The sequence below is a fragment of the Argopecten irradians genome, chromosome 16 (genome assembly GCF_041381155.1).
Source record: "Argopecten irradians isolate NY chromosome 16, Ai_NY, whole genome shotgun sequence".
Classification (NCBI taxonomy): domain Eukaryota; kingdom Metazoa; phylum Mollusca; class Bivalvia; order Pectinida; family Pectinidae; genus Argopecten; species Argopecten irradians.
Genome location: NC_091149.1, coordinates 16,806,455 through 16,947,723, shown reverse-complemented (window position 1 = coordinate 16,947,723; position 141,269 = coordinate 16,806,455). Strand labels below are relative to the sequence as shown.

At 34.8% G+C, this 141,269-nt stretch overlaps 2 protein-coding genes, 1 long non-coding RNA gene and 2 pseudogenes across 6 annotated transcripts; 3 read left to right on the top strand and 2 right to left on the bottom strand.

Annotated features, from left to right (window-relative positions):
• The window catches only part of LOC138310043 (sulfotransferase 1B1-like), a 12,905-nt pseudogene extending 285 nt beyond the window's left edge, over positions 1 to 12,620 (top strand).
• A 46,280-nt stretch (positions 12,621 to 58,900) lies between these two features.
• Positions 58,901 to 60,104, top strand: LOC138311064 (uncharacterized protein MCAP_0864-like; annotated as a pseudogene).
• Positions 60,105 to 75,565: 15,461 nt separating this feature from the next.
• LOC138310431 (uncharacterized protein CXorf38-like) lies at positions 75,566 to 105,292 on the bottom strand. 3 transcript variants are annotated; one of them, XM_069251649.1, is made up of 3 exons: positions 105,137 to 105,292; positions 90,189 to 91,093; positions 75,566 to 80,160 (listed from the first exon to the last, which is right to left on the bottom strand). In XM_069251649.1, the coding sequence occupies exons 2-3, from the start codon at positions 91,081 to 91,083 to the stop codon at positions 75,695 to 75,697; spliced, it is 5,361 nt and encodes a 1,786-aa protein (XP_069107750.1). In that variant the 5' UTR covers positions 91,084 to 91,093; positions 105,137 to 105,292; the 3' UTR covers positions 75,566 to 75,694. The 3 variants fall into 3 exon arrangements, with proteins under 3 accessions (XP_069107750.1, XP_069107751.1, XP_069107752.1); XM_069251650.1 differs by lacking the exons at positions 90,189 to 91,093; positions 105,137 to 105,292 and adding an exon at positions 80,973 to 81,873; XM_069251651.1 differs by lacking the exons at positions 90,189 to 91,093; positions 105,137 to 105,292 and adding an exon at positions 81,193 to 81,873 and having other exon boundaries at positions 79,999 to 80,160.
• LOC138310582 (uncharacterized) lies at positions 98,614 to 100,860 on the top strand. The gene is made up of 2 exons (XR_011206456.1): positions 98,614 to 98,720; positions 99,743 to 100,860. It is a non-coding gene; the product is annotated as an uncharacterized lncRNA (long non-coding RNA).
• A 1,008-nt stretch (positions 105,293 to 106,300) lies between the features above and the next one.
• Positions 106,301 to 139,077, bottom strand: LOC138311113 (cilia- and flagella-associated protein 65-like). Of its 2 annotated transcripts, XM_069252556.1 has the most exons (44): positions 138,948 to 139,077; positions 137,800 to 138,042; positions 137,361 to 137,499; positions 136,569 to 136,699; positions 136,099 to 136,213; positions 135,823 to 135,907; positions 135,416 to 135,561; positions 134,595 to 134,705; positions 133,934 to 134,042; positions 133,339 to 133,454; positions 132,791 to 132,940; positions 131,830 to 131,958; positions 130,634 to 130,702; positions 129,997 to 130,029; positions 128,777 to 128,866; positions 128,305 to 128,385; positions 127,793 to 127,847; positions 127,332 to 127,417; positions 126,687 to 126,813; positions 125,883 to 126,051; positions 125,173 to 125,311; positions 124,612 to 124,751; positions 123,624 to 123,708; positions 123,142 to 123,300; positions 119,986 to 120,151; positions 119,186 to 119,314; positions 118,613 to 118,769; positions 118,132 to 118,200; positions 117,424 to 117,552; positions 116,996 to 117,080; positions 116,390 to 116,548; positions 115,772 to 115,882; positions 115,280 to 115,357; positions 114,841 to 114,954; positions 114,344 to 114,502; positions 113,598 to 113,741; positions 112,930 to 113,046; positions 112,498 to 112,641; positions 112,028 to 112,105; positions 111,560 to 111,762; positions 111,126 to 111,260; positions 110,136 to 110,397; positions 109,192 to 109,313; positions 106,301 to 108,717 (listed from the first exon to the last, which is right to left on the bottom strand). In XM_069252556.1, exons 2-44 carry the CDS (start codon positions 138,024 to 138,026, stop codon positions 108,558 to 108,560), a joined length of 5,412 nt encoding a protein of 1,803 aa, XP_069108657.1. In that variant the 5' UTR covers positions 138,027 to 138,042; positions 138,948 to 139,077; the 3' UTR covers positions 106,301 to 108,557. The 2 variants fall into 2 exon arrangements, with proteins under 2 accessions (XP_069108657.1, XP_069108658.1); XM_069252557.1 differs by lacking the exon at positions 129,997 to 130,029.
• Positions 139,078 to 141,269: the final 2,192 nt, after the last annotated feature.

Below are 141,269 nucleotides of genomic sequence, written 5' to 3'. Positions count from 1 at the left end.
TATTTGTAAATGTATTTGTTAACCGCCATTGTTTGTTTTCGCTCAAATAGTGACTTTTATAACCAAATATTACTTGTATAGTTCAGGTTTATTTTCCTCGGAAGGATAAACTATGTTATCGCTTTTTGGCGGGACATTATTGCGAAAAGTGATGTGAAAAATATTTAGAACTTTTTGAATTATTTTAATAGCCATATCGGGAACGTGTTGGAGCCGTGGAATGTATTTATCTTTGTTTTAGTCAAAGATATTTGCAAATAGGTTCATTTGTCTTTGTTTTAGTCAAAGATATTTGCAAATAGGTTCATTTACGACGCTCATTTATCTTCTATAATAAAGCAATGTTAAGTTTTAACAGAGAGTGGTGGGACGACTGGTTTGGAAATAGTCAGTATAATGTGACCATTATATTTGAGGTGTGCTGATTGCTATCCGTGTTAGTTAATATAGATTTCGCAAGGAATCTTGCGATTTGTTTGATGTTGTAACCACATCGTAGGCCATCGAAATAATTTTTTATGAAACTTTTAATTTTGGTTTTGGAAAGGAAGTGGGCTTTAAAAGTACCATGTTAATAAAAAATAACTATACCGCATTTCAGAAAGGTATCGAAAAAATATATCTCCTTTCCTGTACGGTAGTTCCTTCACTGCCTCCAGATGATCTTTGACGTTTCCGGGTACGTTAGGTGTAAAGTGTATGCCATCATAATATTTACTGACAAGTACTTCCCTTCCTTTATCCTCGATCTTCCTGAGCTCCATAGCAAGTATGATCATACAATCTGAAAATCATTACAGTGAATATTATCATTATTTTGGCAATACTGCAACAGTTTGTTTGTCGTATTGCGTGTTGGCGCACTGTCGCTCTTCACTTAACGCACTGTCGCATGGTGCATTGTCGCACTATCGGTCTTCTCTTGGTGCAATGTCGCACTATCGGTCTTCCCTTGGTGCATTGTCGCACTAGTACTGTCGCATGGCCATTGTTACACTGTCGCTTTTCGCTTGGCGGATTCTCGTACTGTCGCAAGACGCGGTCGTATGGAAAGTCAAAGCTGCCTTATTTTATAAATGTCCATTATATGATACGTTTTCATCATTATATGATACAAAATCATCATTATATGATACGACTTTATCTTTATATGATACGATATTGTCATTATATGATACGATTCATCATTATATGTAACGATATTGTCATTATATGATATGAACTTATCATCATATGATACGAATTTATCATTACATTTTGTACATGGTAGGAGTTCATCATTATATGAAGCGATATTGGCATTATATGGTACACGTTCTAATTATATGATTGGATGTTTACATTATATGATAGGATAATGTCATTATATGATACGATATTGCCATTATATAATACGAATTCACCATTATGTGATACGATATTATCAATATATGATACGAATTCACTATTATATGATACGATATCATCATTATATGACGGGATTTCGTCATTCTGATAAACTGACATTATATGGCGGGATTTCATCATTATATGATACCATTTCACCATTATATGCTAGCAAAATATGCTAATGAGAAGCGTTCACGTGACCAGGGCCGGTATAATTTTTCGGGATAAATTCACCTGTGCACCTTCGTCAGCGTTCGGAGACAGAGGCGGCTCGCTTGACAACTGAAGTTCTCGGTCATTTTTTTTTTGAGTGATCATCATAAATTTGTTAAAGTACTTCAAAAATATTTGACCTATGACCTTGATAATGAATAGATGCCATTAAGGCTATTGCAGAGGATTTTTTCTCAATTAACTTGATAAATTAAATATGTTTATATCATTCAAAATATTCAATCAAATTCCATGTTAATATTAACAACATCAATTTTGAATGGAAATCTTTGGCATAAATTAACGAATTTCTCAAATCAAAAGTCGCATTTTATGGGAAAAGTACAAATTACAAAAAGGAAGAAGGTTGCTAAAGCTGAATTTTTATTGCAATATCACTTATGATACATTATAGTTTTTTTGTGAATTCAATTCGTTAATTTATGCCAAAGATTTCTATTCAAAATTAATGTTGTTGAGTTAAAGATGCTCCACCGCTGACAAATGGTATTTTTTCATTATCAAAAACAAGAGCAGACGATTTAGTATTTTTCTTCGGGTACAAAAGTTACTTACTTTACATCATTACCACCATTAAAAAGTTTGAGCTCCTAATTTTACTTCAAGTTAAAAATATGAAAAATAATTAATTGCATCCCGAAAAAATTCCGTGGCACTATATATGGAATGAAGTAATGATTACCAATGCACCAAGGGCGAAATAAAATTATTTCATGTAATTTTTTTGTGTTAATTAGGCACATATATACACGATTAAACACCAAGTTTTGTTCAAATGATGAATATCATTTATTATTTATTCATTATCAAGGTCATAGGTCAAAGATTGTTTAAGTACTTTAACAAATTTATGATGATCATTTTTAAAAAAAAGTTGAAGGCCGAGAATCACAACTAAACTTACCAACTTCATTTGTCAGGCGAGCCGCCTCTGTCTCCGGACGCTGATGCAGGTGTACAGGTGAATTTATCCCGAAAAATTGTACCGGCCCTGGTCACGTGAACGCTTCTCATTAGCATATTTTGCTAGCATATAATGGTGAAAAGGTATCATATAATGATGAAATCCCGCCATATAATGTCAGTTTATCAGAATGACGAAATCCCGTCATATAATGATGATATCGTATCATATAACGCTAAATTCGTATCATATAATGGTGAATTCGTATCATATAATGGTGAATTCGTATCATATAATGGTGAATTCGTGTCATATAATGGTGAATTCGTATCATATAATGGTGAATTCGTGTCATATAATGGTGAATTCGTATCATATAATGGTGAATTCGTATCATATAATGGTGAATTCGTATCATATAATGGTGAATTCGTATCATATAATGGTGAATTCGTATCATATAATGGTGAATTCGTATCATATAATGGCAATATGGTATCATATAATGATGAACTCGTATCATATAATGATAAATTCGTATCATATAATGATAAGTCATATCATATAATGACAATATCGTAACATATAATGATGATATCGTATCATATAATGATGATTTTGTATCATAAAACGATGAAATCGTATCATATAATGGACAGTTATAATATAAGGTAGCTATGGCTTTCCATAGGGTCGCAGCAGCAATGCAGCAGTGCGACAAATAAAATCGTTCACCCCCTTTTGGGTGAGACAGAAAAATACACCCGTAGGTATAATGTATGAGAGAAAATTAGTGTACGTGCACGGGTCACCGAGTATGGTGGCTGGGAGCGGACATGAAATAAAAAAAATATATTGCGTGTGAACGCAATAGTATTGCGTGCGAACGCAAAAGTATTGCGTGACGCAAAAGTATTGCGTGTGAACGCAATAGTATTGCGTGCGAACGAAATAATTATTGCGTGCGAACGAAATAATTATTGCGTGTGAACGCAATTATATTGCGTGCGAACGCAATAATTATTGCTTATGAACGTAATTGTATTGCGTGCGAATACTATTGCGTTTGTACGCAATAAGTATTGCGTTCACACGCACACGCAATAATTATTGCGTTCGCATGCAATAATTATTTCGTTCGCACGCAATAATTATTTCGTTCGCACGCAATACTATTGCGTTCACACGCAATAATTATTTCGTTCACACGCAATAATTATTTAGTTCGCACGCAATACTATTGCGTTCACACGCAATACTTTTGCGTTCGCACGCAATACTATTGCGTTCACACGCATTAATTTTTTTATTTCATGTCCGCTCCCAGCCACCGTAACCGAGTCAGTGCGTCCTTGGTATTATTTCTATAAACCCGTAAACAACACATACGCCACAAATCTACACAATGTCTAACCTATATTATATAATACGCATGTATATATATGTACACAATTCCCTGCTAATAATACCTATTTACCTCAATACAGGTACACTTATGTCGTCTGAGGCTGAATTATGTGTATATGGCTATACCCATGTAATACAACCCGGTGACTGTACGGCACCTACAAAAAGGCAATTACAAAACTCTCACAAAACACTGACTTAAGTCGGTGAGACAAATCAGTTTCATGAACATTCCTTAAATTTAAAGATGCTCCACCGCTGACAAATGGTATTTTTTCACTATAAAAAACAGGAGCAGACGATTTAGTATTTTTCTTCTGTTACAAAAGTTACTTACTTTACACCATTAACACCATTGAAAAGTTTGAGCTTCTAATTTTACTTCAAGTTAAAAATATGAAAAATAATTAATTGCATCCCGAAAAAATTCCGTGACACTATATCCTATATGGAATTAAGTACTGATTGCGCATGCACTAAAGGCGAAATAAATTATTTTATATTATTTTTTGTGTTAATTAGGCATATATGTACACGATTAAACACCAATTATTGTTCAAATGATTAATATCATTTATGCTCTGTCGGCGGTGGAGCATCTTTAAGGAATCCCTTAACTTAATGTTTATAGTAAATATACCGACTTTTTAAATATTTTTTTTTCAAATCTCATATTTTCTGGGGAAAAAAATCACATGGCTGTCATATATACTCATCAGTCCATCCACCAAATACAAAAAAAAATGTATTACAACATCCATTTTCTTTGGCCCCCTGTGCATGCGAATGCTGAGCCAGTTAACAAATTCAAGTCCCTTATAGTACTAATACACAACTGCGACTTTACAGAATGGACGTTTTACCTTAGCTCTTATAGTATAAGCACAGGTTTACGACGCGCAAAAAAAAATACTAAAAATTTTCTGAAAATGGGATACAGGGCTAAGTAAACAACATTTCGGTATTTTTAGTATTTTTTTTTTTGTTTGTTTCGCGTCGTAAACCTGTAGTATAAGCAATCTTGAAAACAAAGACATACGTACATGTATACTAGTAATGCATCTAGAGTAACGAACTGAATGTGCATGACTGTGTTATTTCAAGCTAATTTTTAATGAGTTTTGCCATGGCTGCGCAATAATGCGTTTCAAGTAGTGGATTTAGGAGTTTAAGAAGTAAGTTTGCTTAATTTATTTAGACCGAAATCGGGTATATATATGTATTCTCCCAAGAATACAGTCTTCATATACAGATAAAGTATGGTCTTACCTGATACTGGCAGGTAGTCTGGGTGTGTTCCCCGAAATAAAACAAGTATACACAACATTGCTGTAACTTACACAAGGCTTGTATATAGTATGTGTGCAGCACTCTTTGTCATAAGTTATCAGGCTTGACGGTCACAATAACCTTGAAATAATTTAGACAAAATAAACGCTCTTACTATCACTCTCAGCAACGTTGTACAAAGAAACTTTATATAATACAGTAGTGAGCAATTTTGATAAAAATATAGGATTTAAAAGTGTCATGACAGATATCTTTTGTAAGTTGATATCTCTTCTGATGGCAAGGAATTTACACATAATTTAATTACACTGTATATGATTGAAATTAATGCTCATCAACAATGCCAGCTCGTGCTAGTGAGGACGTGTAGGTTGTGCCTATACCGTAAATATTCAATCTAATAAACGCCATCATCCCTTATTGAGGCCCCAATTTCACAAACATAAAGTTAAATGCAGACGGATAATATGAATACCTTACGTTTCTTTATTAATTTCATTTTGTAAATTGATTTGTGGCTTACTCTGTGCAATGATTTTATGAAAGGCTAGCCCAAAGCGCCTCCTCATTATTATTTTTGTTCGTTTTTTTAGCGCACACGGCGGTTACATTTTTGGGTTACAAGGAGCACATGCTACATAAAACTTGTCATTTTTCTTTCCCTTTCGTTTGTTTACTAAATATTTACATTGTGTATGTTTGTGTGTGACTGTCATTCTTCATGTAATCTTCAGCTCTGGAGGAAATAAAGAGAATGATAATAACTAAACTGGCGAAATATATAAACATGTAACATGAAGATATCCGGGCCCATTATTAACCGATGTATAATTTTGATTTTCAGGAACGCACTGGGGCTACGATATCTTGTACATGTTGCAAAATGGAAAAACAGATTACAGTACTGGCGATATTGATCTTTTTGAGTTTAAACCACTCGACAAAATCGAAGCCAAAAAGAGCCCAAGAGTTCTGGTATCACATTTGTATCCCAAACACATGCCCAGGGCCATGTTAGACGAGAAATGTAAGATTGTCTACATCTACAGGAACCCAAAGACACCAGCCGTGTCGATGCACTCATTCATGAAACGAGTGAGGATTGAAAATGTCAAACCGTACGCCGGAACTTGGGATAATTATTGTGATCTCCTCGTTACAAGAGATTGTGAGGTTTTTTTTAAATTTCATGTTTTGTTTACAGTGCATTTGTACATATAGACCTATTACCTTTCCGAACGGCTTGTAATTTTTAAAATGGGAATGTAAAACGTTATCGATAATTTTGTATAGTTATTAACTTACCGTTAATAGTAAACGTGTCATCACATTTTGAACAATTTGATTAACATAAACAAAATGTTTATTTTCATAACGCGGGTCTTTTTATGCTTCCCGCCGTCGTCATAAATACTGCGTGGTAGTTGACTAGATCACTGTGCCAGACGGCAAAACAGCGAACTGACTCTCAACTGTTATCATATATAACGCAGGAAATCTTGCATATGGTGTTGTAACCTTATCTTAGGCCATCGGTTTACCTAATAAGACGTTATTAATGGTTTTTTAAAGATGCTCCACCGCTGACAGAGCATAAATGATATTCATCATTTGAACAATAATTGGTGTTTAATCGTGTAAATATATGCCTGATTAACACAAAAATGAATATAAAATAATTTATTTCGCCTTTGATGCGTGCACAATCAGTACTTCATTCGATATAGGATATAGTGCCACGGATTTTTTTCGGGATGCATTTTTTTTTTTTTAATATTTTCAACTTGAAGTAAAATTAGAAGCTCTTACTTTTCAATGGTGGTAATGGTGTAAAGTAAGTATTTTTTTGTAACTGAAGAAAAATACTAAATCGCCTGCTCCTGTTTTTGATAGTGAAAAAAATACCTTTTGTCGGCGGTGTAGCATCTTTAAGATATATTTATGTTTTGTTCAGGAAAGGTAGTGGGCCTTTATAAGAGCCTTTCAAAATGGAATACTAAAATAGTTAGAGTTTAGAAGTATGGTGTTGATGAGCGTCAAATTTTGTTTACACGTTAATTAAAACTATAATAACTTTAACGCAACTTTTTTTTTGGTTTCAAAACGCATGTTAAACCCTCAAATTAACTCTTTCCTAAAAAAACATAACTTAATATTTGTTATAAATATATAGTTAAAAGGTTCATTTTTTGTACTGAAGTTTGTTTTAGTCGTTCGTCTATTTACAGTGCTATATAATTCCTGGTTCGAACACGTAAAGGCATGGTTGGACTTTAAAAAGAAAAATCCGGACATTCCTATGTTATTCTTATCATACGAGGATATAAAACGGGTACATAACTGTTAGTCCATTAGGAGGGGAGGAGAAGAGGTGGACGAGGGAGGAGGGGGAGTGGAAGGAGGGGAGAGGAAGAGGATGAGTGAGAGGTGGAGAGAAGGAGGAGTAGAGAGGAGGAGGGGAAAGGAGATGGAGGAAGGAAAGGCAGGGGAAGAAGGGAAAGAGGAAGCGGATGACTGAGGGGTGGAGAGAAAAGGAGGAGAGCGAAGGGAGGGGAGCATGAGAGAGGATGGAGAATGAGAGAAAGAAGAGAGGGAGTAAGGATGGAGGAAGGGAGGAGGAACGAAAGAGGAAGAGAAGGGCAAGAGGAGTGGGAGGAGTTGGGGAGGGGAGAGGAGGAGAAATGAGGAGAGAGGATGGGAGGAGGAGGAGGAAAGAGATGGGGGAGGTGGAGGAGGAGGAAGAGGAGGAGAGAGAAGGGGAGGAAGAGAGAGAAGGGGAAGAAGGGAGAGAAGGGGAGGAGGAGGAGGAGAGAGAAGGGGGAGGAGGAGAGAGAAGGGGAGGAGGAGAGAGAAGGGGAGGAGGAGAGAGAAGGGGAGGAGGAGAGAGAAGGGGAGGAGGAGGAGAAGGGGAGGAGGAGGAGGAGGAGAGAGAAGGGGAGGAGGAGGAGGAGGAGAGAGAAGGGGAGGAGGAGAGAGAAGAGGAAGGAGGAGGAGAGGGAAGGGAAGGAGGAGGAATGATAATATAATTAAAGATGCATAATAATTGATAATTTAATTGCTGCTAAATTTCTATTTATACTGAAAATGATGAGCTGTTTTTGTCAATACCGTGTGATTGTTATACTGCACAAGAATATGGAAAGACCATGTTTCATATTATTTATTGGTAGTATTGGTCAAATATCTGTGTAGAAATAAGCTTTCAAACTCCGAGAAAAAAACCTTAAAAGTACTAATAATATGAATTTAAGTTTGTTTGTTGAGTTTTACGGCCCATCGACAACTAAGGTCATTTAGGGCCAAACTACAAGTCATGCATTAATATCAGGATAAAAGATCAGGGTAAGAAAAGGCAGGTAAGGACGAAAACACAGATTGTAAACGTTTATTTGATAAAAAAAAGGTTTGCATTGGATAGAATAGTTTTGGCTAAAACACATGAGAAAACTCATGCACAAAGTTGATGAAACGATGAAATGTTCAGTTGAAACGATGATATGATGAGAAAACGTTCATATTTTGTTTAAAATACCTATCTCTTTGAGATAATTGAAAATACGATTATCTCTCACGGCATGAAACAAAGTGTACATGTCGGAGACATCGTAGTACTTATCTCGTATGTGCTTAAAATCAATACAGTGCACTAAAATATGTTCCACTGTGAGAGGAGAATCACATGCATGGCATGTGGGAGGATCCTCCCCTCTCAATAGATAGGAATGTGTAAAATATGTGTGTCCAGTTCGGAGCCGAGCGAGAACAACTCCCTCTCTGCGGTCTCTCCGACTGGACAGTTTAGGATTAAGTGTAGGTTGAATTTTAAACAGTTTATTGTTTGTTTCGGTAGACCACCTTTGTTGCCAATGGTGTTTGATGGCTGACTGAATTGAAGGTTTGATGTCGGTGTATGGTAGTTTCAAATCTGTTTGTGCTAGGCGAAGAGCAGTCTTAGCTGCTTTATCAGCCTGTTCATTCCCCTTTATACCCACATGACTGGGAATCCAGAGATAAGTAATTTGAGTTTTAGAAGATAATCGAAAGGTTCGGATTAAAAGATTTTGGATTAGAGTGTTTCTAGGGTTTCTTGATGTCAAAGCCTGAAGAACCGAAAGAGAGTCTGAACAGATGATTGCCTTTTCAATGCGGTGTTCTTCGATATGTGGTCAAGAATTTAAGACAAAGCCGCGGAAGAGCGCAGCTACATATAATGACAGGATTGTAACTCAGAACTTTATATATGTCTACTTTTTTGACGGTATTAACAATGTGACAATTAATAAACTTAATATAATCCGGTCGTTGAAGTTTTCATAAAAAAATTATTATGAAATTGATCCATTTTCAGGATCTTCGAAGCTGTGTCCGAAAGATGCCAGAATTTCTCTGGGCCAATCAAAACCCCGAATTCCTTGATGACGTTACAGATAAATGTCAGTTCAGTGTCATGTCGAAAGCGAAAAGTATGAATAATGAAGAACCATCGCTAACTAACGATGGTAGTAACCCATTCTACAGGAAAGGTAACCGTGTAATACTGACTTTTCTCTCATACCTTCACGTGTAATACTGACTTTTCTCTCATACCTACTGGCTGGTCTAGGGCAATACACTCATGTCGCCTGAAGCTGTATTGCATGTAATGAAGCCTCGAGACGTCACAACGTTAACAAACTAATTTTTGGGTGCAATTTTAACTTTTTTTTTCTTCAGAAACTAGGCTGCATTTATTTTAAAAGATACAAACAGCGGGAATTGAGTTGAAAATATCACGCAATTTCCATGTATGGAGAATTGACTTGCAGTCCCGTTTTCTTTCTGAATACGGGTATGATATCGGCTTGTCTTATACAACACACTCATGCCGTTTGAGGCTGTATTATATGACTACACATGCAATACAGCCTCCTGACGTCACGGCATCAGCAAAATTACTATTTCCTCGGTAACATTTTTAGGTCACCTGAGCTGAAGTAATTTCAATGAAATTTTGCACAAACCTTCTAAGGTATAAGGCCAATCAAAATTGTGAATTATATGGTCTCTTCACCAGGGGGATGTGGGAGGGGCAGAAAGGGGTAAAAATGACTAAAATTTTCAAAAAATCTTCTCCACTCACAGATGTCCTTAACATAAATTGTGAATTATATGACCCTGGGGTCTCTCGTTTCCCATTGGGGAGGGGGTTACGTTTACTCTAGTTTATATAGGGAAATAACATTTTCGAGTATTATTTGGTCATTTGTAATAGGAAATAAGTAAAATGTTGTCAGAATTATCAGTATGGGATGGCCATTGAATCATATTTACAAATTTTCCATGACTGACCCCCAGAGGCCTTAAGGGCGGGGTCAAAAGGGGTCAAATAGGCTAAAACTTCAAAAATCTTCTGAAATTCAGGAAATGGTAGAATCCTATACTCTTCATAGATGGAAAGGTATTAAGGTCCTTTACAAAAATTGTGAATTATATAACTATGGGGTCTCACGTTTCTCCCTGGGGAGGGGGTTATGTTTACTGTAGTTTATGATAGGGAAAACACATTTATGAGCATTTTTTCGCTCAATTTTCAGAGTAAATGAGTCAAACTTGGTTATAATTATTAGCTTGAGATAGCATTTTAATATCATACCATATTGGTCCTGGCCGACCCCCTGGGGGCAGAGGGGCGGGGCCAAAAGGGGCAAATAGGCTAAAACTTCAAAAATCTTCTGAAATTCTGGAAATAGTAGGCTCATGTACTCTTGATAGATGGAAAGGTATTAAGGTCATTTACAAAAATTAGGAATTATATAACCATGCGTTCTCACGTTTTCCCCCTGAGGAGGGGGTCAAGTATACTATAGTTTATATAGGGAATATCCCTTGGGGACCAGAGTGGTGCGGCCAAAGAGGGTCAAAATAACTTAATTACAAAAAAAATCTTCTGAATTCACAGGTTTGTTGGGAACAAACTCTCTTCATAGATTAAAAAGTCAAATTTATAAAGTCACTGACCGACTTCAATTGCCTGTATATTAGTGTTTATATGTCTTTGCTACATTCTAAACGAAATAAGGTGACTGTTATGGGCCTCTTGTTTTCAGAAACTAGGCTTGGTTTACTATATAAAACATCCAGACAATGGGATTTGCAGTGATGATGGACACGTAATGAATTGACTTGCTGTCGCGATCTTCTTCAAAATAGCGGGATATCATAGTTGTAAAATAGCAATAAAACGTCGAGGTATGAAAGAAACATACATTTTCATATGTGGATATGAAGGATAGGGATATTCTACGATCGGGATCACAAAAAGTAAAAATCCTCGGTTTTACAACATTTACAGCATGGAAAAGAGTCTTTCAATATCTCAAATATACTCGTATCAATATCTCAAATATATGTCAGTACCTGACTTCGTTGTATCGTCATATAGGCGGGTGCTCCGAAAAATATACGGAGGAATTTACGCTGTTACATACATACACATGGCAAAACCAACAGAGTTTATGAATATATATCACCAAGATTAATCGAGAATACAATAATTTTGTTGACGCAGTGACGTCACAAATTGTTTTGCAAAGGAAGACAACCGCAGCCGACATGATTGTACCAGTATCGTATGGGATATAGCAAACTAGAATTACACCCGTAGATATGAGAGAAAAAGGTATGCAACTACTTATATTGTCATAGCCTCCAAAATTTAAAATAAATATAAAAGATTAACGTATGTCTCATGATAGAAGATCATATATGGGAAATAATATGTTTCTGTGGCTCTTATACGTTAGGCGATATCGCCAGGATGTATGAAAGTATGTATTCAGTAAACAAATTGTACATAATTGTGCATTTTACATTGCATGTCTATCGCAAACATATTCATTCATTATTGTAGCATTATAAAATCAATTCCGTTTGTAACAGCATTTTGATTGGCCTGGAAATTTATATCACCTAATAACCTAAAATGACGTCACCATTTTTAACTTCGTCTCAGATTGGCTAATTCGACGGTGTAATGGATTCATGTAAACATAGTCTCTCAGGGCATTTGCAATTTCACAGGATTAGACTGAATGACAAGATTAACTTATTTAGCCCCATTAGTGTTGAAGTCCAATCATAGATCTAGTCGGGTTAATCTAGAAAATAAATGTATCGCTAATATTTTTATTTTTGCATCTGTTATTTCACAGGTTTGTTATATCTAACGTTTTCAGTAGAAGATTTGTTAGTATTATCAATGTTGTAGGTGAAGTTGGCGACTGGAAGAGAAGTTTGATAAGGTGTTCGCGGAAAAGATGGCGGGAATCGATCTGGAAGTCAAATATACTCTGTGATTGGATTTTTTTAAAATCAACTATGCTATGGTATGATGGACAATTACATATTATATAATGTTTGTGACATAACTGCATTACCGACATAGTGTGAAGGACCTTAAATGAATGTTAATTTCTTATAATTAAAACACATGTTTTTATTATTTTCTTTTCTATTTTTGTGAGCCTTTGAGAAAATCTCTTATGGAAGGAACACAGAGATACATTTAGATACATTTTATTACACGTGTAATATTATAAATTATGTCGTTTTACATTCCCATTTTAAGATTAAAAGCCGTTTTGGAAAGGTAGTGGGCGAAACGTCCAGGGTCTAACCGTCTTCGGGACGAAACGTCTAGCATCCAACAAAATGGCTTATAAGCATACATCAACTGTAGCGGCACAAAATAAAAAAAAAACTCGACAAATACGTTGAATGTTTCACGACATTTATTATTTGCAAAGTATGCACAATTCAGTCAGGTATTTAAGATCGGCTGACCAGACACATGTCAACATAGACTGCAGCGCACCTAGCTTGGTGTGTGGCATCATCGATAATCCATGGGTTACTATCACTGATGTTGTATCAACTCATGGACTATTTCATTAAAACTAGAGGCAGATCAGAAGAAAAATCACAGGCCTGCAGAAACTTCTTTGAAGATAACCGAGACAATGACACCCAACTTCAAAGCAACAGAGTCAACCACAGTGTATCAAATTTACTGTGCTTTCAGTTGCCTCTAGTTTTACTATGAAATAGTCCAGGGTGGATATAACGTCAGTGATAGTAGCCCCTGGAGTGTTCAGGATGACTGTATATTGCAACCATGGGTACATTGTACGGGTATAATGTAAATATATACTGTCTATGTTACTATCGAATGTATACGAATAAATATATTAGACAAGAATAAAAATATCAACAAAATATTGAAGTTAATTCCACCAAGAACAATTAAGGACGCCAGGAGGAGCCAACGCCAGAAACTACTACAAACTACAAAAACACCACATCGACAACCAAATACTAACTAAACATTTAAGTTATAAAACCTACCGGTACATTTACAATAATGTACTGTTTAATCCAATGTTTACAATGAGACGCGGTGGCCGAGTGGTTCAGATGTCCCGACATATTATCACAAGCCCCTCACCTCTGATGGTGCGAGTTCGAATTCCATGTGAGACAGTTGCCAGGTACTGACCGCCGGTTGGTGGCTTGACTCCACCAACAAACCAGAGGCGTGTCCAGGAAGGCGAGCACTCGCATAAGAACGGACATGATTATTCTCTCCTATTGTGACAAAGACAACAATAAAAAATGTCATGTTTTTGTTCTGATGACTAACTGGACTAATAGAGTTTTGGAAATAGGAGTTCGATACCGAAGATTAAAATGAAATGAAAATAATATGGTGGTTTGGTTGACTTTGATCTATTTTGAATCAAAGATAGCTATTTGACCCTAATTATGATTTTACTGGAATTTCACTGTTTTAACCCACAACAAATTAAAGTGAACAGTCGGGCAAGGATGGCTAAAGTCGGTAAAAATGGTGTGAATGTATCCAGAATAATTTCTTATGGAATAGAAAAATAAACTTTCTCGTCAAAATCTGTCTGCGCACGTAGAAATTAATTTAAAGTATAGGAATCCTAAAACGTCCTCCCGGCTGACTATGCTCGTGGTTACATTTCCACGCAGCCTCGCTTTCAATGCTTTCACCTTTTCTTTATTTCAATGGTCAGAACTGGGAAACGTAAGCAGACCTTGACCGTCGTATTAATATGTGAGAACTTTTGGAAGGCCAATAAACGCATTTAGACTGGTTTTCTTTGCCCGACTATTCCCTTTAAAGCAATATTTCCAAAATTGATTGTCTGATAAGTATGAATATTTGCAAAATTGATAAACCAATGTTCAACGAGACTGAAACCTCACCAGAGCAGATTTTGTGACAAAATGGTATCCACATATCAGTTAATAGTCATTTATAAGATGTCTACACAGGGAACACTGTACAATATGTTTAAAAGCCCACTACCTTTCCTAAACGACTTTTATTTTTGAATGGCAACGTCAAACGAGATTGATGATTTTGTAGAGTCGCAAACGTTACTAGCCTACCGTTCATACTACACTTATACTTGCCTTCTGAACAATTTAATTAAAATAAATAAAATGTTAATTTTTATAACGCAGGTCGTCTCATGTTTCCCGCCGTCGTCCTAATTACCGCACGTTAGCTGACTATCGCTACACCAGACGGCAAAACAGCGAAATGAATCTTCAGTGTTAAAATAGATTACACAGAGGATAGTGTATCCAATTTGGTGTTGTAACCTCATCTTTAGGGCAATCGATATATGTTTTTTGATGTATATTTTGAAGAAACTTTTCATTTTTGTTTCGGAAAGGTAGTGGGCCTTTAAGGGATCGAAACGAAGGGAGGTAACTTGCACCTAAAGTATCGAAGAATGCCCAAACAAGCTTTTCTGAATTCAGCGCAAAACAGAAAACATGAAATCAATATACCTGTGGCTGAGAACCACGCGATACTTGAAATAATTCTCCCTACCATTTTAGCTTCCTTGTATTGAGATTCTATGTTTTCCGATAATCCATAATCTATTATTACGTAATACAATAAAAATATCGTATGAGGTAATTCTGCTGCTAGAAAGATTGTCACATTCACTATGGACATATATATAATTTGGGTTAAGTTTTCAAATGAAGTAGACCATCGATTCGTTTCCTGTAACTGTCGGCGAGTTTTTATATATCGTGAATATCTAAAAACGCAAATTATTTCAGTTAAAACCAGAAGGAAACATGGCACAACCCGTAGTATAAAAGTCCGGATAAAAAACCCGAAATCATGGAAGAAAACTATCCAAGGGTTAGTTTCTTTTTGTATACTGTTATACATGACTAGGATATCTTTATTGAAAAATTCCTTTGATTGAACTTCAAGTGATTCTCTAGAGCATATTAACACAAGGCCCTGCAGGTAGGGCGTTAGAATTGTACCTGCTGCCCCTATTGCATGATCGTAAAAGGCGACTAAATTTAGGATCTTATCTTTTCTCTTCTTCCTAACTGACTTTATCTTTCCCAATGCCTCCTTTGGCACCGCCTCACTTTTGGCCTTGAGTTGAGCGTTCGCCCCTGTGAGGAAGGCTCTGGGTTCTGTCCCCTGGCCGAGACACACCAAAGTCTATAAAAGTGGTAGTTTCTGCTCCTGCTTAGCGCTCAGCATACAGGGAGTGGGACGACTGGTTCGCCCGTTGTCAGTATAATGTGACCGGGTGGGGTGTGTTGCTTGGTGTCTTCGGCGGCATGCTTCAGTGATATAGCACTATAAAAAGGGCAACAGTTCCACTATACAAGAAGACACAACATGAATATACCGCAGTCTTCCAAAATACGCACCTCGCATAACATACACGCAGCACACCACATACATGGGAGGCCGTCCTTACATGACCATAGCTGTTAATAGGACGTTAATTAATCAAACAAACAAAACAAAATATTAACACAAAACCTGGAGTACATGTTAATAAGACAACACAACTACAAAGTATGGTATATCCACGTGCATATTTGACCTTTAAATATTTGCGCGCCTTCAACGGGAAAGAAATTATGAACAACTTTTGAAATGAAATTCCTAACATTATAAGGATTGAAAGACTCTGAAGAACCGTTGGTAAAATATCTAGCAAAAGAATTATCAATACACTAAGGTTAAACGGTATAAAATCAGTGTAAATCTGAAAAATAATAAAACAAAAAATGACAGGCAGCTGAAGTAATACAGTTAAAGTATCAAAAATGGCTTTCATTTTTAAGAGATAAATATTCAAGTTTATTGACATGTGTACAGCCAACATATAGAAGATAAACATATTTAGTATGATGGTTAGCGTTCCCATCGTTGGTAAAATGTACCGATAATAATATGCACTCCATGTTGAATCCAAGTATTCATTTTCTACGCTGAAAACATATTCTCGCATAATATGATATTCACCACAGAAGTCCCAGAGTCCGCTTCTGTTACACAGCAACTCAAACACTCTCCACTTGGTTAAATCTAAACCTGGATGTTTAGCTTCGAAACCTTTTATCATCTCAAAACAATCTTTAAAGTCAGTGGAATTTGGGCTATGAAACACTTCCTCGCATACCCCATATGCTCGTCCATGTTTTTGTGCGCATTTCGTGTAGTCGGTCGTTGTATTCTGGGCTGATATTTGATCACAAAAAGCGGTTAATTGTGAAATCCAAGTAAACATTTCTTGCAGAACTGCAGGTGTTATTGACATGAATAAAAGAAACAGATCCGTCATGATATTCAGACAAAATTCAAACCGGTCCTGGTCTTTCTCATCGTTATACCACTCTGTACAGACAGAAAGTGCGGTTACGTTTTCCATTCTTATTCCGAGTACGATTTTATCTATCAAAACAGTGATTTCTTCTTTTATCTACTTTAATGTTGTGCAGTCACTTGATTTTAGTGTATCCTGATAATATCCATCAATTCTGGGATTCCATCCTGAACCAATGAAGTTCAGACGTTGTCTTTCCTCCAGCGTAATGGCCTACTATTTTTATTGTGTGCTATTTAACTGCAGGTACAATACGGGCGTATTTCCTTATAACTATAACTATCACTCGAAGTGTGAAAATGTCACAATCAGTAAGGTGTACTTCTGTCGCTCCGTGAATTAACGATAATATTGCGTTTATGAGGTTATATATATATTTGAGGACAGCATCGATTGACGTCACATGGAAACATGTGTTCGCGGCTTCAGAAAGGGGAAAGGGCACTGTGAATATCTCTAAGCGATCAAATGGATTTTTATTGTCCTTCAGTTAAATATTGAACGGACTTTGTAAGCTTTAACCAGAAACTTTTTATGTGCATTTTTCTTCATAAGTAAAATTCGTACTTATTGTGTTCGAGAGGTGATTGAAACTTATACTGATAAAGTATAATATTGTAAGACTCTTCCTTCAATATGTGGATAGGAAAGAATGGGATACATATTCTGCACAAGAACAACAAAATGTAGTAAATTGTTGAGGTTTGTGATCCCGATGGTAGAATATTCGTCTCCGTCTTATTCGGACATAAAAGTGTATTTTCTCGATGTTATTACAGAAATACCACCATTTTGTATTTCTCCGAACACCAAGACTGCAAACCAATTCTTCAAAAATGAAAATTGTGCGATGCGTTACGAGTAAACCCCACTGTTTATGTCTAATGTAACCATACTCTCATGGTTTCTGAAATTGGTGTTCCAATTTTACCGAGAAGACAACCTTGGTATAGGTGCCATGACGTCCAGTGCTGTATTGCATAGGTAGCCACGTAAACATCCACAGATGACATGAGTGTATTGCATTGGATACACACATAAAGATATGAGATATGTTTTTGTTCTCCAGATGACAAATATTGATAAATGAAAGAATGGGTTTTTAGTTTGCTTTTAAAAAATCAAGATTAATAATGCACACCCAACAGATAATATTTTCTCTTATCCCGGACAGGGATATCCGGTGTGAGATTTTTCTATCTAACCCTAATAACATTACGTGCTCACATAGGGAAAAAGAAAAAAAAAGAACCATTCATCCTGTTTAAGTGAGCTGGAGACCTCAATTCTCGAGATAACATTCTTAAGCTTCTTAAGAATAAGAGTGGTGTCCGACAGCTTAACACTATAACTGACAGGTTGAGATTCTCACGTATATTAAACCTTTGCATGACAAGCGCATCTCTTTTATACTTGCTACCTTACTGATGTACATTGTAACACAGTGGTATGACTAACTCAGATTCATCACATTGTACACGTTAATATATAAGCCATAGATATATGTAAAAAAAATCCGAATTCCCTGGCCATTTGTCTTTGTCATCAACAAAATGATTATTTTTGATATTCATATCGTTGCAAGAAAAAAACATGTCACCAAGTTTTCGAGAAAATCCAGTAATATTTGTGAGATTAAGACGAAAATTGCATTTTGCATTATTCAATTAGCCATAACTCCGCCAAATAGGGGAGTTATTGCAGGGAAATGGCAGAAAATGACATTTTTTAAATTTAATCAAAGGGCCATAACTTTGCTATATAAGGTCTGTCGCAAGCGGCGATCGAAGTTGGTTAAGCTCTTAAGGCATTTAACTTTGTTACTTAGTTTTAACAATATTAGTTTTAACATTTGTTAGTTATTATACAGAAACTGCAGAAAAATGGCATTTGTAGTAAGTTAAAGGGCCATAACTCTGATAAATAACATCCACTGAAAGAGTTAGTTGATCGAACCTGGCCAGGCACTTAAGGCATTCAACTTTGTTACCAAGTTTGAAAAAAATCGGTAAATATTTATTACAGTTATTGTACGGAAGTGACAGAAACTGACTTTTTTAAAATTTAAGCAAAGGGCCATAACTCCGCTAAATATGGTCCATGAAAGTTGCGATCGAACTTGGACGAGTACTTAAGGCATTTGATCTTATTACTAAGTTTGAAGAAAATCGGTAAACATTTGTTACAGTTATTGCAAGGAAACGAAGTTAAGTGTTACAGACAAACGGACATACATACAGGCAGACGGACAAACCGATAAAAGTAATACATAAGCTTACATAGGTGTTGGTTTGACGCCATTTGATGATTCAATGACGCCGGTCGGGATTCGCCGTCTTAGGTCATATAGGATTGGTGTGATTTATGTTGTAACATCTAAAAAATGTATCGTTATCTGTTCTACTTCTGATGATCGGTCATTGACATTTCTTCAGTACGTTTTTCAAATTTCAAATTCGAAAGAGAGAGAGACTTTATTTCTATAATCAAAATGCTTATAATGACATTATTAACTATTTAATTACATTTGAAACAAGCCCTTCGTTAAAGGCGACAGACGTTGATGCTAAACAACTTTTCAAATATGTCTACTCCACAAATGTATGTTATGTATGTTCATTTTTTCTTCACGCTTTCTTTAGTTCACTCCTGGCTTCCTGTGAATGTTCGTTACATAAAAAACTTGTAAGGAAGGTTAAGTAACAATCACATTTTTTACATTTACATCTACCTAGTAATTCTATTAACATGTATGCCCTGTAGATTAGGGCACTAGAATTGAACCTGCTGTCCCTATTGCATGATTGTAAAGGGGGACTTAATTAAGGATAATGTCTTTCCTCTTCTTCTTAACTGACTCTATTCTTCCTAACGTCTCACTTGATACCACCTCACATTTGGCCTTCTGTTGAGCGCTGGCCCCTGAGAGGTAGGTTCTGGGTTCTGTTCCCTGGCCGAGACACATAATAGTCGATAAAAGTGGTATTTTCTGCTCTGACGGCTCAGCGCTCAATATACCGGGAGTGGGACGACTGATGCGCCCGTTGTCAGTATAATGTGACCGGGTGAGGTATGTTGCTTGGTGTCTTCGGTGGCATTCTTCAGTGATATAGCACTATAACCAGGACAAAAGTTCAACTATACAATACGACACAACACGAATATACCGCAGTCTCCCAAAACACGCTACACACAACATTCATGGGAGGTCGTCAAACAAGTAATCCTACTTTATTGCATAAAAGATCATATATCGATATATATTGGATAGGTGTGGCTATAAACAGGAAAATGAGGGGAAAATAATGGAGAGATGAGAAGGTATAATTTAAAAGATTTTGATGATGCAAGATCTGGAGAAAACACATTCCAGTCATGGATAGTATGGGGAAAGATTGAGTGTTTGCGAGGGTCTGTTCTGTAGTAAGGGGTTTGGAATTCGAGAGGATGAGAGTGATGAGTGGGAAATAAATCACAATAGATAGCGAATTTTTAAACCTTACATTCATTTTCCAACAAATCCACCATTCATTATTTTGGTATCCATGCCGACTAAAGTTCTTGTTTCAAATGAAATTGTTGTATCATTTTAACACAAAACTCACCCTTTTACCTGGTGAACTTTCCTAATATACTGTCATAAAAGATATATATCCACCCGGTAAGGGGATTTTGTTATCAATATACCGTGATATCGTAGGTGTGAATTGTGCTGTAATAACTTACCGTTCGCTTGTCCTCTCTGTGAACTTTCCTATTCAAACGAACATGATGAGTACTGTAAATAAATTTATTTTAACGTTTACTTTTAATGTTATCGCGAATACATCAATTTATTCATATATATTTTACATTCGCGAAACAGTCGATTTTCGACACATTATTCAATTCACGTTTATTCTCAAATTATTCGATTTTCTATACATAATTTAATTCACTTTTATTCTCAAATAATTCGATATTCGTTACATATTTTAATTCACGTTTGTTCTCAAATCATTCGATTTTCGATAAAGAATTTAATTCGGGATTATTCTCAAAAAATTCGATTTTCGATACATAATTTAATTCACGTTTATTCTCAAACATTCGATTTTCGCGTGTACAATATTTCGCGTCTTCGGTGTTATCAACTTTATCGTCAATGTATAAATATACGTTTTTACGATTGTTACCAGATCCTCTATTGAACGGAGTGGTTATAAGGATCTATATTTTAATCAGATTGAGCAATTTCAATCCACTAGATTTTTTCACTACTGTAAAGTTTACCATGTTTTATGGTGTGAATAATAGTCAGACATGGGCCGTTTGGCTTTAGAGTGAAACTCTAGTTATTTATGACATGTTTATGACACCAAAACATTAGTATATTCTTTTGAGGAATATCTAACGTCAAAATATAAGGTACACCGATATACGTTTTGCTAAATAGAACATCTTTTAAGTAAATAAACCCATAATGACACAAAAAGGAAATACTTCTGACGACTAGTGCAGGGAATTATGCATAAGAAAGTTTTATTTTTGATGTAGGTCAAAATTCAAAATATAGGTTATAATGAACTTATAATGAACATTTTGTTAAAAGTACTATGATAAATGTATAAGCAAAACATTTTTTTTTGTTTAGATGTAGGTCAAAGGTCAATATGTAGATTAGATTGACCAAACTTTGGTACAAAAACCTACATGGAATACGTTTAACTCAAGTATGATGTCGCTAAAGCAGCTTTTGATAAATGGCAGTGACGAGTGTAGGACATTTTTTGTTTAATATTTTGAACTCTCTGTAATCTCAGTACTTCGATATTGGGACAGAAGTAAAGAGTTAGACGTCAAAAAGAGCTAAAAAGTCGGCATATTCAGTGATTCATCGACAAGATATTTTATAATATTAAATGTACTGTGTTATCTGGGATAGAACCTGTATAGGCATAGCCTGTTGTTCGACCGCTTTTCATTTTTATATGAAATACAGATCATTACAATCAAAAGATGATCTGACAACATCCCGTAAGGGGTCACGTTCGGATGACCTTTTTCGGGATGCAATTAATTATGATTTTGATAATTACTGTAACAGGTCTGATATTTTCCAAAATGAGTACTTATGTTGAAATGAAAATCAAGTATATTGCTTCATTATACATATTTGTGAACAATGTTTAACTGTTGAATGTTTTTTTCAATGTAAGCCTAGTATTTTTAAATATTTTTTTCAATAACAGATATATTAAAAAGAATAATAATAATTATATCTTTCCTGGGAATCATGGATCGTCATAATTTAAGACCAGTAAATTGCAATTGGTGAATCAAAGTTTTGACCTAGAGCTAGTCTGGTTTTTTTCCATTTTGAATAAAATTTGATATAAATAGGGGCTCGGTTGAATCATTAAACGTTGTTTTTAATTGCTTTTTAACAATATTGCTTTTTAGTTAATTCGGCGATGAAAGGGTCAATATTTTATAATTAATTCAATGTAAATTTTAAATTAAAATAAAATAGCGCTCGAATGACACTTGGATCCCTCCGCCTCTAAAAATCTGAAAATGGATTTTTTTTTTAAATCGCTAGCTCGCTCCCAATTTTTTTCTCGGTTCCCGAAGAGCAACTTATTTATTTGTTGTGGCCTTACTCATTCAAGAAATAAATGTACGCAGTTCCTTAATCAAAACAGATTCCGTACGTTATCAGAAACATGTGTATATATTATATCTCTAAGGTAATCAAGAAACTTGAAATACACCATATGTTGAAAATATTATCAACTAAACATTACCGAGTAATGAATTATTTTGAACATCTTATGTGCCAACTCTAAAAATGGACAAACAAATTATATTACTAATAATTCTTTTGACAATCATATACACTATATCCGGAGTTTTGGATTTGCAATACTAAAATAAGATTGCGTCGACAAATTTTCTCAACGTGGATACTAACTGAATGTCCTATTTTAAGTCGTGAGTTTGCGGTGTAATATCGTACACGGGTAGATTTTCCATATTGCCAACAACAATGAGTGGTTTCCGATTTTTGTCATACCATTCAGCACATGCGATGCAGCAGCGATACAGTTTTTAGTTTTTATTAGTTTTATTTAAAACGATCAACTTTACCACAACAAAAATACATTTGGCACAACAATGTACAATAAATGTCAACATGGGGGGTTCGTGACAACAATTGTTCCGCTGGCAACAACACGGGAAATTAAATTAGAAATGATCGAATATTCTAAAACAAAAACGCATTTGGAACAACAATGTACAATAAATGGCAACATCAGGCACTTACTACAACATCATTTACAACAAATAAACGCATGCAGAGATCAGGACAACGAACTAGAAATAATATATGCTGTTAGCTAAAGACAATTAAAATTTTAATGAAAACAGCAAAAACGATATAATAAACACAATATAATTAAATAACAACAACATTGATTAAACCAACAGTTTAAGAACGTAAAGCAACGGCTTGAAAATTGGTCGGAAGCTCAGAACCAGTGTAAATAATACAATTCTAGGGTTTGCAGGAGGTAAATATCAAGATATCAGCTTTAATGATAGCTTTGGCACTCTTTGCAAGAAATCGATTGCAAAAACGGATTTGAAAGATATATCAATGAATGAACCATCACATATGATGTCAGGTGTTGACAAAGTCCCGTGACAGTTTAATTTTTGACTATGCGACGTAGCAGAGTCCGAGCTCGATACCACACTTATTCCATTGGTACGGATGTAGGCCCGTGATGATCCTACAGTAAACCCCGTACCGTGCACTGCCGTGTTGTTAATGGTAGGGGGTTCGTCACAGCTGGCTGAAATAATAATATCATAGCATTACTGTATATAATGATAATAATGATAGTAGGGGGACCGTCACAGCTAACTAATAATAATATCATAATATTGTTATATATAATGATAATAATGATAGTAGGGAGATCGTCAAAGCTAACTGATAATTATATCATAACATTGTTATATATAATGATAATAATGATAGTAGGGGGATCGTCACAGCTGACTGTAATATTAATATCATAGCATTACTATATATAATGATAATAATGATAGTAGGCAGATCGTCACAGCTTACTGTAATGATACTATAGAATTACTAATATATACCGATACTTATGATGGTAGGGAGATCGTCATAGCTGACTGTTAAAATAATATCATACATGTATCATTACCATATATAATGAAAATGATAAGTAATGGAAATAATTATTGCAATGTATTATGCTTATAATGTGTATACTGATGATGAATGATTGTAATGATTTTATGCAGATCAAAATATTAATGATGAATAACGATAAGTGATATTGAAAATAGTTATGTTAATATTGATGATGATAACGACGATATCATCGACATGGACCGCGACGACGACGACGACGACGATGATGATGATGATGATGAAAACGACGACGAAAACGACAACGATGATGAGGAGGAGTACATGCCTTAAGGTCAACAATGACATAAGCAAACTTGGTCTCAAGTATTCCAAAATATACTAACTGGCCATAATTATTTCGTTCAAATTAATATTTACATTATTTAGATGATTTGGTGTTGGAACCAGATCGGCTAATTAAAGCGAATTTTCCTAATACCATAAATATACAGAAATAACGTTGGTTAGCAAATTTGGAATAACTCTTCCCATGGATTTGAATTTGAAACGAATTGGCAAGCAGTTTCTAATTAATATGTGTAAGTTTGTTTGAATTTTACGGCCCATCGACAACTAAGGTCATTTAGGGCCATAGATGTGTAAGTATGGAGAATCTAAAAACATTGTTTCCTGAAGGATATGGCAATATTGCATAAGGACCAAATTTAAATTACTGCCTTTAAAATTCTTGACGGTATTTCAGGGGAGGAAATATTTTGTAAAGATGTCAGATGTCAGAATAATTTTCGTGTGTGTAATTAGCTCGACCATAGTTTTACGCACATGCATAATGTGACCAAATGTTGTTTTCAGGTGATGTAGCCAGATAGAGATGAGGGACAAACAGAGAGACGGACGAACATCAATAACTACATTGATATCTAGGTGAATAATTGACAGTATGAAGCCACGCCTCGTGTTCGCACACGCACGTGTTTCCATTCCATGTCGGAGCAGACATCGTAGCTTATACAATACGAAATATTAAGTCACGTGTGGTTTGATAACTGGCAATCCGTCAATAATAATGCATAACACCAATTACCTCACGAAACGCATATCACGCATACAAAACAGTAACGTGTTTATCAAACAACGGTGACTTACCGAAGTGGCCCTGAACGATGAAGTAGTCAGGAACATCATAGGGCAGATCTATTAAAATATAGCATATATTTAATATATAAAAAAGCTTCATTATCCAAGCTGGTGGTTAGGTAAATTAATTAAAATATTGGTAAAAAAAGTTATGACATGTATCGTGATTAAAGAATAAATTCTTCTAAATTGTAATAAACTTCTTTCCTGCAAAAAAAAATCAGCTTCAGGGATTGTCTTACTATCGTTCCGTTTCCTATGGATATTGTTGTGCTCCAACGTTTACTTCACTTAAAAACATTCAATTGCTGAAACTGCAAGGCCTTTCACCGCCTCTGTCTTAAGTTACATTAAATCCTCGTGAAGTAAGTTTATTCTCCACAAAAATTCTAATTTTCCATTTTTATTTAACTTAATTCGCGAATAACATGAATACAATTTTAAAATAATATTATATCAACTGTCTTATTTGTGTTAACAGAATAGGGGTATCAACATAGGTTGATTATTCCTGACTCATTCACACCTAAAATGGCATAATGAACACTCTTTGTCCTTGGTTTAGAAGAGTCTAAATGTGTATTTAGGGGTGAATGAGTCAATATACTAAGCATCATGTATTCACTTCGTGGAATTATTCTAGACACTTGAGTACACTATATGTGTCGATTTCACTTTGCTTGGTTTATTTAGTAAAAGTTGAAAATACTTATCAGAGTTGCTGGGAGTGAAATAATTTGGTTGAAAACATGTCATCCTTTAATTTTGATTTTTTTCCCAGGTCAATTCGGTGAGAAAACTTGAACTGTAGAAATTTGTGAAAATATCAGGAATTGCAATCGCACTGCTGAGGAATGTTTAGTGAATAAAAAATTTGTATAGATATAATAAGGAAACAGATATTGTGTTGAGACAGAATCAGAGTTGAGGAATATTCATCAAAATGTGACCATTGAATTGGTTTTTGTTTTCTTAACATTTTCAACATTACTGAACATTAAGAATGAGTGTGACCACCCAAAAGTAGCAGAGGCGGCTTAACTACTTCTAAACCATGAACTTCGTGGATATAAAAGACCGCATCCAGTTCATAGCAAGGAGCTTATGGCCTTACACATTCCAAATGATCAGATCACGAGGCTACTAGATATCATGAGATATCACAGACATCAAGTTGTTCGTCTGACAAAAGGTCACATATAAACAAGTATTCTTCATCATCAATGTTGTTGAGAATGGAATAATGTCGTGGAACTCGTTCTGTCTGCTTCCCCGGGACACATAAATTTGAAAATAACATGATTTCATGGAACCCATACTCTTGAGCCAGCGTGCATCGCAACAACACAATAAAGATGTTAAGAATGCGCAAATCAGATGGTACGTGAAACTCATTGTACAAGCATTGCCAGGAGAAAAGGAGAGATTGAGAATGAGATAATATGAGATGAGATAAGGGCTCGGTTCGGTTGGCTCGGCTTTGATCGGACTACACCAGTGTTGATTATACACTCGAATAGACACGTACGTGGCTCGGCTCGGTTGAACTTGGCCCACATCGCAAGGAGAAACATAGAGCCTGGGAAGGATATGAGATAGAGGAATGAACTCGTTCATCTCAAGTATCGATAGGAAATACAGACGTTGAGAAGAAGATGACTTCAAAGATTTCGTTAAAACGGAATATCCAGGAGAAATAGAGAGAATGCGAAAGAGAAAAATCAAGGATTTTCCTTTAGCCAATGTTTTCTGGAACTTCATTAAAACCGCATCGCCAACCGAAACAGAATTGGTGAGAGTGAGATATTTCTTGACACTGCATAAGCCGATATTTTATTTACATCCTCAAATCCACGTTGCCAGGTGAAATAGAGATGTTGAAATTAAGGTGATTTCGTTGTCAACAGAAACAAATTTGCCAGGAGTGAGATATTTCTGTAAACTCCATAAGTCAATATTTTCTAAACCTCCTTAAATCCATGTTTCCGGCTAAAACAGAGATGGTGAAAATGAGAGGATTTCGCTGAAACTGTTTGAAGGACATCGAAAGAAAGATTGGCGATGTTGTGAATGATATATTTCCTCAAACTCCTTTAACCAGTATTTTCTGGAACTTCATCAAGGCTTCATCGCCAACAGAAACAGAGTTGTTGGGACTGAGATAATTTGGTTGAAAACATTTCATCCTTTAATTTTGAAGCTGAAATTGAATATTTTTTGTTTCAGGTCAATTTAGTGAGAGAAAAAACCTGATCTGCATTTCAGGTTAGTTTCAGATCAAGTTCAATGTCAAATTAATGTCCTTGTAAATTTTCCACTTGCATTATGGTGTTCTTTGAACAGTAGATATTTGTGAAAATATCAGGAGTTACAATCGCACTGCTGAGGAATGTTTAGTGAACAAAATATTTTGTATAGATATAATAAGGAAACAGATATTGTGTTGAAACAGAATCAGAGTTGAGGAATATTCATCAAAATGTGACCATTGAATTGGTTTTTGTTTTCTTAACATTTTCAACATGACTGACCATTAAGAGTGAGTGTGACCACCCAAAAGTAGCAGAGGCGGCTTAACTACTTCTAAACCATGAACTCCGTGGATATAAAAGACCGCATCCAGTTCATAGCAAGGAGCTTATCGTCTTACACATTCCAAATGATCAGATCACGAGGCTACCAGGTATCATGAGAAATTACAGACAACAAGTTGTTCGTCTGACAAAAGGTCACATTTAAACAAGTATTCATCATAGCATCAAGATACAAAAATGCATCCCCGAGAGAAAAGATGTTGCTGAGAATGGGAAGATGCTTAGTCTGCATCCCCGGTAGTCATACATATATGTCGATAAAGAGACGATTTCCTGAAACTCGTTCAGCATGTATCATCATACGAAATACTGGTATAGATGTTCGGAATGAGATGAATTCGTTAATATCGTTAAACCAAAATATCTAGGACAGATTGAGAAAAAGATTGATTTGTTCATGGAAAGCGTAAAGAGCACATCTCAATGAGTAAAATAGAAAATAAAAAGTAAAGATTTCGTAGTTATTGTTAACACGGAAAATCCAGGAGCTACATAGCTGGAGAAGGAGATAATTTCGTGGAACTCGTTCAGCAGTATGGAATAGGAAAACATCAATGTTGTGTAAGAGACATTTCCTGAAAACCCTTCAGTCAATATCTTCCGGGCTCCTCTAAAACCGCACTTACCAACAGAAACAGAGATATTGAGAGTGAAATGATCTCGTTGAATTCAATGAGCGCACATCGCCTGTTGAAAACGCGCTACCCGAATGAAATAATGTTGTTGAGAATGGAATAATGTCGTGGAACACGTTCTGTCTGCTTCCCCGGGAGACATAAATTTGAAAATAACATGATTTCATGGAACCCATACTCTTGAGCCAGCGTACATCGCAACAACACAATAAAGATGTTAAGAATGAGTAAATGAGATGGTACGTGAAACTTGTTGTGCCAGTATTGCCAGGAGAAAGAGTGAGACTGAGAATGAGATATTATGAGATGAGATGAGGGCTCGGTTCGGTTGGCTCGGCTTTGATCGGGCTACACCAGTGTTGATTATACACTCGACTAGACACGTACGTGGCTCGGCTCGGTTGAACCTGGCCCACATCGCAAGGAGAAACAGAGAGGCTGGGAAGGAGATGATTAAGAGGAATGAACTCGTTCATCTCAAGTATCGATAGGAAATACAGACGTTGAGAAAAAGATGAATTCATAGATTTCGTTAAAACGGAATATCCAGGAGGATAGAGAGAATGCGAAAGAGAAAAATCCGGAATTTCCTTTAGCCAATGTTTTCTGGAACTTCATTAAAACCGCATCGCCAACAGAAATAGTATTGGTAAGAGTGAGATTTTTCTTGACAATGCATAAGCCGATATTTTCTTTACATCCTGAAATCCACGTTGCCAGCTGAAATAGAGATGATGAAATTGAGGTGATTTCGTTTAACCTGCATTTATCTCATCGATAGAAAAAAGGATGGGGTGAAAAATATATTTCCTCAAAGTCCTTAAGCCAATATTATCTAGAACTTCATAAGAACCGCATTGTCAACAGAAACATACTTGCCAGGAGTGTGATATTTCTGTGAATTCTATAAGCCGATATTTTCTAAACCTCCTTAAATCCATGTTTCCGGCTAAAACAGAGATGGTGAAAATGAGAGGATTTCGCTGAAACTGTTTGAAGGACATCAAAAGAAAGATTGGCGATGTTGTGAATGATATATTTCCTCAAACTCCTTTAACCAGTATTTTCTGGAACTTCATCAAGGCTTCATCGCCAACAGAAACAGAGTTGTTGGGACTGAGATAATTTGGTTGAAAACATTTCATCCTTTAATTTTGAAGCTGAAATTGAATATTTTTTGTTTCAGGTCAATTTAGTGAGAGAAAAAACCTGATCTGCATTTCAGGTTAGTTTCAGATCAAGTTCAATGTCAAATTCATTTCCTTGTAAATTTTCCACTTGCATCATGGTGTTCTTTGAACTGTAGAAATTTGTGAAAATATTAGGAGTTGCAATCGCACTGCTGAGGAATGTTTAGTGAACAAAATATTTTGTATAGATATAATAAGGAAAACAGATATTGTGTTGAAACAGAATCAGAGTTGAGGAATATTCATCAAAATGTGACCATTGAATTGGTTTTTGTTTTCTTAAACATTTTCAACATGACTGATCATTAAGAGTGAGTGTGACCACCCAAAAGTAGCAGAGGCGGCTTAACTACTTCTAAACCATGAACTCCGTGGATATAAAAGACCGCATCCAGTTCATAGCAAGGAGCTTATGGTCTTACACATTCCAAATGATCAGATCACGAGGCTACCAGGTATCATGAGAAATCACAGACAACAAGTTGTTCGTCTGACAAAAGGTCGCATTTAAACAAGTATTTATCATAGCATCAAGATACAAAAATGCATCTCCGAGAGAAAAGATGTTGCTGAGAATGGGAAGATGCTTAGTCTGCATCCCCGGTAGTCATACATATTTGTCGATAAAGAGACAATTTCCTGAAACTCGTTCAGCATGTATCACCATACGAAATACTGGTATAGATGTTTGGAATGAGATGAATTCGTAAATATCGTTAAACCAGAATATCTAGGACAGATTGAGAAAAAAATTGATTTGTTCATGGAAAGCGTAAAGAGCACATCTCAATGAGTAAAATAGAAAATAAAAAGTGAAGATTTCGTAGTTATTGTTAACACGGAAAATCCAGGAGCAACATAGCTGGAGAATGAGATAAGTTCGTGGAACTCGTTTAGCAGTATGGAATAGGAAAACATCGATGTTGTGAATCAGACATTTCCTGAAACCCTTCAGTCAATATTTTCCGGGCTCGTCTAAAACCGCACTTACCAACAGAAACAGAGATATTGAGAGTGAAATGATTTCGTTGAATTCAATGAGCCCACATCGCCTGTTGAAAACGCGCTACCGGAGGGAAATTATGTTGTTGAGAATAGATTAATGTCGTGGAACTCGTTCTGTCTGCTTCCCTGGGAGACATAAATTTGAAAATAACATGATTTCATGGAACCCATACTCTTGAGCCAGCGTACATCGCAACAACACAATAAAGATGTTAAGAATGAGCAAATGAGATGGTACGTGAAACTTGTTGTGCCAGTATTGCCAGGAGAAAGAGAGAGACTGAGAATGAGATATTATGAGATGAGATGAGGGCTCGGTTCGGTTGGCTCGGCTTTGATCGGGCTACACCAGTGTTGATTATACACTCGACTAGACACGTACGTGGCTCGGCTCGGTTGAACTTGGCCCACATCGCAAGGAGAAACAGAGAGGCTGGGAAGGAGATGATTAAGAGGAATGAACTCGTTCATCTCACGTATCGATAGGAAATACAGACGTTGAGAAAAAGATGAATTCATAGATTTCGTTAAAACGGAATATCCAGGAGATAGAGAGAATGCGAAAGAGAAAAATCCGGAATTTCCTTTAGCCAATGTTTTCTGGAACTTCATTAAAACCGCATCGCCAACAGAAATAGAATTGGTGAGAGTGAGATTTTTCTTGAACAATGCATAAGCCGATATTTTCTTTACATCCTGAAATCCACGTTGCCAGCTGAAATAGAGATGATGAAATTGAGGTGATTTCGTTTAACCTGCATTTATCTCATCGACAGAAAAAAGGATGTGGTGAAAGATATATTTCCTCAAAGTCCTTAAGCCAATATTATCTAGACCTTCATAAGAACCGCATTGTCAACAGAAACATACTTGCCAGGAGTGTGATATTTCTGTGAACTCCATAAGCCGATATTTTCTAAACCTCCTTAAATCCATGTTTCCGGCTGAAACAGAGATGCTGAAAATGAGAGGATTTCGCTGAAACTGTTTGAAGGACATCGAAAGAAAGATTGGCGATGTTGTGAATGATATATTTCCTCAAACTCCTTTAACCAGTATTTTCTGGAACTTCATCAAGGCTTCATCGCCAACAAAAACAGAGTTGTTGTGACTGAGATAATTTGGTTGAAAACATTTCATCCTTTAATTTTGAAGCTGAAATTGAATATTTTTTGTTTCAGGTCAATTTAGTGAGAGAAAAAACCTGATCTGCATTTCAGGTTAGTTTCAGATCAAGTTCAATGTCAAATTCATTTCCTTGTAAATTTTCCACTTGCATCATGGTGTTCTTTGAACTGTAGATATTTGTGAAAATATCAGGAGTTGCAATCGCACTGCTGAGGAATGTTTAGTGAACAAAATATTTTGTATAGATATAATAAGGAAACAGATATTGTGTTGAAACAGAATCAGAGTTGAGGAATATTCATCAAAATGTGACCATTGAATTGGTTTTTGTTTTCTTAACATTTTCAACATGACTGATCATTAAGAGTGAGTGTGACCACCCAAAAGTAGCAGAGGCGGCTTAACTACTTCTAAACCATGAACTCCGTGGATATAAAAGACCGCATCCAGTTCATAGCAAGGAGCTTATGGTCTTACACATTCCAAATGATCAGATCACGAGGCTACCAGGTATCATGAGAAATCACAGACAACAAGTTGTTCGTCTGACAAAAGGTCACATTTAAACAAGTATTCATCATAGCATCAAGATACAAAAATGCATCCCCGAGAGAAGAGATGTTGCTGAGAATGGGAAGATGTTTAGTCTGCATCCCCGGTAGTCATACATATTTGTCGATAAAGAGACGATTTCCTGAAACTCGTTCAGCATGTATCATCATACGAAATACTGGTATAGATGTTCGGAATGAGATGAATTCGTTAATATCGTTAAACCAAAATATCTAGGACAGATTGAGAAAAAGATTGATTTGTTCATGGAAAGCGTAAAGAGCACATCTCAATGAGTAAAATAGAAAATAAAAAGTAAAGATTTCGTAGTTATTGTTAACACGGAAAATCCAGGAGCAACATAGCTAGAGAAGGAGATAATTTCGTGGAACTCGTTTAGCAGTATGGAATAGGAAAACATCAATGTTGTGTAGGAGACATTTCCTGAAACCCTTCAGTCAGTATCTTCCGGGATCCTCTAAAACCGCACTTACCAACAGAAACAGAGATATTGAGAGTGAAATGATCTCGTTGAATTCAATGAGCGCACATCGCCTGTTGAAAACGCGCTACCCGAATGAAATAATGTTGTTGAGAATGGAATAATGTCGTGAACATCGTTCTGTCTGCTTCCACGGGAGACATAAATTTGAAAATAACATGAATTCATGGAACCCATACTCTTGAGCCAGCGTACATCGCAACAACACAATAAAGATGTTAAGAATGAGCAAATGAGATGGTACGTGAAACTTGTTGTGCCAGTATTGCCAGGAGAAAGAGAGAGACTGAGAATGAGATATTATGAGATGAGATGAGGGCTCGGTTCGGTTGGCTCGGCTTTGATCGGGCTACACCAGTGTTGATTATACACTCGACTAGACACGTACGTGGCTCGGCTCGGTTGAACTTGGCCCACATCGCAAGGAGAAACAGAGAGGCTGGGAAGGAGATGATTAAGAGGAATGAACTCGTTCATCTCAAGTATCGATAGGAAATACAGACGTTGAGAAAAAGATGAATTCATAGATTTCGTTAAAACGGAATATCCAGGAGAAATAGAGAGAATGCGAAAGAGAAAAATCCGGAATTTCCTTTAGCCAATGTTTTCTGGAACTTCATTAAAACCGCATCGCCAACAGAAATAGAATTGGTGAGAGTGAGATTTTTCTTGACAATGCATAAGCCGATATTTTCTTTACATCCTGAAATCCACGTTGCCAGCTGAAATAGAGATGATGAAATTGAGGTGATTTCGTTGAACCTGCTTGGATCTCATCGACAGAAAAAAAAAAGGATGTGGTGAAAGATATATTTCCTCAAAGTCCTTAAGCCAATATTATCTAGAACTTCATAAGAACCGCATTGTCAACAGAAACATACTTGCCAGGAGTGTGATATTTCTGTGAACTCCATAAGCCGATATTTTCTAAACCTCCTTAAATCCATGTTTCCGGCTGAAACAGAGATGCTGAAAATGAGAGGATTTCGCTGAAACTGTTTGAAGGACATCGAAAGAAAGATTGGCGATGTTGTGAATGATATATTTCCTCAAACTCCTTTAACCAGTATTTTCTGGAACTTCATCAAGGCTTCATCGCCAACAAAAACAGAGTTGTTGGGACTGAGATAATTTGGTTGAAAACATTTCATCCTTTAATTTTGAAGCTGAAATTGAATATTTTTTGTTTCAGGTCAATTTAGTGAGAGAAAAAACCTGATCTGCATTTCAGGTTAGTTTCAGATCAAGTTCAATGTCAAATTCATTTCCTTGTAAATTTTCCACTTGCATCATGGTGTTCTTTGAACTGTAGAAATTTGTGAAAATATCAGGAGTTGCAATCGCACTGCTGAGGAATGTTTAGTGAACAAAATATTTTGTATAGATATAATAAGGAAACAGATATTGTGTTGAAACAGAATCAGAGTTGAGGAATATTCATCAAAATGTGACCATTGAATTGGTTTTTGTTTTCTTAACATTTTCAACATGACTGACCATTAAGAGTGAGTGTGACCACCCAAAAGTAGCAGAGGCGGCTTAACTACTTCTAAACCATGAACTCCGTGGATATAAAAGACCGCATCCAGTTCATAGCAAGGAGCTTATGGTCTTACACATTCCAAATGATCAGATCACGAGGCTACCATGTATCATGAGAAATCACAGACAACAAGTTGTTCGTCTGACAAAAGGTCACATTTAAACAAGTATTCATCATAGCATCAAGATACAAAAATGCATCTCCGAGAGAAAAGATGTTGCTGAGAATGGGAAGATGCTTAGTCTGCATCCCCGGTAGTCATACATATTTGTCGATAAAGAGACGATTTCCTGAAACTCGTTCAGCATGTATCACCATACGAAATACTGGTATAGATGTTCGGAATGAGATGAATTCGTTAATATCGTTAAACCAAAATATCTAGGACAGATTGAGAAAAAGATTGATTTGTTCATGGAAAGCGTTAAGAGCACATCTCAATGAGTAAAATAGAAAATAAAAAGTGAAGATTTCGTAGTTATTGTTAACACGGAAAATCCAGGAGCAACATAGCTGGAGAATGGGATAAGTTCGTGGAACTCGTTTAGCAGTATGGAATAGGAAAACATCGATGTTGTGAAAGAGACATTTCCTGAAACCATTCAGTCAATATCTTCCGGGCTCCTCTAAAACCGCACTTACCAACAGAAACAGAGATATTGAGAGTGAAATGATTTCGTTGAATTCAATGAGCCCACATCGCCTGTTGAGAAAGCGCTACCCGAGGGAAATAATGTTGTTGAGAATGGAATAATGTCGTGGAACTCGTTCTGTCTGCTTCCCCGGGAGACATAAATTTGCAAATAACATGATTTCATGGAACCTATACTCTTGAGTCAGCGTACATCGCAAAACACAATAAAGATGTTAAGAATGAGCAAATGAGATGGTACGTGAAACTTATTGTGCCAGTATTGCCAGGAGAAAGAGAGAGACTGAGAATGAGATATTATGAGATGAGATGAGGGCTCTGTTCGGTTGGCTCGGCTTTGATCGGGCTACACCAGTGTTGATTATACACTCGACTAGACACGTACGTGGCTCGGCTCGGTTGAACTTGGCCCACATCGCAAGGAGAAACAGAGAGGCTGGGAAGGAGATGATTAAGAGGAATGAACTCGTTCATCTCAAGTATCGATAGGAAATACAGACGTTGAGAAAAAGATGAATTCATAGATTTCGTTAAAACGGAATATCCAGGAGGATAGAGAGAATGCGAAAGAGAAAAATCCGGAATTTCCTTTAGCCAATGTTTTCTGGAACTTCATTAAAACCGCATCGCCAACAGAAATAGAATTGGTGAGAGTGAGATTTTTCTTGACAATGCATAAGCCGATATTTTCTTTACATCCTGAAATCCACGTTGCCAGCTGAAATAGAGATGATGAAATTGAGTTGATTTCGTTTAACCTGCATTTATCTCATCGACAGAAAAAAAAGATGTGGTGAAAGATATATTTCCTCAAAATCCTTAAGCCAATATTATCTAGACCTTCATAAGAACCGCATTGTCAACAGAAACATACTTGACAGCAGTGTGATATTTCTGTGAACTCCATAAGCCGATATTTTCTAAACCTCCTTAAATCAATGTTTCCGGCTGAAACAGAGATGCTGGAAATGAGAGGATTTCGCTGAAACTATTTGAAGGACATCGAAAGAAAGATTGGCGATGTTGTGAATGATATATTTCCTCAAACTCCTTTAACCAGTATTTTCTGGAACTTCATCAAGGCTTCATCGCCAACAGAAACAGAGTTGTTGGGACTGAGATAATTTGGTTGAAAACATTTCATCCTTTAATTTTGAAGCTGAAATTGAATATTTTTTTGTTTCAGGTCAATTTAGTGAGAGAAAAAAACCTGATCTGCATTTCAGGTTAGTTTCAGATCAAGTTCAATGTCAAATTCATTTCCTGGTAAATTTTCCACTTGCATCATGGTGTTCTTTGAACTGTAGATATTTGTGAAAATATCAGGAGTTGCAATCGCACTGCTGAGGAATGTTTAGTGAACAAAATATTTTGTATAGATATAATAAGGAAACAGATATTGTGTTGAAACAGAATCAGAGTTGAGGAATATTCATCAAAATGTGACCATTGAATTGGTTTTTGTTTTCTTAACATTTTCAACATGACTGACCATTAAGAGTGAGTGTGACCACCCAAAAGTAGCAGAGGCGGCTCAACTACTTCTAAACCATGAACTCCGTGGATATAAAAGACCGCATCCAGTTCATAGCAAGGAGCTTATGGTCTTACACATTCCAAATGATCAGATCACGAGGCTACCATGTATCATGAGAAATCACAGACAACAAGTTGTTCGTCTGACAAAAGGTCACATTTAAACAAGTATTCATCATAGCATCAAGATACAAAAATGCATCTCCGAGAGAAAAAATGTTGCTGAGAATGGGAAGATGCTTAGTCTGCATCCCCAGTAGTCATACATATTTGTCGATAAAGAGACGATTTCCTGAAACTCGTTCAGCATGTATCACCATACGAAATACTGGTATAGATGTTCGGAATGAGATGAATTCGTAAAAAATAGTTAAACCAGAATATCTAGGACAGATTGAGAAAAAGATTGATTTGTTCATGGAAAGCGTTAAGAGCACATCTCAATGAGTAAAATAGAAAATAAAAAGTGAAGATTTCGTAGTTATTGTTAACACGGAAAATCCAGGAGCAACATAGCTGGAGAATGAGATAAGTTCGTGGAACTCGTTTAGCAGTATGGAATAGGAAAACATCGATGTTGTGAATGAGACATTTCCTGAAACCATTCAGTCAATATCTTCCGGGCTCCTCTAAAACCGCACTTACCAACAGAAACAGAGATATTGAGAGTGAAATGATTTCGTTGAATTCAATGAGCCCACATCGCCTGTTGAAAAAGCGTTACCCGAGGGAAATAATGTTGTTGAGAATGGAATAATGTCGTGGAACACGTTCTGTCTGCTTCCCCGGGAGACATAAATTTGAAAATAACATGATTTCATGGAACCCATACTCTTGAGCCAGCGTACATCGCAACAACACAATAAAGATGTTAAGAATGAGCAAATGAGATGGTACGTGAAACTTGTTGTGCCAGTATTGCCAGGAGAAAGAGAGAGACTGAGAATGAGATATTATGAGATGAGATGAGGGCTCGGTTCGGTTGGCTCGGCTTTGATCGGGCTACACCAGTGTTGATTATACACTCGACTAGACACGTACGTGGCTCGGCTCGGTTGAACTTGGCCCACATCGCAAGGAGAAACAGAGAGGCTGGGAAGGAGATGATTAAGAGGAATGAACTCGTTCATCTCAAGTATCGATAGGAAATACAGACGTTGAGAAAAAGATGAATTCATAGATTTCGTTAAAACGGAATATCCAGGAGGATAGAGAGAATACGAAAGAGAAAAATCCGGAATTTCCTTTAGCCAATGTTTTCTGGAACTTCATTAAAACCGCATCGCCAACAGAAATAGAATTGGTGAGAGTGAGATTTTTCTTGACAATGCATAAGCCGATATTTTCTTTACATCCTGAAATCCACGTTGCCAGCTGAAATAGAGATGATGAAATTGAGGTGATTTCGTTTAACCTGCATTTATCTCATCGACAGAAAAAAAAGATGTGGTGAAAGATATATTTCCTCAAAGTCCTTAAGCCAATATTATCTAGAACTTCATAAGAACCGCATTGTCAACAGAAACATACTTGACAGGAGTGTGATATTTCTGTGAACTCCATAAGCCGATATTTTCTAAACCTCCTTAAATCCATGTTTCCGGCTGAAACAGAGATGCTGAAAATGAGAGGATTTCGCTGAAACTGTTTGAAGGACATCGAAAGAAAGATTGGCGATGTTGTGAATGATATATTTCCTCAAGCCAACATTTTCTGGATGTTCATTAAACTGTCACCAACAGAAACAGAATTGGTGATAGTGTATTTTTGAAACTCCATAATGCGATATTTTCTAAACCTCCATTAAGTCATTTTCCGGCTCAGAGATGCTGAAAATGAAGATTCGATAAAGCTATTGGAAAACAGAAAGAAGAATAGCGATGTTGTGACTGATATACTCGATTTCCTCAAACTAACCATTTTTCTGGTTTCATCGCAACAAACAGAGTTTCATCATTTCATTTTAATTTTGAAGCTGAAATTGAATATTTTTTTGTTTCAGGTCAATTTAGTGAGAGAAAAAACCTGATCTGAATTTCAGGTTAGTTTCAGATCAAGTTCAATGTCAAATTCATTTCCTTGTAAATTTTCCACTTGCATCATGGTGTTCTTTGAACTGTAGAAATTGGTGAAAATATCAGGAGTTGCAATCGCACTGCTGAGGAATGTTTAGTGAACAAAATATTTTGTATAGATATAATAAGGAAACAGATATTGTGTTGAGACAGAATCAGAGTTGAGGAATATTCATCAAAATGTGACCATTGAATTGGTTTTTGTTTTCTTAACATTTTCAACATTACTGACCATTAAGAGTGAGTGTGACCACCCAAAAGTAGCAGAGGCGGCTTAACTACTTCTAAACCATGAACTTCGTGGATATAAAAGACCGCATCCAGTTCATAGCAAGGAGCTTATGGCCTTACACATTCCAAATGATCAGATCACGAGGCTACTAGGTATCATGAGAAATCACAGACAACAAGTTGTTCGTCTGACAAAAGGTCACATTTAAACAAGTATTCATCATAACATCAAGATACAAAAGCGCATCTCCCAGAGAAAAGATGTTGATGAGAAGGGGAAGATATTCTGCATCCCCGGCAGTCATACATATTTGTCGATAATGAGACAATTTCCTGAAACTCGTTCAGCATGCATCACCATACGAAATACTGTTATAGATGTTCGGAATGAGATGAATTCGTAAATATCGTTAAAACAGAATCTCTAGGACAGATTGAGAAAAAGATTGATTTGTTCATGGAAAGCATTAAGAGCACATCTCCATGAGTAAAATAGAAATTAAAAAGCGCAGATTTCGTAGTTATTGTTAACACGGAATATACAGGAGCAACATAGCTTGAGAATGAGATAATTTCGTGGAACTCGTTTAGCCGCATGGAACGGGAAAACATCGATGTTGTGAATGAGACATTTCCTGAAACCCCTCTGTCAATATCTTCCGTGCCCTCCTCTAAAACCGCATTTACCAACAGAAACAGAGATATTGAGAGTGAAATGATTTCGTTGAATTCAATGAGCCCACATCGCCTGTTAAAAAAGCGCTACCCGAGGGAAATAATGTTGTTGAGAATAGAATAATGGCGTGGAACTCGTTCTGTCTGCTTCCCCGGGAGACATAAATTTGAAAATAACATGATTTCATGGAACCCATACTCTTGAGCCAGCGTACATCGCAACAACACAATAAAGATGTTAAGAATGAGCAAATGAGATGGTACGTGAAACTTAGTGTGCCAGTATTGCCAGGAGAAAGAGAGAGACTGAGAATGAGATATTATGAGATGAGATGAGGGCTCGGTTCGGTTGGCTCGGCTTTGATCGGGCTACACCAGTGTTGATTATACACTCGACTAGACACGTACGTGGCTCGGCTCGGTTGAACTTGGCCCACATCGCAAGGAGAAACAGAGAGGCTGGGAAGGAGATGATTAAGAGGAATGAACTCGTTCATCTCAAGTATCGATAGGAAATACAGACGTTGAGAAAAAGATGAATTCATAGATTTCGTTAAAACGGAATATCCAGGAGAAATAGAGAGAATGCGAAAGAGAAAAATCCGGAATTTCCTTTAGCCAATGTTTTCTGGAACTTCATTAAAACCGCATCGCCAACAGAAACAGAATTGGTGAGAGTGAGATATTTCTTGACACTGCTAAGCCGATATTTTCTTTACATCTTGAAATCCACGTTGCCAGCGGAAATAGAGATGATGAAATTGAGGTGATTTCGTTGAACCTGCTTGGAGCTCATCGACAGAAAAAGAGATGTTGTGAAAGATATATTTCCTCAAAGTCCTTAAGCCAATATTTTCTAGAACTTCATTAGAACCGCATTGTCAACAGAAACAAAATCGGTGAGAGTGAGATATTTCTTGACACTGCATCAGCCGATATTTTCTTTACATCTTGAAATCAAGTTTGCCATCTGAAATAGAGATGATGAAATTGAGGTGATTTCGTTGAACCTGCTTGGAGCTCATCGACAGAAAAAGGGATGTTGTGAAAGATATATTTCCTCAAAGTCCTTAAGCCAATATTTTCTAGAACTTCATCAGAACCGCATTGTCAACATACTTGCCAGGAGTGAGATATTTCTGTGAACTCCATAAGCCGATATTTTCTAAACTTTCCTAAACCCAGGTTCCGGCTGAAACAGAAATGCTGGAAATGAGAGGATTTCGCTGAAACTGTTTGAAGGACATCGAAAGAAAGATTGGCGATGTTGTGAATGATATATTTCCTAAAACTCCTTAAGCCAACATTTTCTGGATGTTCATTAAAACCGTGTCACCAGCAGAAACAGAATTGGTGATAGTGTGCTATTTCTTGAAACTCCATAATGCGATATTTTCTAAACCTCCTTAAGTCCATGTTTCCGGCTGAAACAGAGATGCTGAAAATGAGATGATTTCGATAAAGCTATTGGAAGAACATCGAAAGAAGAATAGGCGATGTTGTGAATGATATACTCGTATTTCCTCAAACTCATTTAACCAATATTTTCTTGAACTTCATCAAGACTTCATCGCCAACAGAAACAGAGTTGTTGGGAGTGAGATAATTGGGTTGAAAACATTTCATCCTTTAATTTTGAAGCTGAAATTGAATATTTTTTTTGTTTCAGGTCAATTTAGTGAGAGAAAAAAACCTGATATGAATTTCAGGTTAGTTTCAGATCAAGTTCAATGTCAAATTCATTTCCTGGTAAATTTTCCACTTGCATCATGGTATTTTGAACTGTAGAAATTGGTGAAAATATCAGGAGTTGCAATCTCACTGCTGAGGAATGTTTAGTGAATAAAATAATTTGTATAGATATAATAAGGAAACAGATATTGTGTTGAGACAGAATCAGAGTTGAGGAATATTCATCAAAATGTGACCGTTGAATTGGTTTTTGTTTTCTTAACATTTTCAACATTACTGAACATTAAGAATGAGTGTGACCACCCAAAAGTAGCAGAGGCGGCTTAACTACTTCTAAACCATGAACTTCGTGGATATAAAAGACCGCATCCAGTTCATAGCAAGGAGCTTATGGCCTTACACATTCCAAATGATCAGATCACGAGGCTACTAGGTATCATGAGAAATCACAGACAACAAGTTGTTCGTCTGACAAAAGGTCACATTTAAACAAGTATTCATCATAACATCAAGATACAAAAGCGCATCTCCCAGAGAAAAGATGTTGATGAGAAGGGGAAGATATTCTGCATCCCCGGCAGTCATACATATTTGTCGATAATGAGACAATTTCCTGAAACTCGTTCAGCATGCATCACCATACGAAATACTGTTATAGATGTTCGGAATGAGATGAATTCGTAAATATCGTTAAAACAGAATCTCTAGGACAGATTGAGAAAAAGATTGATTTGTTCATGGAAAGCATTAAGAGCACATCTCCATGAGTAAAATAGAAATTAAAAAGCGCAGATTTCGTAGTTATTGTTAACACGGAATATCCAGGAGCAACATAGCTTGAGAATGAGATAATTTCGTGGAACTCGTTTAGCCGCATGGAACGGGAAAACATCGATGTTGTGAATGAGACATTTCCTGAAACCCCTCTGTCAATATCTTCCGTGCTCCTCTAAAACCGTATTTACCAACAGAAACAGAGATATTGAGAGTGAAATGATTTCGTTGAATTCGTTGAGCCCACATCGCCTGTTAAAAAAGCGCTACCCGAGGGAAATAGTGTTGTTGAGAATAGAATAATGGCGTGGAACTCGTTCTGTCGGCTTCCCCGGGAGACATAAATTTGAAAATAAAATGATTTCATGGAACTCATACTCTTGAGCCAGCGTACATCGCAACAACACAATAAAGATGTTAAGAATGAGCAAATGAGATGGTACGTGAAACTTAGTGTGCCAGTATTGCCAGGAGAAAGAGAGAGATTGAGAATGAGATAATATGAGATGAGATGAGGGCTCGGTTCGGTTGGCTCGGCTTTGATCGGGCTACACCAGTGTTGATTATACACTCGACTAGACACGTACGTGGCTCGGCTCGGTTGAACTGTGCCCACATCGCAAGGAGAAACAGAGAGGCTGGGAAGGAGATGATTAAGAGGAATTAACTCGTTCATCTCAAGTATCGATAGGAAATACAGACTTTGAGAAGATGACTTCATAGATTCCGTTAAAACGGAATATCCAGGAGAAATAGAGAGTTTACGAAAGAGAAAAATCCGGAATTTCCTTTAGCCAATGTTTTCTGGAACTTCATTAAAACTGCATCGCCAACAGAAAAAGAATTGGTGAGAGTGAGATATTTCTTGACACTGCTAAGCCGATATTTTCTTTACATCTTGAAATCCACGTTGCCAGCGGAAATAGAGATGATGAAATTGAGGTGATTTCGTTGAACCTGCTTGGAGCTCATCGACAGAAAAAGAGATGTTGTGAAAGATATATTTCCTCAAAGTCCTTAAGCCAATATTTTCTAGAACTTCATTAGAACCGCATTGTCAACAGAAACAAAATCGGTGAGAGTGAGATATTTCTTGACACTGCATCAGCCGATATTTTCTTTACATCTTGAAATCAAGTTTGCCATCTGAAATAGAGATGATGAAATTGAGGTGATTTCGTTGAACCTGCTTGGAGCTCATCGACAGAAAAAGGGATGTTGTGAAAGATATATTTCCTCAAAGTCCTTAAGCCAATATTTTCTAGAACTTCATCAGAACCGCATTGTCAACATACTTGCCAGGAGTGAGATATTTCTGTGAACTCCATAAGCCGATATTTTCTAAACTTTCCTAAACCCAGGTTCCGGCTGAAACAGAAATGCTGGAAATGAGAGGATTTCGCTGAAACTGTTTGAAGGACATCGAAAGAAAGATTGGCGATGTTGTGAATGATATATTTCCATCGACAGAAAAAGGGATGTTGTGAAAGATATATTTCCTCAAAGTCCATAAGCCAATATTTTCTAATACTTCATTAGAATTGCATTGTCAACAGAAACAGAATTGGTGAGAGCGAGATATTTCTTGACACTGCATCAGCCGATATTTTCTTTACATCTTAAAATCCAGTTTGCCATCTGAAATAGAGATGATGAAATTGAGGTGATTTCGTTGAACCTGCTTGGAGCTCATCGACAGAAAAAGGGATGTTGTGGAAGATATATTTCCTAAAACGCCTTAAGCCAACATTTTCTGGATGTTCATTAAAACTGTGTCACCAACAGAAACAGAATTGGTGATAGTGTGCTATTTCTTGAAACTCCATAATGCGATATTTTCTAAACCTCCTTAAGTCCATGTTTCCGGCTGAAACAGAGATGCTGAAAATGAGATGATTTCGATAAAGCTATTGGAAGAACATCGAAAGAAGAATAGGCGATGTTGTGAATGATATACTCGTATTTCCTCAAACTCATTTAACCAGTATTTTCTGGAACTTCATAAAGGCTTCATCGCCAACAGAAACAGAGTTGTTGGGAGTGAGATAATTTTGTTGAAAACATTTCATCCTTTAATTTTGAAGCTGAAATTGAATATTTTTTTTGTTTCAGGTCAATTTAGTGAGAGAAAAAAACCTGATATGAATTTCAGGTTAGTTTCAGATCAAGTTCAATGTCAAATTCATTTCCTGGTAAATTTTCCACTTGCATCATGGTATTTTGAACTGTAGAAATTGGTGAAAATATCAGGAGTTGCAATCTCACTGCTGAGGAATGTTTAGTGAATAAAATAATTTGTATAGATATAATAAGGAAACAGATATTGTGTTGAGACAGAATCAGAGTTGAGGAATATTCATCAAAATGTGACCGTTGAATTGGTTTTTGTTTTCTTAACATTTTCAACATTACTGAACATTAAGAATGAGTGTGACCACCCAAAAGTAGCAGAGGCGGCTTAACTACTTCTAAACCATGAACTTCGTGGATATAAAAGACCGCATCCAGTTCATAGCAAGGAGCTTATGGCCTTACACATTCCAAATGATCAGATCACGAGGCTACTAGGTATCATGAGAAATCACAGACAACAAGTTGTTCGTCTGACAAAAGGTCACATTTAAACAAGTATTCATCATAACATCAAGATACAAAAGAGCATCTCCGGGAGAAAAAAAAGTTGCTGCGAATGGGGGGATGCTTAGTCTGCATCCCCGGCAGTCATACATATTTGTCGATAATGAGACGATTTCCTGAAACTCGTTCAGCATGCATCACCATACGAAATACTGTTATAGATGTTCGGAATGAGATGAATTCGTAAATATCGTTAAAACAGAATCTCTAGGACAGATTGAGAAAAAGATTGATTTGTTCATGGAAAGCATTAAGAGCACATCTCCATGAGTAAAATAGAAATTAAAAAGCGCAGATTTCGTAGTTATTGTTAACACGGAATATCCAGGAGCAACATAGCTTGAGAATGAGATAATTTCGTGGAACTCGTTTAGCCGCATGGAACGGGAAAACATCGATGTTGTGAATGAGACATTTCCTGAAACCCCTCTGTCAATATCTTCCGGGCTCCTCTAAAACCGCATTTACCAACAGAAACAGAGATATTGAGAGTGAAATGATTTCGTTGAATTCGTTGAGCCCACATCGCCTGTTAAAAAAGCGCTACCCGAGGGAAATAATGTTGTTGAGAATAGAATAATGGCGTGGAACTCGTTCTGTCTGCTTCCCCGGGAGACATAAATTTGAAAATAAAATGATTTCATGGAACTCATACTCTTGAGCCAGCGTACATCGCAACAACACAATAAAGATGTTAAGAATGAGCAAATGAGATGGTACGTGAAACTTAGTGTGCCAGTATTGCCAGAGAAAGAGAGAGATTGAGAATGAGATAATATGAGATGAGATGAGGGCTCGGTTCGGTTGGCTCGGCTTTGATCGGGCTACACCAGTGTTGATTCTACACTCGACTAGACACGTACGTGGCTCGGCTCGGTTGAACTGTGCCCACATCGCAAGGAGAAACAGACAGGCTGGGAACGAGATGATTAAGAGGAATGAACTCGTTCATCTCAAGTATCAACAGAAAGTAAAGACGTTGAGAAGAAGAAGATGACTTCATAGATTTCGTTCAAACGGAATATCCAGGAGAAATAGAGAGAATGCGAAAGAGAAAAATCCGGAATTTCCTTTAGCCAATGTTTTCTGGAACTTCATTAAAACTCCATCGCCAACAGAAACAGAATTGGCGAGAGTGAGATATTTCTTGACACTGCATAAGCCGATATTTTCTTTACATCCTGAAATCCACGTTGCCAGCTGAAATAGAGATGATAAAATCGAGGTGATTTCGTTGAACCTGCTTGGAGCTCATCGAAAGAAAAAAGGGATGTTGTGAAAGATATATTTCCTCAAAGTCCTTAAGCCAATATTTCCTAGAACTTCATAAGAACCGCATTGTCAACAGAAACATATTTGCCAGGAGTGAGATATTTTTGTGAAATCCATAAACCAATATTTTCTAAACCTCCTTAAATCCAGGTTTCCGGCTGAAACAGAGATGCTGAAAATGAGAGGATTTCGCTGAAACTGTTTGAAGGACATCGAAAGAAAGATTGGCGATGTTGTGAATGACATATTTCCTCAAACTCCTTAAGCCAACATTTTCTAGATGTTCAATTAAACCGTGTCACCAACAGAAACAGAATTAGTGATTGTGTGCTATTTCTTGAAGCTCCATAATGCGATATTTTCTAAACCTCCTGAAGTCCATGTTACCGGCTGAAACAGAGATGGTGAAAATGAGATGATTTCGTTAAAGCTGTTGGAAGGACATCGAAAGAAGAATAGGCGATGGTGTTAATGATATATTTTCTCAAACTCCTTTAACCAATATTTTCTTGAACTTCATCAAGGCTTCATCGCCAAAAGAAACAGAGTTGTTGCGAGTGAGATAATTGGGTTGAAAACATTTCATCCTTCAATTTTGAAGCTGAAATTGAAATGTTTTGTTTCAGGTCAATTTAGTGAGAGAAAAAACCTGATCTGCATTTCAGGTTAGTTTCAGATCAAGTTCAATGTCAAATTCATTTCCTGGTAAATTTTCCACTTGCATCATGGTGTTCTTTGAACTGTCGAAATTTGTGAAAATATCAGGAGTAGCAATCGCACTGCTGCTGAGGAATGTTTGGTAAATATAATCATTGGTATAGATATAATAAGGAAATAGATATTGTGTTGAAACAGAATCAGGGTTGAGAAATATACATCAAAATGTGACCAATGAATTGGTTTTTGTTTTGTACATTTGCATCTTTACTGACTATAAAGAATGAGTGTGACCAGCAACTGAACTACTTCTAAACCATTAACTCCGTGGATACAAATGACCTTCGACACTTACAGTCGGGGGGATTTCTACTATCAGGATACAACTAGCGAAGTATTATGAGAAATCACAGACATCAAGTTGTTCTTCTGACAAAGGTCACATTTTAACAAGCCAATACTTTCAGGAACTGCATTAAGACCGCATCGCCAACAGAAACACAGCTGTTGATAATAAGACGTGGCTTGGAACTCCTTTGGCCGATATTCTCTAAACATCCTGAAATCTGCATTGTCAGTTATTTTAAAGATGCTGAAAATGATATGATTTTGTTGAAAATTTTTAAAGAGCATCGACAGAAAAAAGAAGATGTTGTGAATGAACTATTGTCCGGACCGTTTTAAGCCAATAATTTAAGGAACTTTATTGAGACCGCATCGTCAACAGAAACAGAGTTGCTGAAAAACATTTCTAAGAACTCCATAAGCCGTCATTTTCTTAATTCCCTTGAACACTGATTGGGGGTATAGACAGAAGAATTAGCGATTTTGTCAATGAGATATTTCCTCAAACTCCATTAGCCAATACGTTATGAAGCTGCTTAAGGACTGCATCGAGAAAGAGAGACATTGGGAGGAAATTGATTCCATTGAACTCACCCGGGCCGAATCGACATAAAAATACAGGAGTTTAAATTTGAGATGATGTCATGAAACGCATTAAGACCGCATCGACAGGAGAAACTCCCATGATGTGAATAAGATATTACTTAGAATTCCTATGCCAATATCTTTTTGGCTCAATTAAGACCGCATTGCCAACAAAAACAGAGATGCTGACAGTAAGATGATTTCGTTGATACAGTATTCCCGCATCGCAGGCAGAAACACATATGAGCTGGGACTTCGTAGACCTCGTTGAGCCCACAACACCAGTTGAAACATAAGCCCATCCATGGGAGAAATATTGTTGTTGAGAGTGATTATATGCCGTGAAAATCGTTCTGTGTGCTTCCCAGTAGACATAAACATGATAACGAGATGGCTTCCTGGAAATCGTTCAGCCAGCATGCATCCCCACACAAAATATTCATAATGAGAAAATGACAAGGTTCGTGGAACTCATTTATCCAGTATCATCAGGAGAAAATCAAAGTACTCAAGGTACTGAAAGGTGGAGACTAGATAAAATGTTTTGATGAAATTAAATAGATGTGGATTGATCTGGTTACAAGCAATATATTCTATGGTATTCCAAAGGCACATGAATAGCATAAATCAGTCTTTTGCAAGCATATATACATTACATCTAGTTGAATTGGATACGATATGTCTTTGGTCAGCATCGTTGTAAGAGGTAAAAAAAGAGTTGGAGGAGAAGTTTTGATTACTCTTATTATATATTCTGCTACCAAATTACCTATGTCTCTTGTTGACTGGTAGCACTTATATATAATCCGATTTCAATCAAAGTTATTCTGTATTAAAACTATCAATGTCAGTTACTTACGCATTTATTATGTTAACGTGATTTTAAACATGTTAACATTTTAATTTAAATGCATGATTTTTTTCGTTAACTTAATAAGGCCACATATTTATTAGCAACATGAGTGGTTGGGTTGCTACAATTTGTATATGGATATTCTACATAAAGGGTAATATATATTTTGTGAGTTTGTATACTTAATCCTGTTATAATTAGGTATTGAATGTTTAGTCTCTGTCATTTATTTCCAATATAAAGCTGACAGCGTTACTCAACCCTAACGGAAAGTTGAACCCCCAATCTTGAAACAGTGGTAACAGAATGCATTCATACCCGCCACACATGTTCCTGACCAATTAATTTCAATATTGTGATAAATATTCTATAACAATTTATGTGTACAAAGGCACGTCATAAACCATTTCATACCTGCTTTGTATTTTGACATATGCCATAATGATCATAATTGGTTTCTTCGGCGACATGATTCAGTGATATAGCACTATAAAAGGGCAACAGTTCCACTATACAAGAAGACACAATACGAACATAAAGCAGTCTCCCAAAACACGCACCTCGCACTTCACGCACGCTACACACTGCTTACATGGGAGGCTGTTCTTGCATTACCATGGCTGTTAATAGGACGTTAAAATAATCAAACAAACATTCCATGCCCAGTAATTGTTTTAGCTTAGAAACACCTAGGACTACATGCTATATTAGTGCACAGGAATTTCGGGACAAAAGTAGATGCGATCCCTATGTCTCCACCAAAAGAAAAGAGGTTGAGAATGAAATAATAGGTTATGAGATTAGGACTCGGTTTAGTTGGTTTAGTTGGCTATGCTCTGCTCGGGCGGAGCAGTTTCAAATTCATTCGGCTCGAAGTAAAATACGATCCTCACCGACAGAGTAATTTTAAATAGAACAATCTAGATCTAATTACATTAGTAATTTATCATTGAACACATACCTTGTCATGACACAGATCACGGAAACTTCATCATTGGTTACAACAACATGTCCTGATCTGGATTCTGTGATTATTAGCTGAAGCCCGACAAACATTTACAACCACAACTGTCTCTGGGAGGCCAACTTCTACATTCATAACAGGAAAGACCAGAGCGCCAAAATGCCTGAAACAAATTCGATACAGCTTTAGTATACAATAATTTAAATTAATACGATATCGGCACTGAGTACTGACACTTATATAATTATATATACTGCAATACAGACTAGGTAAAATTGAATGACATAAAATCATCATACCATCTTACACTTATCTAAATACCGTTTATGCATGTACTTTTACCGGGTCCTCCTGTATGTGGGTTACGCCAAAGGTAAATGACGAGGTGTAACGAAAGGAGCATAACAACTTTCATTTCAGTCAGTCAATGAGATTGCAGCGGAGGTCTCACTCATGCATAATGCATATGAAAGTACCATGACGAATGTCCACAGCACGATCGATTATTTTTTTTTATCTTGGCTGCTATCGTCTTAGTGACGGCACTTCGTATAGTTGTGTAGGATGGTTTTAAAACGAGAATTATCCTCTTTCCAACGGTAGTAATGTTTTTTGTGAAGACTTGCTACATACATTTTTGTATAATAATGTAGAATATTAATTTAAGCCATTAAAGCTAGGTGGGGTAGAAATGTTTGTTTCCACTCTTTACTTGTGTAGAACAATTTAAAGATTTTGATCAAGACCCCTACGTATACAATGTCTAAAAATGGTTTATGGGCACTCCGGTGGGTCAATAATGATATAAACTTTCTACCATAATACCTTGTCATGCACTGGGTGTTGGATAAATACAATTATATTCCACTAGTGGAATAACACCTATCGGTCTTTTGACTGGTTGATATTTTGACCCGAACTACTTTTTTCTCATTGTCACGTAGGAATTTGGTAATGACATCGATCATCGAATGACGTTATGTTACTGTACTCCGATCTCTGCTTGCAGAACAAACCGCTGTTGTAATGGATGTGTGATGACGTCGGAATATTTCATGTTTTCCGTTTCGTAGCGTAAACTATCGACTCAAAATCCACAATTGCCCTTTGTTTAGGCGTATACCTAGCTATACGAGGAACGTATGAGTGATCTCGGAAGTTAACACAACTAGGTAGGACTTTTACTTGGTTACAATTAATGGTTTGATGATTATTTGGCGGGAAGTAGATGTCACTTTGACGTAAACATGTCGGGATGTAGTTCGACAACGATTAGTTGATTGTTCAAATATCTATAGAAATCTAGATTGAAAAAAGACGTTCGGTAAGTAGGGATACGTGGATAAATAAACTCACATTTGTTATTAATACATTCTCTAAGTAATTAAGTTTTTTTAGAATTAATGAGTGCATATTTGCTTATGATAATAGCAATACACCTTATTTGCATATGTCGGCAATGTCTTGTTTTGGCCTTCTTGTAGATGATTCGTTGTACAAATGTAGAAACAGGTCACACCACTCGGGGTTATTGGACACGAAATTTATTTATTTCACATTCTAAAGTTATTTTTTTAAAGTTACTTGTCTTTTGTCACCTTTAAAAAATAACTCGCTCGAGTGAAATAAATTCCACATCCAACAACCACTTGTGTCATGATTATCTTTATAGTCCTTCTTGTTACAGCTCTGTTGAACAAGAACAGTATCTGGTCCCGATTTCTCGAAACAAACTTAAGTCAAAAACTGACTTTAAAAGTCATAAATTTTCATATAAGTTACATGAGAAGAAAACTAAGTTTTGACATTAGTCTGTACTTTTGTTTCGAGAAATCGGGGCCAGATCATCATCTAGAATATCCTATATGCTAATTCAATAACATTCTTTCTAACTCTCTCAACAGCTATGGAACACATAATCATATATAGTAATGCTAATATATGTCTGTCCTGATTGTAATGTAAAAATGTTCATAACTATATATTGGTAAATCGCTTTAATGTATACATGGAATAGTTAGAACCTACATAGTATTAATAAAAGCATGGTGTTACGTTAGCACGATACAAATATAAACATAGCACACTTTACTAAAAGGAAACCTGAGCATGACTTGAGACATCAAGACTTTATACAATGTCATGTACTTAATATAACACTGTCTGTAAATTGAAATATACCTATAGAAAAAGATTTGGTACATATATGTATACTATTTTTGTATACTGCATGTGGACATTTTCGGTCTATTTTACTTATCTTTGTAGATATAATTGTTAAAGTGTGCAAGTGTATAAGAGTTACTTCCCTTTACTTACAAAATAAAACGTTACATGTAAAAGGAAAGTGACGGTAGTAAGGTAATATTTTGATATTTACATTGAATAGCTCGAATATTTTGTACACTGAATTCGAAGGTTTTTGTCATTAAAGTTATATGTGCCGCATTTTTTTTATACTCACGAATCAAGATGACCTTTTATTATGTTATTAATCACCAAAAATTACCAACTTTTTGAAAATTACAGTACTTTCAATGCATAGGTTATAATTTTGATTTTTGGCAATGCATAGGTTATAATTTTGATTTTTGGCAGTACTGCCAAAATTAATTTATTTACATCAATAGTGAAGTGAAATGAGTACATACGGTCAGACCATGAAGCCAACTTGTGGTCTACAATTTCATGTTACATTTTCACAATGTTATTAGTAATTGTAAAGTGATTTTTGCATGGATGTTTCCATGTAAACATATTTAAGGCATAAAAACAACAATTTTACAGAACAAAATTTTTGTGTTATAACTAACGTTTATAAGTCATCTGAAGCCATTTGAATGATTTTTACAGCTTTGTTCATCAAACCATATGGTTTTTAATAGATTAACGATGAAAAAATAGCATGTCAAAATTTTCGCCCAGTTACGGCACATATAACTTTAATACATTTGGATAAGTCGTCTAGCCCTGCAGGTAGGGCGTTAGAATTGTACCTGCTGCCCCTATTGCATGATCGTAAAAGGCGACTAAATTTAGGATCTTATCTTTTCTTTTCTTCCTTACTGACTTTATCTTTCCTAATGCCTTCCTTAGCACCGCCTCACTTTTGGCCTTGCGTTGAGCGTTCGCCCCTGTGAGGAAGGCTCTGGGTTCTGTCCCCTGGCCGAGACACACCAAAGTCTATAAAAGTGGTAGTTTCTGCTCCTGCTTAGCGCTCAGCAAACGGGGAGTGGGACGACTGGTTCGCCCGTTGTCAGTATAATGTGACCGGCTGGGGTGTGTTGCTTGGTGTCTTCGGCGGCATGCTTCAGTGATATAGCACTATAAAAAGGGCAATGGTTCCACTATACAAGAAGACATAACATGAATTTACCGCAGTCTCCCAAAACACGCACCTCGCACAACATACACGCAACACACCGCATACATGGGAGGCCGTCCTTACATGACCATAGCTGTTAATATGACGTTAATTAATCAAACAAACAAACAAACAAACTTATGTTGTCATACATATCATATTACAATACGAAACCGTTACAACGTTACTCATCTTTATACAAAATTCCCTGTTTCGAGCAATGTTTTAAAAAGAATGTGCACACTTGTAAACGTTTGGTAAACAGATCTAGTCTACATATAGTCGAACCTACATGTAAGCGACCCCAGCTCCTTTTCAGACGTTTATAAAGTTGTAGATTATATCTCATGACCTTTGTATATGTTTATGTTTATGCCACATTGTATGTTATCTTTTCTCACTGTTCTCCGATGGATCAATTTACCAAACCAGAAATTCTTATCAACGCGTTCTGAAAATAAACATTTTATTTATTTTAATCAAATTGTTCAGAAAGTGATGATACGTGTAGTATTAACGGTAAGTTAATAACTTTTGCGACTCTACAGAATTATCGATCTCGTTTTATATTCCCATTTTAAGAATTAAAAGCCGTTTCCGAAAGGTACAGTGGCCTTTTAAGAATTTGAATTAAGTGCTCAATCCTGATTTAGATTGTGACAAAAGTTACAAGAATATTTTCATAAAGCTCGTGATAATTAATATTTTTTATTTAATTGATATTTTAAGAACAACAAGGTGATATTTCTAAGGTCAAAACCTATAAATCAAGTTACTGCAGAGTACATTGTATGTGTGATTCAGAAATTGACTCCTTCCTGAAAAATACTTTGAAATTTAGTGAATTAAAAACGGTAACAGGGGGTCGAACGTGTCTTGGTATGCGAAGGTGTAATTTGGTATGCGAAGCAAATATGGCATCGAAAGCTCCGCTTCGGGTTTCAACAGTGGCTGGGAAATCACTGATGTCACTTCTATGCTTCATGCAGCACTCTTTTAGATGTTGCGTTTCGGTGACAAAATGATTGCAGTTTCTGAAAATGCAACATATAATTACTGTCCTTACTTAAATAAAAATCTATTGAAGAAAAACCACGCGATTTTCACGCTAAAAACAGCACCTGGGCATGCTACAGGACTTTGTTTGGCTGAATGCGAAATTGTAGTTCGTTAGAACAGCAGTATGATAGACAGAATCCTGTAAAATAACCTATCAAACAATGATTGTCCTGTTTCCACTGTGAGAAATGACTGAATTCACAGAACCGAGCGCTGAATTCACAGAACCGAGCGTTTTATTTCGGTGTACGCAATCATTGGTATGCGCAGTCGTGGACACCACCGGTTTTGGTATGATGTGGTCTGTTTACATACAAGTGATGCAGATATTTGGAAAGTGGTATAAAACTGCTTAAATATGTGATATAGGTATTTTAGAGTGTGCAACAATGTTTTTGTGTCAAACATTCTATAATGGACTAAACATCAAATTCATTAGTGAGCCCTTTTTGTCAGGCATACTCAAGAAAAATTCATAATAAAAGGTAAAAATAGCTCGAAACGCAAAAAGATACAAATATGTTCTTTGCCAACTGTAACACCATAAATTATGATTTTCCGTTCACATCAAATTGCACCATGATCACCGAAACTGAATAAAATATTTCAATTAAAAAAAAACAACAATATTTTGAAATATGCGATTTTAGACCTGTACATCCGTTCAGTGCCGGTGAAAATAGAAATATCAAAGACACAACGTAAATGAATGAACATACACGTGGAAGGGATCGGCGGGTGTGTGGAGGGGGGGGCGGGGGGGGGGGTTGTACCTGCAATATTGTAGACTAGACAGAAAATTGTGTCGTCTTTAGCCGATATAGTAGGCCGGGTATGTATATTCGTTCTAGAGGTGGGAGGGGGCATAAATTTAACACTCCATTCTGACGACTTTAAACACGCAATTGTTAATAGTAATATTGATTTGTTTTTATTTTATTGGTTTATGTGCCCTTGTGATCAATGCCCCATGAAGAATTCGATGTAACAAACCCCTGTGGTATGGACCCATAACCAAATATTAACTCGCGCACGTGCTCGAAACAGGTTAGTATTCAAATACTTATAATTATTTGTGCTCGTGCATAGCAACGGGCAATACATTCAATAATAACCCCAATCAAACAAAGGAACTACGCGGTAAGTTCAAGTTATCGCCACTCTTGTGTGAATGAAACCAACAAAAAACTATACAATCTCGGTCGAGACACAGGGTCTCATAACATTATATATGTAATATTATGTAAATAGACGCCACCTATCTTATATATATGTCGTCAATTAGGAACGAGGCCCTGTGGTCGGGATATGCCCTCAAGCATGCCACAGGTATAAGTACGCCTTCACGTGCACAGAGACGGCACAGTGCTGTGGCAGACGACTATTTTGAGCTGAGAAACAGGTATATTATATCAAACATGTATAATAAACAAACTTAGTAACTCAAAAATTCAGCGTATGGAAATCTACCTTAATGCGTCACACACACACGTAGTTCATGATTTAATAAAACAGAAATCATCAAAATATATTCAGTAAGGTGAATGATCGAATTACCAGAACATTATACTAACCAATTATGTAAAACGATAAAAACACAACAACGACTTTATGAATGATTACATTTGTTTGTTTGTTTGTTTGTTTGATTAAATTAATGACTTATTAATGTAACAGCCAGGGTCATGTATGGGGTGTGTAGCGTGTAAGAAGTGCGGGGGGGGGGGAGGATTCCAAAAATGAAACATACTAAATTGCTACAGCTAGGTTCATTGTTTGTTGGACCAAAACTAGTTTATCTTACCCATCTGTTATAATAACAGCATTAGTTCTTGGCAAATATATGGGTAAATAACATGTAAGTAAAATAATAGAAAATACGAGTTTAGTAGTCAAACACTAAGATCCATCATATTAAAACCGGTGGTGTCCACGACTACGCATACCAATGATTACGTACACCGAAATAAAATGATCGGTACTGTAAATTTAGCCTTTTTTCAAAGTGGAAAAAGGGTAAACATTGTTTGATAGGTTATTTTACAGGATTCTGTCTATCATACGGCTGTTTTAACGAACTACAATTTCATTTCACATTCAGCCAAACAAAGTCCAGTAGAAAGCCCAGGTGTTGTTTTTAGCGTGAAAATCGCGTTGTTTATCTTCAATATATTTTTTATTTTAGTAAGGACAGTAATTATATGTTGCATTTTTAGAAACTGCAATCATTTTGTCACCGAAACGCAACATCTATAGGAGTGTTGCATGAAGCATAGAAGAGACATGAGTGATTTCCCAGTCACTGTTGACACTCGAAGCGGAGCTTTCGACGCCATATTTGCTTCGCATACCGAATTACACCTTCGCATACCAAGACACGTTCAATTCGACCCCCTGGGTAAGGGGCTACGGAAACTAAATTAGATCATTATTGCACGACCTTGAATATGTGAATGCGATAACTGAGACAATAAAATCAGTAAAATTACAATATTACCTCCCTGTATAGAATTTTCAGCATATTGATGTAATTCCCGATTCTGATTTTCAGATATAATAGAAAGTGTACTTATGGAATTTAGAGGTAAGTCTATCCCATATTCATCTTAAAAAATAAACAGTTTTGTACCAGAGAACGTTCCCTCATGAATACGATAGATCAACTGGAAAATCAAAATAACTTTACTATAGATCTAGATAAGGTATTAGAGAAGAAAGAGTTGCTAGAACAGATTAGAACCCGTATGATAAAAAGGAGATGATACCAACATAAGCGTTATGGATTGATAACGAGAAAAACCCTATAAACTATCTTTTTAAATAGAGAATAGACATTTTACTTCAAGAATCATTCCAAAATTAGGATTAGAAAATGGTTTAACTAAACAAGAGGATATTTTAAGTGAAATAAAAAAAAATCTTAGTATGAACATTTGTATTCTGTTGATGAAAAAGTTAAAGACATAGATTTCGATATTTTCTAAAATATCTTATTAAACTAGTTTATGGACACCCTAGCGAGTTCAAAAATATATCAAATATGACTGATTCTCAGGCCCCTGTGGTATTTACCGTGGTCATTCAATTCCGATGTGTGGATCGCTCGGACTCGGAACTCGTCCGTGCGTAACTTGATCGCCAGTTCATCGCGATCGGACTCGAGTACATACACAATGTATACGTACAATGTATATATATACTAATACAGGTGATTTAAAATCTTAGAAACCTGGATACAAATGTATATAAAATACTCCGAAAGATGTTTCCTGCTATAGTGTCTGAACATTATTAGACTATACAGACTAAACTGTACATATAAGGTATATACATGTATGGTCCATTTTAATGTTATTCAATATAATTTTTAATCTCAATCAACCGTATACAAATAATCACAAATGTACATTCACTGTACAAATCTGAACAAATATAGTTTTAAGATCATCTATAAATGAATAATTAAAGAAGCAGACTTACATGATCTCGAACTCTGTAACGGGTTCGTCCATAGCCCTGCTCGATTAGTTATGAAAAGCGGCTACCGGGGTAAGCCGGTCACGTGACCGGTCGATCTGGCGAAAAAACCCGACCATATTCCATCATAGCGGACTTCTTCAGAGCTTTAGTAACATTTTGATTTTTGCATCAAACACAATCAAAGACTGAATTTAAATTGATCTATTAGATTTCATGATATACTAATTTGGTTATATCATGTTTATCGAACTCGTACCTGTTGAAGTCATATGGTTAACATCAGAGGGATCTGAGAATTAGTTACAGATTATATGATTATGGACCCACCAGAGTGCTTTTTTACAGATCAAAAATCTGTAAAATAAAAACATACCCTACTTAGTACTATATACCTTGTACTCGTATATAGTACTATGTAGAGTATAATTTTTTACCGATTTGTTTTTTCTAGATCCCTAAAACGCCTAAAAATGGTCTTTGGGCAATCATTGGGTCCATAATTATTCAGATCCCTGTGGTAAACATTAATTACGCAAAACCTACTGTAACTACGAGTAAGAAAAATACTTCTACGTATACAAAGTTTATATTGGACAAATTAAAAGTGATTGAATAGTCGAAGTATGTCTGTGGTGTCTATGTTTGGTAATGTAACACACGGAAACTTCCGCACGTTTTGTCAAGTTGTAATGATGATATGATAATGTTGAAGTTTAACTTTGAAATTTAATACTGGCGATAAAGGGATATTCCGGAGAGTCCAGAATATGCCCGATGTGTTCCGTACAAAGGCTGAGATCTAACTGATAGCATGGTTAATTACATGTACAGACAATATATTTATAGAATTTTGAGTGACAGATATCGCTAATTGGGAGATTAATTAGCCATGGTCAGAGTCCTTTAGGAAATTAAAATTGCTGTGACATTAATCTTGTTATATTGTAGAATGGACAACACAATCATTCATAAAAGGTATTGAAAAGTAAATTACCAGAGGATATAGATAATTATCACATATATGGATTTATATGTAGTAGTATATAAATATATGGATTTATATGTAGAGTAAATATAATCAAGAATATATACATATAGTAAACTGAGAGTTGATGTTAAAATTTAGCAACTATTAACACAAGTTCAAAACACTTAAAATTTATCACAAAATTCTTTGTGATAACTTCCTTCCGGTCCGGGAAAGACGCGTCCCCTACTTAATAAAACTGCCCGCTGTTTGGTTGGAATTTATCGGCAAGGTGTTCATGGTTATAATAATATATCTAGTTCTGAGAGAAATCGATCCTGTTGGTGTCGAAACGAGACTCTCTCGCCGTCTAACTCGTTGGGACTATTTTGCAAAGGGGCCTAATTATATTTGGTATATTGATGGCTATGATAAAATCAAACCTGTCGGTATGTTCGAGGTAGATTATCTGGTTGAGCGTGTATCATTCTAACAATGATTCTACTTCCGGTGTCAATGGCGACGGTCGCTATTGTTTATCGCTCCGAGTGAGCGAGGGTATTTTTCACTTCTAAACCATTATAATTGTACAAGTTTTATGATATTTGTTGTTTAATAGGTTACTAGAACCATTTTCTAGTCCCACATAAAACAAAGTAGCTATCTAGAACGTGAATCATCCAAAATTCGCGATCATGCCTACTGGACCAGATGTAAACAAATCGGACGTCGCGGACAACGGCTTGCGGAAGAGTAATCGAACGTCAAATACAAGGGGAGCAAAGGAAAAATCTATATCAACTGGAGGATCTTTCACTGCTCCATGGACAGAAGAGCCATGGACTTGTTCAGTTTGCAACAAACCGTACACAGATAAGGACTCTAAACTATTAGAATGTCAGCGCTGCGAAGGCCATTTTTGCACTAAATGCTTGGACAAGGGAGACAATGAGTACGCTGTACTCTCAAAGTCGAATGCTATGTGGTTCTGTGCTCCATGCAGAGTCCATATAGAAAAGAATATTAACAATGAAAAAATGATTGAGCAGAAATGCAAGGAAATAATGAACGAGTTTGAAACAAGGATCACGCAAATTGAATCTGAACTCAAGAACAAATGTGATGAAAACAAAGTGAGGGACGTTATAAAGGAGGAAATGGCAACTGGAGTAAATAGAGAAACACAGTCTCTATCGACAGAAGCCCCCAAAACCACCACCAACACCCAAGAAGTTCTATCAGAACTAGAAGATAGAAAGAAAAGGGAAAATAAAATCATCTGTTTTGGAATTGAAGAACAAACAAGCAATGAGGGAAGCGAAAGAAAAAGAAAGGATGAGAAAACGATACGGGATATCTTGTCAGCTTGTAAACTTAACAAGGAACTGCTTGACAGTATCACTAAAGTGGTACGTCTAGGGAAAATTAAGAAGCCTGAAAGCAATGCCAAAGAAAATGAAGATGCAAAACCAAGGCCAAAATTGGTTTCATTTGGATCAATAGAGGATAAAAAGCTCTTCTTTAAAAACATAAGGGAGCTGCAAACAACTAAGGAATACAAATCAGTTAGGATCAGCAACGACCTAACGAAAACCGAATGAGAAAATGAAGCAAAACTAAGAGACGATGCAAATCGCATGAACACAGAAAAATCTCAGTCGGGGAAATATGTATTTCGAGTAAGGGGCCCACCTTGGGACAGAAAAATTGTCCGGCAAATAAAGAAAGGAACCTAAAATCAGGCAAAAAATACAACACAAACTCTCAGGACCGATTAAAAGTATTTTATACAAATGCTGATAGTCTACCTAATAAATTTGAGGAATTAAAGCTTAGGCAATTTGGAATCGAAGCCGACATAATAGGAGTTACAGAGATGTATCCAAAAAACTGCAGATATCTACCTAACAGAACAGAATTTCATATCCCAGGGTATGACTTATTTATGAATGAAAATGCATTACATTGTCATAGAGGGGTTGGTATATATACACAAAGGAAACACTGAAAGGAGTAGAAGTAAACATAGGAAATACATTCAAGGAAAGCGTATGGGTGAAAATCAATATTGCTGATAAAAACTGCTTACTGATAGGATGTCTGTATAAAAGTCCGAATTCGAGTCCTGAAAACGTAGAGGAGCTATACAAGCTCATTACATCTGTATCATCTGACCCAGAGTACAGTCATCTGTTATTAGTTGGCGATATCAACATGCCGAAAATTAATTGGAATACCTGGTCGTCAAACCACGACAAGGAAGGAGAGAGCTTTGTCGAATGTTTGAGAGACAACTACCTCTATCAGCATGTCAAAGAATATACAAGAGAAAGGAAGGGAACAGAACCGAGTATCTTAGATCTTGTTATAACTAACGAAGATGAAATGATAAGAGATATTGCTTATGAAAGTCCAATAGGAAGCAGTGATCATTTGGTACTTGTCTTCAACTTTTTCTGTAAATCTCTAAAAACTTTAAATCAAAAGCCACGCCTAAAATATAGTAAAGGCGATTATACCAGTATGCGAGAAGATATGCCAGAGGACTGGTCAGACATACTCCACGGAGATATTTCTGAAGTGTACAAAAATTTACTAAATCTAATTATTGAGAAAGTAAATAAGTTTATTCCAAAACACAAACCTCGCCTCTACCAAGGAGATCAAAAAGATAGGACACCATTAAAAGAGGTAATTTTGAAGAAGATTAGGAAAAAACATAGAGCATGGCAACGGTATATGGAAACCAGAACCGAAGAAAAATTCAAAGAATACACAAGAATCAGAAATCAGCTTAAGTGGGAGATAAACAAATCCAAACGAGAGTTAGAAAGAAAAATAGCAGAAGACATCAAAGAACAACCTAAGAAATTTTGGAAATATGTCAACTCAAAAAGAAAAGTTAAAAAACAGGCATTTCCGACCTCAACGGCCTAGATGGAGATCTCCAGAAAATTGCTGTGAGAGACCAGGACAAAGCAGAAGTACTTGCTAAATTTTTTAGTAGTGTTTTTACCCAAGAACCACCAGGAGGCTTACCAGACTTCCAAGAAAGAGACATTAGTTATCAATTTGAGGAAATTAACTGCACGCCAGAAGCAATTGAAAAATTGCTATATGATTTAAACTGAAAATAAATCCCAAGGACCGGATATGATGCACCCTAAAACCCTCAAGGAACTACGCAAGCAAATAAGTAACCCTCTAGCAGAAAATTTTTAACAGATCACTCCAGGAAGACAAACTACCAGAAGCTTGGAAAGAGGCAAATATAACAGCAATTTTCAAAAAGGGCTCAAAATCTGAGGCAGGAAACTACAGACCAGTCAGTCTTACAAGTATTATTGGGAAAACACTGGAAAAATTAGTAAGAAATAGCATTGTAAATCACATGGACAAAAATAATCTTTTGACTAACAAACAGTTTGATTTTATAAATGGGAGATCTACGCAACTTCAGCTACTAATGGTTTTGGGAAGAATGGACAAAAATAATTGACAACGGTGGTCAACTGGATGTAATTTACATGGACTTCATGAAAGCGTTTGATAAAGTCCCACACCGTCGTCTAATAAAAAAAAACTTAAAGGATATGGAGTGAGTGATAGGGCTACTAACTGGATAACAAATTTTCTTAGCAATAGATGCCAAAAGGTCATTGTAAATGGAGAAACATCAAAGATATATCCTGTATTAAGCGGCATACCCCAGTGAAGCGTCCTTGGACCAATTTTATTGTACTCTACATTAATGATTTACCAGAAAATACATAATCCCAGTCGCCACTTTTTGCAGACGATACAAAATTATACAGAGAAATCAGAAGCATAGATGATAAAAAACATTTTGCAAAGTGACTTGATAAATCTTGAAAAATGGTCTGAAAAGTGGTTACTTAAATTTCATCCAAATAAATGTAAAGTCCTTGCGATTAAATCCAAAGAAAAGAGAGTATATAGTATGTCTGGAACAACAGGCGAGCAATTAGATCTTGATAATATTACATCAGATAAGGATATTGGAGTAACAGTGGATGAAGATTTAAATTTTAGAACACACATCGAATTAGGAGTAAATAAAGCAAACAGCATTTTAGGACTGATAAGAAGAACCTTTACCTTCCTGGATGAAAAAATGTTTAAACTACTGTTTAAGGCTCTCGTGAGACCCCCACCTGGAATATGCCTCAAGTGTGTGGAGTCCTTATATGACAAAGGACATCGAACTTATTGAGAACGTCCAACGAAGAGCTACAAAGCTCATACCAGGCTTTAAAGACTTGCCATACCCAGAGCGTCTACAGAGACTACATCTGCCTACCCTAGAACATCGAAGGAAAAGAGGGGACCTGATAAATGTTTTCAAAATCCTGAAAAATATTTATGATGAGCGCGTCACATCGTCTATTTTCCAAATGGATACCAACAGCAGGACAAGAGGACACTCCTTAAAAATATTCAAAAAACGATGTAACACTGATATTCGAAAACATTTTTTCAGTTTTCGAGTTGTAGATACCTGGAACAATTTACCTAAGCATGTTATAGATGCAACAGATGTCAAGAAATTTGAAATTCTTTTAGACAATCATTGGAGAAACTGTCAACAAATATATTAACTTTAATATATATGCTTATTAACTCAAATGAACATTAAATTACATGTATATATTATATGTATACTGTATACTCTACATATAGCGATTAGAAGAATATGGATAAAAAGAACATTTATAATTACACTAGAAGTAGTTATCACTTTATCATGGAATTCATGTAATATTGATATGGATATAGAGGCTAAAAGCCTGCATCCATTATATGTCGTATTAAAAAATCGTATTAACAATAGTTGGAGGACACTTTTTGGAGACAGCAAAGGAACGTTCTTGTACTCCTTGTATAATCAGAACCGATCATGGTACTGAAAATGGAAAGTTTGCGCGAATTCCAGTATTTTTCCGTCGTAACAATCAGACAAGGACACCCATACATTGCTGGGGCAAGCACTGCAAATTAAAGAATTGGAAATTGAAAGTTGGTGGGGATTTTTGAGGAAAGAATGTACCCAGTACTGGATCGATTCCTTCAAGTCCCTTGAAGAAGAAGGGAAGTACAGTGACAATTCTTGGATAAATATCTGTTGCAGTTCTGCATTATGGCTCTTGTGCAGGTAATTATTTTTATGTGATATATTTGTATGTACGTAAAATATGTACAGTATGTATGTTCAAATAACATCAATATTTATCACATGAAATAGTAATCCGTCTGATATTCAGTGGCTTCCTCGTGTAATATATCAGTATATGTTACTATTGATCACTTTAAGGAAAATACGTTAAACTTTATAATTGAGTGACCTTCTTAAAGATAGTACGTACCATTTACAAAATGATAAAAATCTCCGTCGATTTGGCAATTCTGTATTTGAAAATTCATTACATCAACAAGGAGCCGCAAAGCGTGGCATTATCCCCCGCGTGCCACATTTGGAATGAAAACATAAATACATGTATATATCAAGCTCAAAGTATTAAAGTATAACTAAAAATTGTATGCGACTATTGTAAAACTGGAAAAAACAGCAGGTGGCAAAAGAAACAGTAATTTGGTATTTTTTACTTAGTTTCCATGGTAACAGAAAGAAATGCCCAACATGGAAAGTTTACAATAGCAAAAGGCACAACTAGGGCACCTGTCTGAAAGTTTCCAGGAGCTGCGTTGAATAGTTTTGGAGATATATGTATAGTCGGGAAACAACGCGCATCGTTTACAATGACCGAAATTCTGTAATTTACACAACAAAAGTGACGTTAATAAAATGAAGTTTTTGAAACTTATTGCATTTTGCAGCCTGATAGCCCAAATATACCTATTTAAGATTTTTCTATAGGTTAAGTTTTATATAGCACTTGAGTTAGTTGACAAAATCATTGTTTGAAAGGAATTTCAACTAAAAATGACGTGGCTAATTTTAATCGGTTGCGTTGTCGAGCGTTACAGGAACATGATATGGGGCTAGCTGATATTGTAGCGATAGGGAGAGTTAAGGAAATGTCAAACATTCAAGCTCAAATCATGGAGAACAGCCACTCTGTGAATGCAGTCAAACAATGCCATCCAAAACAAAAACATGACAAAGATCAAAAGACTGAAAGCACTGGAAGTCGCAAGTTTACAAAACAGAAAAAGTCAAACACTAAATGCTGGAACTGCGGAGGGACTTTCCCACATAGAGAAAAGCCGTTTCTTGCTAAGGGTAAAGTGTGTCATGGTTGTAAACAACTCAACCACTTCCACAAGGTGTGCCGAAATAAGAGCATATCTCAAAACAAGATTCTAGCTGTTGACACTGACAGCAGTCAATCGCCGGATAGCGATGACAGTTATTGCGATGGGATCAAACATGAAGAACTCTGATCATAGACATGCTGTTAAAGGTTCATTTACTAGAATCTGAAACTTCGTGTTGACAGCGGATCTTCAGTCGACATAATCGATGAAGCAGACTATGAGAAGATTGGCAGTCCGGGATCCTACACTTACAAAGTACAACTCAAAACCTAGGCAAATACCATACGGAGGAAGTGACTCACTCAAGGGACTTGTGTTTTAAATATGGAAACTAACAAGACCTTTGACACGATCACCTTCCATGTTGTAAAATGAAGGTACTGATACCTAATAGGATACCCTACGGCTACAAAGTTATCACTTCTCAAGGTATGTCAGGTACAGGAAGGTCAAACGGACACATTGAGAAATGTTGAGGAAGTTTGGTCACCTTTTTAAAGTCGTTGGTAATCTGAAGAGCAAACAGGTTAAATTACATATTAACACGGATATTCCCACCTGTTGCGCAAAGACACAGTAGGACACCCTTCCATTTAAGAGAGAAGGTTTAAGTGGAAATCAACAAGCTCGTGAAAGCGACATAATTGAGAAAGTTTATGGTGAACCTAAACATTGGGTATCGCCCAGTTATCCCACCTAAGAGAAACCCAGACGAGATCAGATTATGTGTTGATATGAGGTAGGCAAACAAAACTATTATAAGGAAAAGACATGTTATGCCCACTATAGAGGAACTCATTCTTGACTTGAATGGAACCGTCATATTCAGCAAACTAGATCTCAGGAGTTGATACCACCAATTAGAGCTTGAACCAGGGTAGAGATACATAACTACATTTCCAACACATCTCGGAGTATACCGGTACTGTAAACTGTGGAAGACAACACAAGTATGCATTCTATACAATATATACACGTTTATTTACACTATATATACATAGAACTATAAAATAGAATAATTATACATATACATTCACTATCTCTCGTTCACCACACACCACTAGAAAGATTGCCATGTCCTCTTCTTAATCACAAACGCTCCTCTGGTCGATGATACGTTCATCCAATTCCAGCTGTGAGTTACATCTAGCGTAAACCATGGTAGACACCTTAGTGTCACGTAGAAATTCACATACTCACCATCGGCCACTGGTGGAACAAGAAAGTTTTCAAAATATATCCGGTCATCAATCATAGACCGTGGACTCAAACGTAAGTCGTCTCACTTGTTACTGCACCGCTGAGTGCCATGACACCTGTTGTTACCGCCACTGCAGCCACAAATGTATGACTCTGTCATAGTCACATCTAACGTGTTGGCTGGTCTGTCATCCCATTCCATGGATAGATACAGAAAACAGGACAGAATATGTTGAATTCTGCCTAATTTCATATGAATATAATGTCTCTGCAAGTATGTCAAACCTATCAATTACTGCTCACATACGCCTCCATAGATTTATTATTCTACCAAATTGAAGATAGCAATTACTAAAACTATACTAAATTAATAATAATTACATAATAACGTTCCTCATAATACTCTTAATGCTCAATACTAAACTAGATATAAGCAAAATACATATCGTGCGGGTCCAACGCGAACAATATATACCGAGCCTGTATACTGTCTATGGGCCTCCATACATATACTCATGGTAAACCCATACGCTTATCTATACGACCAAATACTCTATAATAACCGGTTCTATAAAACTATTACATTCTAAAGACATAACGCACAATGTTCGGTCACTTTTACGTCACGCCGGAATTTCTTTGGAAAAAGCGTTGAACAGTAAAATAATATAAGCGCAATACTATTTTTTTAAATTGAAAAACAGAAAGGATATATTTATTCAATTACGGGAGGACTTTTATCAAAATATTTGTAATATTTATGTTTCTATTGATGTGTTTTTGTTGAGAAAATGACGTTTTTTGGCGCGACAGATGTAACACGCACCTGCATGCGGTTTCAGTTAAAGTGTCACTGTCGTCATACTGAACACCACATGGCGGTAAAATTTGACAAAGAGATTCCCCAAAAACGAACTATCGTGATGTCATTTCGTTATAATGAATTGTGACGTCATACTTCAAAATGGTGGACTTTGTTTGTAGACTTGCCGATCGACAGATCCGAAGAGAAAAGATAAAAAAGTGAAAAAACACAAATACACACAGTACAAAACGGTACTAATACATGAGATAGAGACATGAATTGTTAATATAAAAATACGTTTTTCTTCTATTTTAATAACATGTCAGAAAATATAGACTGCGACGTCGTTCTACTTTTTTATCGAACAAAACCTTTGTCTTGCAGAAATGACACAAAATGAAATTCTTAAATTGACTGTTCTGTCACGCAAGTTCACGACGTTGAAAAATGACTTTATATTAGGAAGTATGTTTTCTATTCAGAATAAAAAAATACGTTTTTGCTCAAATATACGTGTGCGAAATCTCTACTGAAAATTCAAAAAAGTATTCGAAAAATTGCGTTTTTTCTTTGTCTTGCAGGTTTGCCGAATGTCGGAAATGACGTCAATTGCGCTCGTCATGTTATATAAGATAATGACGTCTTTTACATTAATAACGTTACATAAAAGTGACCGAACATTGTGCGCGACGTCAAATGTATTGCTTAATCCAACATATAACGTATAAATGCAATTATCTACTAATTAAACACTTATTTACGGGATTACATATAAATGGAACGTGCACGTAAACAACTCAGTCACGCACGAGTGGACCGCAACGCCTCTGAATGCTTAACCGGTCCCCATCACACAGTACAAAATGGGATTGCGTAATAATATTACAAGGGCAAACACCTACCACAGTCAGCTTTATGTGCTCCAAATATTGTTCGGGGGCCAATGCAATACTACATCTGGAGACAATCCAAACTGTATGTCTTGCTGCCATATCCATGTGTGTCTCTACCCGGTACCTCTCGGGTATCTTCTCCCATACTTACCTGATCGTGAGTTCCACATTTCAAATACAAAACAACAAGAAACAGGTATTACAGAATTTATTTCATTATGCGAGCGTGACGGGTACAAAACGACTGATTTTCGGAATCTCCTCGGCATTCGAAGTATTTTCAGGAAACCACAAAACACAAATAATTCAAGGAATAAATAGATGGAGCTAGAAATATATATGATGATATCATTGTCTATGGCCGAGATAACGAAAATTATGATAAAGCTTTAAGAGTGACACTTCAAAGGCTTGTCGATTGAGGACAATTCCGAAAAGACAAAATTGCATTTTTCGGTTTTATGTTTAGCAAAGACGGGATTTCACCGGATCTAGAAAAAGTCAAAGCAGTTAATGACTTTGACCGACCAAAGAACGCGAAGGAGGTTCGAAGCTTCCTAGGAATGACCAACTATAGTTCGCGGTTTATCGAAGACTACGCAACGATATGCGAACCACTGCTAATTCTCACACATAAAGATGTCGCGTGGAGTTGGGACGACGTATGTGAAAAGGCGATTGTAACTTTAAAGGAAAATCTTTCAAGTGACACTGTTATGTCGTACTATGATCCGAAAAAGCTAGTCGCGGTTAGAGTGGATGCTAGTCCGATTGGTTTTGGTCCTATTCTCATGCAGAAGAAGACTGTGTCGTACGCTAGTCGCTCATTGTCGCCTGTCCAGTCGCGATATAGTCGGGTGGAACTCGAAGCATTAGCAGTTGCATGGGTTTGCGACACTTTGACTTCTGTGGTCCTCTACCCAGTGGTATATATTTTTTTGTTACGGAAGATGAATACTCGCGATATCCGATTACGGAGATTGTGCGATCTGTGCCGGCCAATACTACTTTTCCAGTTTTGGACGAAGTGCTGAGTATGTTCGGAACACTCAAAGTCATCAAAAGTGACAATGGAGCACCATTTAACTCTCATGCTTTTCACAAATATGTTGAAAACATGGGGTTTGAACATCGAAGGGTTACTCCACATTGGTCACAAGCAAATGCACAAGCGGAGGCATTTAATAAACCATTAATGAAAACAGTTCATGCAGCATACCTTGAGAATAAGAATTACAAACAAGTGATGTTTAAGTTTTTGAGGTTGTACCGAGTTACACCTCACTCTACAATGCCATATAACCGTGAGAAAAAGACAGTCCTTGAGAATAAGGGACCTATGGTTACAGTGACTGGGAATGTCACACTGAATGTTTCAAGATTCAAACGAGTAAGATCAGGCATTCAGGATCTCCCGGCCAATAATCTGTCAGAAGAAGACACGGACGAAATTTTGTGGCCCAACCCAGGTGTTCCTGTGGAGCAGCTGTCGCGGTAAAACACAGTTGATAGAGTCCTGCGAAAGTTACTTATCAAGACACTACACAGCCACTGAAGAGCACTAGGGTCAAGAAGCCGAATACAAAATATTCAAAAGACTTTATTCGCTAAGATAGGTCACAAATGTTAGTTAAGAGGATGACTCAACTATGTTGGGCCACAATATTCCCCGCTGGTCATCAATGTCACGAGACCTTAGGAGTTTTTATATACTTACAATCTTGCCAGGCTTATATATGTTAAGTGGTTGTTTTATAGCTTGTTAACATTTCGTTATATACAAATATAATTAATTTGGTTAGCCACATATTTCCATCTATATAAAGCTGGAGCTTGTGAATTCTGGTCATTTTATTTATTCATCTCATAATATGGACACAAAGGACATGAATCCTGATAATGATAATTGTGATAATATGTTATTGCTAAAAAAGGGGAGAAATGTAATGTCCATTCCGTAAATAAGTATAATCTATTCCGGAAATTAGTATTACCCATTTCGTATAATGTAACCGGAAGTAGCACATGGTAATAAAGTTTACAGCATGGCAACCAGACAAGTGTGATTGTCATCTATGTAATTATCACAAAACATCCGGTGTTACACACACCCATAGAACCCCACAGTGGCTTCCTGTGAATGTTTGTTTCATAAAAAACATCAAACATGATTTTAAGTATTACCGGAATGACAGGAAAGGGAAATAACAATGACTTTTTTTACATTGACATCTATCTAGTAGTTCTACTTACATGTATGCCATGCAGGGTAGGGCATTAGATTTGAACCTGCTGTCCCTATTGCATAATCGTAAAAGGCAACTAAATTTAGGATATTGCCTTTCTTTTTCTTCCTAACTGACTCTATTCTTCTTAACGTCTCTCCTCTTGAAACATAAACCTCACTTTTTTCCTTTTTTCCGTTGTTGAGCGCTTGCCACTGTGAAGTAGGCTGTGGGGTTCTGTCACCTGGCTGAGACACACCAAAGTCTATTAAAAAAGTGGTTACGTAGTTTCTGCTCCGTCAGCTCATCGCTCAACATACCGGGAGTGGGACGACTGATTCGCCCGTTGTCGTATCATGTGACTGGGTGGGGTATGTTGCTTGGTGTCTTCGGTGGTATTCTTCAGTGATATAGCATTTTAAAAAGAGCAACAGTTCCACTATACAAGATGACACAACACGAATATACCGCAGTCTCCCAAAACACGTTACACACAATATACATATATGGGGGCCAAGTAATCCTACTTTATCGTACATATATTTATCTATTATGGCCTGGTTGAGAGGGCACTATTGTCTCATAGTATTGTCGAAGGATGGAATAGTCCCCGAGCCGAAGGCGAGGGCACTATCCCATCACGAGACAATACTATGAGGCAATAGTGCCCTCTCAACCAGGCCATAATGTGTTTAGTACATCACCCTCACACGAGACCGTTTTTCATGTCATCATAATAGAAGCACGTCAAGCGACACCTAGCAACGCTATCTTCATTTCCATACCACGTTGTTACATTAAAAGTAAAAATATGAATTGTCGCAGAAATCTGGGATTCTATAACAAGAGGCCCAGAGGGCCTGTATCGCTCACCTGGTTTGTAATGCCAAGTAATGTTCTGAATACAGGTTCATTGTTTCTTTTCTGAAGGAATTTTAATATTAACCTCTAAATCCCCTATTGGGCCCCACCCCTCCTTCCCCAGGGGGTCAGAGCCAAAATTTATACAAGTTCTGTTCCCCTTCCCCCAAGGATGTTAATGGCCAAATTTGGTCACAATCCAAGCAAAACTCTAGGACAAGTAGCGATTTATAGGATTTACCTTTATTTCCCCTATTGGGCCCCACCCGTTCTGCCCCCGGGGGGCCAGAGCCAAAATTTATACAAGTTCTGTTTCCCTTCCAAAAAGGATTATTTATGGCCAAATTTGGTTACATTCCATGCAGAACTCTATGACTAGTAGCGATTTAAAGGATTTACCTTTATTTCCCCTATTGGGCGCCCCCCCTCTCCTGCCCCCGGAGGGTCAGAGCCAAAATTTATACAAGTTCTGTTCTCCTACCCCCAAGGATGTTTATGGCCAAATTTGGTTACAATCCATGCAGAACTCTAGGACAAGTACCGATTTTTAGGATTTATTTATAATTCCCCTATTGGGCCCCGCCCTTCTGCCCCCCGGGACCAGAGCCAAAATTTATACAAACTCAGTTCATATTCTCCCAAGGATATTTCTGGCCAAATTTGGTTACATTCCATGCAGAACTCTGACTAGTAGCGATTTAAAGGATTTACCTCTATTTCCCCTATTGGGCCCCCGCCCCTCTTGCCCTTGGGGGATCAGAGCCAAAATTTATACAAGTTCTGTTCCCTTTCCCCCAAGGATGTTTGTGGCTAATTTTGGTTACAATCCATGCAGAACTCTAGGACAAGTAGGGTTTTAAAGGATTTACCTCTATTTCCCCTATTGGACCCTGCCCCTCCTGCCCCCGGGGGGTCAGAGCCAAAATTTATACAAGTTCTTTTACACCTCCCCCAAGGATGCTTGTGGCCAAATTTGGTTACAATCCATGCAAAACTCTATGACTAGTAGCGATTTAAAGGAAATGTTGACGGACAGACGGACGGACGGACGGACGACGGACGGACGGACGACGGACGACGGACGACGGACGCCGCGCCATGACATAAGCTCACCGGCCCTTCGGGCCAGGTGAGCTAAAAATGGGATTCAGCTTCATGAAAATTAAAAGTAGATCAATATAGAACATGAGTGAACTGTCTTCTGTAGAAAAGCAACATTTGCTTCCATCCCAGCACACAACAGCCTGTCCGCCATCTTGACGTCTTCGTCGAAGCGCAACCTTATAATGACGAAATTGTAATGGTGACGTCACAATACATTCACGTTCAATTTTGTGCGCCACTTCAATAGTGTCCGCTTGCCCGGGCACTATTGCAAATAGTTACCCATGTGTGTAGCCAATCAGAATCCAGTATTCTGTCACGTGATGTACTAACGACATATATATTGGTGTGGCTATGTGCAGGGAAAAGGAGGAAAACATAATGGAGAGATCAATTTATTCATATAGGTTTTTACAATTATTAGCGAAGCTGTCGATTTTCGATATATATTTGAATTCACGTTTATTCTCAAAACATTCGATTTCTGCCTGTACAACATTTCGCATCATCGGTGTTTTCAGCTTTATCGTGAATACATCAATTTATATTATAAAGACTCCTTTCATATGTGGATATAAGGATAGGGATATTCTACCCGAGGGTCACAAAATGTAGTAAAACCCGAGACTTGCCGAGGGTTTTGCTACATTTAGTGATTCCGAGGTAGAATAAAATATCCCTATCCTTCATATCCACTTATGAAAGAGTACTTTTCTTTCATACCTCGATGTTTTATTGCAATTTTACAGCTATAATATCCCGCCATTTTGAAATAAATTCGGAGAAATCGACGACTGGAAGACAATTTTCCATACATGAAAATTTACGTGATACTTTCATAACGAATTCCGTTGTTTGCATCTTTCATAATAAATCCAGTCCATATTCCGTGAAAAAAAGTTAAAAATTCACCGAGGAAATAGAGATTTTGTTGATGCCGTGGACATCACGAGGCTTTATTGGCATGAGTAGGCCATGCAATACAGCCTCAGGCGACATATGAGTGTATTGCCCTGGACCAGCCACTAGTTATTACACCCGTAGGTATGAAAGAAATAGTGGATCTTACATAAGTGGCTATGTGATATACATTTATTAAACGAGTTTCAATAATTTTGTATGCCACAAGCTAGGCGAGTGGCATAATAGATTATTTAACGAGTTTTATAAATTTCATATCACATAGTCACGATTGTAAGATTAATTTATCACATAACTTTAAATTCCGTCTTTATATAAAACAGTAGAAATCCGGCTCGGATATGACGTTCCGTCTACTGAGACAATTATGCGACGTCATATATATAAATTATGATGTTAAAAACTACCTGTGACGTCACAATTAGTGCTGTTTTACACACGTGGTCTTACAATAATTTATAACATGGGCTGGACGGGCTAGTTATGGATTGAAATATACTGTTTTTACGATTGTTTGCGGGACATTCGATTTTCGCATTGTGCTATTAAATATTTCCAGTCATCGATGTATGTATAGTAATTATCGCGAATACATAAATTCATTCATTCAAGTTTTTTTTTTGCAATAACTTTTTTTAAAGCTTTTCAAACCTAACCGATTTCGTTGCACTTGTAATTATTTCAATTTATGTTAAGTCAGGTATAACATGAAGATATATGGCATCTTTAATGAGTATTGTAGAAAGACCAATGTCCCACTATGTAAACGACCCCCGACGATACAATGGTCCTTATGTTTTTGTGTTTAATACGCTTTATAGTGTTCAGATGATGTAGTGGTTAAGGTAATACGCGTTTCACTTTCTTGGCCGGGTTTCGATCCACAGCACGGTCATGAAAAGGTCAGAGGTCACATGGGTTACCTGGATTACGGGGGTTTGCTCCGGGTCCTCTGGTTTCCGGAGCGGTTACATCCCGTGTCATCGAACGTAAGTTGTATAACTTGGTTTACGATAGATGTTAAACATCAAATATCGTTGATGTCTCCTATATCGAAAGGACCTTTTAAAGAAATAACTTTCAAAACAAAGTGATGTTAGGCATCGTGCTATTTCGCACAGCACGAATAACAAAAACAGCTACATACATTATTTGTAAAACCCATCTTGAACTTCTTGATATGATGCCGTGTTTGAATTATTTTCATTTTACTTCCTAACGGTATCATATCACTAGAAGATACATTTGTTTTTAATGTCTAAATTTTGTTCTTTGTCCCTCTGAAGGATAATTGTTTTAATAATATAATTCTTTAAAACCATGTAAAATAGCACATGTCTAATTAAAAATCTTTATTGATATTAAACAAAGTTTAATATGAATACTTACGTTTAAGGTGAATAATGATATGTTATTTTTAAATCAAATGAATATAACAATCTAAACGCCAGTCTAATGACTTCTCTCCACTATGTCAATTTAAAGTTCTGATCAGTAAATAAATTTTGTCCCGATGGTAAACGTTACACATTGGATGACTGCAGTTACTTTGTAGTGTTTTATTAAGTCTGTTATTGTTGAACTATAATGGTAAAACCAACTCTCTTTTCGCGATTTTCATTTCAAAACAAGCTCGCGAAGATTAATATTTGCAGGTATGAAAATTTGAATGGAGGATTAATAAATGTAATGTAAGAAGATAATTAACGGAGATAAACGTCTGGCTATTTTCCCTACAATTCGCTAAATTCCGTCTCGGTAGAAAAAAATGCATGGCGAAAGAAAGATGGTTTTACAACAAATATAAGGACAAAATCGGGAGAGTATGGGGTATTAAATGATATATTATTGTTTATTTTGACATATATATACATTATGTAGCATAAGCGGAAACAGGAGTTATTTTTGGACAAAGTTAATTGATAAATGATAAATAATAATGGACGTATATTTAAATCTGATAAAATGTTGAGCTTAGCAGCTCGTCTTAGCACCTGGCCAGGTGGGATAAATATAAAATATACAATATATAGCAATATATAAGATTGGTAAACAATATTCAGGTGGCCTCTGTTTAAACCTATTGATTATTTTGTACATAAATATAGGTTTATGACAGAAGGTAATGTACTGAACCCTGGTGGAACGATGGTATTTAACTGAAATGTACAATTGTTTGCATATTTTTTTGCCAACATTAACAAACAACACAACAGTTTACGACTCAACAGTAATACATAATGTTACACACTTTTTATTAATCTTAGTTATGTTAAATCTAATGCATACACAACTTTTTATCAACTTAGTTATCATAAATCCAACAACTAGATTGATAAACACCAAAAGGTCGATTATTAAAAAGAAAACACACGTGGAATTCTTATTCCTGTCATTGTGGTTAGATATAAAATTACTTTATCTGTAGACACGATTAAACAACTGGATTTTTTATTATACAAAAAACGGTGGTTTTTTTCATTGATTATTCTTGATTCTTTATGTATGTTTTGACTATGCTATAGATAGATGCATGACGACGCCAATTCTGAGTAAAAAAAACATAATTTATGTGACAACATTATATAATAACATTTAATTTCAACATTTTTTGTTTCTTACATAATGAAAATAACAATAGCAACGACACATTCATTAGCTCTTTCGTTATGTCTTCGCTGACGGCAGAGGGACCTCCGACTTATATATATTTTCCCTGGCTAACTACATGTACTTTGAAAAGCATTCGTGATAGGGTTTCATAAATATAAAAGTTTAAACATTATATCATGGTCCGATATGAACCGTTATTCCAATTTATGTTTAAAATGATTTTTGAAAGCAGGAAATTAACCTGGTTTTTCGAATTTCAGACATTCAAAACCGGAAATACATTTTCTTTCATTGATATATAATGTTAACATTTTTGTCTTAAAATGAACTTACACCATCTAGTATAACATATCAAAGTTACCCTCTTATGTTTAACTATTTAGGAGAATACGGCACATACGGAGATACATCTTTTTAATCATGTAATGGAAAGGATGATTTGTCCCTATCTTTCATGATCTTACGTGTTGGTTCAATCACAGTCATTTTGGGAAATTGGTATTCTACACGTGGTCCACCAAAGAAACGAAAACGGCCGGGAGAAACGTCAGCTGTAGACGGATAATGATTTCCCTCTATTTCGTTTACAAACTTTCTTCGAAATGCGTAAAGGTGTTTTTATATTTTGAAAAGATAGTTTTATTGGATATGTTTTAATGATAAGTTTATTTCTATCATCATGAAATGCAGACAATGATAAATAATATTCAAACTGATAAAAAAACCTATGGATACCATACAGGATATGTTTTACCGTGCGACATAAAGAAAAAAGATGTTTGATATGGTCATGCCATCTGGATGAATTACCAATTATTAAACTTTTATTGCAACCTGTCAAAATATTTAAATAATGAAAAAATCTATTTTTAACAATATCAGTAACGTCAAAGCTCTCAAATAATCTAATAGAATCAAAACACAGTTTTTGTAGAGTTCGTCTTACTACAGGTCGATGCAATGATTTTAACTGATAAATGTATGGATGGGTTAGTCTTATCATGAAGTCAACGTAAGCCGGTTCAGACAAGTCATCAGTTGCCATAATTTGCAAAAATGCAAATTCAGCCCTTTTATGGGGATACACAACACTTATAGATTTACTTTCAAAAAACCTTATCACGTCTGAATGATCGAATAGTTTAGCAAAATACAACGGTGTAAATTTATAAACATTCTTACACTGAAGAACATTCTTACCAAAAGCTTCGTGCAAAGCCTCCAAGACGAGTACGTGACCTTTTATGGCAAATCTATGTACCAAACTCAGTTGCTTTGAGTGTGTTTTACATACGTCGGATAATGTCATGTTGCCTAGTTTCAATACATTTGATAATACGTATAAAGTGGCTTTGTCAAAATTCTGAGTCGAACTATAAAAATTATTTTCAAAAATGTCTCGATCAGATATAATTTGGTCATAAAAGTATGTATGCGTAACATATTTCATCCAGGCTCGTGATCGTATCTTATTGATAGGATATATTTTAGCATGAGATACACCAAGCGAAATTAAGTCAACAGAGTGAGGTGGAGGCCAAATAAATGTCATACCGTAGTCTATCAGAAACCTTACAGCAAGAGAGTTCCCACCCATAACAGCGTGCTGGAGAAGATTTGCACCGTCACTGTCATAGCATGAATCCCAAAACGCAGCAGGTTTTTGTCTCAGAACAATAACAAATTCGTCCCCATAAACCCAATATATCCAGTACTTGTTGTTTTCATTCCTTATTGTTTTATGCAGAAGACTGTCTTCAAAGGATTGATCACAATAACTAACTGTATATTGTGATAAAAGATAAAGCATTCCAATCGGCGGTCGTTCCGTGGAAAAGAATGTTCTCAATAGGTGTTTGTCTATAAGAAAATCCTGCGGTCTCGGTTGAAACAAAATTATAGAAAGAAGTATGAATGCATTGCCTTTCATAACGGCAAGTGTATGGTACTTGTGGAAGTCTACTCTCCTTTGTGTCTCTGGATAAACATGAATCACCTGGAATATCCTATATATAACCATCTCCTCCTTGGATAACACTTTATCGTATTCAAACTTAAGTTGCCTTGTCCATAGATCGACCAGTGAACAGCCGACACATGTTCTATATTCTCCGTTGTGTGGCAAATTATCAAATGCTACATCTATTACATTTTTATTCATGTTATTTGTTTCTAATAAAAGGGATATATCTGAACGATACATTAGGATATTGTAATGCCCTTCTGCAGCTGCATAATGTAGATATGTACTGTAGTTGGCATCTTTTACAGACGTTTTTATCATAAAAGTATTGTTTTTTATAATGAACATTAATGAAATTTGATCTACATCCTTTGCAAATTTTGTTGCTAGCGCTAAATAATGAAACAATCCACGCCCTTCATTATCTATCAGTTCTTTGTTCGATTCAGCGTAGAATTGTCTTAGAGCAACATATGACATTATAGCATTACAAATCACAGCAGAATGTATCGGGAGCGACCCATTTCTAGCAGATACATATATATCTACTTTCTCAACTATAATCATATACTGTATCATTCTCCATGTATTATTACAAGCTGCATAGTGAAATGGTGTATTGCCAACTTCGTCTCTCTGCGTCCAGTCAAAGGATATACCATGATATTTGAGATACAAAAATAGTTCTATTCTACCATACATAGCTAGGAAATGTTCAACACCTGCTCCCAATGGGCACATGTCATCCATCAATTTTTTTTTCTCGTTTATGTGTAGGATTTCAACAGAAAGTCTTGCTGTTGAATTGTATGCACGTGTACATTTCTCATTGAGAATTCCGTGTTTTCTCACAATAACATCTAATATTTCAGATTGATTATATTTAATTGCAGTTAGGATTGGGGATCTTCCCCCATGCTCTCGACAAGCCAAACCGTTGATGGCTTGGGAAAGTAAATGCACAACCACTTCTGTATTGCCCCTTTGTATGGCAACCTCTAATGCCGTTGAACATTTGATCAGATACTCATCATCATACAAAACAAATGTAACCTCTCCTAAATCGTCATACCGAGACAGTAGTACACCAGTACAGTCTTCGCTGGTGTAAGAACAAGGGTCCCATTGCATTCGCTTTGTGTTATCGGTGATCCAGGGCATTGCGTCTTCACATGGAATACAAGTGTCTTCAGCACCATGCTGCAACAACGCCAACACACACCCAACATGACCATTCTTTGATGCCAGGTATAAGGCGTGTTGATCAGCTAAGGTATTATCTATCGCTAAAAACGTGTCTAAAATATCTGTGTGGCCATGCTCTGAAGCTAAGTGAACGGGGGTGAGGTTTAAGCCGTTTTTCATGTAGAGTAGTGACTTATTTTTGGACAATAGCAGGTTAACTACGTCTAAATGTCCATTTTGAGCAGCAATATCTAGTAAGCCATAACCCCATAATGTTTTATACTTGCAGTGGTTGACCGCATCCTCAAATCCGCCCTTGTTAGGTGGATCTGATACTCTAAAGAAATAGTCCTCACCTTCATCTAGCAGGGCTCGAAGCGTTTCCGAATGCCCAAAGGCTGCAGCAAGAAATGAAGCTGTAACATTTGCCGACGTAAAAGCATTTATGAGTTCTTTTCCAAGGATTTTGATAAGAAGCTTTGTACCTAGATACGAATTCTTTGTTTTGCTCATTTGATGGAGATATTGGCTGGCGGACAATTTCATTTCCACAAAGTGCTGGCTATCTTTAAATAAATGTTTTATATCCAAATCGTTTGACTCGGCAACGTGAATTAACATATCTAGTGTGTCAGTTCTACTGAGATTGTGCTTGTCGATCAGGTACATTGCAAACATTTTGTGACCATTTTGAGTAGAAATACGATACTTAGAAAACACGGAAGTCTCGTTACTAAGGTGATCACATATTCCTTTGTGGCGAACTCTTATATACGCTGAACTGCCATCAACGAAATGTGACATCTGATTACCTAGAAAACCTATAAGGTCATATGGATGCATTGTAACATGAACAATATCTTTTAACTCATCAAGTGTTGGTTTTCGATTTGATGTGCATAGCACCTCAAATACTTTCCTTGCAAGATCATATTTTTGCAGGTTGTCACCGAATACACGCTCTAAATTTGCATTGTATAATTCACTAAGTGAATGTGGAATGTCAGTGACCTTGCTATTAGAGTAATCTATCCAAAATCTGACAGCCAGGTCTACATGTAAAAAATTTGATCCACTAATAACCAAAATCTGTTTTGTTGCTTTCTCGAGATCAATGTGTGAACCGAACAAACGTGATAATGTTGTTGTGTGAGTGTACAAATGATGAGCGAGGAAGGTAGAAATGTCGTCTTGATTCCGAACATTATTTGTGGATTCATGAAATATATTCATTTGTGAAAACTTTTCAGTCACCTTATTGATGTCTCTTGCTGTTACAAAGAACTTAAGCCACCACGGCATTTTACTTATTCGTTTTGACAACACGTCAAGAAGAGAAATAGCAATGGCGGCTGAATCTCCACATTCATCAATAGCATCGATGATAACGTACCTTTCTTCATCAAATTCTAATCCCCGCAGAGGATGAATAATGGCGGCGTCCAGGCAACCAATAGGATCCTCAGAACATTTACCGGTTTCTAGAAATTTCATCCCGAGTTCATTAGTCAAAATAGCATTTCCTGCCACTGGTATGTGACTAATTAACATACCAGCTAGGGTTTTGATGAAATATTCTGGCCTTTGAGTACTTATGACGTCAAATTTACAAATATGGTATGACAAAATGAACTTCCGCAATGCCAATTTAGAACTACAGAGAAGTTTCGCTACTAACATAGATTTACCGTAACCCATTTCGGCCGTCAACAGGATGCCTCTGGAAGATGTGCCAATTAAGGATGTCTGTATCTTGTCGACAAGCCATTGGCGGCCATATAGTACAGGGAGATCATTTAGGTACCCATCAAAAGGAAAGTCTGCTTGCCATGGACAGGGCTTGCTTAGAACCAAAGGAAGACAGTCTGAAATTAAAAAATCTGGAGTTGAATCACAATAATCATCTAGTTACATATACGCAGAACTTCCTCGATATTACAGGGGTTACCATCAAAGTCGTTATATCCACCCCTAGTATATTACTGAGCAAAACTGAAGTTAGTTTGGCCTTTTGATGTGCATCGAATAACGGTACATTGTGTGGCTTTGAAGTTGAGCATAGCTCTCTTACTTCAAATGAAGTCTCAGTAGGCCTATATTTGGTCAGTATTTGTCTCCTGAACTGCCTTCAGTTTTAATATGAGATAGCCAGTGATGGATATAACGACAGTGAAGTAATTCCTGGAGTATCGAGGATAACACTAACATACACCTTTATGTGTGTGACACTTGGTCAAGGTCTTTAACCTGCTATATGACACTACATAAGTTCAGAGTATTAAGTAAATAAGATGTGACAATAAGAATATACTCAATCGGCAGAAAGATAATATGTCTTTAGTTTATTATGTAATACAACATTTATAATGCCATAGAAATGTCACCAGCCGTCCTGAAACAACGAGAAAATAGCAAGATGTCACCATCTCAGAGACGGTGATATGGCTCTATGGTGATATGAGAACCATTGCATGTCAACTTCTCGGCTTCATAATAATGAAAGTTGGTTATGCTTCTTTATATCATCCATTCCCCCCATTCAATAGTCGTTAAAGAGTTATAGTATGGCCACATAAGGTGAAATATGCGTCATTTTATGTCAAGATGCATCTACTTATGGCCAAATTTTATTATGGTTTCAAATAGCATATATAACGTATTCAATATAAAGCCTTACCTTTGTCTTTGTATATATTTGTGTTTGATAGATCTTTGGAGTTGACTTGATTATGAATGTCATATACATGTAACAACAGAAGTACATGTACTATTATAAGAATTGTATGTAGAATGCTCTTGTACTTGGCAATTTTGTCAGTCAAGCTCTTCTCTTTCGCATCCATGCCACCCAATGTGGCTATTAATATGTCCTTTATATCAGGTTGTGAATTACTCACTTGTACCAGGCGACGCTTGATTGACACATCAGTTGTGGCAAGTTTCAGAGCAGATGTTGATTTCAGTTTATTTAGCTTTGAAATTGCTTTTTTACCAGATTTAGTTGAAGCGATTTCCGGCCTTTTAAGAAACTTAAGCAGACCGTTCAGGGCTTGGTTCTTTTCCGTTATGCTCGCCCGGCGTTCTCCGTGTGCATTTGTGTTCCTTATATCTCTGACACGATTGTAAACTGGGATAGGGATATTGAACTTCTTGCAGTTGTGAATCACGTGCAATGCGACAGACAGGTCCTCGTTGTATGGTATCATAGTTTCCCAATCTGGAGCAAAAACCTTCACCATTTCATTGACATCATGTGGCCATTCTTTAGAACTGATTCTTTTCCATTTGATATTTCTTGCTCTGTTGTTATATCTATTGTGTTTCATTATCTGTTTCTTCCATTCCATACAAGTAGGGCACCACTTAGACAAGTTTTGTTCTGTCTTACTACAGTCGCTGCTACAGTTTGGTAATCGCACGCATGGCTCAGTATACTTTATTTCGTCATGTAAAGATCGGATAGTTCCTTTAATATAATCCGAAATCCCTGTTGTTGTGATTGATATACCGATGGCGACATCTAACCAGTTTGAAAATGTTTGACTCCTTACTAGTCGCTGTATTGACTCCATTGTGCCGATGCTGTAACAACAAAATCGAGATACATAAAGTGCATCCATGAACTAATATAACATAATCAGTTTTTAAAAGAGATTCATAAAAATATTGCCATTGTCTAAAACTAGACCGGTAATTAAACAGGAAGATATATTGCTATGTACATGTATGTCCCAAGGCCTAATGTATGTAACAGTCAGACTGGTCAGTCTAATATAGCTTCCTAGATGTCACTGTCATAATGTTATGTTGTACTTACATGTAATACCTGTCATTTGTTGATGTATTTACGGTCTGATCATACAGAGTACTGAGACATACTGGGACGCACACTTGTGTGTGGGGGCCCATCGGTCCATAATGCCTGGCAGTGTAAATTGTACTCCTTTGCACCACATGTATATTTGATGTAAATACAGCAGAATAAAACGTCGACTAAATACTGGAGACCTTCATCTTTCAAATCTACAACTACATCGACATGAACCTCACGAGCCATCGACATGAACCTCACGAGTCTTTCAACAAACGAGAAAATTATCAAAATATTATAATAAGACTAATATGTAAGCCTAATGCGATCAGATTTAACAAGAAAAGATACCGTATTAATTTTATTTTCAAAGTACAATAACATGCTATTGTAATAATTAAGACTTGTAAAACTGTGAGGTTTGTACTTTAGAATACCAATACACACGTTTACTTCACTATCAGTTACAGTCGGCGCTTGGTCGTGAAGATAAAGTGTTATGTATTGATTTTGTACAGTGTGTATTGTTTACACAACCTATTCACTGTTCGAAAACCAGACAATCCTTACCCTTTTATCAGCTGTTGAAAGCATATGTGCACGTCAAGTGTGTTCTGGAAACGAGTTTGAATTTACGTGTACAATGTCTTAAATAGAACGAAGCGTTTTAGGAATAATCATGTACATCCAAATCAAAGTGATGAACATTTAATTTTTTATCGACATGTAAAGTAAAAAATGTATGAATATAAGTATCGTTTTAATGATTGAAAACATTTTAAGACATATTCCCCTGTATGATGTGTGTGTAATGCTGAATCTGTAGTAGGAGGCTGCGGTATATTCGTGTCGTGTCTCCTTGTGATAGTGGGACCCTTGTCTTTTTACAGTGCTATCTCACTGAAACATACGTACGCGTATGTAGTGTCTTACAGTGCATACTCACTGTACGCGTATGTAGTGTAAGTACAGTCCTTATTCATCATCAAGCCTTACGTTTGTTTTCTTTAGCATGTGTTGATTGCTCAAAATAATTTACGCCGATAACTTCATATATTTTTAATTACATGTATAACAAAATATTAACCTCATTTTTTGAAAAATAGATGAATATGAGTATCATTACCGTAAACAAAGTCTAATCACTAACAGAGAATGATTAAAAAAAACAAAAACAAAAAGGGAAAATCATAGCTTTACAAGTAATCGCAACACGACATGATCGACAATCGATAATTGGCTAATCTCACCATTAATGCTGATACAGTGTTATAGATAATATACTTACCAATACTTTAGAGATTCGATTAGATATTAGTAGCTATGCTTAATTTGTTGTCATACGAGTGGTTTAATTACTGGCATAAAAAAGTTATATTTTTAATACTTAATGATTACACCATTTAACCATTGTGATGACCTTGTGGTCTTTTTCCTACAATGCCTATAGTAATTTTAAAGGTGTCTGATATATTGAATATTCTATTAATTTATCTTAACCTGCAAGTGGCCGATTGGATAAGATATCCAATATACTGAATACTTGAATATCGAGGATGAGAAATGAGTGCTAGAACATAACTTTTGTTTTTATCAGGATGACCGAAATGTTATACAAACGACCAAAGCTCAAGCTGTCGTCAGAGACCATTGGCAATGTGCACGGCTGTCAGACATTTGGAGCGAGGTTAGAAAGGTTGGGTAAACCCATGGCAAATATGTTCATAGTTTAGCAACACTGCTGCCTTGCACATGTGCAGATGGGATCTATTTTAAGAGTGGTATGTATAACATGATCGAATGTATGACCCACTAAATCTAACTGGTCACAAAGTACAACAGTTTTCTGCCATGCAAACTAACAGCAAACAGAGATGAATATTTTACAACCCCGATAGAACGTCCCAGGAGAGATATAGAAATCATTTGAAGGGACTAAAATGTATTTTTGCCCATACTCTACTAACCCTGTTATATTTTAATGAAAATTCAATAACTCCAGTCCCAAACTAACCCAAATAACAAATAGTAATGGCCGAATAAAGTATAACACAATGAATTTGAAACTTTAGAACTTTACAGTGTATAGTGCTTTTGGGTTCGGATTGACCTGTATACCACGTCTGGTTAGGGCGAGTCTCATAGGCGATATGGGTCATATTAAACGAAAAAAACACATTACCCTTGAGCTGACCATCATTAAATTACAATAGCTTGCAGGGGATTTGTAAACAAATCGTCATCTGTACCTTTCAATCTTGATTTAAATCAGCTGTTATTGATACATGCTCCGCTTACAACGTGCCTATTGCCCCGACTCCGTATCTGTAGCGGAGCACGTAGTAAGCGGAGTAATCAAACAGCTGAATTTTAATCAGATTTGCTTACCTTTTCAGTTTGAGAAGATCTATAATTCTGATATGGTTTACGTGAAACTCTTCGGTGGACTCCATTACTGTTTATCTTTATTACTTCCTATGGTATAAAAAAAAATAATATCGAATGTTACACAATATCAAAGACGTATATGTATACACCACATATTAACTCCCTTGACAATATGAATCTTACAAATAAACAAGTGTTTATTTTTGAAGACTTGAGACTTATAATTAGGAATGGGCGAGGTCATCTCGGGTTTTTTGTGATTGAGCACCAAAATTAAACCTTGATATTGTAAGATACTAGAAGAGTTACATTAGATTCTGCCACCATTTCTTATAATTGACGTTCAACACGAAAGATAGAACAAATTGCCGGTTATGTACTTGGTTTCGCTTGAACCGAGACGCTTTGTAGCACAGGAAGATTTATTCACTTAACTAGAATAGAAGTGTACCCCTTATTACTGATGTTGGGAATATTATAAGCGGCCTTCGTTAAACGGATCCACTAAATTATATTATATACTGAGGTAAGATTCAGAGTATGATAACGAATATAATATGGAGAATAGACGAGCGGTCAACATGATTGCTGACAGGCCGCTTTTTCTTGGATTTTGGTAATTTTTGAAGAATTGTTATCCCCCCCCCCCGCTAATTTTCTCAAAAAAGTTATCTCAAATTTGATAAATAGTGGAATTCCCATGTGCCCTTGTTGATGTGTGCTATGCACCGATCCCGTCAAACAACATGACATGGCATGGCTATTTGGTGACAGACAAACTATGTAATTGAATCCAGTGAACTTGCAAAAACTTAAATGGTACAATTTTTCACATATATTGATCCAAAATTTACCGAGCTCGGTCAAGATGGAGAACCGATCCGGTTGAAGCGTCAAACTAATATATCCCCAGGTTTCAGAGTTCAATCCCTTCCATGTCAATGAGGCAGGTATGGAATTTACTGTTAAAAACGGTTTTTTTTATGTTTTTGGGACGTGTATTATTTATTCTTCGATATCTCGATACAAAATACTTACAAATATAAATACACATATGTGTAAATCTTTCAGTTTAACAAATATCATCTTCAGTAGTTTCATCACAACCATAAGTATTTCATACTTGTCAAAAATACTGCAAATCAATACATTGTAAACAATTATAAAGAATAAAATGTATTTGCTAATCAACATTTTGAGTGGACGAGAACATTTCAACAACAAGCATGTATAAAAATTAGTTTTTTTTGTTTTCTAGAAAGTTTTAAGATATCGAATACATAATTATATCCTTTATACGTTTATTTCTTTCGGATGAATTTTATACATGTATAGGTACTTGTAAAATATTAATCGACCCATGAAAAGATACAGTGGATTGGACGATAATTCAGACGCCAATTCAATTATCTGGAACAATTTGCAATCCGTACTGAAATATCAGGGAACGGCTTAAGTAAATAACCTACTTTTAAAGTAGAATGAATCTGTCAGTCAAGAAAAATCATGATCAGGGACTGTTTTAGACAGAGGACGCAAGTGTTTGTATTATAAACAGTTTAATGTGTTATAAATAACAGAAATATTGTCTGATAAAATTAATTTTACTTGATATGTCATACCTAAATGTTAAGTTTGCAAAAATGTATATATATTTGAGATATATTTATTGACTAGGTGATTCAGTAAAACTCCCATTGATGAAAGGTATAACCATATAGCACGTTTAGAGTTATGGAATTTACCGAATGATAATAATTTTAATTCATACTTCATGAATCAAAGTTTTTAATTCATATGCATCTTTTTTTTTTTATAATTAATGTCTCGCAAAATTGCAAAAAAAAATCATCTGGTAAAATTGGTGATATAATATACATTTATTCAAAAGAAAAGTTAACTTTCAAATCTTATACTTAAATATTTTAAGTATTTCTGAAAAAAAAAAACAAATCTCGAATAATACGAATATTTTATTTTTCAAAGTGTAACAAGTCCAAGAGAATGTAGGAACTTGCAATTGGATGTTGGAATGTGTCTTTAGTAGGGAATGTTTGAACGCATACAATGTACTATTTCTTATTTACACATAACAAACATTTAGCCAAGGCAACTTGATGTTTGATACAAATATATACATTGTATTATTCATTACAAACATTATATGCACAGACAGCATATATATCTATTGAGTTCAACAGCAACGGCAAAATTGAGAATATATCTTAAAACGCGGTAATATACAACAACCAAAACTAAGAGAGGATTTACAACATATTTGCAATAATTTTGAAAAATCAATATTACTTTCGACTCAGATTTTATCTTAATACTAATAATGAACCATTACAAAAGTGCAGATATTTTTTTCTTCTGAAATATGCTATCTGCACTACTTTTAATACTACATGATATAAAATTAAAAAATTGTATCACTTTTGTAAATATGTAGACTCGCTTTTCCTTACAATGTTTCATAAGCTTTCCTATATGCATACTATTACACAATTGTAAACATGGATTATTGGCATTTATATATGAACTGGTACAGAATTCAATTAGCTTTTGTAGTACAAGTCAGGTTTTTTTTGCAATTTAAAATTTTCGCACAGAGTTTGAAATATTAATTAATATTTCGCTGCCTTCAGCTTGCGAGGGCAATCTTTCTTTCTATGTATACAACTTCTTATCCTCAGACTATTACCTCACAGAATGTATCTCATCCAGCATTTACTGAAGAATAGTTAGGTTGAGGCGTGATGGAGTGCTGGGGAGATTATCATGTATGAAAACTTACAATTAGCTGATAGCTTAGCAGGTAAATGTTGTTTTTGAAATATGTTTTTGTGAGCCAATGTTGCTAAAAAGCATTTCATGAAAAGGTGCCGTTTAAATGGTGTACAGTGGAAAAATCAAGTTTTTAATTAATTAACAAATAGATATATTTACATTTTATATACAAATACATCAACAATACAGAGAGATGTCACATATACGCAATCAAAATCTGGACGGAAAAACAATCTTTATAAAATAATAATAAAGTAAAATCTTGCATCGGCTGGTATAACCTATAATATTTAGCAAGCTGTCACTTAAAAATGTTCTTTTTAACAAAAAATAAATCAATCATAATTTAGAACATCTAAGAAGAACTTGAAAATAACTGAAATTCACGGCCAATGATTTGTTTAATAACCACATCCGATTAATCTATCATATTTTTCTATTGTATTGATTATCATAATAATGCTCAAACTTCTTCTTTACAATATTTACAAAATCAACAAATTATACAGAAAACTTCTGGATATATTCTCCAAAATCTTAAATAATTTATCAACTAGGAGAAAATTGTCTAGTCGAGAGTACATCTGCTGTTTAGTACCGGTAATTGACAAGTATACAAAGACATTGAATCATTATATATACTTTTGACCGTTGACCTCGACAGCAGTATCAGATCCTGCTCAGAAGCAAAAAACATTGATACTTGATCATTGAAGTCTGCCTCAGCCCAATGAAATAACACTGCATTGTTCTGATTAACAGAAGTTACTTAATCATGGCAAAGTACACAAAAACTTCCAAAACGGCGGTTCAGAATTTTTGCTGTCAGTAAATTTTTTACTTCATCAATTTTTATTATACATCCATTTAAAGAGTTCCGAGTGCCTTATTTTGTGGCTTTGCTCTGGGCTGACGCTGTCCGCTTTGGCTAAGAGCGATAAATCTTGGTCGTGCGGTAATATTGAATTCTTCCATCAGTGCTTCAGACATAATATTTAGCAGAGAAGAATTTTCTATGATTTGACTCTGCGATATTGCCAAATTCTGGAGTTCTGAAAACAAAAAACAAAATAAAATAAATCAACCCATCAAATTTTAGAAATACGGGACATTTGAATACAAATTTTACAGGTGTCGAAGGGGTTTAATCCCTTTATGGATGAAATGATTAAAAACATTGAACACAAATAGTTAAAAATACTAATTAATGTACAGCCAGTTATTTTTTTTCAAGTGAAGATATTTTCCGTGATTTCGCATGATATTAAATTTGGTATTATCAGCAAAAATTTGATTAGTGAAATATTGAGCATTTAGTTGATATATATGTATGTCCTAATAGCGAGATAGTAAATTTCAATAAACTCACATAAATGTATTAATTTATCTCTATTATTTTACATTAACTGTATTAAGTAAAAAATAGTGAGAAATTAAATTCATGAAAATAACTGGTTATATCACATGTTTAAACTATGATCAAGTATAGTTTTATAGGCTAAATTAAAATGCTTTTGTTTAGGGAAAATAAATTAAATTCTCACTTTTAAAAGGTTTGTTTCTAGTTTGAGTAAGTCCCTCTACTTTTGCTAATTTTCTTCTATTTCCTCATTGGTGGTGTTGTTTTTCGATGCCATTCTAAGTTTCTTTCCTGATTTAGACGAGGGAGCTCTGCTGAAACAAATAAAAGGACAGTCAATGAAATTACGGGTACAACAGCAAAAAAACTGCACATTGGTCACTTGTGCATATTTTTATTTTTGTACAAATCAAGAGAAGTGTGAAATATGATTCAAGTTTTTTGTTTATTCATACAAAGAACATGCTCATAACAATTATTGGAGTGGGTCATAATTTAAATCACCAAGAATACACTTTTTGAATGTCTGCATGGAAAACAAGGCATCCCACCAAAATTCTGTTTTTATTCCATATATCTGAATTCTAACATTGCATTTATTTCACAACAAAATGTGAAAAAAAAACCTTTTCGAATTTTTCTAATCTATCCATAATTCATATGGCTGTATTCAGTTTTTCATATATTTTCTGAGATAGTTATCTGCCCTTGGAGGAAGGTATTGCCGGGACGCCTCGATGATTTTGATTGTAACATCATTTTTGTTCAGATAAAATGATGCAAGTTTAGCACACAAATAATGACGTTCATTATCGATACCTTTAATATGTAAGGACAGAAATAGGCCTCCATGGTTTTGCATTGTCAAGTAAACTTTAGGAAAGGTTTTAGGACTAAGAAAAACATTTCAAATCTCATCTAGAAGACAAATTATTCACATTGTCATGTATAGCTAAGGGAAAGATTTCTTGTGCCCCACCATTCTCCTAGTGACCCAAACCACACACTTTTTATGTCCGTTATCGATTCTAGTGACCCAAACACACACTTTTTTATGGTCAGTTACTCATTCTCTAGTGACCCAAACACACACTTTTTATGTCAGTTACTCATTTTAGATGAAAGTTGGTTATGAGGCACACTTCGTCGGCGTTGATGGGTTACTAATAGTTTTAGTTTAGCGGTGACGTCCACGAAGACATAGGAGACATACGTGACTGGAGGCAAACACTGACGGCACTATGGGTCACTTGTTTAATAGGGGCTGCACACGTTATGCTTCTTTATATCAAATTCCAATATGCATATTTCACATCTGTCCCTATTTGCTTATTGTATATATATTAAACTATATTTTTTTTTAAAAGGGGAGGGGACTACCCAATATTTTTGTCCATTCCCCCCATTCAATAGTCGTTAAAGAGTTATAGTATGGCCACATAAGGTGAAATATGCGTCATTTTATGTCAAGATGCATCTACTTATGGCCAAATTTTATTATGGTTTCAAATAGCATATATAACGTATTCAATATAAAGCCTTACCTTTGTCTTTGTATATATTTGTGTTTGACAGATCTTTGGAGTTGACTTGATTATGAATGTCATATACATGTAACAACAGAAGTACATGTACTATTATAAGAATTGTATGTAGAATGCTCTTGTACTTGGCAATTTTGTCAGTCAAGCTCTTCTCTTTCGCATCCATGCCACCCAATGTGGCTATTAATATGTCCTTTATATCAGGTTGTGAATTACTCACTTGTACCAGGCGACGCTTGATTGACACATCAGTTGTGGCAAGTTTCAGAGCAGATGTTGATTTCAGTTTATTTAGCTTTGAAATTGCTTTTTTACCAGATTTAGTTGAAGCGATTTCCGGCCTTTTAAGAAACTTAAGCAGACCGTTCAGGGCTTGGTTCTTTTCCGTTATGCTCGCCCGGCGTTCTCCGTGTGCATTTGTGTTCCTTATATCTCTGACACGATTGTAAACTGGGATAGGGATATTGAACTTCTTGCAGTTGTGAATCACGTGCAATGCGACAGACAGGTCCTCGTTGTATGGCATCGTAGTTTCCCATTCTGGAGCAAACACCTTCACCATTTCATTGACATCATGTGGCCATTCTTTAGAACTGATTCTTTTCCATTTGATATTTCTTGCTCTGTTGTTATATCTATTGTGTTTCATTATCTGTTTCTTCCATTCCATACAAGTAGGGCACCACTTAGACAAGTTTTGTTCTGTCTTACTACAGTCGCTGCTACAGTTTGGTAATCGCACGCATGGCTCAGTATACTTTATTTCGTCATGTAAAGATCGGATAGTTCCTTTAATATAATCCGAAATCCCTGTTGTTGTGATTGATATACCGATGGCGACATCTAACCAGTTTGAAAATGTTTGACTCCTTACTAGTCGCTGTATTGACTCCATTGTGCCGATGCTGTAACAACAAAAAGTAATTTAAACTATAGAGTATTAATGAGTTACAGTCGGCGCTTGGTCGTGAAGATAAAGTGTTATGTATTGATTTTGTATAGTGTGTATTGTTTACACAACCTATTCACTGTTTACAAACCAGACAACCCTTACCTTTTTATCTGCTGTTTAAAGTATATGTGTACGTCAAGTGTGTTCTGAAAACGAGTTTGAATTTACAAGTACAATTTCTTATAAATTTAACTTTATTTATTTTACATCGATTGAGAAACAAGTCATACAACTTATATAAATCATTCTCGATGGCCCGGATATAAGCGCGCGAGGGGTCTTAGTGTGGGAGGAAACCGGATTGCCCGGAGAAAATCCATTTGATCGGGAAGGTGACCCCTGACCTTTTCACGTCATTGCCAGGGATCGACACGGCTAGGTGAAATGCGAGCGGCTTAACCACTACACCACCCGATCACCCAGAACAATGTACAATGTCTTAAATAGAACGAAGCGTTTTAGGATTAAACGTCCCCTCCAAAATCAAAGTGATAACGCTTGATTTTTGTATTGAAATTTATAGTGAAAAATGGGTGAATATTAGTATCGTTTACATGATTGAAAACATTTAAAGAGCGATTTCCCTCTTTGGTGCGTGTGTGATTGTGTATATGTGTTGGGAGGCTGTGGTATATTCGTGCTGTGTCTCCTTGTGATTGTGGGACCCTTGTATTTCCACAGTGCTATCTCACTGAAACATGCTGGTTTACTTTATTACAGTTTTACGTACGCATATGTAGTGTACGTAGTGTGCTTATTCGTCATCAAGCCTTAAAAAATTGTTTCCTTTAGGAATATATTGATTGCTCAAAACAATTTACGCCGATAACTTAATATATTTTCAATTACATGTATAACAAACGTTAATCTCATTATTTTGAAAAATAGATAAATATGAATATCATTACCGTAAACAAAGTCTAATCACTAACAAGGAATAATTAAAAGAAAAATCATAGCTTTACAAGTAATCGCAACACGACATGATCGACAATCGATAATGGGCTAAACTCACCATTAGTGCTGATACAGTGTATAGATAATACTTACCAATACTTTAGCGAATGCATCAAATATTTCTAACTACATATATGCTTAAGTTTTGGTCATACGAGTAGTTTAATTACTGGCATAAAAAGTTATATTTTTAATACTTAATGATTACACCATTTAACCATTGTGATGACCTTGTGGTCTTTTTCCTACAATGCCTATAGTAATTTTAAAGGTGTCTGATATATTGAATATTCTATTAATCTATCTTAATCTGCAAGTGGCCGATTGGATAATATGTCCAATATACTGAATAATTGAATATCGAGGATTAGAAATGAGTGCTAAAACATAACTTTTTTTTTATCAGGATGACCAAAATGTTATACAAACTACCGAAGCTCAAGCTGTCGTTAGAGATCATGGGCGATGTGCACGGCTGTCAGACATTTGGAGCGAGGTTAGAAAGTTTGGGTAAACCCAGTATGTTCATAGTTTAGCAAAACATGTGCAGATGGGATCTATTTTAAAAGTGGTATGTATAGTGTAACGTGTCAACCTCTCAATTAAGACAGAGCTACCTACTCCAGAAGTGATCGGGATCCTTCGACTACCTTGTCAGTACGAGTCTGATGGAAAGTGTCCTACTCCGAGGTACATGTAATAATAAAATACCCGTCACTCCTGTGACTAACCCCTGGCACAATCGCCAGTGTCCTGTTTTACAGACCTCTGCTGAATACAACGACCAGTACCAGAATGTTGCAGGTCAGGGCGTACCCGAGTAGCCTTTTCAGGCGACCCCTTATGCAGGAGACTCTGACGTACCCAGGGCCGTTCACACACTATAGTACAGACACCACTATACAATGTGCACGTCACAAGACTGCCTTTGCAGCAAATCCCTTACTCAGGAGCTACCAGCGACACACACAACGTACCGATAACCAGAGTAGCCTTTGCAGGCAACCCCTTATCAGGAGTTTCGGGCACCAGGGCCGTTTTCGTTTATTCGGAACAACCGGTTCGACCGTTGGTTAAAGTAATAATTTCAAGTATAAATCCTGACGGACCTGCAGTTTTTGATACAGGCCTGTGAGGGGTTTGTCAAGGCTCGTCTGAAAACAATGTAAAATCACCAGGTCCGTCTTTAATTAATAAACGAACAACTAGGTCCAACCAGCCAAACCGTATATAGTCCAGTAAAACTACGAAAAATAGAGGCCTAACCTCCAAATAATTGCAACAGAATTTGTTTTCTGCTTTTTGGGTTGGAGGATCTCAGTATTTTACCATGAAAAACGTCGCCAAAAATCATTTGTCGGAAAGTCGTTTTTACAACACCCGAAAAATAAGAAAATGTAAAGAAATCACACTTTTGACCACTTTTAAAGTACAATATCTGCTATTTTTGCAATACTTGAAATATGAAATCGGGTATATAGTAAGCCAAACTTTAGGTTAGTACAAATAAGTTGAAATGATACAATAATTCCAGTCAAAGAAATAAAGAAGGATGAAAACGGCTTAAAACCTTTTAAATTTAGCTAGCATTACCATTTTTGCTCTTTTTAAATGCAAACATTTATAAAATGATACCCTGAACAATATTAGTTTATGTTTTATGTCTTAGATGATTATTTTTTCTTTGATATTAATGCATGATCGATAAAACATTAGCTAAAGAAAACTAAATATTAACCTGTCAAGTTGACTGATCGTGCCAATTTGAAGTGTTTTTATACTTAAATTTTTGGCAAAACATCTATTTGGGTAGCTAATATTTCGGAAAATAAAAAAGCACATGCTTCCAAATATGTTATATCCTTTTTTGTATATTTTGTACTTGTTATTTTGATAATTTGTTGTAAAAACGGTATACATATGGACATCTTATTTAGTACTAAAAACTATGTCATAAATCTGCAATACAAAAATCTTAATTATTCGAATATGCTTTATTCGTTTGACATAAAATTTTGCCAGTAAATAAATCAGAACTGTGATGATTTTCAGCTATAAAATTGAAATTGAGCTCTTATTTTATTCCTTTATCTCATTGAAAATTGTGTAACCCCTATCCGGTTCCATTATGGAAAAATTAAAAAAAAACTGACCTATTCAAATATTTGATCAAAAAGAAACTTCAATCTCACTTTATGAAGAACGCTCCATTATGGTGGTAATATCTGCCAAAGGATTTTGCAATCTGATAACTCACAAAAGAGATAATCACATTTTCGATATTTCAACTTAAGGACTTAACCAATTTCAGGAGTTTACTCAAATAGGCACTAAATGAGGATTTGATCGACCTCACGTCTTTTATATTTGTGAATATCTTGATATAGTTGTCTCTTTTAGGTGAGAATAGCCTACATAGAATCTGAATTAATAACTATCTAAACACTTGAGACGGTACTTACTGAATAAAGACCAACTTTGGGCATCCATGTTATCTCAGGTAGTGAAAGTAAAATGTTTTACTTTTAAACCCTTTAATCAACAAGTTTTATTTTAAAATATTCCACCAAAATGAGTATCAATGGTATTGTTGATAATAACAATTTTTTATCCTAACAATCCAACAAAAGCATGTTTGGCTATTACAGGAACATAATTGTGCAATTTTCTTGTTGTCATACTTTTACCCTGTGTTGATTTCAACTTATGTTTTTGGCATTCTGTGCTATCCTTATATCGTTCTTGCCATACAGTAGATTTTCTAGTATCTCATGATAACCATGTAAGTTTATATTTGGCTTCAAAGTTCGCAAATTATGCAAATAACCCTATTTTTCTGATTTTTTAGGGGTCAAGAAAAAAAATTTCCCAAAGTTTAATTTGTGGCGACTTTTTTTCTTGTATAAAACAAAGTCAGATATGTATGAAAAACACAGAAAATATTCTGTTGCAATTATTTTGGGGTAACATCCTATCTTTACTGGACTAATAATCGAAAACGGCCCAGTACTTTGTACAGTGACCGATCTCAATCCCAAAGCAAATTGCCAAATTTGCCAACGTACATTTGAGCAGAGTATATATAGCTGTGTGGTTCTTAAAACGTAAAGATTAATGTTCCTTGCCAGTGGTATATCTCATTTGCATATAGTAACTTGGTGGCTTTAATTTCTTCTTCAATATGCTATACAAAAATTACATTTTACTATTTTGGCAACGGGCCTCCCTTGATAACCGCGAACTCTCCTAATATGTATGCTATAAAAAAAAGCAATGGGCTGGCGAAGACAACCCGCATCGAGAAGAATACAGACCCCTTACTGGAGGAAGAGGTGGGTTATATTATCCGTGTAAAGTGAGTTGACTTCTTCCTCGCCTTGTATAATGTATATCACAACATTTTGTCATAAAATTAAACAATTATTTAATTATGCAATTTAGAGAATAGAATTTTAAGGTGTTCACGTTAAACAGGGCGAACACTTTCCTGGTGCATACAGAGATTCATCGTACTCTTGTTTTTAGACGTCCGCTATGGTCTGGTCTGAGTGTAACTATTTATATTTGTGAACCAGTCATGATTGAAATCTGATAAAAATATCACAAATATTCAGGGCCTCGGAATTTCAGACTGTTTTATCTTGCTTTTTGCAAGTAGATATACCAGAATAGCAAGTGAAAAAATATGCACTTGCTTAATTTAGCAAGCATAATGATTGAAAAATTGTTGTATTGGAAAAAATATGGGGACCCAGTTCTTACTAAAATGTTGTTGATATACCATTATGTACCTTTTCACCTCACAACATCATACATGATATAAATGATTTTATATGTAACAAAACTGTAATTTAAAATATGGATATTTAATTATAAGTAAAAATGCATTTTAGCAACTAAGTGTACAAAATTTAAGGCACTTTTTTCGAGCCCTGAATATTTTTTTTTCAGGACTAAACAAAACTTTTACGTACACATGCACACTGCAAATAGGCGATACTACCGTGCCAGGTACTGGTTTGATGTGTTTCATAAATCATATACATGTTTATATATCACAATTGTTTTAAACAAACCAACAAAAACCAGGCTGTTTATATAGGACATTAAAACTAGAAAACCTAATGGGAGCCCTTGGGAGGGTTCTCTGTTCCAATATTGGTGGTTTTGTCGATTATCTAGTTTGGCCAGAACTTTTTTAATTTTTACCAAAATAATTATTACCAGGACGTATATGAGAAGGATAAGTCACACTGGGTTTTGGGCAAGTAATTATATATAAGGTGCCTGATTTTTGTGTTTGTGCACTGACTGTGACGTTGGGTGATGACTGATTTTCCTTTAAATATCCGCCGGCGCGGCCTTTGATGTAGCTTGCGGGGTGCGAGAGTTACCGTCTTACTTTCTGAAGGGTTGCTGTCCATCATCATGAGCTGTCGTATTTTTTTAAAAAACGAAAATTTTTAGACATTTCTTCTAAATCTTCCGTCATTAAAACAAGTACTAAACGTAGTGAAATTTTAATTAACTTTACATTGGTGTTTCAATTGACTCGGTAAGACAAGTATTTGTTGAGAAAAATGGTTTTTATTCCCTGTTCATAAGCATCTTGGTGGTGTTCAGTAGTGTAAAGATACAGTGACAAATCCTTCTCACTTATAAATCCTTGAATTATTATCATCATCTTGTTATTTAGATGTTTAGGCATCATGGTTAGATGATTAGTTCTAAAATGTTTTAGAACTTTTTACAGTATAATCTGAAATAAGGGATTTATTAATATTTAAATGGGGGAAAAAAATAAGCAATAAACAATTTTAATGACTAAATTGAAAACACATATTTTCTTTTTAAATAGTGACTTGAACAGAGGACCCACATATTCCCAGAAACAGGAGCTACAGGACCCAACCGAAACAAGCCAACACAACTTTGGGCCAATAGATATTGTTGAAGAAGAGGAGAACAAAGCCCGAAAGGATTCATTACATTGGTAAAGCTAAAAAAAAATTACTTTGTAGAAAGGAAAAAATATATATATTTGTGATATAATCGTCACCATTTGGTGGCTGACTGATTGCTTAAGAGTTTTATTGCTCATAATCACTAGTCATCATCTTCTACTCGGTCAGAAAATTTCGTCAGTTCATATCGTATATAGTCCAATAGCAATTTAAGCTACAGCATGCACTGATCTTGGCATGTTCCAGCAATTATATTATTGATGGAAACTACATTTAGTAGATAAGTCGAAAACTGTTTTGAGGCTTACCTCTAATCTTTGAACACAATTCCTTTAGTGATAATGAAAACCCTATTATACAAATTATTCATCACTTATAAACCAGGGTAGATATAAAATGCTAAATATATGGATATTTTTAAAAATTAAAATAAAAAAAAAATTTAAAAAAAAAAAAGTGCTAAAAAATTAGGATATTACAAGAAAATGTTATTGATGAGGTTATGTGTTGAGTTTGTGAATACGTGAATTATATTCATTGGATTTACAGGAATATACCAAAACTATTTTCTAAGAGATTATATATCAGTGTAGTGGTCTATGAGTACGTTTTTTTTTTGATATCTTAAATTCGAAAAAAAGTGCTAAATAAGGAAATTACAAGAAATTCTTCAGAGGAGATTTTTTTTTTTCATTTTTTTGGTAAACTGAGAAAGATGTGGCTGTTGGAATTAATACATTCACTGCAAAAATAATTTAAAGATGCTCCACACGCTGACAAATGGTATATTTTTCACTATCAAAAACAGGAGCAGGCGATTAATGTAGTTTTTCTTCAGTAACAAAAGTTACTTACTTTACACCATTATAAAACCTTTTGAAAAGTTTGAGCTTCTAATTTTACTTCAAAGTTAAAATTACAAAATAAATAATTAATTGCATCCCGAAAAAAAGTCCGCGGCACTATATGTCCTATATGGAATGAAGTACTGATTGCGCATGCACCAAAAATGCAAAAATACATTATTTTATATTACTTTTTCTGTTAAATTTAGACATACCTATATTTACACTATTAAAATACCCATTATGTTCAAGTGATGAATATCATTTTTGCTCTGTCGGCGGTGGAGCATCTTTAAGAGTTGAAAATATAGAGCAGAATGGAAGAATTTGAAGTTGAATGTTTTAATTCCATCTTGAAATTAATACATTCATCTTCAAATTCTCATTATTGTCTATGAACAATATGTGAATGTTGTGCAAGATGCATATTTGTCATAAAAGTGTCTTGAAACTTCTGAAATTGTGTATGTCGTGACACCCTGAACTGTACTCAGGAGTTACCTTTAACTGGTTTAAAAGTGACTGTTTAAAAATGATCACATGTAAACCAGCTAAAAACTGGTTACGGGTCACTTATAGATCAGCTACTTGTAAACCCTGTTCATCCCATGAAATATAACACAAAAAGTACATAAGGATTTTTTTGTGTTTTAATTTACAGTTTGAGTTAAGAAGGCAGTCTCTATTCATAACTTACATAAAAGACACTGACTTTAATATTTCAGGTTGGTCACATAAACATGACGAATGGCGGCTTAAAGAAGAAATTACCCGGACCCTCTCTCAATCAAGTGCTGTGATATCACAGTTAAAGGTGAATTTTCTCAAACTTTTATCCCCTTGCTACACATTGTGAGCTAAAGGGCATATAGTTTTTTTGTACTGACTCTTTGTCAGATTTCAAATTTGTATGTATTTTTTTTGCTGATCAGTAGATTTAAAGGATTAGTAGCTGATTTAGAAGGGCCCAGTTTCTTGAACATTCCTTAAATTTAAGGAATCCCTTAACTTAAAATTCTCCTTTGGAAAGCATTACGGATTTTAAGGAAGCGCTCGTTATAACTTAAGATTTTTCCTTAACTTCTGTAATGCTTTCCTATGGAGAATTTTAAGTTAACGGTAAGAAATTCTTTAAAGGTAAGGAATATGGTATGAAACTGGGCACAGGGCCCTGTTTCAGGAATATTCCTTAACTTAAAGGAATTCCTTAGCTTAAAATTCTCCATAGGAAAGTATTACAGAAGTTAAGGAAGGCTCTTTAACTTTTCTTAAATTCTGTAATGCTTAAAATGCAATGGAGTTAAGGAATTCCTTAAAGTTAAGGAATGTTTATGAAACTGGGCCCTTATATAGGAGCAGCTACAAAGTGACATCTGTCGGACCTATGCAATTTTTGCCGGTGTTGTCCTGTGATCCAATTATGCAAATCATAGATTATTTGTACTGTTTTTTACATGTTAGAATAGAAACTTTTATGTGGAAATGCAAAACCAACAATTAAACCTGTTATCTTAGAAGGATACTACTTTAGTTTTTTCTCAACCCAAAACATTGCACACCTAGTCAATAGGGTGTCTTTTTGCACACTTTCACTTTTTCCCCCTCTCCCCTCCTTCCCAACCTCCTGTTCAGCTGAAGATTTCCAAGATGTGGCTGTTATATCACTGATTGCTAGATAAGAGATACACCATACTTGAACTTGGTTTGAAATCCAAATTTAGATCAATTTTAGATGTACAATGTACATTGGTGAAAAAAGTATATGGAAGTTTGACATTTCACAGCTATAATAGCTGTTGATATTCATTCATTAAATATATGTCTTTTCAATTTCAGATTCAGATAAAAGAACAGTTGTATGGAGCAAGTCGCAGAGACAGTTACAGAGTAATAAGAATTCCTGCCGGAGAAGAAGATTTTTCAAAAATTGTCTCGGCTGGCACCATCTTTAAACAAACAAAAACAATATATTGCATCAACCAAAGGCAGTGCTTAGAAAGAGTTTTGGGTACGGCATGGGATTATCGAGTAATAAACAAACAGGGGGATAACTTCTTCGCAAAGACCAACACAGTGAGGTTTTATCTTGGATTCAGGAAACCCCTTCAGGAATATTTACTTTTTCCTGATCATGTTGAACCGATCACACAGGACAGAGGTACCAACCTTGTGTTTTCATTTGTTGTCTGCAACGGCAATAGGAGCATGTTTACCCGTTTGTTGAACAATGACATTTTGTAGATGTAAATCTTTATTTCTATACTGTTGGTAGAGTTAAACAGTTTGACATTCGAAAATGCATATTTCAAAGCAGTTGCTCTTGTCTATTCTCAAGGAACATTTTTGGGAGAAGTCTCTTTCTGCAGTAATTGATGAATTTAAACAAAAGTTAGAAGATAAGCTTTGTCTCCATTTTGTCTCCAATAACCTTAATCTTCTTAGCCTCAAATCTGTTTTAGAAAGGATACGGCGTGATTACATCCAGGCTCAAAGGAAGGGAGGGCGACAGCTTAAACAGTTTAAGACAAAATTTCACAACAGTTTAACAATTGGGAAGTAGGTGTAGACAGGCATTACATGATAGCCAAGATAGAACAAATGCGATCAGAAAAAGCTGAACTAGACAAAAAAGACTGGAAAGCTAGATAAATCAGTGGCTGTTCTTTGTAGAGAAAATGATGACATGAAAAAACTTTTGACTGAAAATGAAAAAAAAAGCTGAAAGATAGTGAAAACAAACTTCATGATTTGAGCAAAAATCACTCATTTAAAAGAAAAAGACCACTTTGTGATTATACCCCATCACACCGGTCAAAGGTTAAGAAACTTGAAGCAGAACAATGCAGAAAATCACTTTCTTTTCTTGAAAGCTTTCATTGTAAGGCAGTTTCTGTTAATGTAGAGAGACAAAATGGAGACAGTGAATTAATTTCTTTGACAGAAAAAAAGAAAAATATCTCTCCTGAGATTTCAGATGAAGAAAATGAAAAACTCAACATGCTTATCTATATTGTAGATGCTTTCAATATATCCCGAAAAGCTTATCATGAGATCAGCATGCTTTACAAAAGTCTGCCACGTAGTTACACGCTTTCACAGTACATTTCTATGCTAAACTCAAAGTATGAAATATCAGACACTCTTGATGCTTTAGGTGTTCAGCAATCCCTTCAGAAGAAATTAGTTGATGTTGTAAGTCAAATATCTCCAGAAATATTAGATCCTGTTCTGAAAATAAAACTTTCAGGAGATGGGACAAGGGTTGGAAAGCACCAAAACTTTGTAAATTTTACATTTACCTTGTTAAATGAATTAAAATGTAAGTCTGCAAGTGGTAATTATCCTCTAGTCATTGTGAAAACACTAGAAAGGTATGAAGAAATTAAGATAGCTTTGTCTGATCTGAGGAATGAGGTCCATGAGTTGCAAAATTCAGATATACAGATTGGCAGTAGAGTGTATACCATTCGGATATATTTGGGTGGAGATTACAAATTTTTACTAATGGCTAATGGGATTTCGTCTATTCAGGCTGAGTTCAACTGCATTTACTGTAGATGTAGCAGAAAAGAAAGAGGCAATATCAGCGTCAATTGGTCTATGAGTAATCCTGAAAAGGGAGCCAGGGTTACCCATCCAAATTTCAAACAACTTAAACCACACAAGAAAGACAAAACCCTGTACTACTCTATGTTGAACGAACCACTTTTCCCGACATTACTCTACAAGATGTAGTTATTGATGTACTTCACATGTTTCTCAGAGTGACTGACAAACTTCTGTCGCTTCTCCTGTCAGAACTTCAAACTATGGACAATGTACACAAATGTTCTGTAAAGTCTGGTTTTGACAAAAAAAATCTTAAACATATTAAGGTGTTTGAAAATATACTACAACAGATAGGTATCAAATTTGAATTCTTTGTAAACAAGCAGTCAGAACTTCAGTACACTGACTTACAAGGTCCTGAGAAAGAAATTCTTTTTAAAAAGTTAAATATAGAGGATCTTGGACTTTCGTCAGAAAGGTCACACAGCATTCAAGGTTTATGGGATCTGTTTGGAAAGATCAATGATATGTTGAAGTCTGACAGTCCCAATCCAGAGCATTTCCAGAAACTTGTGAATCAGTGGTGTGAGACATATGTCACAGTGTAACCCAAAGGCAAAGATATAGCCACATACATTCATATCCTGAGATATCACACTGCAGAACTTATGCAGAAACATGGAGCCATTTCCTTTTTCACTCAACAAGGACTGGAAAAAGCAAATGATGAAATCACAAAAAGCAAATACTTTCGTGGATCAAAAGCCACAAAGGAAATCACTGCTCTTCGACAGATCATGCTGAAGCAGAAAATAGGTTGCTAGAACTGGGAGTCCTTTAGGAGAGAGAAAGCAAATAATGAAATCCATAGGTAGTGAAGGCAGGGAAAGAAAATAACTTGTCTTGTAGCTGAACAAAAAAAAAAAACAAGTAAAAGAAAGGTCTGTTTCTTAATCTTGAGAATAGCTACAGCTTGACTTAATATTTTGACTTTTATTCAATACGTGTGTTCTGATTTTTCTAGCTTTACTTTTCAAGAATTCCTCTATGAAAGACTGTTCTTAGAACAATTGTTAAAGTGCCTTAATTACTTGTAAGAGTGATATATATGCTACAAGGAAATGAGTGGATGAAATATTTGGACATTATTTGGTGTATTTTCAAGAGACCTAGTACAATACTGTCAGAAAACATTGCAATTCATTTGAAAGTTAAATTATAAATATCTTAGTGTTGTGAAATGTTGTTTTGGATTTTTAGCCCATCTTCTGATGATGTTGGGCTATTCAAATTGCCTTTCGTCTGTGGTCATGCAGTTGTCTGTCCATTCGTCTGTCTGTAAAACAAATCTTAATATTGTTATTTTTCAGAAAGTACACAAGGGATCCCTCTCAAAATTGATGTGGGTTCAAGATGGCCAAACAGGCAGCCATCTTGGAATTTGACCATTGGGGTATGCTATTGGAATTTTCCAAAAGCTTAAATATCATGGTTCATAGTTGTACATATTCATTTTTATACATATCTGGTCTAAAGATGGCAGACAGACAGCTTGGATTTTGGCCTGTTAACAAAAAAAATGAAAAACAAAGATCATTCAATGGTGAGCGTCAAGATCCCTCCGAGATCTCTTGTTTTTGTTATCTAGTCATATTGTGTCTAGTCCATTAAATTTTTATTATTGAATTACCAAGGTATTGGAGCAAATTAAAATCATTTTATGTTACATTTTATATACATATTATGTACTTTTTAATATTTTTTTTATGTTTTTACTATCCATGGTTTTAAAACAATAAAAAAGTTGTTTTTCTTTTTTATAATCTGGTGTTGTGTTTTTATTGTATCTTGTTCTTTTTCAATGAAAATGAAGATGTCTTTCATCTGTGTTTATAATTTTTCCACCTTCTACAATTTTGAACTTTCCATAATTTCTGGTTAGTTTAATTAGTGATGGCCATTATCACAGTCAATTAAAAACTCAAGATGTTCATCCCAAACAAGAGTTCCTTTCACTTTTAGGTCTGCAGTCACTTTGTGGTTGATTCTATAGGTCCGTGTAAGAAAGCTGCCCATTACCGTGTAGGTCCATGGTTTTCTGTATGTACTCCAGCTTCCTTCACCACTTAATCATTACTAAAGTGGTTGAATGGAAATTTAGCTCTAGTAACCATTAGTTTCCTATAGTAAACACCTGTTTTACTTATTTAAGAATTTTTTAGCGTAGTTTGGAAGGTTTGCTTAACTCAATACTGAATATATATATATATATTATATACATGCAATATATACCACTAAGCTAGATAGTCATTTGGAAGCCTGTTACGGCAACAGCTAATAACCCTGCTAAACAGGCAACCAGAGTCACCATACTGTAAAATTATTAGGTACAAATGCAAATTTTATACAATAAAGTTTGATAAAACTAAAAACAGGCATTATAAGCTACATGTAACCATACTTGTAGCTAGTTTATAATCTTTTCTAAGTTTTAATCAATTATTAACATTCCCAAATACTGAATCAGAAACAGAAGATTTTTTTTTATTAACAAATTTTGATATGTATTTTGGTAATATTTCAAGATGATTTTTCCATGTTGTGTTATTTATGATACACATGCATTTTTGTACTACCCTCCTGAATCAGTGCCAATGGAGCACTTTTCTTTTTTTAGAAAAGATCTCGTTTTCTCCTTATTGTCATTTAAATAAAAAGATATGGATTAATCTGCTACAAAATCCCAATATGTTAAGTTAAAATATATACTTTTAAATATAACGAGATTTCTGCACTTTGAGCAGTCATCCAGAACCTCTAGCTCGGACTTGAGATCAAGTCCAATCCATCCAGATTAAAGTATATATAGCTGTGTGGTTCTTAAAACGTAAAGATTAATGTTCCCTTGCCAGTGGTATATCTCATTTGGGCCATATAGTAACTTGTGGCTTTAATTTCTTCTTCAATATGCTATACAAAAATTACATTTTACTATTTTGGCAAATTAATCATCACTATAATTAAACTCAAATCAAAATGCAATATAGTATCTCATGATCACCAACGTTAACCAAACGTGATCCAAGGGAGGTAACTCTAACCGTAAATCATCACATACAATTAATGTATGTATCATCGAATGTATCACCCACTAAATCTAACTGGTCACAAAGTACAACAGTTTTCTGCCATGAAAACTAACAGCAAACCAGAGACTGAATATTTCACATGCAGCGAAGCTTTTCCGTTTATGCACGACGTTTGTCCAAAACCAATGTCATGTACTAGTACTGTACGTACAGGCAGAGTATAACAAATAACTTTGAAAACAAAAATGTATTTGTGCATATTCTACTAAACAAGTTAATTTTAATGAAAACCAATTACTCCCCAGTCCCTAACAACCCAATACAAATAGATTGGCCGAATAAAGTTAACTCATTGAATTTGAACTTGAATTTCAGTGTTAGGCTTTTGGTTGCGATTGACCTGTATACCACGTAGGGCGAGTCTCATAGGCTTATGAGTCATATTTAACGAAAAAACACATTTCCCTTGAGTGACCATAATTAATTACATAGCTTGCAGGGATGTGTAAACAAATGTCATCTTACCTTTCAATCTGATTAAAATCAGCTGTTTGATACTCCGCTTACTACGTGCTCCGCTACGATTGCTTACCTTTTCAGTTAAGATAAATCTATAAGGTTGAACTGGTTACGTGAAACTCTTCGGTGGACGCCATTACTGTTTATCTTTTTACTTCCTTGGTTACAAAAAATATATCGAATGTACACAATATCAAGGACGTATATGAATCTCACTTATAAATCCTTGACAATATGTATCTTACTATACAAGGTTTATTTTGAAACGAGACTTATAATTAGGAATGGCGAGTCATCTCGGTTTTCGTGTTGAGCACCAAAATAAACCTTGTATTGTAAGATACTAAGTATTACATTAATTTTGCAACCATTTCTTATAATTGACGTTCAAAACGAAAGTAGGCAAATTGCCGGTTATTTACTTGGTTTCGCTTGAAACGAGACGCTTTGTTGCACAGGGAAGATTTATTCACTAAAACTAGAATAGAAGTGTACCCCTTTTTACTGATGTGGGGAATATTATAAGCGGCTTCGTTAACGGATCCACTAATTATATTATTTACTGAGTTAAGATTCAGAGTATGATAACTAATATAATATGGAAATAGACGAGCGGTCAACATGATTGCTGACAGGCCGCTTTCTTGGATTTTGGTAATTGAAGTTTGTTACCGCTATTTCTCAAAAAGTTTCTCAAATTTGATATATGGGATTCCCATGAGCCCTTGTTGTGTGTGCTGCACCGATCCGTCAACAACATGACATGGCATGGCTATTTGGTGACAGAAATATGTACTGAATCCAGTGAACTTGCAAAACTTAAATGTACAATTTTTCACATATTTTGCCAAAATTTACCGCTCGGCAAGAGAGAACGATCGGTTGAGCGTCAAAATAATAATCCACAGGTTCAGAGTTCAATCCCTCCATGGCAGAGGCAGGTATAGAATTTACTGTAAAAACGTTTTTTTTTATGTTTTGGAGTGCTTTTATTTCTTCATATCTCGTACAAATACTTACATATATATACACATATGTAATCTTCAGTTTTACATATAATCTTCAGTTTCATCACAACATAAGTATTTCATACTTGTCAAAAATACTGCAATTCAATACATTGTAAACAAATATTAAGAAAAATGTATTTGCTATCAACATTTTGTGGACGGAACATTTCAACAACAGCCATGTATAAAAATAGTTTTCTAGAAAGTTTAAGATATCGAATTCATAATTATATCCTTTATACGTTAATTTCTTTCTATGAATTTATACTTGTATAGGTACTTGTAAAATATTAATCGACCCATGAATAGATACAGTGGATTGGCGATAATTCAGACGCCAATTCAATTATCTGGACAATTTGCAATCCGGACTGAAATATCAGGGAACGGCTTTAGTAAATAACTACTTTAAAGTAGAATGGATCTGTCAGTCAAGAAAAATCATGATCAGGACTGTTTAGACAGAGGACGCAAGTGTTTGTATTATAAACAGTTTAATGTGTTATAATAACAGAAATATTGTCTGATAAAATAATTTTACTTGATATCTTAACTAAATGTTAAGTTTGCAAAAGTGATTTTATTCGAAATATATTTAATGACTAGGTGATTCAGTAAAACTCCTTTGATGAACGGTATTACCATATAGCACAGTTTAGAGTTATAGAATTTACCGAAGGATAATAATTTTAATTCATACTTCATGAATCAAAGTTTTTAATTCATACGCAAATCTTTTTTTTTTAATTAATGCCTCACAAAATTGCAAAAAAAATCATCTGGTTAATTTGTGATATAATATACATTTATTCAATAGAAAAGTTAACTTTCAAATCTATACCTTAAATATTATAAGTATTTCTGAGAAAAAAAATCTCGGATAATACAAATATATTTTATTTTTCAAAAGTGCAACAAGTCCCAGAGATATGTAGGAACTTGGATGTTGGAAGGTTTCTTTAGTAGGCAATGTTTGAACGCATACAATGTACTATTTCTTATTTACACATAACAAACATTTAGCCAAGAGCACTTGATGTTTGATACAAATATATACATTGTATTATCATTACAACAATTATATCACAGACAGCATATATATCTATTGAGTTCAACAGCAACGGCAAAATTGAGAATATATCTTAAACCGGAAAAACACAACCAAAACTACAGAGAGGATTTACACCATATTTGCATAATTTGAAAAATCCAATATTACTTTCGTCAGATTTTATCTTAATACTAATATGAACCATTACAAAAGTGCAGATATTTTTTTCTTCTGAAATATGCTATCTGCACTACTTTTAATACTACATGATATAAATTAAAAAATTGTATCACTTTGTAGTCCCGCTTTTCCTTACAATGTTCATAAGCTTTCTATATGCATACTATTACACAATGTAAACATGTTTTGGCATATATTATGAAACTGGTACAGAATCAATTAGCTTTTGTGCAAGTCAGGTTTTTTTTGCAATTTAAACTTTTCGCACAGGTTTGCGAGGGCAATCTTCTTTCTATGTATACATCCTCTTATCCTCAGACTCTCACAGAATGTCTCTCATCCAGCATTTACTGAAGAATAGTTGGTTGAGGGAGATGGAGGCTGGGGAGATTATCCATAGGAAATTTAAATTAGCTTTTAGATTAGCAGTAAATTTGTTTTTGAAATATGTTTTTGAGACATTTGCTAAAAGTATTTCATAAAAAGGCGACGTTTAAATGTGTACAGTGGAAAAATCAAGTTTTAATAATTAACAAATAGATATATTTACATTTTATATACAACTACATCAACAATACAGAGAGATGTCACATATAGCAATCAAAATCTGGACGGAAAACAATCTTCATAAAATAATAATAATAAGTAAAATCTTGCATCGGCTGTATAACCTATAATATATAGCAAGCTGTCACTTAATGTTCTTTTAACAAAAAATAAATCAATCATAATTTAGACATCTAAGAAGAACTTGAAAATAACTGAAATTCACGGCCAATGATTTGTTTAATAACACATCCGATTAATCTATCATATTTTTCTTTGTATTGATTATCATAATAATGCTCAAACTTCTTCTTTACAAATTTTATAAATCAACAAATTATACAGAAAACTTCTGGATATATTCTCCAAAATCTTAAATAATTTATCAACTAGGAGAAATTGTCTAGTCGAGAGTACATCTGCTGTTTTGTACCGGTAATTGACAAGTATACAAAGACATTGAATCATATATATACTTTTGAAGTTGATCGACAGCAGTATCAGATCCTCTCAGAAGCAAAAACATTGATACTTGATCATTGAAGTCTGTTCGCCCAATGAAATAACACTGCATTGTTCTGATTAACAGAAGTTATTAATCATGGCAAAGTACACAAAAACTTCAAATCGGCGTCAGAATTTTTGCTGTCAGTAAATTTTACTTCATCAATTTTTATTATACATCCATTTAAAGAGTTCCGAGTGCCTTATTTTGTGGCTTTGCTCTGGGCTGACGCTGTCCGCTTTGGAAGAGCGATAAATCTTGGTCGTGCAGTAATATTGAATTCTTCCATCAGTGCTTCAGACATAATATTTAGCAGAGAATTTTCTATGATTGACTCTGCGATATTGCCAAATTCTGGAGTTCTGAAAACAAAAAACAAAATAAAATAAATCAAACCATCAAATTTTAGAAATACCGGTACATTGAATACAAATTTTACAGGTGTCAAAGGGGTTTAATCTCTTTATGACTGAAAAGATTAAAAACATTGAACACAAATAGTTAAAAATACTAATTAATGTACAGCCAGTTATTTTTCAATGAAGATATTTTCGTGATTTCGCATGATATTAAATCGGTATTATCAGCAAAATTTGATTAGTGAAATATTGAGCATTAGTTGATATTATATGTATGTCCTAATAGCGAGATAGTAAATTTCAATAAACCACATAAATGTTAATTTTCTCTATTATTTTACATTAACTGTAGTAAGTAAAAATAGTGAGAAATTAAATTCATGAAAATAACTGGTTATATCACATGTTTAAACTATGATCAATATAGTTTTAGCTAAATTAAATGCTTTTGTTTAGGAAAATAAATTAAATTCTCACTTTTTAAAGGTTTGTTTCTGTTTGAGTAGTCCCTCTTCTTTGCTAATTTTCTCTATTTCCTCATTGGTGTGTTGTTTTGATGCCATTCTAAGTTTCTTTCCTGATTTAGACGAGGGAGCTCGCTGTAAAATTAAAAGGACAGTCAATGAAATTAGGGTACAACAGAAAATAATGCACATTGGTCACTTGTGCATATTTTTATTTTTGACATATCAAGAGAAGTGTGATATATGTTCAGTTTTTTGTTATTCATAAAAGAACATGCATACAATTTGGAGTGGGTATAATTTAATCACCAAGAATACACTTGTTTGAATGTCTGCATGGAAAAAAGGCTCCACATTCTTTTCTTTTCATTTATCTGAATTCAACATTGCATTTATTTCACAACAAATGTGAAAAAAAAAACTTTTTAATTTTCTAATCTATCCATAATCATATGGCTGGTATTCAGTTTTTCCATATATTTCAGAGTTATCTGCCCTTGGAGGAAGGTATTGCGACGTCGCATGATTTTGATTGTAACATCATTTTTTCAGATAAAATGATGCAAGTTTAGCACACAAATAATGACGTCATTATCGATACCTTTAATATGTAAAGACAGAATTAGGCCTCCATGGTTTGATTGTCAAGTAAACTTTAGGAAAGGTTAGACTAAGAAAAACATTTCAAATCTCATCTAGAAGACAAATTTTTCACATTGTCATGTATAGCTAAGGGAAAGTTCTTTGTGCCCCACCATTCTCCTAGTGACCCAAACACACACTTTTTATGTCAGTTACTCATTCTCCTAGTGACCCAAACACACACTTTTTATGTCAGTTACTCATTCTCCTAGTGACCCAAACACACACTTTTTATGTCAGTTACTCATTCTTAGACAATGCTTGCTTACAACTTTTAGCTAACGTGACGTAGAAATGCTACATAGTTTGACTGACCTGTTGTTTGGTTGACTCAGCAGGCACACTTGTCGGCGTTGCTGGGATACTCATAGTTTTAGGTTCTAGGGTGACGTCCACCGAAGACATTGGAGACATACGTGACTCAGAGGCAACACTTGACCGGCCACTCTGGGGTTCACCCTCTGTTAGATCAGGGGCTGCACACGCCCGTGGCTCTCCGATCTGTCTGTAGTAAGGAATCGCCTCGTTGGTGACTTTCTTCACAGAATCCTGGAAGTAATTGTCGTCCAGTAGACCTCTGTGGAAATCAAAATAGAAATTACATTAATTGTTGAACCTAATTCCATTATGCATTTTACACTATGTCCCCTCATTTGCTTATTGTATATCATATCAATACTATATTTTTTTCTTAAAAGGGGAGGGGACTACCCAATTTTTTTGTTTAGTTTGATGAGTTTAACATCCTATTAACAGCTATGGTCATTTAGGGACATATCAGGTTTACATGGTGGAGGAAAGCCAGAGTATCCAGAGAAAAACAATTGACCAGCAGTCAGTACCTGGCAATGCCACACTCTACCAGTTACTTGAAGGGACTGATAAAGGATAATTTATTGTAATAATGCATAAATGAAATAATGTTCTTATTTCTTGAACCTTGAGTACCACAAGCCGTCTGTCCAACTTTATAAGACAAATTACCGTATTCAATTACCGTATTCGACCCAATAAGTACCCAGGGCGCTTAAAAAAATTGAAGCAAATCTGGGGGCGCTTAATAGAAACAAATTTGAACTAGCCTGTCATAAAATAATTCTACAAAGTAAGCCAATTTGCAAAAGAAATCAGCAAGGAATCACCCACAGTTTTCATATTTCCAGTCTGCATTTAATTTGAAGTAATTGAAATTGAAGCATAAAAAAGGGGAGGTGCGCCTATAGGAATAGGGACGGTTATTGGGTCGAATACGGTAATTATAATAATGTGTAAATAAAAGAATTTTGTTAAGCTCGGACTGCAAACCTGAGGACGTTACTGAGAACTCCCGATACTAGTTCTGCCTCGGCCTGTGTACAATTGATCTGGGGAAGTGTCTCACTCTCCTTTTGTTCTTCCTGCTCTTGTTTGATTGGTCCAGCCAGCTTCTCACTCAACATTCTAACCAATCAAAACAGATAAAACATTTGTATAGAAAATAATTCAACGATAGGAAATTCATAAAAAAATATATCAAAATTAAGATAATTACAGAAACAATTAATATTGTAGAAATATAGGTAAAAAATCTACAGATGATTCGGTTTTAATTATTAATGCATGATGGTGGGCTAAAAATAAATGTGATATAATTTGGTTATTTCTAACAATTACCCCCGCCTGCAATGAAATCACAAAAGAAAAATGAAATCTGATATAATTAATTTTTTTGGAACAATGATTAAAATGTTTCAGCTTACCGATCGACGTAGAAGTTTTTGTATTCCTCTGGGAAGTTAATCTGGAATTCTCGGATATCGTGTGTTCTTGCTGTCAATCCCAGATGGAGTAGGAATGGGTTGGGAGCAATCGGTTTGGCCCAAAGTTCAGCCTCCTTTTGGTCTTTACTGATCTTTATAGCCTTCTGTTCATCTGGAGACAGCTGTTTAATGGGTGGTAATGTCTGCAACACAACGTACAAACTCAAATGATAATTTCTAACACATCATTTCATATCATTCTTATTTTATTCAATAGGCTTAAATTCGTTGTGGTAAGACGTTTTCCAAGCTAAGTTAACAGCCTGGGTATATAGGCCTCCAAAGTGGAATGCATACTTATTTAAAGTTATTAAGTTTTTTTAATACCTTTAACACTTATAATAATTAATTAAATGTTTAAATTATATTCACAAATTAATTAGTGGTTGATATAATGCTGATATATACCTTATATTTAGTGAGCTCCCCTTCACTATCCACCTTCTTCTTGTCCTCCAGAGATTGAAGTCGACTGCTTGGTCGCTCCTGTCAAAAATAAACAATAAATCAGGTAACAACTTGAAATTTTCATATATTTCACAGGAGAAAACAAGAGAGTCAGTCAACACGTCTTGATCCTAGATAACTTATATCTTCTGTAATTATATATAGAAGAAATCACTTAATTAGTATCAATAACAGTTTTTGTCACAACAATTATTATAGTATAAAGGGAGATCCAAAGAGAGTTGAAACTAAGGGTTAGTGGAGATGGGGCAGAATTGATTTTTATACAGCTGCAAATTTAAGCTTTGCTAATTATTGAAACAAAATTGCTTCACGTTGGATAGAAAGTGTGATAGTAAGAGTTAATTTCCAAAGAGAGGTTGGCAGTGCTAAGTTGCCCTCACCCTCCCTCCGTGTAAATCTATATTTACCGTAATTTCTACGCTGTTTGGCAGTCGTTTATCAGCATCCAAATCATTCTCTGTGATGGTGAATTCATATTTCTGGCGTTCTCGTTCTTTCTCCCATTTCTGTAGCTTTGTATTGAATTCTCTCATCTCCACCTCATCTGTTACCTGTAATTCAAAAGAATTTGTCATTAAGAGTAAATGACAAACTTAGAAATACATAGATCTGGATTCATAATTTTGTACAATTTAGGCTAAGGGTTCATGATCTACTGTTAATAATACATTCATAATACCACAGGTCATTTAATATCAGACATTATTCAAGTAAAGTTTTCACAAGTATATACAAGTTTGTAATTAATAAATTTAAAAACATCACAAATGAAAATTAATTCACCTCACACACACGGTCAAGGTCGTAGAATGACAGAATTCTACAGAAAATTAACTCACCTCACACACAAGGTCAAGGTCGTAGAATGACGGAACTTTACAGGCAACAAAGACAATTCTACACATCTTGCTCTCTCCTGGTTCCAGATGTCCACGCACAGGAGATATAGACAGGTACTGAGGATAAAATTAAAGATGTCAGTAAAATCAACTTATTTTTACCATTGATATCATTTTGAGACTCAAATTGTTAAATGGTGAATACTTTCAAACAACTGCTAAAAAATGTTATCACTGCGAGACGAGAGGGAGAAGTCAGTTTGAAGTATAACTGCATAAAATATTGAATTACACCTTTTGAATAAAGTAAAAATGTCTGTAGAACATCAGTTTCCTTGCCTTCATATAAAACTCAAAGAAGGATAAGTTGGGGTGGGAAGGACACAAAATGACCAAACAGGACGGGATAGACATAATAACACTGTATGTCCTCTCATTTCATCAGGGGGCATCAATATACATTTATTTAGAATTCCATTCAACCATTCTTTTCAAACAGAAAATAGGTAAGGATTTAATGCATTCACCCCTGACATTCCATAATGGACTGGTCTAGTCTTTAATTTAGAACAGCCTACATGTGTCTTCAGGGGTGAATGAGTTAAGAAATATTTCAGAAACAACCAGTTTCCACCTATGAAATTCCTGTTCTAGGTTCCTTAACTTACCTGGCTGTCGGCCTGAGCCGTGACATGCCACTCAAACGACACATCTCTATCGCGGGATTTGTTGATGACAAATACAAGCTGTCTAGCTCTGCTAAACAGCGGCATGTTGCCGAACGACAGTCTTTCCTGGGACAGGTACGCCAGCTGGGAAATAAAAGATCGGTTGATGTAAGAGAGACAATCACAAAGGATGCTGGAAACTGCTATAATGTTCTTTAAACCGATGGATACAAAATATTCTCAGAATTTCATTTTATTTATGCATTTATGAATTGTTAAAATTTACAAGTAAGTCCACTACCTAGAGTTATTGGTTTAATTGTACAAGTAAATTCTCCATTTACACTTACCTCTCCGGGTATGTACATGTACATACTTTCCCATATATACATGTACCTATACAGGTAAGTACCCTTTAAAGTTAACCTACAAATACCTGTGTACAGGTCAATATGCTATATGTATCTGGAATTATCTAGTAATTCTGGTAAATTAAATTCAGAAATTTAGAAATTCTGTATCTACACTTATCTTTTCTCAGACTGGTAAATTCAATACCCATAATATATTGTCAAGGTAAATTAAATATCTGTACATCTGTCCATTCATGTAAATTCTCTAACTGTCCAGGTAAATTCTGTAACCACACTAACCTATCCAGGTAAATTCTCTAACTACACTTACCTGTCTAGGTAAATTCTCTAACTATACTTACCTGTCCAGGTAAATTCTCTAGCTACACTTACCTGTCCAGGTAGAGGTACACTCTGTATACTTGGTACTCCGGTCAGGTCCTGCTGGTCAGAGATGGGCATCGTATCTCCCATAACACGGCGGTCATATCCGACCCCCGTGAAGGTCACAATGGCCGTGTCACCATTATGGACGTGTATGGGAACATCAACCTACAACATTGAGTAGTTACAATCAGTTTTTATAGATAATTTCAAAATTTCCAAAAACACACAATCCCGTTTGAAAATAAATAAAATGTTCAATGAAATTAACAGGATTGGTGCGAAACTTTTAGAGATGGTTAAAATAGGATTTGCCTTATAAATGCCAAATTCATTCGCTTTTTTTTTTTTTCAATTACAAATGTATAAATTTTGATGAAATTGAAACCGTTTTATAGTCAACAATAATTTGAATCATACCGGAAATTGTTTTTTGTTGTTGTTGTTTATTTTTTCTTCAATAATATATTATCAAACCTCGATTACCGATATCACATTTAACGTACCATGTATGTTTTGGCTTCGATGGGGGAGAACCTCCAGTCAACAGCTAATGTCCGTCCTGGCTGTATTTCTCCTACAGGGTTCAGACATTCAAAGATAGGCTGGTCGTAGTTTTCCTGTTAAATTGAAATTTTGTTAATATTTCTCCAAAATCATATATTAGAAAATATAATAAAATTTACCATTTCTACAATTATTACCAAAAATAATGATATATTTATTACAGAATTTCATGAATTTAAAAAAAAATCCTGCTAAATGTGATTGAAAACGATAAGGATAAAGTAATTGACAGTTCTTTTTTTTCTGAAAAGATCAATACATTATGATATTTTCCATTCTTAAAGAATTATTGTCTAGAAAATGTATGAACAAAAGATGTTTTTAAAATTATTTACTTTGTGTCAAATGAAACAGAAAATTTCCATTTTTGTTACTTACCTTTTTAAGAAGATCTAAAGGAGCCAGATCAATGTGGAATTTGACAGGAACAGCTCCTCCATTGTACATATCATATGTCTACAAATGAAATTAAAGTGTAAACAAACACATTAAATTTGGAAAATATATAATTATATAAAAATGTATTCAGCAATAATACAGCTGCTGACTCTGTTAGTATGAAATCAAAATCTTTTTCACACCACAATTTTAATCCAAAACTATGGCCAAACAAAATATGAAATTAAAATTTTGATTTAGTATGAACATCAAATTAAAAGTTAAAATAAATAAATAAAAAAATTGATTGACTTGGAATATAAAATTATTTTGTTGGAATATCAGTACTAAAATATACCTCAATAGAAATGAGTATTTAAATAATAAAAATTAAATTGATAATAAAAATGATTTATGAATTGTACGTTATTATATTATTGTATATAAAAAATATCTTTTTCATTTTTTTTATAGAAGTACATTACAACTGACCTGTTTTGGAGCGTTCTTTTCTCCCACAGGTATAGGTGTAAACATGTGTTTGTTGGATGGGAAATGGATGTATCTCCTCTCAGGCTCCACCGTCACACCGACAAAGTTCAGCTGTAAAACAAAATAAACAGATAATATCAACATTATGTAGTTGTCATACAATCAGTTTCTTTTTTATATCTGCATGTTCCTATTATTTTCTTAATTGTCTTTAAAGCAAAAAAAAAAGAAATTTAAGTAAAAAATTAAAAAGATGGGAAAAGAAAAGTGTGACAATACTTTTTTGCAATTTGAATCCTTTTCTTTCATTTATTTAAAAAATTGATATCAAGATATTTTTAGAAAGTTTGAAAATATGATTTCTTAACACTTGTATATTATGACAGTGATAGCAACCCCTGGGATATTGAGGATGATAGTAATTATATGGGCCTTAAGTCTAATAAATAAAACAACTTGGTACAAATCAATAAGGAAAAAGAATTGTTACACGGAATTATCACTGGATAACTATCTAAACTTAATCTGAATTGTATCCTTCTATCAACATCTTCAAAATTAAAATATATAGATTTTGGCAAAGACAGGAAGACATTAATTCTCATACACTGCACCCACCAAGATTTCCCTTCCACGCGCCAGCTTTAGCAGTACTGGTAGCCTATCTGTGCCCGCCATCGTGTGTTTGTACGTAAGGGTAACGGTTTTACACTCCCCAGGCGCCAACTTCCCTGTCTTAGGTTCAATAGTGAATAACTTGTTGTCCATCACTTTCATCTGTAGAGAAAAGGTTGGTTAAAATATATACAAGTACCATATATATACAGTCAAACCTGTCTATAAAGTTACAGACTGATGAAAAAAATTGATTGTCTATATAGCTACATGGTCTTATACACCGGTTGAATTATGTTAAAATCGGTGATTTCGACCCCTTGAAAACTTGTCTTTTAAAGCAGATGGTCTTTATACAGAGGTGGTCGCTAAAATAGAGTTTATTTTGTAGTTACTGTGCCACTTAAAATTTAATTGCTGGCAAACTGCATTTCAGCATTTTTTTAAAAAAGTATTTTATATTTCTATGTTAATTTTGAAATGTAATATCCACTTGGTTTCTTTCAGCAGCAAGTTTTCTATTGATTTTTTAAGACAAAAATCTGGTACAAGTTAGGTCAAACTTTCTAACCATTCCATTTTGACCTTGAACTTTAACTTTGTACTGACCTCATGGAGTTCATCCTCGTCAAACTCTCCTGTCTCTGCCCAGTATTCTAACTCCAACTGGAGGTCAGCAGGGAACAGGAATGCCCTTTAAAGGACAAGAAAAGGTGAATGATAAAACATTTAGGTAGCTGAGACATTAGTCTTAAATCAGTGCGTGTGTGTACATGTAGCTTTTTCCTTTATTATTTTTTTTAATTTTCAGTAGGAAATGACTGTGACTTAAGTCTTTTATATGCTGCCATATAGAAGGTAAGGGATATAAAACTGACACAATAACAAAGGTGTAAATAACCTATAATAGTTCTTTTCTCAATTTTGAATTCACTCCAATATCAGTAATTATAGTTCTACAGACGACACCTTTCTAAAAAGTCTTTTGAGATACAATATTGTATTAAAGCAGCTAATGTTGAATGTGAGAGATGTACCATTCTGTAGCGACTGTTCCAGAGTTCTCAAACATCAGATTGACAATACACGGGTCACTGTTCAGTGGTGCAGAGCTGAAATTGAAGTCGAGGATGGCTCGGGTGTAGACCGGAGGACGACGGCTATGGCTGAAAAGAAAAGCCAAAAGTAAGACCAGGGAAGTTTGGTTTGATTAATGTAACAACCTATTATAGTAGAGGAAAGCCAGAGTGCCCGATGAAAAAACACTGACCAGTGGTCAGTACCTGCCACCTGACCCACATGGGATTTAAACTGCTGACCTAGATGTAGAGAACATGTAAAAGATATGTCTGGACATCTTTAAGCCAAATAGTCACCATGGCTCCACATGAAAATATTTTCATACGAAAACATTCACAATGTATGGTGTAACAAGTTAAGTGTAATTCTTGTTTTTGTTGAAAGATAGTTAGATTTGTTTTCTGTAATTCTTGTCATATGGTAACAATTATCAACTAAGACATTAATTTTAATCTGATGTTCAAGATAAGCTATGTGCTAAATTGTCAGAGCATGTCAATCAAAAACACCAAATTTGACTTGTTAAAGATGTCCCAACATGCTGTATTACGAAATTCAGAAACGGATTCTGATCTGGAAAACAGAAACTCTGATTGGATTCCAAATACAAATTGCCAAAATGCTGATCAGACACGGATTCCATGTGCAATCTCTGATCTAATTACCTGTGTCTCGTAGCCACGCTGTATCTCAGCTCCTCTGTTGATGGGTCAGAGTCCAGACTGACATTCAAGCTGAAAAAATTGTTTATATAAGCATTGATGTCACTATTTTTTAACTTCATCAAGGCATGAAATAATTTCATTCAAAAATGTTTGTGAGAATTCGCATTTATAAATTAATTATATAATTATGAAAATATGTTTAATATGTTCACATTTTTCTCCAAATTAAACATATTCAATAGAATTTATTATTCTATAAGTCTTTAATTTTAATCAATGAACTTATAATAAGAAATAAACAAATGTCTTTTCACTAAGACCATTTTTTCTTTACTCAAACTATTTGTGGAAAGGTGTGAAAAACTGAAAACATTTTTTTATTTTTATTCCAATGAAATGTATGATAATAAGATACGATTCTGATTCCAATGCAAAGGATAATAAAATCATTCAACTAAAATCTTTAAAACTATTTGCTTACTTGTCCAGGGAGAACAAGCTCCACAGTTGCTTCTTACTGATGCCAATAGCGCTACCATAGCAACGAGCATCGGTAACACACATGAATGGAAACACGCCAGTTGTCAGGACATGACACAAATGTTGTGGTTCTTTGGCTGCATTGTGTGTTATTGTGCCTTAAACATCAAGATTGTAATTTCAGTAAGTATTTATACAAAAATACATAATTATTGCACATTAAAGATAAATGAATATAACCCTATTTTAACAACAACCATGATATTCAATTGTTGCAATTATAAAATATTTCATTGAAATTTTAATTTTTTAAGCAATTGCATAACGTTAGTTACTAAAAACGTTTTGAACAGAATGAATTCTGCTTAAATTTAGCACATCAAGCATGCTGTCTATGATTTAATTAATAATACATTTGTTTGTTTTTTTTATCCTTCTGCATTTCAAGGAAATCCTAACAAGAATACACAAATTAAATCTCATTATGATAATCTATTTGCGAAAAGCATATAAAAAACTTTCTCCAGACTCCTGTCACAACTGATAGTCATGAGAAAAAGAAGAAAAATTGTACCTTCAGGAGTTATCAGTTGATAAGAGATAGCGAACTGGTAAGTTGACCTGCGGACGGGACAAACTGATGCCATGATGGTCTGTTTGGACCGTGCTGGGAGAATACCTTCCTTCTTCTCCAATATCAGGGCTGAAATGGAAAAAGAAATATAAAAAAATAATATATCAAAATAAAATTTCTGCATAATTTTTTAATTTTAACTTCATACTTTTTTGAAAGTGATAAACGTGTAATTTTGTTAAATCAAAACATGACAGTTCAATGATAGAGAAACAGGTAACAGACAATGCAACTCTGAACTTACTAATAACAAATATCAACACCTTTCAATTGAATTAAAAAACAATAATAATAAAATAAAATGAAATAATAAAATAAACAAATATAAATATGTCAATCATTTTATATGAACTAGAAATGTTTGCATTATTTAAAGCCATATTAAATGCTTCCATACAAAATGTGATGTGATGTTTATATCAAAATGAAACAGACTTTGAGTTTGATCAGATAGGAAAGGGTGGCTTGAGGCAGACATTTTCGACACTATTCAAACTACATAAAAGAGTTATCTGCCCTTGTGGGTATGTGTTGATTGTGATGTCTTGTATATAATTTACCAGCAATATGTCATATATTTCAGAGTTAACAATGCGAATATATCTCACTATATAATGACGTCACAGTTAATACCTTCCTGTAAGGGAGATAACTCTGTAATATGAAGGAGTACATCCTCATTTCTCCTCCCAACCCCAATCCCTGGAGGGAGCATATGATTATAAATAATTTTTTCTTACCAATTTTATCGTCCCGAGTCACTTCCTCAGGATAAGGACCGTCCAAAGTCTGGTCAATATAGAGTTTGTAATGAAGGGAACAGGAGCTATCATTGGTGATGACGATAGTCTTGGCCGCTGAACTCCCCACCACGACGTCGCCAAAATCTAGGTAAGACTGCTCTGCCTGGTGACAAAAGGTTGATTTGTATGGAGAATTAGGAGTGAAAGTAAAAAACAATAAATTGTCAATTGGAATAGCAGTGTATCCATTATATTAATTGTACAAAATTATTTTCATTAAATAATATTGACAATACCTAAATTTCAAATTAATAATTAAATTATCTAAATAACCTTATATCAAGTTGAAAATTTAAAAAGTCTTTATTCTTATATCAAGATTAGAAAAAATATTTTTTTCATTTTTCAACGTTTTTAAAATTCTAGTTAATTATTTTTGCCATCCTGCAAAATTACATGTACAGAAATTGCTTTTCCAGTCGTCATGTGCCACCCCTCTTACAAAATGTCTGTATAATGTGACAAATATTATAATACATATATATTGTCAGTTTAAACTGGTTACAAGCGTAAAAAAACTCTCCATGCTGTGAAGCTCTGTTTGCATATTGAATACTCGGATTGGTATACCATAGAACAACAAACAGTGAATTGAGTGGCGATCATTGGCTCACTTCTTTATTAAAGTGGCCGCATTTATTAAAATTTTCTTTTAAAAACATATACAGTCGAAACTCGTTATCTCAAAATCGCTTGAGTCGAAATTCCGGTTGAGTCGAATTAATTTTCAAGTCCCGTTTTTCGTCCTTCTTTGTGTATGTATTTTAAGATCGGATGACTCGAATTTCGATGTCTCGAAACTCCGGTTGTGTCAAAGTCAATTCCTGGTCCCTAGAACGGATATTCAGCGGAAAAAACAGTCGCTATCTCGAATTTAATTTTAGTCAAAATTTTAAATAAAAAAACCCAACAATTACGTAAATATAACATGGATACAAACAATTGAAATTCACCTGTGGTTTGTCGTAACACGTGATTGGTTTACCTGCACATATCGCGATCGGTATATGCAGATTCGGGCCTATGGGAACATACTACAACAATGACTGCTAATATTTAATAATTGTTTAATAATCCTCTCAAGTCTGGCTTCCTAATTAGTGTCACTTTACAATTGTGACTTACCTGTACATAAACAGGACGCTTGTTTACACAATCACACTCAGCATGGCTCGATCAGCGTGGCTGATCATGACCGGAAGCGTGTTTGTTTAGGAATCATTAGAAACGAAAGTGTGTTCTAAGGTTTGTATGGAATGTTGATAGTGCAAAATAATATAACAAACCCACAATGTTAAATGTTTAACTAGTCGTTGCAGATGTACTAGTATCTTAGCCATACAATGTATTTTTTCGTTGGTATAGAAATCTACTTTCGTTTCATTTACCGTAAATTATATATTAACCAGTAGAAACGGAGAATGTAGTCTGCTCACGGTAGGTGAAAACTATTGTTTATTTTACTATTAGGAAATACCATTAAATTCTGAAATAAGAAAGGTGCTTGTTTTTATTTGTTCAGGTAATATATCCCGTATAAGTTTGATGTGTGAACCATTGAAGTCAGTATACGTATACCACCGGGAAATCAGGGTGCATGCCTATTATCGTGACAATCATATTATCGTAATTCAATTTTTTTTATTTACGAATGTATTTTTAAAAAATCCCAAAACATCTGAAAACATATAACTAAAAAGATTTGATACAAACCTTATCAGTTGGAAAATCACGATAATATGCTGATCACGGTAATAGGCATGTACCCGGCTGTCATAAGATATAAGGACCGTTGAAAACCACGTTCTGACCAAACCTAATGGCATTACGTTTGAGTCGAATTCCGGATGAGTCGAATTATTTTCGTTGGTCCGTTGAATTTCGAGATAACGAGTTTCGACTGTACATCCAAATTATCATTTAACAATCTTACATCAGACATAAAAGACCAATTTTACATAAAAGTAAATATGCAAAGGTGAGCGGAATATCCGCCATCTTCCTTCTGACATAAAAAACCACAATGTTTTCAAAAAGTAATATGAAAGGATGAGCAGGATATCTGCCTTTTTGAAACCAATATATAGCTTAAACAAAAAACAAATGAGACATCAAATAGGGAGGAGAGGGAGGGTAAGCACAATACGATGAAATCAAATGTGATACAATGTTGAGTGTCAAACAAAGATGGCGATCGTTGAAAATTTTTTCTTCTTGTGACATGATGTCTGTGGTATTGACCAATGAAAATTGACCTTTAACTTATGACCCGGATGTTGATACCATATATGGCATGCAGAGAGCGCGAAAATTCAAACTAGTTAATTATATATGTATAACTGGTATGCAGTTTACAAAAATACGTTTGTTATTACAAACTTCAATTTTTGCCATCCTGCAAAATTACATGTACAGAAATTGCTTTTCCAGTCGTCATGTGCCACCCCTCTTACAAAATGTCTGTATAATGTGACAAATATTATAATACATATATATTGTCAGTTTAAACTGGTTACAAGCGTAAAAACTCTCCATGCTGTGAAGCTCTGTTTGCATATTGAATACTCGGATTGGTATACCATAGAACAACAAACAGTGAATTGAGTGGCGATCATTGGCTCACTTCTTTATTAAAGTGGCCGCATTTATTAAAATTTTCTTTTAAAAACATATACATCCAAATTATCATTTAACAATCTTACATCAGACATAAAAGACCAATTTTACATAAAAGTAAATATGCAAAGGTGAGCGGAATATCCGCCAAAATGACAATAAATATTATGATATTGTCATCCGCCACCCAAACAGCTTGTGACATGATGTCTGTGGTATTGACCAATGAAAATTGACCTTTAACTTATGACCCGGATGTTGATACCATATATGGCATGCAGAGAGCGCGAAAATTCAAACTAGTTAATTATATATGTATAACTGGTATGCAGTTTACAAAAATACGTTTGTTATTCTAGTTAATTAATTTCTTCTTTATTTTTCTAACTTTTAAAAAATCAATTAAGCACTCAATAATGTTGATCATCAAAATACAAAATTTAAAGTGTTGAATATAAATTTCAGAATCAAGTTTACCTTGATATCTCCTAGTGTTCCTTCTCCAACAGCCCGCACTGAGAACTGTTTCTTCTTACCACCGGACGAGGTGTTGCTGAATCCCTGGCCCCATACGATCAGTGAGGGTTTCATCACATATTTCTTCTCCGCGTCCGGTACAAACGACCAAGTCTGGCACTGAGCAAACACAATAACATTTCTTAAAGTCCAATTTGTTCACATTTAGGAAATCAAATGAATGAAAATGCTCTAAATAAAGGTACAAAGTATTATAATATAGTTTCGAAAAAGTCTCAGTAATTTATATGTGTTTTTATATTCATGATCTGCATACATATAACTTTCACAATCAGATACAATTTCAGACTTTTAACAACAGAGTTAATACAAAATATTGTACACAGGGAAAATTTTACAAATCAATCACCCTGACATAAGCATAAATTCCCATGTTTATAGTATCATAGTAACAACAAAAAGGTATGAGCTGGATAGATTACCTGAGTTTCATTTGGCTGTATAATCCCTCTATCAGGTGTTACTGTCAGCAGTTTCCTGTCGGCATGTTTTAAGTGCCACTCATATCTGTGAGATACAAAACAAATAATAAATCAAACAAAAAGATCTGATCAGAGGTGTTATAGCTGTATATCAAACCAAAAGATATTTGATCTGATCACAGGTGTGATAGTTGTATATCAAACCAAAAGATATTTGATCTGATCACAGGTGTAATAGCTGTATATCAAACCAAAAGATATTTGATCTGATCACAGGTGTGATAGCTGTATATCAAACCAAAATATATTTGATCTGATCAGAGAAGTGATAGCTGTATATCAAACCAAAAGATATTAGATCTGATCAGAGGTGTGATAGCTGTATATCAAACCAAAAGATATTAGATCTGATCAGAGGTGTGATAGCTGTATATCAAAGTATCCAACCAAAAGATATTTTATCTGATCACAGGTGTGATAGCTGTATATCAAACCCAAATATATTTGATCTGATCAGAGGTGTGATAGTTGTATATCAAAAACAATCCTTCTTTACCACAGGATAGTGAGATAGTTCCAGTTCTTATGCAGTTTGTCAGTTGATGACAAAGGAATGAAAGATTCTTAATTTCTCATTCTACATCAAACAGAAGTGATAGATTCTATTTCTCATTCTACATGAAAAAGACAAGAGTGATAGATTCAATTTCTCAGTCTATATCAAACCGGAGTAATAGATTCTATTTCTCATTCAGCATCATAAAGGAGTGATAGATTCTATTTATCATTATAATCCAAACAGGATTGACAGCTAGGTTCTATTTCTCATTCTACATCACACAAGAATGATAGATTCTATTTATCATTCTTCATCAAATAAGAATGCTAGTGTACTTTTCTCGGTCCAAATCACACATTCCGGAAACAGGAGTAAACAGAATCTATTTTCTCGATCAGTTTAATGAAACAAAACATGTAATAGCCTTACCTTAGAGGAATTCGTGACAGGTTCTTAATTGTGTAAGACTTGGAGGAGGATGTACCAATACATGTCTGTTTGAAGAACATGTTACCCTCAGTATCAAGTAAAACTAGTGGGGCCTCGGCCGATCCCCATAGCTGGATGGACTGCAAACAAACAATATTACTTCATTTATTGATATCAAAAATTCAAATTTCATGAAGAATTCAAGGAGAAGAGAAATACATCGTTATTGACATGGTAAAATGTTGTTTTTTGGAGGGGGTCTAAACTTTTAAACAAAATTAAGGAGCCATATTTTTAAATTAGGCATCATAAAAAAAAAATTTTTTGTTTTTTTTTGTTTTTGGACAGATGAAATTTTAATGACATGATTTTTTTTATTGATATATATGTACAATAAATAATAATATGTAAAGACTTTAAAGATTTAAAATATATATGGGTAATTACATTACAAATGTTTTGAGTAAATACTATGAAGAATATTCCTACAGAAAATTTTGTAAAAAAACCCATTACAAAATGTGAATTGTATTCAGATACCGGTAATTATTATATGCTTACCTTATTGTATTTCTCATTGTCATTCAGTCTGAAGTTTAGAGCGTGTTTATACGTCTTTACCTCAGGCGGAGTGATTTTCACCACAAAAATCTGATGTTCGCCTTTCAGTAAAGCTTTCGCTGGCTTTATAGCATACACACTGCCAAAGAGAGAAAAAATAAAACATTTGTAAATGTACAGGCACAGGACTGTGTTTCAATTTGGGGCATACTTCATTCATGAAATAAGGTAAGAAGTTGATGACATACTTGCAATCTGCAAACATATGTCTTAATTTGGACTCAATTAAATTTTGGCATGTATTTAATTCAAATCAGGTTAGAAAAAAATGATAAATTTGTCTATTTGTCACAATTGCTTCTATAATACCCACACATAAAAAAACTAAATTAGCCCAATCACATTTTAGCCTGGTGTGAAAAGTGCCGAAAAAATATCACATACCACTAAAACGTGTATTTTCACAGAATCCAAATCAACAAGAATTCAAAAATTTGATCCTGACAAGCATTACATATCACAAACAAGTTCATAGCTCAACTTAATGCAAAATAAAATTTCATTAGTATAAGCCATAAATGTCTCCTTTTAATTGTTTAACCTAGCTAGTATTGAAACATATATTAAAGTTATATATATATACATGTATTCCTTAAGATACTGATGCGATTGTTAAATTAATAATTAATATGCGATCATCCACAACTTACCAAGATGGGTCTTTCTCAACATCATAAAATATAGGTGTAGTGCCGTTGTTTGTGAACAGGACGGTACGATATGTTGATTCCTTCGTATTGACAGCTGGAAATATGAGGCGCTGCGAGTCCAAACTGAGACGCGGTAAAAATGTCTCGTTATTTGGCTGGAACGTATGACCTAAAAAAGAAATCATTAAAAATGTTTAATAATTAATGTATTTCCCTCCATTATTTAAAGATAATCCCAAAACTTTAAAATTTCAAAATGTTTATGCTAGATAAGTGCATCATCTGATATTATATGATGAGTTTTCTCCCGTCATTTTGGTTTTTATTCCACTCTTAAGATCCCTTGCATGCTTTCAACTGCGCCATCGAAAAAGATTTGTATGAGTTATATAACTTGTTTCGTAATCCATGTAAAATAAACACATATTGTAGTATATAAATATAGGTTTGCTTTTTTTTAATTTTTGATATTATAATGTTTTATTTTTTTTATTTTTGATATTATAATCATGGTAATTTTATTTTTAGTTAATGTATCATAGAGCTAAGGAAATTATCAATAACTTGAAGGTCAAATTATGAAATATCTTTTTTAAGTGAAAAATTAATAGATTAACTGGACCATTATGTAGCATTTTATTTCCTTTCCAACTTATTAATCATATTACGAGAAGAAAATGAATGTTACAATTGGGAAGAATTAATGTCAAAAGTCGAACATCAAAATTCAAAATAATGTTTTCAATGGAATCTCTATGATCTGTATTAATTTTATATCTAGGTAAACACATGCAATTTACTGACCTGCACAGGTTAGTGTGCAGCACCACGGCGGACAGTGGGTGGTGTCTTCTACCAGGCGGTAGTCCCTCAGACTCTTGTAGTACGTGTAACATTCGAGCTCCGCTCCGTAAAACTGGTTAGGGGCATTCTGCAGGAATAAAAGTTTAGGGTAAAATACTTTGCTAATCATCAGTTCTACATTCTTCAAAAAAATGAGAAAAAAAGACCAGTTTAATTACCTTTTTTTTAATTCATATATACAATGTATTAACAAAGCAATGGAATATACTGTATAGTTGTTTATTTTCACGGGTCAAAATTTTCGCTATATCAATTAAAACAGACAAAATTTTAATTTAAATGATTTTAAATGTTCATGCTCCGGCTTTAAGGGTATATGTGATTCAAACATTTTTCAACATTTTGGGGATCTCAAAACATCCCATTAATTGCAAAATTATCATCACTGAGAAAATAATCAGCTACATGATATACAATTCATTTTAATTTTGAGATTAAAGAATCTTACTGCAGTTCTAAATTGAAAAAGACAATTTTTCACCTGAATTCTAGGCGAAAAAGAGATCTATTAATTTCAGTATAACTGTATTTGATGTTTGAACTTGCTTTCTCCTTGAATGGATAATTTTATGCATAGTTACTTACTGGTTTGAAGGAGACTTGGAATGCACAGGTTTTAAGGGGAGGAATATCCATCACCAATGGGGTCACGTAAAATGTTTTGTCTGACCCTGAACAAAAAAACTTCATTTCATCTCTACTTGTTACATTTCACAAAATATATTTGAGACATACACAAAACATATGAAATAAATATTTACAAAAATCTAAACCATTTTATAATTCCATGACTGTCTGATTACTAACAGTAAATACTAAATTGCCAAATGTTATTTGAAAAGTATAGTCATAATTCAATCAATATCTGAGTACGGTATTAAATAGAAAATTGATACTTGATGTTTCTATAGTATTTCTTCTAATTTTTAATTTCTGTGACTTAAATTATTTTCTTAATATATAAATTATATAAATTTGTAATAATCGTTAATAATAATTTTTAACTATAAAATCAATCAAAATGAGAATCTGGTTTGGTGACTCACCCCCGATCCACTGCACTGTCACTTTTCCATGTGTATGGTTGGTTATGTTCAGGAGCTGTAAATTATCAAAATTCAAAACAGAAAATAAAAATAGCAGGTCTTGAATTAGACAAAAGCTTTCATTATTTTTGTTTTAATTTAATTAAAGAATTGTTTTGCTTATTAAATAGATTTTGTGGAACAGATATCCCAGATTATCAAGGTTTTTTCCAACTTATAGCCAATTATTTTCAGGGTATTTTTCTTCTAATTTTCATTATTATTTATTTTTTTATTATTTTAAATAAAATGAGAAAATTTAATTATAGCGAATATATATATAATAAAGAATTATTATTGTTATAATTATTTCATATAATAGCAGTTTTGAATTTCCACAATTTAGCTTTGTAGTGTATATTTACACGATTCATTAATTTCTCAATATCTTGCGACAATATAATCCGTGCAAATTTCAAATATATTGTGACTATACAGTATTCGGTTTTTCTTCATTTTGAAGTAATACCTACCTTATCCTCTACAAGTCTGATATTCTGACATTTTCCAAAGTCGATGTTGTTGACGTCCATGCTGATGTGGGGCACAAATTGCTGGAAATGAAAACAGATCTCAGTACATTTTAAATAAATATCAATTCAATCTCTTACCTATGAACACAGTTATCTGCCCTTGTGGGTTGATATTGATCGTGACGTCATGTATTTGCAAGAATAAGGGACATTTTAGTGTTGAAAGCATCCAAGACTTTGATTTTTGATGCATGTACAGTGGAGCCGGATAATCCGGTCCCAGATAGTGCGAAAAAATCTCAGTCCAGATGAAAATATCAGACACTGGATTACCGTAACATTACATATTTATGAGGGACCCAAAAATCAGCAGTCCAGAAAAATTGTAATCCGGACAGTTTAGACTGGGATCGAAAGTGCCCAGATTATCGAAGGTTCACTGTATAACCAAATTACTCTTTATGTAACTTACCACCACATCGCTATGGTAACCATCATTAAAGTATTGGTCCATGGCAGGTATTTCCTTGTAGACGTTTTCTGTATTGTCAACAGATTCCCCCTGTTCAAAATATATGACAATGAAAACTTACATAATTTATTATTATAATAAGCTACAAGTACAATAATCTTTACCTGGTAATATAAAAGCTTTAGATTTCAATTTAGAAATCAAGGTATATAATAGAATACATGAATATTGTACTTATTTTTCATAAAAAATCCGGAATTGTCTAATTTTTCCTGATTATGTTTTCAACAAAAGTCTGGTTCAATTTTAAGAAATTCCAAAAGATAACTTCATGCAGCTTCTTTTGACGACAAGTTCAGAGCATCAAGATTTAAGATTAGAGCTTTATTTCAATTTCTTTCAAAAGAACGAAATCCATGACAACATACTGTGTTTATATAATTAGCTTAACTGAAAAAACGGAGAATGTGAATAAGACAGTTGAAAAAAAATATTAATATGCATTATAAGCATTACTAGAATATCAGATTGCAACATAATACCCCTAAAAATTCACCATGCACTGCTCAATTCGTAGGATAAGAAGAGTTAAAATATATTTTCAGGGGAGAAAGATACGCTCTAAAACAGATGCTCTATTAGAAAACAATATCAATCATGATATTATAATCATGCTAAAAAGATCTAAAATGAAATTTACACATTGGAGCAGCATAATGAACTCTAGGTTAAATAAAGCATATTGTCAAATGTCAATGACATTGAAGCAGGAAGCTGAAATAAAATGAACAGTCATGTAATTTTGTATTGGTTATAATTGCATCTACTTTATATAGAGAGTGTATACAAAATGTATTGATATAAATTGATACTAAAAGGAAGCAGCAGAATTGATACTTTCGTATTCTAAATAAAGTTCTTTGTTCATTAGCTTTCATTCTTGGTATACTTACAAATTTCAAATTCAACTTCAATCCAAAAATGGAGAAATATATTGGATTTTCTCATACATTATATATAAATTTGTGTTTTTTTACCCATTTTGAAAAAGTAAATAAAAACAACAAAAGGAAAATGAACAGAAAACATTTTTTTTCTTAAATAATCTTGAATTTACAATGAAGTTTAAAAAAAAAAAAAGCAATATAAACTTGAATAAAGGATCGCTCAAAATTGAATTCCAAGAAATTTGCAAGTCAAAAATTGACAAAAATCTTTACCGCATCTGGTATTACGATTTTCACAGGCCAATCCTGAGCAAGGGAGAAAATGGAGGAAGGTCATGAAAATGAAAGAAAGATGTGTTAGATAAACTGCACAAGTGAGTAGAAAACAAACAGTTGTGAGGAAGGTGATGCTTAAGGATTATCTCCCCTTAACGCATACACCCCTAAAATTTTCATAATGGACTGGTCTAGGTTTTGATTTAGAAGAGTCTAAATGCCTCTTAAGGGGGTGAAGGAGATAAAGGAAAATGAGAAACAACTAATTTCTACAATTGACCAAATGGACATCTTAAAATATGCATCAACATTTGTAAGTTACAAATATTGATGTTTTTGAATTCAAGGGGAGATAATCAAACAGCCATACCACCCCAAATATTAAATCTTAATTTGATTATCTAGAAGTATTAGTGGTGACAAAACATGTTATTCACAGCAAGCTTTCTTAATTGGTGCTGTTTATCATACCAAGGTGCACAATCAAAAACACAAGTGACATAAAGACAATGTGTAATACAATGTGAAATCTATATGTCTGATTTTACCAAATCCAAAATTTAAACAATATAATTGGTGTTACATGTAACTAGGTACACAAACATTTTAATTGTTTAAATATATTGTTTTTTACCTCTGCCATTGTAAGAGCTCCAGAATCATCCAGCTCAAGTTTCCCAGATTTTGCAAGGTCGTTAAGTTGCTAAGAAATACAAATTAAAAATGATATATGAGATTTACTTTACTATAAACACACTTCTTTCAGCGCAGTCTAAATTTAGTGCGAATGTGAAAGACTGTAAAAAAAATATGAAAAAAAAAAGAAAAACTATAAATCATGTTTTATTAGCACAGATATAATTAAAGATGCTCCACCGCCGACAGAGCATACATGGTACCCATCATTTGAACAACAATTGGTGTTTAATCGTGTGTATATATGTTTAATTAACTAAAAAAATATTATAAAATAATTCATTTTGCTTTTGGTGCATGCGCAATCAGTACTGCATTCCATATAGGACACAGTGCCATTGATTTTTTTCTGGATGCAATTAATTATTTTTAATATTTTCATCTTGAAGTAAAATAAGAAGCTCTGACTTTTCAATGGTGGTAATGGTGTAAAGCAAGTAACTTTTATAACTGAAGAAAAATACTAAATCGTCTGCTCCTGTTTTTTGACTGTGAAAAAAATACCATTTGTCAGCAGTGGAGCGTCTTTAAATCAATTAAGTAATTGAATACCCTTCTAAAATTTAGCACTGTATGTGAATTAGTACTTTAAAACCGAACCAAAAGTGCTAAAATAATACAAGTACTAAAATAAGTATTTTACAGTAATCTTATGATCTATAAAGATACTATAATTAAGGTATTACAGGAAACATAAGCAAATTAAATCCCATTTGGAATATTGAAATTGTATTCAATGAATTTGCCACATGATATTTTTTGGCATGTGTTGAAGTTGTCATAATAAATACATAATAAATGAATAAAATTTTGGAGGGAGGATAATTGGTTTTAATTTTTTTTTTCAAATCAAAAATGTATTTATATAAATTAGTCATTTTGTAAAATTGATCAAAAATTTGAAAAATTTTTCATTTCGCTCTACACGAACTCCTCTATATGCAATATTAGCACTTTTGAATCACAGCTGTGAAATTAAAACTATTTTGCTGGTGTTTTGAATATCACTAATTTCAGAAAAACCACGAATATAGCGATAATACCCCCCCCCCCCCCCCCCCCCCCCCCTCCACACCCCCACCCCCACCCAACCCCTGATAACCCCGATTTGCAGTACATTGTATGTGACAATACCTCTGGAGGATAGACAGAGAGTCCACGTCGTGCGTGGAGTTTGTAGTTGTTCAGATGTTTCCCCAGGAGTACTGCTGGTTTAACCATTTCAGCATGACAGGTGCCAAGAAGGTCAAGAAACAACGGCCCCTGAAACACATAGAGTACAAAAAATAAATTCAGATTCCAATTAGTTTTCAAAGTGATATTCCAGGTATGTAATTGCAAATTAGAGTTTTAATGAGAAAATTTTCTCAAATTTTCTCAAAATATTGCATTATATATTTACACTCACAAACACATAATGTGACAATTATTACCTACAAAAGCAGGTATGCACTAGACATTACGGGGACTTCAAAACACGAAAGCAATGTGGGGAAATTATTATTTTCCGTCCAATATACATGTAGACTTGGGGTAATTGTGATGTCACAAAAAAAAAATCATGTCAAAATATTACGATCACCAAAAGGTGTAACTAATCGATGGTAAATCATATTTTACCAACATTGTTTTGCTATCTGGAAATCACTGTATTACTCTAACAGAATAATATAAATGAGAAATTGTGTGTCTGCATACTAGAAAGTCATCTGTCTTTGTAGGTAGGTACTGATTATGGCTTGTTTACAAAGCATAACAATGTGAGTTTTGTTCACAGTATAATGACGTCACAATCGATACCTAGCCACAAGGGCAGATAACTCTCTAATATGCAAACACAGAAAATCATCAAGCCGCAGATACGTTAAAACAACAACTTACACACTCATAATATACATTTACAGGACACTACTTGACACATGAACATGTAAATTCAGAACAGTACACAGCGCATGCAATTCAATACCTAATTATACACATGATACAGTGAAATTAAAAGATGCATCAGACAGAAAATAAAAAAGCAGCAGACTGGTGTCCATCAACAATATTAAAAGACAAATGTCACAGTCTATAGACTAATGCCTTTGCCTACCTGATTATGTATCATACAGGTAACTTGACGATGATAGTTGATTGGGTGTTGAGGGTGAAACTTCAGGATGATCGTTGATTTTGTGTTTGGTCGTAGCACCCCAGAAATTTTCTCAAACTTGAAAACACTCTCGTTGCAGTCAATCATAAACTGTAAAATTATCAATAAGCACACATAAAATTATAACGTTTTGATATTAAAATAAACAATGGTGAAAGTGAGCTATGATCAATACTATTTAAGGCAGAAAATAAAATATAAATTAGAATTAATATTACCCTTTCATAAAAATTGTATATATATTGAAACTAAGTTATTCTGCTTTTAAAAAAATCAGACAAGTTCTCAATGAAATCATTATATGATGAGCTTCAATTATTTCAGACACTGACACCAGGGTGACTCCATAAGCCCCCCTCTCTTCGAGAGCATGTTCACTAAAAAATAAGCTGTTCTGTTAATTTTATAAAACAAATCAGATATAAGCCCTTTTTTGTATTAAGCTTTGATTGTTTCAGACATCATGCTTCACTGTCAGTAAAGTTTACCTGGTAGACGGCCTCTACATCAGATGAGTTGACAAGATCGACGGTCCTTGTGCCGACCTCCCCGATATCGATCTGCATGAAGTTCACGACCTTTGTACTCAGTTGTACAGTTGGACCTAAACATACACATGTATTTGAAGATCAGACAACATTCAATGTGACTACATATATATTAACTGTAAATACATGCAATTGACTTTTATTTAACTAAAATAGCTATATATGCTATTATCTATAGGATACATATATCATGGCTTCCGCTGAGTATATTTAAAATCTTTGAAAATACGTTAATTGTTCCCCTAATTGCAATATCAATTTCTGAAAAAACAAAGATGCGTTCTTTTATGATGTAACATATTATGTGTGAACTTTTTGAAATCACAATCCCCATTCTTACCAAATTACAATATGTAACCTAGATTTTGGTAATACCTGATGTCATGATTTTTTTTTTAACTTACAAAATGTATGTCGTCATTTTTTGTGTACCATGCATTATACAATGAAATTATATAATTAATTTTGTGCACATAGACTTTATACAATTAAATTAACACCTCTAGATAACAAATTTAATTTCCCTGAGTGTTACCTTTAGAGGAGCCACTACACTTGATAACACTCTTGCTCACGTTGCCGATCGCTACGACATTGAAATAGTCAATGCTGGTAGTATCCACTGTATTAGGGCTATATGTGAACTGTAAAAGAGAAAATAAAATTCTCGATTTTTTTCCCCGCATAATTAAAAGTTATTATCTTAATTGTAATATGATAGTGAAAAGTAAGTTTTCTTCCAATCAGTACTTTTGTTCTTAAACAAATCTTCACAAAATAATTCATTCAATTTCTGAGTCACAGAGAGAAAACATGAATGGTGTGGTACAATCTGCTAGTGTGAAGATGAAATAATTTTTGCATATTTTATGTGTGTGATTATTTAACAATACTGATAATTAAAGCAAACAAAGATGCTTGGGGAGTCTGTCTGTCCATATACAAATTAAAGCTATAATTACAAAATGTACCAACTCAATTCAAAGTAATTTAATAATTCTTTTAAGCTCTTAATTAATTCAGCTTGTGCGGGTGTATTCATAATACAGTTAATTCTTAATCAAAATTTTGTTTGGATATTGATATATATACATTATTTACTGGGGAAGATTCTTCCTAAAATCCCAAACAACAAATGTAAACATTGACTAATTACTTTCAACATTAATGTTGATTAAGAACAAGAATAAACTTACTGGAATCTTTACCGAGCCCATGGGAGGAACAACGCCAGTTTTCTGAGGACAGTCAAACACTGTATCTATCCTAGAGTTGGAGGGATGTTCAACTTTGTAAGGTGCTCTCACCTACAAAAAGAAAGGGAGAAAATTATATGCATACAAACAAAGTTATCTCCCCTTGAACTGTATACATATATAAGGATCAAAGCATGGCTTACGTGTTTTAACCGATTCAAATATATCAACAGATTCAGAGCTATTGCTATTCCATCTTTGCCCATTACAGAATTACCTCTCTTGTGGGTAGGTATCGATATTGTGATATCATTATTTTGTGTGTGTAATTCATGTCATTTTTCTCCGAAACAATGTTACACTCACAAACACATGACGTCATAATCAATACCTACCCGCAAGGATAGATAACTCTGTAATATGCAAACACAGAATACCTGGGAGGCCATTGTACACAAAAAAGAATAGACCAAATGCAATTATCCTTCCTAAACACAGAAAATAAAATGGGCCCCACTTTTTTCTGAAAGTACATTCGTACAGATGGACCCATTTTATCACAGAAGTACCCCTTTTATGGAACGCAATTATAACTAATGAGACGAATCCACATACCACATGATACCTGATAACTTTTGTACATGGCTATTGTTTCTATTGGTGATGGAATGATGTTAAAAAGCTGATGTCCCATGCTAACCGGAAAATTATAAAGATTTAATTTTCATCACCACTGGAGATATTAGTCCTGCACAAACGTTATCAAGTATCAGGTGGTATATAAATTAATCTCATAATCAAATAACAAGATCAATTCGTACCGGAGCTAGGTTATGAAGCTCCGCCCACTTTTGTGTTGTCGAGCCTACAGGAGTAGGGCCAAACTGGACAGCAGCCTCCAAGTTTTCGCGTGTCAGTGTGGTAGCAGGCTTCCCAGGACTGGACACCAGAATGTGGGGATATTTTCCTACAAATGATGAGAAAATCAAAGTAAAAAAAATATAAAAAATTGGAAATAAAATTAAAAAAAGTATTTTATATTAATAGATTTTGATTTGTTGAAATGGCATTTGCTTGATTCTAGTCAAAATTTCATTTTTTTTTTTTTTTTTTTTTTAGTTATAAAGATTAGATTTTTATGACTTCAAGGGAAAACTTTTCCATAAATTGAAACCTTTTCCCAAAACCAAACAGTCATGGAGAAAAATTCTGTCTAAAAGAGACTTACCAATTCCTTCTAGCTTTGTGACTTTTCCCAAACTGAGATCAGGGCCATACAAACAAACAGCTTCTCCTTGGTAAACACAGGCATTCTAAAATGTATAATTAATTATCACCATTAATATATCAAGTTGATCAGGACCAGAAAAAACAAACAAGCAGCTTCTTCTTGGTAAACACAGGCATTCTACAAGATATAACTAGATATGTACACCAATGCCTCATTCATAACTTTTATGTCTTTATGTCTTTAAATACATTAGTTTTGTCTACATTAACTTACCCCAGGTTTGAATGTAGCCTTGAAAGACTTAGATGTGTTTGACTTGAGTATAGCACTAACAGGTTCGATGGTGAATGGATCACCACATTTCCACTGAACATGGGTTTCAAGGTCTCTGGATAAAGATCAGAGAAGCACATTTAAGGTACATGTTATGTATAAAACAATGCCATGATCAGCAATCTTGTAATTGAATATTGGAATCCTAAAATTAACGTTTTATTAACCGAGTATTTCTTTTGAACAATATAAATGATGATTAAATGTATTTCAATATCAATTAATTTAATTTATATTTTAAATAAAATTCAATTTGTTATAGATTGCATGCAACAATTTTAATATATCACACATTCTAATTGCTTCAAATAAGTAAACTAGGTGAAAAATAAAAATTTGATAATCAACGTCACAAACTTCTCATTAAATTCCATTTTAATTTTTGTAACCGATATTTTCTTGCACCGTACCCTGTGTTGGACACCTGGAATGTACTCTCCACAGTGTCCTTGGCAGCACACATGCTGAAATCCAGGAAAGATGGAACAACGATATCCACTTCTGGCAGAACTGCCCGAATAGGAACTTCAAATGTCCCATCCTACAAAAAGATGAAACAAATCCTACTGTATTTTTTCCATGAATTATTATTGCAAGTTGAATATTTTTTTGTATAAAAATATTAGTTGGAAAACTGTCGACAAAAGAAGCAATACATTAATGGAATAATCCACATAACGTGATACATAATAACATTTGTGTGGGGACTAGTATCTCCAATGGTGATGGAATATATTGTTACTCTTTTTGTTTCCCGCTACATGAAATGACGTTAGCATGGGATATCGTCTTATATATCGTCATTCCATCACCAATAGAACCAATAAACAAACATCAGGTATAAAATGGTAGATAGATAAGTCCCATTGATAAATAGTATACAGTATTCAACACAATAAGCACCCATTTCCCTATAAGCGCTCCTTACCCTTTTTGAGGTCTTCAATTTCAATATAAATAAGACCAAGACTACAAAAAACTATAGGCTTGCAAAAATTTCATCTTATTAAGCACCTTTCCACTTTTACAATTTTTTAAATGCCCTGGGCGCTTATTGGGTCTACACCGTACTTCTTTAAAACATTAACTACTTTAAAAACATAACAAACATTTATAGAATTTCATGATTTAGATTAAGCTTTAAAAGATCAAATTCTCAGAGAATTTCTAGTTTAGCTTAATCTGACTTTGATGTTACATACTTTTGTTTGGAATTCAATTTTATCTTCATAAAGGATTTTCTCCAATGGTCTGAATGTAACAGGTAGCGAGAAACTTGTTCCTGCACTCAACACCACAGGTTTGGGGTACAGAGTGGTGAAAAAACGACTGCTGGGATTTCTGTAATGCAAGGAAGAGAATATACAAATATGATTGTAACAATTCAAATTGGTTCATTTTTTGTTCAATTATAAAACTGCAGTATTTTGGGTAGTATCATGTCCACAATTTCACAATTCTAGCTGGTCTATTGTTTATTCTATAGAAATAACAATTTCTAGAGTTTACGCATGTGATCTTGAGTTAAAGTTCACAACTTGTGTGTTACATGTATTACTTGTGTAAAATTTATAATGTATAGACCTAATTTGCTATATGCAATATTGATCAGATTAAAACTAAACAACATGTTCTACTTACTTGTATTTTACTTTCTGTGTTTTGATATGGACATTTTTTAGAACAATATTCTTTGTGTACTCCCTGCCTGGCTCCCAACCTTGCCAAACAATACTTTCGACAACTTCGATTCCGAAATGATTTAATTTCAAAGTGCTGGCTTGTCGGGGACTTTGTGCTGGAACCAGTTTGGTGGGATCGCCCACATGCTGGGCTACTGGCATCTCAACTTCAATCATGGACGGCATTGTGTTGTTGAAATGTCTGTCGAAGAAAATTAATGAAATTTGATCAGTGCAATGATTATGTAAATTGTGTATATACCTTTTTAAAGCAACCTAGAATAACTTATGCTTTTTATTAAACAATCAACATCTTTTCCTCTATAAAACAAACAAAAAATTCTCTTAAAGACATTTAACGGTTATCGATAGTTATAAAATATATACATGTATAACTGTCACTTTACTCCAACAATGTTAGAGGTATAACATATGATGAGACACTTTTGAAACATTATATTGTGTCCAACAGTCAGCAAAATAATGTCCGATAAAAAAACGGCCGACCAGTCGACTCTCATGCTATGGGAGTAAAATGTCACTGAACTGTACAGTGTGCATACATATATTTTCAACAAAATACATGCAGTTGTACATTATAATTGAACAATGGGAAATGTACACATTATCTATACAATCCTGTAAAAACAAAGTCTTCTCTGAATGCCAGAATAAATACACAGTAACACTTAAAGTTTGATAGACCACAGTGCAGTACTAACAAGTACAGAACCGATATGACTGAGTTCTCAACAGAACTATGTTGTTATGTTTTTACACAGATGACATTTGGCGAGACCAAATAATGACCATATCATCATTGTTCAGCAAATCCATTCAGTACCAACGACAGAACCACTTCATGGGTATATGGATATTACACGACATAACATTGTGAAGAGACCTTTTGCATTTCATTCTTTCTGTATACGAGAACCGAAACTGCCAAGAATCCCAGTCAAAACAATGTGATTTCCTACAAACGAAAAGACTTTTATCGATGATCAAATATGTTTTAAGGTAAATATACATGTTATGCATTTACTTTGTGTTTCAATATTCAAAATAAGTCGACTTTTATCAAAGTCACCACAAGGTAAAACTCACGAGACGGAAAATCCCTCACGAAACACCTTATTTTGAACATACAGCCGCCATCTTGTAAACTAATGTAATCAAATATGGCGTCGGTTGCTACGAGACCTTCTAACACAGATGTAGTGGATTGTGTTAATTTGAGGGCTTAGATTTGATACAAAACATCTGGATGCAAAGCTTGCGATAAAATAGAAGTTCCGACCTGCACAACCGATTTATTGTTTAAGAATGTAAGTAGATTTTCAACTCATAACTAGCAAGGAGAGGTTATTTAAAGACTTCTCAAAAGGGAGACAACTGTCTTAGCAACACATACATTATTGGCGGGAAAAGTTCTAGTGATAGATAACGCCGGGTCCATACTCAGATATAAAATGGGGTTTCCTTATATCATTGAAATGGACTTTTAGAAGAAAAAAAAAAGTGTGGTCCTTATTTTTGGATGGTAAAAGGATGGGGACGGCTTCAACGCAATTTTTAAACCGTTATACATGTAACTGCAGAGACATAGATCTACAATGTAGATAAATCTCTGATAACTGTTACACTAATGGATCACATGCAAAAAATACATTGAATTAACTAAAGACCTTTGCATTAAAAATTGCAATTTAATGGCGTATTTTTGCAGAAAAATAATGGATAAAAAGGAGCACCTTGTGTGACACTCAGTTATATGCATGTACACCAAATACATTATCAGATTTTCAAATAGATTCTATGTACAATTGATCAATATCTAGTAGCAAGTTGTCAGCCTTGCAAAAAATACATTTCTATTCTTAGTAGATATTTTATTCGACGATTTTAAGAAATAGCCCATTTGTAGGCCATTTTGAAAATGTGTCTTTTTGCGTTCTGAGTAGACAAAAGTTTTTAGTTTAAACATATTTTATTGTCAATAAAAAAAACCCACAGGGATCAGGCAAAAGTTATTACAACTTATAAAAGCCTTCTTCTACCATACAATGATGAGACAAGAGACAATAGATCTAGACAATATCTATAACGTTAAATACAAAAATTACATTATTAAAACATCAAAAGTAAAAAGAAAAATTTTACAATTTATAGCTGTAGCGAGCTAATTTTTGGTGTAAATCTTTATTAGGATAATGGTAATTAAATTATTGAGCATTAAAAATTGTACAATTTTTGTCACTTTATATTTACATTTAATGGTAATTCTAGCACTTTTAGACTAGAGTATTGAAAAATGGGGCAAAAAAATGTATAAAATAAGGACCCCCATTTTTCCGTATTGGTATGAAAAATATTATTTTTTCTTAAGTTTAATACCAGAATATTTTCTATAAAGGGTTTAATTTGAAAAACATATATAGTTGTTCCTCGGTATTATTACCAAGAAGTGGCCTGGAATGGAAAAAATATAGTTAATTTTGCCCTTCGATTGGGCGAAAGAAAAACACACATTAAGTGAAAATGTCACCAAAAGGCGAATCATCTACGTATTAAATATGGAACAATTGATTTTACAAATACCTGACAAGAAATTTAAATCAGACCTGTTAATTAGTCAACTGACCTGCGTATGCTTTTGAGAGCTCATTACCGAAATTCAACAAATTATCAAAAGTTACGGCAAAAGCACTAGTCTGGGACTTCTATAAGGATTAAACATAGTAACATAGGTGAATACCGGACGAAAGCCTCAGCTCTGTCAGCTTAATGTCGCTAAATTGAATGGAAATCAACACAATTACTGAAACACATCATTACCGTCACGCAGTTCCAGATATTTCATTCTTTGTTGTTATTATTTTTATGGTTTTTTTTTAGAGTTTTTTAGATAAACTCTCAAATAGTTAAATGCATCAGAATAACTTCGATATATATATATATATATATATATATATGTTATAAAAGTTGAGCAATCCTCAAATGGTTTGAGCACGATTTTGGATAGAAAAAAAATGAAATTTTAACTTATAATAAAACAAAATGAACATCCGGTTTTGAATGTCTGATTTTCGAAAAACCAGGTCAAATTGCTGATTTTCATGCTTTCATAAATCATATTAAATAACATCAGTTGTTATTGGGAAAACTCAATATGAAACTGGCCACATCAAACCATGATATAATGTTTAAACTTTGTGTTGATGCAAAAATATCATTATTAAAAGAATACACTTAAAAGGGGCGTAACGATTTACCCAAAACTACCCAAAACCACCCAAAACTACCCAAAACTACCCAAAACTTCCCCAAAACCCAAAACTACCCAAAATATTACCCAGTCCGGAAATTTAGATTTTATTACGTAGTTGATAATCAAAGAAAAGACAAACCAGAACGTACTAGTTTGTA

Coding starts and splice junctions, on each gene's coding strand:
- LOC138310431 (XM_069251649.1), bottom strand. CDS start 91,083: ATGGAGTCAATACAGCGACTAGTAAGGAGTCAAACATTTTCAAACTGG. Junction 80,161..90,188: donor AAATATATACAAAGACAAAG/GTAAGGCTTTAT, acceptor TTTTAATTTCAG/ACTGTCTTCCTTTGGTTCTA.
- LOC138311113 (XM_069252556.1), bottom strand. CDS start 138,026: ATGCCGTCCATGATTGAAGTTGAGATGCCAGTAGCCCAGCATGTGGGC. Junction 130,030..130,633: donor GAGCTCTTACAATGGCAGAG/GTAAAAAACAAT, acceptor TCCCTTGCTCAG/GATTGGCCTGTGAAAATCGT. Junction 126,814..127,331: donor TCCAAGTCTCCTTCAAACCA/GTAAGTAACTAT, acceptor TTATTCCTGCAG/AATGCCCCTAACCAGTTTTA.